This window comes from Adiantum capillus-veneris, chromosome 15 (genome assembly GCF_014529385.1).
Source record: "Adiantum capillus-veneris isolate H3 chromosome 15, ASM1452938v2, whole genome shotgun sequence".
Taxonomy (NCBI): domain Eukaryota; kingdom Viridiplantae; phylum Streptophyta; class Polypodiopsida; order Polypodiales; family Pteridaceae; genus Adiantum; species Adiantum capillus-veneris.
The window spans coordinates 972,246-1,116,424 of NC_140945.1; the positions used below are offsets into that span (position 1 = coordinate 972,246).

The window sequence follows — 144,179 nt, forward strand, 5'->3', positions numbered from 1 at the left end:
AGAGAGTAGCTAGAGTGCACGCTGATCGAGCACATAGTTTGAAAGTCAAACTAAGACACATTGAGGGTACATCTAGTTATCAATAAAAGTGGTTCCTTAGTATGTTGCCGTCTGTAACTATGCTACAAACTCTTTGACTAGTTTTACTCAATTAGATAATGTGAGACCTAGATTTTATATGTAAGATAGGGGTATGATAATTTTCTTCATTGATTGTTGTATACGTGTAGAAAGGGGGGTCATATTCTCTAATACGATTCATATATAGGGGTTTTATCAAAGTTGTCTGCTCGCAGGTGGCATCCCGTTTTGTATTTAGAGTGAATCCCTCACGACCTCTAGCATGCTCATTCTCAACCCTTTCCTCATCAAGTACATCATGTACATCTGCATTAGTAATAGGATGATTTGTAATATTTTCAAAAACCCCCATAGGCTCTACATTTGTCTCATTGGAGTTTACATTTGAACTTCCACCACTGAAAAGAGGCATCAAAGTGTCATAAATGTCCAGTGACCTTACATTATTGTCTCTAGTACACGACAGTAAGGTCTAAATAGAATCTTCTACAAACACAACATCCCGTGAAACCAGGATACGCTTTGTTTGTGGATGGTACAAACTATAACCTTTGCTTTCAGCACTATAATCAACCAAAATGCACTTCACAACCTTACCGTCCAATTTCCTACGGTGTGTTTCTGGCACCAAAGCATAATGCCAAACAACCAAAAATGCGCATGTGCTCAATAGAAGGCTTTCTATTATGCCATGCTTCATATGGAGTCATAGACTGCAAAGCTTTCGTAGGACACCTGTTAAGTACATAAGTGGCACACATGATGGCCTCAAGCCAAAACAAATGCGGCAAAGCTTAACTTTTTTACCATACATCGTGCCATTTCTATAAGTGACCTGTTTTTCCTCTCAGTAACACCATTTTTTTGGGGTGTATATGGCATTGTACATTGGTGTTTTATCCATAATTATCTAGAAATGCATTAAATTCATGAGACTATACTCCCCCCTCCCCACCTGAACGGAGGGTGCCCATAGTACATTTCAAGACATCTTCAATCATAGACAAAAATTGTTTGAAGCACATAAACACTTCAGACTTAGCTTTAAGCGGATATACCCATGCGTGCCTGGAGTAATCATCAATGAAATTCATGAAGTAAAGGTAATTTCCCAAGGACGGAGTTTGCATGGCCCCACAAACATCACTATGTACAAGTTGCAACCTGCATGTAGCCCTAACTGAACCATCCTTTGGAAACTTCAAACACTACATCTTACCTAAAATACAGCCTTCACAAACATGCTTTACAGGTTCTTCAAGAGGTGGAAAAACAATATCAAATTTCTGCAAACGTAGCAAATTGGCAAAATTCAGATGCCCAAAATGTGCATACCAAAGTTTTGCATGTGAAATAACCTTTGAATCCACAATTGCATTTACAAAATTTTGCCCATATTTTTCATACAAAGTGAGCTTATACAACCCATGACATAAAATGCCAGATGCAAAAATTTCCTCACCAAAACTGAGATCATGTATTGTACACTTGTCATCCACAAATTTGACAACAAGATCAAGTCTAGCAAGCGCAGATACAGACAAAATATTCTTCTTGATCCCAGGTACACAGTGCATCAACAAGTGTGAGCACAGTCTTTCCAAATCCTTGAACCAGATAAGAGGTATTGTTGGCACAAGTGACAGTATTCCCATGAGGGACACACACAAGAGAGGTAACTAAATCAGGATGTGAGGTAAAGTGCTTTGTAGAACCACTGTCAAAATACCACACATGTGAACATGTAGCAACTGATATGCATGCATCATGAACAACAAGATCATAAGTACACTCTACACTAAGATCTTACTCTGAATCTACAACAGCATCACGATCTCCTTTCAAAAAAGACTCTACAATAGTTTCACTTGTATTGGACCCTGTAGTTAAACCAACTTCTTTCTTCTTAGCCTCTTTTTTCTTCAATTTGGGCATTGCTTGATCAAGTAATTGTTACCTTTACGATAATGGCAATGCATCTTCTTTTTGCCCTTATCACCAGAATTCCTAGACGAATTGCTTCCAGCAGAAGCATTAGAAGTAGAATATTTCTACTCGCTGAAGAAGCATGAGAAGTGGTTACATTAGTGCTACCACCTTTTCTTTGAGCAAAAATACAAGCATGTTCAACTACATGCTCTTTAGCCCTGTTTTTTCTTGAAAGTGACTCTTGCAGCAACAAGTGCATATTGCCTCAAACTTGACAACATCAGGATTTCCTTGGGTCATAAGTCTCCAAGTACTATCAAAAGTCTGGTAAAAACAGCTCTAGCAGCAGTAATCCTGCCACCAAAACCTGCAACATCCTCAACATTGCCTACATCATCAGAACTAGGATGTACATCAATGCCATGCACAATATTCCAAATGCCCACTCTTTGATGTTCAAGAAGCAGGAAGATATATTTCTCTACCTACCTTGAAATTTGGGGTTTCACTTTTTGCTAGGGTAAGGCTCATATGCAAGTTTTTCTGAGCTCAATGATCAATAAGGCTTCTACTGATGGGATCCACCCTGCATGAGCAAAATTACACAAAGTGGTGCTATGACTTCTGATGCCGAGGATGGAGATTCCAAAAAATTGGTATGTTAAATTTCATTTTTCCAATTTTGAACTTATTCTCTTGCAAAATTTTCTACAATTCTAACTTGACAAGGAAATGTTGCTTCGGACTAGCAGAGTTTAGCACTTAAGATGAAATTTGATAGTTAAGCTTCCTGGGCTATCTATTTCAAGATCGGGCAATCTAAGGATTCTCAATAACATGTATGCTTTGGCAAGGTTGATTTTCTATGAAAGCTCAACAAGGTCGATTGTCTTTTGTGTTGACATCTAGATGTTGACAACAAAAGCATCTATTACATACAAGCGCGAGCTTCCTCTTGTCTTATCTTTTGATATAAGCAAGGTTTCAATTTCAAGCATATTGCAAAGAAGCTTCCAAAGTTTGGAATATGCTATCAGTATACGAATTGGTGAGGGACTTTGCAACACTTCTATTTTTTTTTTTTAGAGGTCGATATGAACAGGACCACCAGGGCATGCATGGTTCATACGACACCACTCTATTTTTGCAGTATATTTGGATATGAGCCAGATTCATGCAACAACAACTCGCCACAGAGTGACGACAAGGCTAAAAGATTTTAAGTTCTTCTTGTTTTTATGTCTCTAACCCTTTTTTTAAACCAAAAAAAAAAGATTTCCTTGTTGTGTTACAAAGCTCCCGTGAGTGACTACAAACTGGGGGTAGTTGGGCAAGATCACCGAGCAAGAGAATACACTTGTTGTTGAAGGGATCTGCGAATGTACTACTTGTTACATTATATTTTTTCTTATGATAAGGTCAAAGTCATTTGGGTTAACATGGATAGCTCATCTATAATTATAATATTTGCCTCTTTTATGTCCAAATATCGCTCATCGGTCTCATGAATAGAGAGGGGATACTGTTGATTTGTGCTTGGTATCTTGAACTGGTAATGGAATGTAGATGCAATGCTGCTAAGTCTTGTTGTTGTTGCTCCAATGACAAAGCATCCAACAATAATATAGAAGCGAGGGCAGTAGGAGTGTCTATTTTATTTGTCTATTGACCTCGTTTATCACTATATATGTGAGGTATGTTGCCACGTAGGAGGAACGTATAATTTCTAGATTGTGAGCAAAGATGTCACATTGCATGCTCCAATGTTTACAATGTAGTAATTTCAAACCATGAACTAGCATGAGGATGGTAAGCTAGTTTCAAGTTGGCTACAATTTGCTCCCTAGCTTATTGGCACTAGGACTGTAATCTTCTATGTCTTAAGGACATCATACCGACACCTAGTACGGGAGAAATAAGGACATATATAGTATGACATCAATTATTTAGACACCTAGTATGGTATTAATTATTTAGAGCTAAAGTAAAGATGCACAAGGTAAATTCACTATTGTGATACAGCACATGCATTCACTACTGTAATACATCACATGCATTGGCTAGCAACCGTATACAAAGAGGTGTGTGTGTAAATACCATGTACAGATGTTGATCGACATAGAGGGTATAGTTCTAAAAAAGAGATCTAAATAAACCAAAGTAAAGGAAGTAATGTGAAAATTTTTAAAACAAATAAATAGATAAAGCATGAATAATACTACAACAATCAATGAGGTGCTTTACTGACCTGCAATGTTGTACTGCTGCTTTTTGATTGTCCAATCTACAAGCCGATATTTGAGTCAAGCTACAAAAAAGCAATGTGAATAGTTAAACATATCGTCTTACAATGAAACATCACAAACTAAAAGTGCAAAGTATATAGTGCACGTCATTTTGAGGTGTCATACAAAAGTATGGTGGAGAGTTGTCATTGTGGTCTCTCCAAAAAATTAGAAGAAACGAAAGCCGTGCTATGCCCTGCCCCGTAGCGTTTATGTGTTGCGACAAGCAAACGCATGCGCATGGAAAATTGGATGTAGACAATGGACCTTGCAGTGTTGTCGAGCTGGAGTTGCACTTGTGCAATTGGAACATGCAGTGTTGTGAATATATGTCCTCCCTGCCATATACAAAACACGCAGATGTAACTTTATGTTTTATGTCCTCTGATTAGTATTACCTTCTCTCTCTCTCTCTCTCTCTCTCTCTCTCTCTCTCTCTCTCTCTCTCTCTCTCTCTCTCTCTCTCTCTCTCTCTCTCTCTCTCTCTCTCTCTCTGGTGTAAGGTGCTTAAGTAATCAATTATGTCTTCTTGCCTCCTTGTGTTGACTAACTCGCATTATGTATCGTGCTTCCTAAATGCACATGATAATGGGCACCTTGAGGTTGGCATCCCTATAGCGTAAGGCACCATATTTAGTCCGCTCATCAATAATCCAAACATGCATCTGGAAAAGTACTATTATGTGATGCTCATGGACATTAGTATGGGTGGCGTTCTGCTCAATATCATTCACACTATAAGAGGTTCTTCATATTAGCGATGCTAGTAGTGCGACGCTCAAATGTGAAAATCCATGGTGCTATGAGCGTCTCTATATTATCTGGTTCATAGTGACGCCGACATGGTAAAAAAATAAATCGAGAGTGCCAAAAATTCAGATCTCATATCTTAGTTTTGGTGCTCTAGTGAAACAGGTATACTCGGTTGCTCTCTCTCTCTCTCTCTCTCTCTCTCTCTCTCTCTCTCTCTCTCTCTCTCTCTCTCTCTCTCTCTCCCCCCCCCCCCCCCCGCGCGCACACACACACACACACACACACACAAAGGAGAGGAAGGAGAGCCAGGTAAGCTCCTTCCCTTCCCTCTCCCTCATGTTCCCTTCCCCTCTTTCTCTCTCCCACACGCACACACACACATTGTGTATGAGAGAGAGAGAGAGAGAGAGAGAGAGAGAGAGAGAGAGAGAGAGAGAGAGAAAGAAAGCAAAGAATGTACACACACATGCATAAACAAAGAATGAATACACATACATTGAGAGAGGAAAAGAGAGAGAGAGAGAGAGAGAGAGAGAGAGAGAGAGAGAGAGAGAGAAATAAGAGGAGAAAATAAAGAGAAAGGGAGAGAGAGAGAGAGAGAGAGAGAGAGGGGAGAAAGAAAAGAGAGAGATAAGGGGAGAAAACAAAGAGAGAGAGAGAGAGAGAGAGAGAGATAAAAATAGAGAAAATGAGAGAAAATATGAAATGAAATGTTATATTAAACGTCTTCAAAATTTTAAAATGATTTATGAGACCAATCCGATAAACTCTTTGTGGATCAATTATATTGTCTGTGTTGTCCAAGAAAATAGTACATTGGTCAGTGAAGAGCTTCGTCAATGTCTGTCTTTGTAAATAGAAGTACTATGATATATATAGATAAAGAGAGAGGGAAAGAAAGAAACATAGATAGATAGATAGAGAGAGAGAGAGAGAGAGAGAGAGAAAGAGTCGATATAGGTTTAAAATTTAGTTTTTATTATTAAGTTAGAGTTTAGGTTTAGATTTAATATTAGAGCTTTGGGGTTAGGTTTAGGATTTAACTCAAGATTTAAAGTTTAGAGTTGAAGAAGAGGCCCAACCATCTCTCTCTTTTTTTAGATCTTAAAGGTGTTTAAAGCTAGTTAGCTTTGGAATGTTCAAAGGGTAGGCAACAACACTAGCTGTTGAAAGCATTCTCCATCTATTGAGCTTGAGTGATGGAAGAGGAAAGAGGATAACTCAGGACTTTCACAACGTATCAAGTTGGTTTGTGTGTGTGTGTGTGTGTGTGTGTGTGTGTGTGTGTGTGTGTGTGTGTGAGAGAGAGAGAGAGAGAGAGAGAGAGAGAGAGAGAGAGAGAGAGCTCTCGTGGTGCTGAGTAGAAATTAGAGAAGCTGAAGCGAACGACGTAGCAAGAACAATTTACATTTTTTTTCTGTATATGTGCATGCATGTTTAAGAGAGAGAGAGATTAGGTTAGATTTAAGATTAGACTTTGGATTTAGTTTTTATTATATTCCAGAATATGGGCAATCTGCTATGGGACCATCTCATAGGCAAGAAAAATACTTTGGGGGCCCAAATCGACCTTAGAAATGTGGATTGTATGGAGCAATATTGGCCGCAGACAGCACTCGAATAGAACTCCCTAAAGCGCCATGTATTTTGACAGGAGACCAAGAACGCAAAATAAAAGAGATCTTTCGATCCGTGTGGACGCCCACTGACGTAATGCACTCGCTCCGAACATGTTTCACTAAAGAAGGGAAACTTATTGGTTTGAAGTCACACGACTCGCATAAAATGACATAGGTATGTTTGAAGTGGAATATATCATAGTGGGAATTGTGTAGCATATCCATGTGTGGACTTTAATATCATTGCTAGACGTGTTTTACATTTTATTTTATTGGTGGCCATTGAGGAATGTTTGTCTCCTGACGTCCATACCACAATCTACAAACTTGCGAAGTTGGTGCAATGGATCTCACAAAAGGAGATCCATGTAGATTCCATACCATCCGCCAAACTAAATGATGTGGAGGTTGTATGCATGTTTGAGAAACACTTTCCTACTACCATGCTAACCATTCAAGTGCATCTTCTTGTTCACATAGTTGATGAAGTGAAAATAGTTGGCACAGTGCATTCCACATGGATGTTCTTTTTAGAACGTTTCATGAAAACGCTCAAGGGATATGTTCATCAGAAGGCACGTCCAGAGGGTAGCATGGCAGAAGGTTGGATGATATCAAAGTCCCTAGTTTACATTGGAGAGTGGCTAGACGGATTTGATTGTGCCCGAGACACGCTATGGCAAACCATAGATGATGAGCATATATATGGGATTGTCATGTGCAATCTCAGTGTTGAGAAAAAAATGACGGAGGATCTAGAGGTTAAAATCAATCAATTTTGCATTCTTCACAATCCAGTGATGCAAAAAAGGATTTCACAATACGAGGATGCAAAGCAAGAGCGACAAAGGACACGAATTAAGTGGAGACAAGAAAGACGACCACCGATGCATTATCCGGCGCGTCTTGAGAGCCTACCAACATTCATGAGCCTAAGATGGTTGCACAACCAATTGAAAAGCGCACAACATTGCGGCGAACAAGTGACTGAGAAGGAGTGGGAGTACTCTCAGGGTTGCGTGACCAAGGTAAGTTTGCAATGTATGACTCGTGGCTTTCTAGATGTTTGGATGACCACTCATAATCTTTGTTGGTTGTAGTATAAGTCATACACGGTAGCATGGTGTAAAGGTCGACATTTTAGGATGAAAAGGATCGACAAAAATTGTTTTACGCAAGATTGTGGAATCATGGCAAAATTCAAACAATCTAGTCGATGACGGTCCTCTGATGCAGATACTGTGGTGGTGGAACTCACTTACTTTGGCACGCTACAAGAGATTTGGAGGATTGATTATAGAGGATTTTTTGTGGATTTGTTAGATGTGAAATGGTTCAAGATAAACATGGAGGGTCGCAATGCTACTGTGCGCAGAGGAGAGTCAAGTTTCCTTGAGGTGGACTCAACCAAAAGATAGACCGACCTTCGAGACACTTTCATACTACCCGAGCATTGTGGACAAGTAAGTCTGTAAATATTTAATATCCAATTTTAAAGGATTGGTGGTCTGGAAGCACTCATGTAAGTTATGTGGCTCTTGCAGGTGGTATTTCATCCCACAAAAAGTCTGCACCAAACTGGTGGTATGTCATAGAGGTAGCCCCACGTAGTGCACGGATGTATGAGGGCGACCATGTGCCAATCACAACGGCATCAGTGGAGGAGATCGGAGAGGATTTTGATTCAGAATCCGCTAAGGTGGTGTCAGACGAGCCTGGCGCTGCTACTCTCTATGGGATGCATGCGGAGGACCTACAAAATGAAATAGAGGACATCTGCCTAAACAGAGAACTCTATATAAACATAGGGAGTTATGCTGAGTTATGCGAGGATGAGATAGAGACCTCTTAAAGCCATAAACATTGTATTTGAGCAATTTTTCACTTTTTATAATATATATTGTATTCATGTGGAGTTTTGTCCATTCTTGTTTATACGCTATACTTGAGAAATTTAAATTGTGATTAATCAAATTCTAACTTGTTCATATTTTTTTCGCTATTCATCATTAAGATTTAATGTTCGTGTATTTAATGCAGGTATGGATGATGATTAGTTTCTTTCTTCCTTGGACCCCGAGCAGAGGAGGTGGTACAAGGAGCGTCATCGCTCTAGAGAACCATTGCGTCGTTCCACTCCTTCAGCATCTCCCTGTGTTTCAGAGCGATCAGCACGCTCCAAGAGTTCAGTATCAACTAGACGATCTACACACTCTTCTAGGCACCAACGCTCTAATGGTGGCGATGATGGTTGGTGTGGAGATGCCGCCGCTGATGCTTCTACACCGCCTTGTAGTCGACGAGCCTCCTTACCTTCCCCTTCTTTGCCTGTCTCCACACCAACCACGACATCGCCCTCTACTCCAGGTTTTGCGCGACTATCGCCCGTTCCTAGCTACACACCACTCGCTACTCCTTCGAGAGTCACCCCAGTCGACACTCCTCGCTTCGGGACCCAGACTCCAGTGGAGACACTTGTCATCCGTACCCCCATCGAGATGCCACTCGAGACGCCACTCAAGACGCCACTCGAGATCCCTGCCGAGACACCCAAGTTCACACGTCATAGGCGAGAGGGCTTGCCATACTCGGTCGACATCAACGGCAACATCATCTTGGATGACGACGGCAAGAAGGTGATCTTGCGCATGCGCGACCTTTTCTCTTAGGTGTTTCAACACTACATACTAAACACCTTGAGTGAAGTGACAAATGAATTTAAAGCCAGAGTCATCAACATGCTGCATGATGAGTTTCCTGTGTCAAGTCCGAATGAGCGCTTCAATGAAGACCTGATGAAGGTGCGGATGCACGAATACTGCAAGCACAAGCGTTCTGAAGTGCAAAAAGCAATAAAGCATGGGTGGAACATGCCAGATTCGCTAGCCAAAGAAGATTGGAATAATGCAAAGCGAGCAGCGCACGAGAATCCTAACAAGTGGAAGCAACAAAAGGAGGCAACCAAAGCGCGAGTAGAGGCAGGGATCTCGCACCACTTAGGGAGCGACGGGTGGGCATCGTTTCAGGCCGATTTTGTAAGTGTTTTTGCATTTCTCTTTAGGTTTGGTAGTTATGAATAATTGTACTTTTAAATTCTAAGATAACGTATTCTTTGTATGTTTTGAATAGTGGTCAATGATAGGACGTGACCCCACACCGTACAAGCGCGAGTATGCGGACAGAAAGGGCTTAAACGCTCTTATGGACATTCTCAGTTCTCGCTCCGGCATGGTTAGTATTCTACTTTATTCTCTTACATTTGTTGTATTTTAATGATAAGCTAAAAAATCGATTGTTTTGTAATTATATGTTTATACTTACAGAAAGTCTTATTGTTTTTTGTGCAGAATTCGAGAGATATGCCACTTGGACGCAATGAGATGTTTGATTAGACATCAATCTAGCCGTAGCCAGATAGCACTAGTTTTCTTTTGTCATAACATGTATAATGAGATGATGTGTGTACGTCATTTTTGTAACTATTGGTCAACGATGTATATTCTCCATAATGACAATTGTGTTGTAGCTATTACATTTTGGTCAAAGCTTAACAATCAAGTGATTTTGCCTATAATATGTATAATTTTTTCATTGTATTACTTTTGTCAATTCACTTTCGTCAAAATACTTTTGTCAGTTTTACATCTTTATTCTGGAAACAATGTTCAATATGGTTGATGGGTGGCAAGGCATCCATTCCCCTACCACCCAAAAATTTTTATTCTCGGACATCGCTATAGGCGTCTTTATATAAGGTTCTGCAGCGTCGCTAAATTAGAAACAGTACGTGTCGCTATTTAGAGACACATATAGTGACGCTAATAGCGACGTTTTTAGAGCGACGCTTTTAGCGATGCCAGGGGGTTAACAAAACCCATTGTACTTTCGTCGTTATAGCTGTCACAAGTGCACATAACCTCTTATAGTGTCACCTTCAAAACATAGCCAAAAAGTGGTGGGGACGTTGTCATATTTAGCAATTATGAAGCCCATAATTTCTTGCATTTAGCTGACTACTAGGCATTGTGGCAAGCTATGACCAACTAAAACTTATAAATGTCCCATGTTATACTTCTCAAGACATCAACATGCGGTTCAAGGCAACATGACACTGATTTTTTAGTCCGTTTGATATATGTTATTTCCAAGTGGTTTCAATCAGGGGAGTCAATCAAGTAGCAATTCTCTTCAACACCGCCCGAAGGTGAGGGTATGATGAGTGTGTTTTTGTGTCCATAGAGACGGTACACTCAAGCTCCTCAGCAACAGCTGTAAAAGATCTATTGATGCCTTTGACGATGATCTCAATTTCAAGAGCAATGGATTTGTTTTCTGCATTGAGCGTCCGCTTAGTTTCCAATTATTTGCACTAGTTACTAAGCCTCATTTCTGGTCACACTCAAATAACTTAGCCTGCTTAGTACAACTATGTATGCCATGGACAACTATGCCGATTTTGGCATAGTTGCAAAACGTGAATGGGAATCATTTTAATGTGCGACCATGAAGTAGAGTTACTCCAGTTTTGCCTCAAAAGAGCTAGAGCACAGATTCCATAACGCGCTTGCCACGTAGGGCATGGAACAACATGCAGCTTTATGCATGCGCTTAGGTGTCATCAAATTATATCGGGTCACTAGCGAGTCGCTCTCCTGCAACCTCCAGCTATCAGTGCTACGGGTATCGACAGCTCTCGTGTGACCACGCCCTTATATGCTAAGCCAATAAGAGATGCAAAGAAAGTTGACTCACCTCTACAAGAAAACCGAGATAAGGTGCAACATCATGAGGAATGTATTTGCATTAAAGGGTGCTTGGCACCCAACATATATGATATATTGAGTGTATAACTAAATAAAATAATTTTTGGATCTTGAGGTTGCAAAATGCATTTAACAGTAGACAAACATTGTACAATCCTCTTGACATTGAAATTGGTTCCACACTCAGACAATATATTAACAATATGCCTTGCGCTATGGGATGTTAAGTCGTTGTTGGCGTTCGGCCTGTTCGGCATACTATGGTTGCTATATGGAGTTTCTACCTCGATCGCCTGCTGCACAAAAGACCTTTGAGAATATGTGAATAGATTTTCATTGCCCGCCCTAGATCGATAGATTTCCTCCAAGGGAAAATGAGGGTTTGTGTTGGATACAATACCAAACTAATGTTTGCCATCTGCAACCATCTGAACTTGACCCGATAGCTGCTGCGTACATGGAACTTTGCTCATAGGATCCACCACTGAATCATGGTTATTGGCAAGAAGGGATCTCCGAAGTAGTAAATGTTGTGCGTTCGAACTAGCATTCCCTGCCTTGTATGCAACTGCTGAAGAGCAATGTTGCAATATATTGTTGTTGCTAATCTTAAGTGCGCCCGCATTGGCTGCTGCCTGGACGTGGTTTAGCAAGAGAAGCTCTTTACAAGCAGCAATATTGGCCATATTGCCCGTAAAGTTTCTGCTATCCCACCCAGTTGTTGAATGGCAAGCAGTGAACTGCTGCTGGAGGCTAATAGGTGTTGACATATTGGTATGTCTATCTCAAGAAATGCCATTACTCCGTAGTCCGTGTTCTTCGGCGTCTCCAACATCAAATCTCTTTGTGTGGAAAAAAGAATTAGCTTCCGCTTTTGTTCTTTCACTATTCTTTTTATCCTGGTCGGTAGTGTAGGCACCTGCATGATTGACTACTTGAGTTTCGGTCTGCAATGTTGCTGCATCTCCTTGGAGATACACATTAACCAACTCCCGCAGACACCATATTCTGTGTTGAATTTGCACGACAGATGTTTTTGTTTGTCTGCAGATCCTTCCGAAATGCTTGCATCAAATTTTCAGATAGGCTATCAAAAGAGCTGGAGGAGGAGTGCGACTGAAGCCAACGGCTCATCAGACCATGACTTGCACTTGTGGCAATATTTCCCAATGCCTTTCCCTTGACATTGAGTTGTTTGCCACTAATCCCCTCACTCTCTGCTAAAAGTGCAAGCAGCTAGCACTTAAGCCTCTCGCTTAATCACTTCAAGATAACATCCATCATAAGCTTCGGTGTGATCGATCCTGCTAAGCTTTTCTGCCCTTGTCCACTTTGACGTTTACTCTTTCCATTTTTTCGCCTCTTTGCATCGCCAACAGTCTGATAGCATCATCATCAAAAGAATGTGTTGAACGGGCAGGCGAAGGCAACGAGCTTTGGTGATTCGACTACAGATCAGGCTAACTTATCATCGATTGAAATTTGATATCTTTTGTTTCAGTAGCACTAGTAGAACAGGCCTCTACCATGGGTTGATCGCACGAAATATTTTATCTTTGAGAGTGCTCATCACTTCGGCAAGCATCCGAAGTACTCTTCTGCTTGATGATCTACAAAATATAACCAGGGTTTGAAAGGTCTCCGGTACCCGGTTCTGCCCGGCTTGCTGCTACACGGACATACTGCATGGAAAAGAATTGCGTGAATCTTGAGAATTAGGCATGGGATCTGCTGCAAATCATTTCCATGAACATTGAAGGATGGCCAAGGGCACATGGTTGTTGAATCTGCATGAGCTATACTTGGAGCAGCATAATGCTAGCCATAACTAGTTGCACCTGCAGAAACGAGCTGAGTAAGGTAGTTGAAGCTGGACCTCGGGTGGGTCAGTATGTATAAATTGAGTATATCGCGTGCGTTCAAGGACTATTTATAAAACTCCTTATCCGTGAATTTTTGACAAATAAAATACACATTTTTCCTATTTAATTTGTAACTTTTTTTCCCAACTTATTCTTACAGTACCCTTCTGTATGTGAAACTATGAGAAAAAATAAAATTTAGAAACCCCTTCCGCTGCACTCACATGATAGTCACAAAATCTATTAAGTGACCCCCCCGAGAGCTGGACATACTGTTCAGCTAGCCACTAGGTCTTGTTGCACACAAAGCTACTATGATCGCTACGTGGGGAAGGCGCACATGCTTCACTACAAAAGCAATATGCTGATGGGACAAACAGTGACATTGTCGACCTTCTACTATTGGAATGAATATGGAGGAGCTTGGCCTACAGACTCTATGCTACTGAAGAATGCTCTTGCCATGTCGACGAGGTAGGCTTTTCTTCATGGCTCTTCGCTTTCATGTGAACAGGTATAAGGTGCTAGTACAACAGCTAGCTGGGCGTTTCCACTTCCAACACCATAGATGGGTGTTGCCACTTCTAGCACCATAGATCAGAGGATGAGTCGAAGACAGTAGGGTCCACGTTTAATGGTTCCGTTAAAGCTCATGCATGAGCAAGTGAGATCTCTTATATGACTTCATATGTGAGTAGAAGCTGCTCGATCAGCATGGTTAGGGATATTAATCAACCGCTAATTAACCTCCTAATAAGTTGCTTAAGCGTAGGATAAATGCGAGCTATTCTGGAGCACAAAAGAAAAGCATGGAAAGAGAAGGGTGATCTGTGATCTGTAGACCCACGTCCAACAATGCTTGTCATCTTCCAGCAGTACTAGCAAGAAAGAAGATGACAAGCATCCTGCAGCAATTACTCCTGTGAGTATGTGTGTGCGAAAATTGTAACGTGTTGCGATGATGGCTTTGGTTGAAAGGAGGAGCGGCAAAAGATGGTACTAGCTTCATAGCCTTCTTTCTCTCTCTCTCTCTCTCTCTCAAACATTGGCCAGAGACAAACCTGAAGACAAAGCTCCGAGTTGCTTCTGGGAACCTGCGAACTGCTTGTGGAGAATATCGAACTGCTGAGAGCAATGCAGAATGCTTTTTTTATTTTATTCACTTGGTCGTTGGTGGCTTTTGACGGCGTAGTTTTTTTTTTGAGCTTTTCATCGCAGCGATGTTTTTTTAAATAATTTAAATCAAATGCCACCTGGTGGCTTCTGCGTTTAAAAAGAGCCTTTGGTTCCTCCTCGTAAGGTGAAGAAGTAATAGATCTCTCTTGAGCGCTAACTCTCTCTCCTCTCTCTCTTTGTTGGCTCCGCGCGCAGATTCTCTCTCCGCAGCAACATACAAACAAAGAGAGGTAAACCTATCTCTCTCCTCTTCCCCTACATGCATCAGCAAGCGAGAGAGAGAACTTATTATTTTAGTGTAATACAGAAATTAGAGTATATATTCATCTGAATATACAGTTTTATGACTACATTTTAAAGTCAATGACTCAACGCTGCAATTTCTGTAAATTACTGGTTTTAAATACCGAAATTAGAGAAAATCCATTTGAATAATTGCCAGATCGTCTTAGTTGCTCCTAACCAAATAAATTTTAGTAGATTGACTTGATTCATACTGTGCAGATGGTAAGAAAAAAAAAAGTGATAGGGATGTGGATTTTACCTCATGGCATAGCTTATGCTGATGGCTCCATAGCATCTTTCCTCAAAGCTTTTACCAAAAGCTCTACGACCAAGCATCACAAATGAGATTTCGCATTAAAAGATATATGGAGGTGAAAATTTGCACATTATAATTTTTAAAGATAGAGAGATGCAGGCGTGCATTGCAATGCTTGGCCCATCCAAAAAAAAGAAAAACCCATAGTATAATACATACGCATAGTGTGAAGTTGACACCATTCTCCAGTTTACCATAAAAGGTCTCTCCAACAATAGAGGAGAAGCATAAGTCCCCCTTCAGCATTAGAAGGTATAAAAGTGGTTGGAGAAGGACACATTCCCTACGATATTATTATAAATGTATTGCAATTGCACAAGAAAGAACTCATTATTGATGTTTTATGAAGACATATATCATTTCAAATTGCCATGTCATGGTGTACTGTCCATGTGTCCCTTCCTCACTCCTATACCCTATTTGCCTTTTTCTTGTGTGTGCTAAAGCCCCTTCGCTCTTTTAACTGCATTTACACTAGCTTTTGTGTCTTTCGGGGATTTTGTTGCAAACGGGGGCCTTCTTCAATTGCTTTCTATACCACCTACTCCATTGTGACAAAGCCGGCCATACTTCATCATCTTCTTTAAATATCTACATTTCCTCATTGGTATTTTCTTCTCTATACATCAACTTCTTCACTCAAAGTGGGTTGTATTTTTCCTGTTGTTTCATTGTTCTCTCTAGTTTCAATGTTCTCTCTCATCGGGATAGTGAGTGGTCTTGTGGCGAGCAACCTGTAGCAAGGCTAGAATGACATGGGCTACAATATCACTGCACGGGACTGACAATTGGTTACAGTTGGGTTGGAGTTCACACTAGACGGACTTTCACCTGGACAGTTACACATGCAAGTGATACAGATGGTGGTCTAGTGGACACCGTGGCCAGATCACCACCACCTCAATTTGGAGATAGGCTTAGCTGGATTGGAATATCTGCTAGCCGTTGGTGGTTCTTTAGGAGATCATATATGTGGCTGGTTCCAGTCGTTGGACACGCTATCATCATCGGGATCATCATCTACTTTGTGTGGTTGAGCGTCTTGAGTTCATGCACAACATGTCTATACCGTCCTTGCACATTGGAGCCTCGACACCCCCATTGTACCCTTGAGTATGGACTTGGAGCTGATTGTGCTGCCAAGCCAGAGTCTGTATGGTTCTTTGAGTTTATCAAGTTCCACTGAGTTCCAAGTCTATTGTGCTTTGAGTCGTCGTTCCATTTTAGTGTGCTCCACAATAAGCTAACTTTGCCACGCTTTTTTAGAATTAGGTCACGGCCTTTTGCCATCTTTTACCATCTCTATTTTTAATTATCTCCCTTGTAACAGTGCCAATGATCTTCCAAATAGCCTTCAAAAACAAACTCATGAATCGGGGATCTCTGTCAGAGACGATTGTCTCAGGCATGCCATGTAATCTGAATATCTGGCCAATGAACAATCTCGCTAAATGGTCTGGCTAGACTGTTTTCTTCACTTGGATGAAATGAGCTTGCTTGCTAAATCCGTCAATAATAGTCCAGATACCATCGTGCCCACTTTGTGTCTTTTGGAGATCAAAAATGAAATCCATAGCAATACTTTCCTAGGGGCGGATGGGAATGGGTAAAGGCTGTAACAATCCTTGTGCTTTATACCTGTCAAACTTGACCTTCTGGCATACCAAGCAACTGCGTACAAAATCGTTCTTGAGTCTCGGCCAAAAAAGTAACGCTCCACACCTTTCAAGGTGGTGTCAATGCCGCGGTGACCCGTAAATGGTGGGCAGTGGCATTCGGTTAGAACCTTTTCCCTCAATGGCTGTGTAACGCACAACATCATTTTCTTCATCAAATAGCCATCCCGTATGGAATATCCCGCTACTACCTCCCCGTTCTGTATTCGACTGAATCCATCTGAAAAATCTGGATCTGTGGCGCGTATTGATCGACCATGTCCTCGAAGCTTCTATGATGAATCGCGGAAATAGCCAAGACTAACGGCTTTCGGGACAAAGCATCTGCCACCAAGTTCTTCTGTCTCTGTACATGGACAATCTAGAAGTGAAACTGTGACAAGATGTTAGCCCACCGCATCTGCTTTTCCGAAAGCTGCTTCTGTGACAAGAAGTAGCGTAAACTCTGATGATCTGTGAAGGTCGTAAAATCGGCTCCGAGTAGGTAATGTCGCCACTTAGTAAGAGCATGGATAACCACCAAAAGCTCTTTCTCATAAATCTGTGCTGTCAATTCCGGCCTTGAAAACAATCGGCTCTCATAGGCAATGACATGGCCTTCTTGCATTAAGACCGCACCCAAACTATGACCACAAGCATCACAATATACTTCGAATTACTTTTGCAAGTCCGACAAAGTCAAAACTGGTCCCGTAGTCAATATCTCTTTCAAAGTCTGAAAGGCAGTCACCTCTGTGGGTCCCCACGAGAAAGGGACTCTTTTCTGTGTCAGAATGTGCAAAGGGGAAGCAACCTCTGCAAACTTTCTAAGAAACCGCCGATAGTAAGAATATAAGCCCAAGAAGCTTCTAACTTCATGGACATTCTTCAAATCGGGCCAATCACGTATAGTCTCAATCTTGGCTGGGTCCATCTGTACTCCTATTGCTGAGACGATGTGTCCCAAAAAGTGTATCTCTAGTAAGAAAAATTCACTCTTCTTGGCATTGATTACTAACTTGTAATCTCGCAATGCCTGAAAGACCTGTAGCAGATGTTGTCTATGTTCTGCCTCATCCTTGGAGAAGACTATAATGTCATCAAAGAAAGTGCCAACAAAAGATCTGTACTCTTTGAAAATTCTATCCATCATTCGGTTAAAAGTCGCTGGAGCATTGGTAAGGCCAAAAGGCATCACCAAAAATTCATATAAAACCGAAGCTCGTCGAAAAGCCGTCTTGTAGACATCTCTCGGCGTGATTCGGATCTGATGATATCCGCTTTTCAAATCGATCCTGTTGAAACAAGAGGATCCCTATAATCTGTCAAGAATATCATCGATCCTCGGATCGGATATCTGTTCTTGATGGTGATTTTATTGAGAGCTCTATAATCGATGCACATTCTCCAAGATCCTTCTTTCTTTAAAATCAACAACACCGGAGAGCAGTAGGGTGAAGTACTCGGTTGGATAAGACCTGGACGAAATTTAGGCTTCTTTCCCTTCTTCTTGCCCTTTCCGAAGCTTTGCTTTTTGCTTCGCTTTTTTCCTTTTCTGTCTTCTTCGCTTGAATCAGAAGAGCTAGAAGAACTGTCAGAAGAAGAAGAAGAAGAAGAAGAAGAAGAAGAAGAAGAAGAAGAAGAAGAACTGGGTAGTCCTTCAAATCGCACAGGCTTCTTTTGCTTTCTTGCCGATGCAAAAGTAGATTGACGATCCAAATAACCCGGGAAGTCAGTTTCTTTCTTATGCTTTTTATCGTGCTTTTTGGATTTGTTGGTTGTGTCCAAAAGCCGGCTGATCTGTGTCTGAACCACCTCTTGTAATTCTTGCTCTGTAAACATCCTCGGAGAAGGAGGTTTGTTGAGTGCCGGTTTGATGGGTGGCTCTGTGGCCTTCTGCCATTGGGTGTGCACTTCTGCGAGGGATTGCTGAGTCAAAAATTTTGCAAATTTTGGATCCTTCGCAATTTTAATCATCTGCTTTGTTGCCTCGTCAATCAATTGTCGACGTTCCATCTCTTCAATCTCAGATTGAGTAGGCCGAGGTGGGCCGTACTCTTCTGATTGCTCATGAGGATCTTCTTCGTGATCTCCTCCTGCATTCGCAAATGCAGAAGAAGGCGACTGATTTTAGTTGGAATCCATAAGTGCCATGAGAAAAGGATCGGATTTCCCGGTAGAAGAGAAATCGGCCGCGCCCTGATACCACTGTAACAAACTTGAACACCCCAAGTCAAGATTCTACCGCGACACAACAGAGATTCACTTCAAAAACAGTTCACAATTCACAATTAGGTCGACACGGCCCGGCGTAGATCCGTGCCAAGAGGTATTGGCCCCAAAGACTGGCGTCCCTTTCGGTATCTCTTTTTGTATTAATCTGTGTTCAAAGTACAAAGAGAGCGGGTAGGTGCTCACTCAGACTCTGCGTCCAGATGCTCTAAGAAGTGAAGCCCTGCTTGCTTATGTATAAGTTCAAGGGACGCCCAAAAGCATTAAACTCAAAAGCTTAATAATCTCAAAAGAAATTGTGCCAAAAGCTGCTAAAATCAGCCAACATTATTTCAGGAAATCCGTACAGTCCGCTTTTTGCACGCTGAATTCTCTGTTTTCAGCCCTGAAAATGCACCGGATCGCTTGTACAGCGGTCCCCTTGCGTCCCCGAACCTCTTGGGGGTATTAGGGTCCGTTTAGGGCCAAAACCCTAAACCTGCAGAAATACACAGCAGGCTGTAATTTACTGTTTCGGGCTCCGTTTCGCGTGCCGGTCGCATCCTTAGCAAGTCCTCGAGCTCCCGCACCTGTAGGGCTACTTGCCCTTTGAATCGGACGAGATTTTTGGGGTGAAACCTCTCCGAATTCACCTGTACCTGCGGGGGGATTAGCCGCTAGCTAATCCAGTACCTGTGCAAGAGGCTCTTGCCTCGGCAATCGCGCATGAACCCACACAACTATACATTGGTCAAATGAAGAGCCCACTAGAGGGGCATAACATACTGCCAAAGGGGAGAGAGAGGACAATGTGTAGTGTGCAGGGCATCACTCCTGGCACCGCACTGTGCATAAGAGGGAAAGCTAGCACTCCATAGCTCTTAACCTGTGACAAAAACTGAAAATGAGGCTCTCCCCCTCCTAAATTCAGCGCCAACTCTTGTTGCATGAGGCAAGTGCACCAGAAGGTGCCACTTGGCACATTTACAAGCATTTTCCCGTTTCGGGGTTGCCGCCTAAAAATCTCCCAACCGGCTGCCCAGTTGACTTCACGACAGAGTAAGAAAATGTTCCCTTTGTCATTCCGGAGGTAATGACGTCAACACATTTTCAGGTCCCAAAATAGCAGTTCCCTAAATTTTAGGAGATGCTGCCATTGTATCTTTCTAGGTCATCCGACCCTCTTTGTACACTGCGGCCACATCCAGAATTGAAATGTAGCCTCTGGAGCAAAGGATTCCACTTTGGCTAGTCAATGACCCCACTTGGCTAACCATAGTCCTTGTCCAACCTTAGTGCTTTCTTGCCCTCAGGCCTGGACTCCCTCTGGACAGTTCCACACTAGCTATGCAATGCAGGGCAGTTAGATTTCCCGAGGGGTGTTTCCAAAAAGTGAAAGTAAATAGATAATAAGAAAGAAATCAACAAAAAGGATAGATAGTAGTCACACGCTGGTGACAATAGTGGTATCAGAGATTCAATCGATTTTCTTCTACGGAGGATCTAATCTGGTTTTTGCAGCACGCGCTATGGATGCTGACAGAGATTCTGATCAAGAACAGGAATCTGTCCCGCCTTCAGTTTCGTGGGAGGAGGATTCCATGGGAATATAGATTCTAACAACAACAAATCATACTACGTCCGTCTGAACATTGGACGGTGTCATAGAATAAGTTTCTTCTCCTTTAATGGGGACATAACAGAGCCCACTTTGCTAGATATTGGTGTTTTTACAAGATGGAAGCTTTGGAAGAAGGGGACAGTTTTATGGGGGAAGAAAGAAAGAGTAACCCCTTAGTCTTCAGTTTTTAGTCCAAAACATTTTTTTTGCGTTCTATTTGTGTATTGCTAAGAGATTACGACTTGTCAGTGCCAAGCCGGCTATAGTGGTATCAGAGATTCAATCGATTTTCTTCTTTGGAGGATCTAATCTGGTTTTTGCAGCACGCGCTATGGATGCTGACAGAGATTCTGATCAAGAACGAGAATCTGTCCCGCCTTCAGTTTCGTGGGAGGAGGATTCCATGGGAATATAGATTCTAACAACAACAAATCAATTGAGGAGTTATCTGATAATTTGCTCCACAACTCTCTCGAGAAGTATCAAAAGTCTACAAATCTTTACCGGAAGTTACAAGCGAGCTGTCACAAAGTGATGACGTGGCCGACAGCAGAAACCCTAATTTCTGCCAAAAACCCTAAAATTCCTGCAAACCCTAATTTTTGCCAGAAACCCTAATTTCCGGAAATCGCGGAGGCCGATTATTAAATTTTTTTTTTTTGGAAAATGATGAGCGACACGAATTTTGCTTTTGCTTTTTTTTATATAAAAAAAAAGAAAAGACTCTCAAAGAGAGAGAGAGAACTGATGCTTTTGATTTTGAAAGCTTTTGGGGCTCTGCTTTTGGGCATCCCTTGTAACCTTTAAATTAGTGGTGAGGGCCTCACTTCTCAGAGCATCTGGACGCAGAGTCTGAGAGTGAAACCCTAACCGCTCTCTTGTACTTTGATGATTGATTAATACAAAAAGAAATACCGAAAGGGGCGCCAGTCTTTGGGGCCAATATCTCTAGGCACGGAACTCCGCCGGGCCAGTGCAAATCTATTGTGATCTGTGAATTGTTTTGAAGTGGTGATTTGGTGCTGTCGCGGTTGATTCTTGACTTGGAGTGTCCAAGTTTGTTACAGTGGTATCAGAGCACGGCCGATTTCTCTTCTACGGGAAATCCGATCCCCGAATTTCTTTTCCGCGGCACCTATGGCTTCAGGCAATGATCAGTCGACTCCCTCTGTATCTGGAGATGCGGGCTAGGATCACAACGAAGATTCAGGCAGAGAGTATGGCCCGCCTTGGCCTACTTAGGCGGAGCGGCGAGAGATAGAGCGTCGCTAGTTGATCGGCGATGCAGCAAAGATGATGCTCAATTTTGCCAAGGACCCGAAGATGGCAAAATATATGAACCAGACCTCTTTGGAAGAGCTACAGATGGAGTGGCAGAGAACCACAACACCACTCCCGAAACCCGCTCTCAAGAAACCTTGTGCCTCCAAGAAAATATACGGAGCAGGAACTGGAGAACGTGGTTGATGCACGGATTGCTCAGCTTTTTGACACGCAAAAGAAAGCCAAAAAGCACGGCAAAAAGCAGAAGAAAGGCACTGACTTCCCGGGGTATTTGGGTCGTCGGTCAACATTTGACAAGGCAAAGAAATTGAAGAAGCGCGTCAAGTTTGAAGACCTACCCAGTTCTTCTTCTTCTTGTTCTGACAGTTCTTCTAGCTCCTCGGATTCGAACGAAGAAGACAGAAAAGGTAAAAAGCGAAGCAAGAAGCAACGCTTTGGAAAGGGCAAGAAAAAGGCAAAGAAGGCTACATCTCGCCCAGAGACTGACAGTTCTACCGAGGACTCGTCTACAGACAGCTCAGATTCCGATGACGGAAAGTTTTATGCGAACAAGAAGAATTTTTACAAAGCCAACCAGTATGACTTTCTCGAAGATAAAAGCAAGAAAGTCCGAGAGTTTAAGGAAGGTGGCCACTCGATCAAGTTTGATACTTTTTCAGGATACTCAGATGCTTCGAAGGCTTTGTCTTTTATACAGCAATTTGACATCGCTTTCGCGGGAGGACGCTATTCAGAGCACTCCAAGATTCGGAGAGCTGCCTCTTACTTTAAGGGGAATGCTCGTACTTGGTGGTCCACGCTTCTATTAAGCAAGACTGTGCCAGTTACATGGCTGAAATTCAAGAGGCTTTTTATTTCTTCTTGGTTGACTCAAGAGTTTGAGCGAGATATACGAGCTGCTTGGAACCATCTTCGGATGACCAAGAAAGATACAATCAATGCTTATTGTGAAAGATTCTGGAGCTCTTTTCTACCCGCCTCTTCATTCAAGAAGATCTCGTTCAGAGAACAGATTGAGCGGTTTACCTTGGGTCTACCTACAGAGATCCGAGATCACTGCTTGGAACAGAAGTCAGTTTCTATTCAGGATTTGATGAGTCATGCGAAGCGGGGCTTTGCCATTCACTCTGGCAGTTTGACCTACCCCACAGATAAGGCCATGACGCAACGAGCCGAACAGACTTCTGGGAATGAAAGTAGAATGAAAAAGAGCAACCTAGAGAAAAAAAAGGATGCACGACCCAAGCTTACTCCTGAGGAGAGAGCTCGCTTCATCAGAGAGGGGAAGTGCTTTGGATGCGGGGAACATGGACATATCTCCGCAGAGTGCCCTGATAAGGCACAGAAAGAACAGCATGATAAAAACGACGACAGGTCTGAGAGTTCGAGAGCAGCTGAGGAATGTGGCAGAAAAGGCAGATAGAAAAGCAGAACTGGTACCACATGGCGTGGGACCTGCACCGAATCTAATGAATGAAAGTACAAACTTTGCCGCTTTCGGGGCAAAGCGAAGGATCAGGAAGCTCTTTTGAAGGAGCCAAGGCCAACTTCTTTTCACTTGGAATTGGCGGCTCGATTTGGAACTACGCCCGACAGACTGACGCCACAGGCGGAGGTAGTTCGACTGGCACCCGGATGGGATGTTGCCATTACACCGAGCATTGGCAAACTTCGTTTGCAATGACAAGGGTGTTCAGGGCACGTGAGTGACGTTCTACTCGGGATCCCTTGGTACCACAAGAACTACGTCGTGGTTGACTACCGGGCCGAGAAAGCGACCTTGATAAATGAAGGGCTTAGAGATTGTACTTGAAGAACTTCAGTTTTCTTACTCATTCTTTTGGGAGAACTGAACGATGGATAAAAGTTGAATATGTTTTGACTTGAAGAAAAGAACGCCAAGATTTTTTTTTCTCCACGCTCGTGCCGATTGCTTTTGAGAGGGCCTGAAGATCATACCATTGATCTGATATCTGGAAGCACGCCACCGAATCGGCCACCCTACCGTGTGAGCCGAGCACAAAATGAAGAGATTATGAACCAAGTGAAAGACCTCTTGGAAAAGGGTCTTGTCCAACCTAGTACTTCACCGTATTGCTCTCCAGTATTGTTGGTTTTGAAGAAAGACGGATCTTGGAGAATGTGCATCGATTATAGAGCTCTCAACAAAATCACCATCAAGAACAGATTTCCGATTCCTAGGATCGATGATATACTCGACAGGTTACAGGGATCTTCATCAGATCAGAATAGCACTGGGAGACGTCTACAAGACAGCTTTTCGGACGACTTTTGGGTTATTTGAGTTTTTGGTGATGCCTTTTGGCTTAACCAATGCTCCTGCGACATTTAACCGGATGATGGATAGGATTTTTCGAGAGTACAGGCTATTTGTTGGCACTTTCTTGGACGACATCATTGTTTTCTCCAAGAATGAGGCAGAACACAGAGATCATCTGCTTCAGGTCTTTCAGGCATTACGAGATCACAAGTTAGTGATTAATGCAAAGAAAAGTGAATTTTTCCTACCAGAGATACACTTTTTGGGACACATTGTGTCAGCTGCAGGAGTGCGAATGGACCCGGCCAAGATAGAGACTATTCGTGATTGGCCCGATTTGAGGAATGTCCATGAAGTTAGAAGCTTCTTGGGACTGTGTTCGTACTACAGGCGGTTCATACGAAAGTTTGCAGAGGTTGCTTCCCCTTTGCATATCTTGACACAGAAAGGAGTACCTTTTTCGTGGGGACCCACAGAGGTGACTGCCTTTCAAACATTGAAAGAGAAATTGACTACGAGACCTATTTTGACTTTGCCGGAATTGCAGAAGTCATTTGAAGTATATTGTGATGCTTGTGGTCGTAGTCTGGGTGCGGTCTTGCTGCAAGAAGGCCATGTCATAGCTTACGAGAGTCGTTTGTTCTCTAGGCCGGAGATGACAGCACAGATTTATGAGAAAGAGCTTTTGGCGGTTATCCATGCTCTTATCTACTCGAAGCGGATTTTACTGTCTTTACAGACCATCAGAGTTTGCGCTACTTCTTGTCACAGAAGCAGCTTTCGGAAAAGCAGATGCGGTGGGCAAACATCTTGTCAGAGTTCCACTTCAAGATTGTCTATGTGCAGGGACAAAAGAATGTGGTGGCAGATGCTTTGTCTCGGAAACCGTTGGTTCTGGCTATTTCCGCGATACATCATAGGAGCTTCGAGGATATGGTCGATCAGTGTGCCACAGATACAGATCTTGCAGATATTTTCACACGGATACGGGATGGGGAGATAGTAGCTGGATACTCCCTTCTGGAAGGCTACTTGATGAAAAAGACTATGTTGTGCGTTACACAGCCGTTGAGGGAAAAGGTTATGACTGATTGCCACTGTCCACCTTTTACGGGTCACCGCGGCATTGCTACCACCATGAAAGGGGTAGAGAGAGATTTCTTTTGGCGGAGACTGAAGAAGGATATGGAAGAGTTTGTGCGCAGTTGCTTGGTATGCCAGAAGGTCAAGTTTGACAGGCATAAGGCACAGGGATTGTTACAGCCTTTACCCATACCCACCCGCCCCTGGGAAAATATTGAAATGGATTTCATTTTTTTGATCTCCCGAGAATACAGAATGATCACGATGATTTTCCGATTACATGGCACGCCTGAGATGATTGTCTCCGACAGAGACCCCATATTTATGAGTTTGTTTTGGAAGGCACTTTGGGAGAACATTGGCACGCGGTTGCAGTTATCGTCATCGTTCCACTTGCAGACTGACGGGCAATCTGAGATTGCCAATTCAGTGATTTTAGATTTATTGAAGTCTTGTATCTCGCATCAGAAGACTCAATGAGAAAAGAATTTACCTTTGGTGGAATTTGCCTACAATAACACGATACACTCTTCGACGGGGAAGATGCCATGTGAGATTGTTGAAACTGCTGCGAAGGTTCCATCCTTCCTGAGCACGAAAGATTAGAAATTTGAAGCGGATGAATATTCGCGAGATTTGGATACGGCTTTTGCCAAGGTTCGCGAGACTTTGCAGGAGTCTCAAGAACGACAGAAAAAGGCAGCGGATCGCCATCGTCGCGACTGGAAACTGAAGGAGGATGATTGGGTGCTCTTACTTTTGAGAAGGCACGCCTAAGAAAGAAACAGGGAAAGGAGAGGCTTTTTCCAAAGCTTAGTATGTGATACTACGGACCTTTCCAGATTATTGACAAGATAAATGATGTCTCCTTCCGATTGAAACTGCCAGATACTTGGAGGATTCACAATGCATTGCATGTGAGTCTCTTGAAACCTGTTAAGGGTGATGTGCCTGATGATGGGGAGCCTGATGAGCAACCCAAAGTGGAAGAAAACGAGGAGATCCTTGTTCCTGAACAGATTTTGGCACATAATGATACGAAGAAAGGTAAAGTCCGAAGGCGGTTCTTGGTTTAGTTCAAGAACTTTCCTGCATTTGATGCGAAGTGGATGGAGGAGGAGGACCTAGCAGATACTCCTCGGATTGTGAAACTTTACCTCGATCTTTTGGTTTAGCATAGTCTACTCCAAACGGAACCCAGAAACTCAGCTTGGCCGAAGATCTGGTGCAGTGGGATGCACAAGAGGGGAGTTACTCCGCTCCTTTGTCAACAGATGCCTCGATTTTGATACTAAAGTCACTGATGTCTCTTTGAGCTTCAGGGATACTGAGAGCTGACAGTATTCTGCTGGATGACTTTATGAAATGGAATTCCTGATTATGATACTGATTTGTTCTTGACTTCTTGTGAGTGCAGGAACTGATAGCCGAAATGACTGCAGCATTTTGGTCTGATTGATCTCGAATAGACATGGTTGCAATAGGGGTTAGTCAATCGGACATCGATGAGGTCCCGATTGGACCTAGATGTGATTGCTAGCTACATTGCCGATAAATCATGGTCTAAGATCTGAATGAATGTTGAATGTCATGTGATGTCCTGTGATGTCTGGTGATGTCCTGTGATGTCGTGTGATGTGACTGTCGATTTTGTACATGTGCTAGATGTGCGTTCCTCGTACGTAGGTACTAACAATCAGTGTCTGCTAAGACGGTTTATGGCTTTTGTCGGTTTTGTAGACGTAATCGCGGTCGATTACAATGCTTTCAAGAGGGGGGTATGTCACAAAGTGATGACGTGGCCGACAGCAGAAACCCTAATTTTTGCCAGAAACCCTAAAATTCCTGCAAACCCTAATTTTTGCCAAAAACCCTAATTTCCGGAAATCGCGGAGGCCGATTATTAATTTTTTTTTTTTTTTGGAAAATGATGAGCGACGCGAATTTTGCTTTTGCTTTTTTTTAATAAAAAAAACAAGAAAAGACTCTCTAAGAGAGAGAGAGAACTGATGCTTTTGATTTTGAAAGCTTTTGGGGCTCTGCTTTTGGGCATCCCTTGTAACCTTTAAATTAGTGGTGAGGGCCTCACTTCTCAGAGCATCTGGACGCAGAGTCTGAGAGTGAAACCCTAACCGCTCTCTTGTACTTTGATGATTGATTAATACAAAAAGAAATACCGAAAGGGGCGCCAGTCTTTGGGGCCAATATCTCTAGGCACGGAACTCCGCCGGGCCAGTGCAAATCTATTGTGATCTGTGAATTGTTTTGAAGTGGTTATTTGGTGCTGTCGCGGTTGATTCTTGACTTGGAGTGTCCAAGTTTGTTACACGAGCACTTGTGCGAAGAGGTTGATGAAGTTCGCAAGGATCGATTTGGCTTGTGTGAAGTAGCTGAAGAATCAACCGATCTTGGAATTTTGTGTTATGTGCCAAAAAGCCACCAATCGATCTCTAAAACCGCAATTAAGTTGAAGTTTGACAAGAAGTGCTATCTTCCGACAGAAGAGGATATCGAACGTGATATGGAGTGGAAAATCAATGAGTTGATGAAGCATCGGAAACACTCGAGAGAGGGACCAGAGTCCGAGTCTTTCCCCGGCTATTTGGGCCGAGAGTCTACCTTTGAAGAACTTGCAGAGAAGGGATCTAAGAAGTGACACCACCGACGTGTTCACTTTGAAGATGACACTAGCACCTCTTCCGCCTCTTCTTTTTTTTGTTTTTGTTTTTGCAAGAACAAGATCCTTCCGTTAGTCAAGAAAACTAGCCAATGGGCTACAATTTGCCCGCGTTAGAGAGGGGTACATCAACATGTGGGGAGACTCTCTCAAAGAAAAAACAAGATAAGTACACTGATAGCTAAATCGAGAGATGGGACGGGGAAACAACCACACTGGTGGATGGTACTACCACCTAGCTCAAACTGGCCCCTAAGTGTGTGGATCACAAATTTCACGGACAATCTCCGCCGGTGGACTGGGTCAAGCCTCGAAGATGAGGAAGGAGTGAGCTCGCCATATGAACCACAGTGTCAGGCTGCAAATGAGCTCCCAAGACCACTCTCTATCTTTACTCCACTCCTGAGGGACTAACTCTGTGGCTGGCAGGAGTATAGGCTGGCCCTCCTGTATTACAATCATCATGCTGACTAAAGCCATCTCAAAATGAGGTGCTAGGCCCGTGATTGTGGACCAAGCTGCAACATCCCAAGTGTATTGGATGGTTGTAGAGAGTGTAGGCATCAACCGAAGAACTCGAAACCATACCTGTTGTGCCATGGGGCAGCCCCACAGGCAGTGACGTTGAGTCTCAAGTGGGCGGTCACAGGCGGCACATATTGCCGAGAGGCTGTTGTGCACCAACCAACTCCTGACTGCATTAGCTTGATGTGCAACCAGCCAATGGAACCTGGTAACTCGCCTCGGCTGTCTGCTGTCCCACAAGCGCTCCCAAAATCTTGCCAACAACTCGAACGTAAGCCCCTCTTCCTGCCAATGAGTCACTGCATCAGAAGGGGTCCCCGGGTGATCGGTTGGAGTAAAGTGATCCCGCCAAAACCACTCCCCCAGGTCCCACACTGCACTTGTACCAGAGGGTGGCTTTCTCTAGCCCAAAGTTGCCAGTGTCTTGATTCAAGATCTAACGGGTTGGGGTCTATGAAACAAGTCCTCCCACTGATGCCCACAACTCTGATCGGCTGAAAACAGCACTCAGCCACCTTTGGTGCCTCGATAGTGATCGTGTGGAGGCGACCCTCTCTATGAACCTCGAAGAACAGGTAGAAACCTGCGGTTGAGCAAGCCCTAATTGCAATGAGGACCTCTGGTCGCGTGAAAGCCTCCATCAAGCAAGGAGCTACCGGCTCCATAGGGTTGTGCCACTCCGCAGGGATAGCCTCTACAATATCTTGACACATGCTTTTTATCCCCCTCATGTCTTGCAACTGAATGCCCTGTATCTTCTCAGAAAGTACTGCAAATTGCAGCCAGTCCCCAAAAGAGCGGGCTGGACCCTCTGCCATGGGACCCCAAGAGACATGAGGTTTGCTACCAACCATGTGGCCTCGCTGTGTGCTGACTATAGGGCTCCAAACAAGTGGCTACCTCAGACGCTCGTCAATGCATGTGGATTGGTGCTGCTCAAGGCCACCTCGCAGCTGCTCCCAAGATCGAAGCAGGCTCGCAGCAAAGAGGTCCTCCCATCTCTTGCTTAGGCCAACTGTGCGCATATCAGTGAAAATCTAGCGGGTGAAAGGGCTCCATGGGTCGCCCGCCTGCGGGACCTTGGCTCAAATCGTGTGTAGCAACAGCTTCTTCCAGGGCTCCTCCCCTAGAAGTCGTCCTCTTACCACAAGCTTCTTAAGGAGGGATTTACTCTACCGCGCTGGGTCGATGATCCCCAACCCTCCTTGAGAGAAAGGTAAAGTGATGATTTCCCATAGACCTTGGCCTGAGCCAACTGTGTGTCTTTCCCTGACCACAAGAAGGTTCCGATCAGGCTCTCCAGCTGGCTGATGCAAGAGATCCAGAAAATCCAGCAAGACGTTATGTACCACACAGTAGCCAACATCACTTGGTTGGCCACCGCAACCCTGCCAGCAGGAGAAAGGCATCCTGAGCTCCAATATGTAGTTTCCTCCTAATGTCCAAGCCAACCTGACATCCCAAGTAGCGTATTGGTCTCCGTGGAGGAATTCACCTAAAGCCCTCTCCACGCGACCAATCAGGCATGGGAGCACTACCAATCCAGAAAGCCACTGTCTACCGCCAGTTGATCAGTGCTCTCGACGCACAACAGAACACCTTAAGAGCATGCTGCACTTGTGCAAGTTGGACTCTTGAACCTCCAAAAATACGCCCGAGTTATCAACAAACTCAGCGTTCAAAACCTCCTCCCCCGAATAGGCAGCTAGAGACCATGCAAACCAACCTCCTGTGAAGTCAAGAACCTGCTCATCACCTCAGCATAGAATAGAAAGAGGAAGGGGTCAAAAGGGGACTTGAGAGCATCAAACATGAGACTCAAACGGGCTTTGTCAAGGAGCGCAACTGAACTGAGAGAGAGAGAAGACACATGACAGGGAGTGGCGGAATTCCACCCCAGAGAGTATTGGCCCCAAACTTTGGCGCCCCTTTCGGTATTTCTTTATATTGCATCAACTCAGTACAAGCTGGTACTCCAAACTCTGCACCTTCTCTAGGAAGCATGCCAGAGAATGAGCCCTAACCTCATATTTAAAGGCCCTTGGCCTGAAAAGCAGTTACAATGAAAAGCCTTCAAAACTCAAAAGCTTCTGGTCCCAAAAGCAATGCCAAAAGCTGCCAGCGTAATTTACGAAAATCCGTACAGCTAGCACATCATCAGCCAACGCATAACGCGGAAATCCGTACAGTTTGCCACGTCATCAACTCAACGTGAAATCCGGAAATCCGTACAATCTGCCACGTCAGCAGGTCGGCGGAAATCTGATGCTTTCTTCTTCTGTTGCTTCTGCTTCTTCTAGCCCCCTCGGCCAGCATGTGCAAGTTGGCTCCATTCTTCAAGGCTTTGACACATCAGCAGTTTGTTACATTTTGTAGGTTGAGTTGAGAATTGCGATGGGTCGCCATTGTCAGATCTCATCAAAGGAGCCTCTCTCCTTGAAGATAAGATAGATCAATCCCTCACTCATGTTTGATGCTCTCAAGTAGCTGTTGAATTCTCAAACTCAGAGCCTTTGCAAGGATTTTGTAGGCTGAGTTGAGAATTGCGATGGGTCGCCATTGTCAGATCTCGTCAAAGGAGCCTCCCTCCTTGAAGATAAGATAGATCAATCCCTCACTCATGTTGTTTGGCATCTCCCCAGTGTGCAGAATGTGCTGGTAAGCACTCAAAGGTCTCGACGAGGGACCTTCCAATACTCCAAGAAGAAGCTGGGAGTCAGACCATCCTCCCTGGGAAGCTACCCTTGGGAAGTGCCCGAAGGGCTTCCTGTAGCTCCTGGGCTCTCAAGCCTTTGGCACATCTCCTCAGTGATTAAACAAGGCATCTGTGCCCACACTTGCTCCCTGCATGCAACTGGGCGCTCGGACTATGGCTCGGTTGAACAACAGCTCATGGTAGAAGTCAATAGCAACTGGATGCATATCCTCAGGTTCTGTAGAAACAGATAACGTGGCAGATTTTCAAAAATTACGTAGGCTGATGACATGGCAGGCTGTACGGATTTCCGTAAATTATGCTTGCAACTTTTTGGCTTTGCTTTTGGACAATATGCTTTTGAGTTTGAAAGCTTTTTACTGTAAACTGCTTTTGGGGCCTAGGGCCTTTAAATATGAGGTTAGGGCTCATTCTCTGGCATGCTTCCTGGAGAAGGTGTAGAGTCTGGAGTACCGGCTTGTACTGTGTTGAAGCAATATAAAGAAATACCGAAAGGGGCACTAGGGTGTGGGGCCAATACTCTCTGGGGTGGAATTCCGCCACTCCGTGCTGCATATCGTCTCTCTCTCTTTCAGTTAAGCTGTTATTGTAGTGCTAAAAGTCTGTTCAGTCTGTTCTTTTCTATTGGCATGTGGTGCCTGTCTTGTGACAGTGGTATCAGAGCATCAGGCGTATGCTTTTCTGAAAGCATACGGGTCCCACAATAGAGCAGACAGAGCTTTATTCGAGGTATCTTCGCCCTCCAACCCGGACCTATTAGCCACTCCCACCCTTACTTCATCGCGCATCAGGCGCACTCCCGTCTGCATCGTTGTGTCTTACAGGGCATAAGTCATAAAGAACCCAAGACTTGGAATTCATGGATTCAACAGAATATTTGCAGTTTTTGCTCAACGAACTCCACGACATTCTTTGGCGGCATCCTCAGCAGAATCTTCCGGTGCTGCAAAGTTTTCAACAATTTTTAAACTACATGTAACCCCCTCTAATGCCCCAAGGGGTACCTCCTCCTCTGGCAACAGAAAGTACAAGAGCTTCCAACTGGCAAACTTCTCAACCATCTTTTCCGATTGGGGGAGTCTTCAGGAATATGGTTCAGCCATCTGACTCTGATCCAGTGCAACCACCTTTGCCACCGCCATTGCCCCCACCTCCACCACCACCACCGCCACCAGGCTACAATGGTTGGAGCCCATATGGATACCCTTATTATCCATATGCGGGATATGTGCCTAACTAACCCAAAGATTTCAAAGATGGCAGCACGACAGTCAAATCTTTCACTTTTTCTGGGGTGAAAGATCGCAAGAAAGCATTGCAGTTCCTACAGCAATTCGACAACATCTATGCTTTAGGGAACTATACAGAAGAATCCAAGATTTCTCGAGCAGCGGGATTTCTTAAAGATAATGCTATGCAATGGTGGAGTTTAATCACGACACAAGCGCACGCTTCAAGGACCTGGCAAGCTTTCAAGACAGTTTTTGCAGGTAGTTACACGACTTCTATGTTTGAAGTCCGGATTTTGGCAAAGTGGGGCAACTTGAAAATGCTTGCCACCGAAACCATGGACGAATATAACCAAAGGTTTGTCGACGTGTACCTTCCGGTGTCCTTCTTTAGATCTATTCCCTTGGAGGCCCAATGCGAGCGATACACCATTGGACTACCATCACCATTGCAAGAATATTGTCTATCCAAGCAAGTCTCTACCATGGACCATGCCGTGGTCGGCTACAAAGTGATGAAGGCAAAGCTAGAGTTTACCACAGAAGAATCTCCGGCCACGAACCACAACTCTCGCCAACAAAGAACAAATTTTCGAGAGTCTCGTGAAAGTCAACCACAAAGGCCTTGTTTGACGCCTCAACAACGAGACACCTTACTACAAGAAGGCCGATGCTTTGATGCTTTCAAACAGGGTATAATAATTCTAATTGTCCCAAACGCACTGATAGACCATAGGAGCCGACGTCCGCACCAACGGTCGATAGAACCCAAGCGCCACCTCCTGCTAAGAGAGCTAGACCCGCTATTGGACTAGTTCCTGATATTTATGGGGATACTCCTTGAGAGTACAAATGAATTGTGTCGAGCATATGGCAAAGTCAATGGCTTCAAAGCCCTTATTTTCTTTGACCTCGGAGCTACAAAAAACTTCAGTCATCCAGAATTCTTAAAGCAGATGCACTTTGATTATGATGCAGAGGGTGGACAAATTGAAGCTGAGCTAGCCATGGGGCAAACTCAAAAAGTGATACCGCTCATTGGTGCTCTTCCAGTGACTATACAAGATTATCATGGAAAAGCCGATTTCCACATTATGAAGTTGGGCAATTGCGACGTTCTCTTGGGCCTGGCCTGGCACGACAAGAATGATGCAACTCTCCAGGTCCGGAACCAAACCATCACCGTGATGCAGAAGGGCAAGCCCGTTGTCCTCAAAGTTCGTTTGTCCAAACAAAACCTTGAATGACCTCTCTAGTTGTTTTCTAGCTAGATACTTTTGAACATTGTTTGAGAAAGTATTGTTTGAAATGGATGCTATTTGTTTTAAATCTGTCTTGGTGCCGATTTGAATTGTTTGACTCTGGTTTTAATACTGGTTTCAATGATTGGTGATTTTACTCTCGGGTGGAGAAGTGAGAAATACTGTTTTGGTATTGTTTGAATCTCGGAACGACGTAGGCCGATGCCCGGGGAGCGTTCTGTTGTATGCTAGAAAACCTCCGAACGACGCAAGTTGATGCCTGGGGAGCGTTCTGTTGTATGCTTGTAAAATAATCGTTGTTGTGACTCCCGGCCCGGACCTGGATGGTTATGCGGGAGGAGTCTTAAGAAGTCTGAGCAGTGGTTACTCTCAGCACCTCCAAATGATGTAGGCTGCGGTTTGGGGGGCGTTTGGTTGTAAAAGGCCTCTATATCTCCCGTCCCGGACCTTTTTAGGTTATGCGGGAGGAGTAATGAGGGAGTCGTTGAATATCTCCCGGCCCGGACCTTGTTAGGCTATGCGGGAGGATTGTTCATCGGCGACTTTATGTTTCTATGTCTTGTAACATGCATATGTGAGCATTTGTGTTGCATTGTGATGTGCCAACTACTGAATATTCCTAATTGGATGAGATTGCTTGGGTATGTAATTTTGGTGCATCAAGACACCCGTGGAAGATCAGTGCGGTCTGGGTGTGATGGCTAATTTTACTACGCTGGAATATCAAGAGTTCCGATCTGGACGAAAGGAGAAGCTAACTCCTTGATCAAAAGAGCCGAAAGGAGAAGCTAACTCCTTAACAAAAAGAGAAAACTGATTGTCCCTCGGAATGACCCTCAGAATTTTTTTTGAGCTAACTTGAGTTGTTTTGCAGATATGTTGTAATCGCGGATGATTACTCTCTCTCAAGAAGGAGAGATGTCACAAACTGCTGATGTGTCAAAGCCCTGAAGAATGGAGCCAACTTACAGATGCCGGCCGAGGGGCCTAACCCCTAAGAAGAACAAGTAACAGAAGAAGAAGTCCTACCAACTTATGGGGACCCCGTGCGATGGGGGCCCAGTGACATAAAGAGATTAAAACAAAGCAGGACCCACACACACACACATTGAAGAAATTGCGTAGCTGCTGATGACGTAGCAGATTTTCAAAATTTATGCTGGTTGATGACGTGGCAGGCTGTACGGATTTCCGCGTTTTGCGCTGGCTGATGACGTGGCAGGCTGTACGGATTTTTGTAAATTACGCTGGCAGCTTTTTGGCTTTGCTTTTGGACAATATGCTTTTGAGTTTGAAATCTTTTTACTGTAAACTGCTTTTGGGGCCTAGGGCCTTTAAATATGAGGTTAGGGCTCATTCTTTGGCATGCTTTTTGGAGAAGGTGCAGAGTCTGGAGTACCGGCTTGTACTGTGTTGATGCAATATAAAGTAAATACCGAAAGGGGCGCCAGGGTGTGGGGCCAATACTTTATGGTGTGGAATTCCACCACTCCGTGCCACGTGTCGTCTCTCTCTCTTTCAGTTCAGTTGTTATTGAAGTGCTAAAAGTCTATTCAGTCTGTTCTTTTCTATTGGCACGTGGTGCCCGTCTTGTGACAGCACTTTTGCATCCGCTATAAGGAGGCAATGCCCAGCTGCAGACTCCTGGAGGAAGAAACAACTAAGCTCCACAAGGCCAATGGCCGCTCTAGTAGCAGGGTCCCCTGCGTGTCCAAACACTTTTTCCACAATGCCAAAACTTGTTCTCTGAGCTGTGTATCCAACAAAATCCTCTCTTGGATGCATAGCATGTCACTACCCCTCCTCTGTCGATCTGATACAATAAGAATCATTGGCGAATGATCGGAAAAGCTAGTCCCTGCCAAAATGCAGACTGATCCTCCCATGTCACAGATGTGGTCACTAGATTAGAAACGATCTATCCTAGATAGATTAACGCCCCATGCTCTGTGGTTAGATTGAGAGAAAGAGAAGCTATCTGAGGTCATGCATAGGCGCTCCCAAGCAGCCAAATCAGCCCCGTGAACAGTATCATGGCTGCCCCCAATCCTATCCGAGGGGTCCTCTTAAGGTCCCCCCCAATGGACCACAACTTTGCGTGAGGCAATGACTCCACAATATGTGACCAAAACTCAGCTCGTGCGCTCGCATGGTTCGGTGCATAAATGTTCTAGAAGCCCACAAAGGCTACCTTGAACTTGCATGGTGACCCACTGGGCCCTACCTGGCACAGTAATACCTCTATCCACAATGGCCTGCTGCCATGAGTCCACAATAGTCATACATATACCTCCTTGAATACGTACACCTCCTTGAATGCTGTCAGGGCCTCAGGCCCAAAAGCAGCTGACCAAAATGTTTCATATCAGCCTCGTAGAACGTGTCCACAATGCTTAATGCGGCTCTTGCAAAGATGATGATCCCGTCGTATAAGAATATCAATAGGTCCACCCACAAGGCATCTCAGGAGCTCCTGTCTTAACTGACCCCAATGGCGCACAAACTGTGGGTCTCCAAGGTCTTGGATATTCCATGAGACAATCCTCATGAGGTCGATGACAGAAAACCGATGCTGTTGCAGCAATCAAACGAGCAATCTTCGAGGCCGGTTTGGATGAGGAGCAATCCACATTTGAACGACCCCGAGATAAACGAGTCTGCGTCACATGCCCCACAAAAGCCCAAGATGACTGTGCAATTCTCTTAGCCACATTCTCTGCCCAAAAGTCCTCATGATTGTATACATAGCAAGGAGAGAACTATGCATTTGCAAAAAAGTGAACAATAATGTGTCTGCATCCTGTGGCATCGGGCAATGTCAATGTGAACTTGGTCAGTGGTTACAAGGTCTGCGCAAAATTTGTGATCCCAAGGTCCCCCATGTTAGATGCAGCGGAATGAATGTTTGCGCTTTGCTCAAGATGAGTGCTCCAAATTGTGCTCAAGGTTCCTTTTGTTCTTATGGAAGGTAGAGCCTTCCGTTCTTAATGAGAGATGCTATGATCACAAACAAAGTGAATGGATACTGTGCGTGCACCTATATGAGACTGAGAGATAGAGAGAGAAGAGAGATACGACACCAGAGACCTTGTAAAACCCTCCTCCGAAGGCCCCACTCTCGTCGGCGAGAGTGGTCTACTTATGATTGCACAAACTGGTACAAACTGAACGCATGTAATTGATGCAAGTCTAGGCTATGTCGACGATGACAACGGTGATGACGAGGCCGACACTAGGGCTGAAATCTGTAATCTTTTATTTGCTGTCCAAAACGCTATGGCTGAATTCTGCCCTGCTTGAAAACGCTAGGAAAAACGCTGATCTTGCCGGTCTTTAGGGCTGAAAATCTGCATCTACTGTAGGCTGAAAACTGAGGTTTCTTGGGCTGAATCTGCTACTCTTTAGGGCTAAATCTGTAGGTTCTTTATGGCTGAAAAACGCTGCATGGCTGAGGGTTCATCTGCTGAAAACGCTAGGTCAGGATCTCCAAAAACGCTAAGTTAGGATCTGCTTGGTGATAAAGCTTTGTTGCAGAAAACGCTAAGGACTGGGAGTGTGTGGGCGATGACCTCCTTGATGAAAACGCTAGGGATGAAGCTAGGCGATGATGTCTTTGCTTGGAGGGGAGAACCGCCAAGGTCTTGCTTGAGAAGTTTCCTGTTGAGCTTGGCTTCTGTTGCCTCTTCTGCCATTTAGTGCTAGCTTAGGTTTGCTTAAATACAAACTTACTCAATCTGCCCTACCTACTTTCCAACAAAAGTCACTTAAAAATAATAAGTGAAAAATGTCAAAAATAGGTAAAATAGGCTAAATGCACTGGAAAATTCCCCTGAAGGATTTTGATGAGAATGCTTATGATCATGCTGTGTGCAACGAGAGGATATGCATCTATACTAAGTGACTGGGCATGCACGGTCTGCGAACAGACTCACAAAAGTGCTAGAACACTTCTAAATCTAGACTGATTGGACTGACTAAACCCTTGTCGTGCTGTAGCTTGTCCACATACACACAGGGTTGGATGTGTCATGTGACATCCCCTCCTTTTCAAAGTGAGGTACTGGTACCGAACTGTATGGCGTCGAGGGCGATCGCCAATAGCATCCGGAATCCTGGAAGGGACTCTTCGCCGGCCCACTTGGAAGTATGAGTCGTGCGGTACTTGAACTTCATAAAGGTGTGCAACGCTTGCTTCTTTGGGCCGCGCCGAAAGCGACACAAAGTCTTTTGTAGCTCCTTCAATGCTTCAACTTCGTCTAGAGTCATGCTTCTTCTTCCAAAATCTTCGAGGCTAAAAATTCCTGAAACCACTTCCAACACAAAAACATGAATATACCCATTACATGTAAAGTGAGTGGAAAAAATCTTGTCTTCGCTAAAGACTGTGTATGCAATGTAGATGAACATAGAGACGGAGTGACAAACCGTTCATCAAACATATGCAAACATTGAGATCGAATCTTGTCTTTCTGATCTAAATCAATCAACTGTGGCAATCTACAACGGAAATGTCCATGCTTGGTGCTCATACTTTCATGTGATCTTTCTACAACTGTGTCGTGCCAAGGAAGAGACATGGAATGTGACTTCCTTGAATGCATACTTTTCAGCTTTTCATGAAAAATCCACATACATTCGTGCTCATCATGAGTGAAACGTGCTCAACGTACAATATGTCATGCCTAGGAAAAGGGATCACATAAAGACATTGACTAAAATACAGGAAACGATCACGAATGAAACACTCGAACAATGCGTGCGTATGAATCATGCGAACACATAATACTTCCTATAAGGGTTCTTTGGACCTAGGCTCAAGAGCCAAGATCGGTTCTTCTTGAAGGGGTTCTTTGGACCTAGGCTCGAGAGCCAAGATCGATCCTGTGTAATTGATCGAATCTGTAGCGAGGTTAGCTTCGCTAGAAAAGCATCAACTAACTCATTATCCTTGTGAACAATCACGTCATCTTCATGCAAATCATCATGCTTGTGAGAAATCACATCTTGATTATGCAATCATCATGCTGGTCATTGTCATCCAAATCATCATGCTTATCATTGTCAATCAAATCATCATCATGCTTCTCATAATCATGCAAATCCTGTGTGTCATGCTTTGGAGAAGAAGAGACTGAGAGAGTCTCCTTCTCATCAATCCTTTCAATCTTGTCCTGCATATTAGCAATGAGAGAGGGAGAATGAACAATGTCCTCTCCACGAATGACAATGGGAGAATCACTTTTGGCATAGAGAGTGAAAGTGTTAGCCTCCCAATCAATGAGAGGGTTAAGATCACGAAACCATCGAATGCCCAAAATCATATCACATCCTGAGAGAGGAGAGGCAAAAAATCTTCTACTAAAGGCAGCTTGTTCAATTGTAAACAACACACCAAGACACTCCTGCATGATGAGAGAGTCCATGCCGGAAACAAAGCCAGAGACCTCGAGAGGAGATTTCTGACTAACTTCTTGGCGGGCCCTCTCAACAAGAGAGGGACTGATCACATCATGCATACTACCTGGGTCAAACAATATAGCAAAACGCTGCCCCGACACATGACCATAACATTTAATGAGAGAATCATCAATGGGAGGGTCAAGAGAAACTTGGGGCACACTCGTGCTATCATTAATTGCATTGACAGAGGAAGTGGGTTCTGTGGATTCTTTAGATTCATTCGATTCAAGCTTAGGACATGTTCTTTTTATGTGACCCTTAATGTGACAATGAAAACAATGACCTTTTTTAGAATAAGTGCTTTGCTCTTCCGACGTGATGTATCCTCCCAAAATTCCTTGTGCTACCTTTTCATATGGAGTAAGCTTAGGATTAGCAATTGTGTTAGCCTTACCCTTAAGTTCATTGGAAGAATTCTTTTCTGAGAGACTATTGGAAGATTGGTTAGAAGAGTTACCATTCTTACCGTTCTTACCGTTCTGAGGGTTTTGAGAAGTCTGCAAGGTACTTATGGAAGTCTTGTTCTCCTTAGGCTTTCCCTTGTTGTGCTTTATCTCCTATGTGAGAGCAATTGCTACCGCTTTGTTGAGATCGATTGGGTCGAAGACTTCTACATCAAACTTGATGTATTCGTCTAACCCAAAGAGGAAAGCCTCCTTGCGCTCATAATCCGGTTTGCGTAATTGAGTGCCGAGCTGCAAAACACGGTTAGAAAAAGACATGACTGGCATACCATGTTGCTTGAGATTGCGCCAATCTTCCTTCAATCGTGCTAGGTATTGAGGTGGCATAAACCGCGCCTTGAGCTTGTCTTGGAAATTAGCCCAATCGAAGGAAAGGGGCGTGAATTCGTCGGCTTCCTCTAGGTGCGCGGCTAACTGTGCCTCTTGCCATGTGTGGTACCAATTGATGGCATCACGGGCAAGGTACATGGCTGCCGTCAAAACTTTGCTATTTCCTGTCTTCTAAGTTGTCGCAAAATAAGCATTAAATTGATGCAACTAAGAATGAATAACCGTAGCATCCATCTTACCATCATATTTACTGAAAGTCAACTTCTCTGTGACTGGATTGTTGGAATCCGCATCGTGGCTTGCGCCACTTGAGGAACTCCCACAATCTTTGGCTTGTTCGGACTTCGAGGCAAGTACTTGTCGAACCAATTCTTGAGTGCATAGTTCTCTTTGAGCCTCACGCTCGACCTCCAAGGTGACTCTGTGAGCTTTACGCTCGGCCTCCAAGGCTGCTCTTTGAGCTTCCTGTTCCTCCTTTCTTTGTGCTTTTCTTTCGTTTCGTTCATCGCGCTCGCGTTCCAAGGCAATGCGAGACGCTTCTTGTTGTATGGCAATTCTTTCGTTTCTTTCTTCGTACTCGCGATGCTTGGCTTCCTGTCGTTCTGCTTTTCTTGATAGTTGTGCCAACGCAACTCGATTCGTTTCTTGTTGTTGTGCCATCATCTCCATCATCGACTTGACCATCTCCTCCATAGAATTTGATACAACTCGTGGTGTAGATGGGGAAGGGGGAGGGTCGGGAAAGCCTCCTGGTGGGAAAGCTCTTCTTTGCCACTCCCATGCTCATCACCTGTATGCGAAGTATCCATTCCGTTTCGGGTGAGGACCATGCACTTTGATCTTTGGTTCTTAAGTTCACGAGGAACTTGGGTTCTTGTGGGTCTTGGGTTCTTGGGTTGTTGAGGGTCTTGAGGTTTCCTTTCGCTTGCAAACCATGTGTGAGAAAGATCTTCTCTTCACCCAAGTTCTACTCTTTTCCGAGGGCGCACCCCTTGGCGGTCTTGCGCGCACACCAAGGTTTCTTTTTCCCACCTCACGTCGAGTGGCCAGCCACTAAGTGCACGGTCCGCTCTCAATGAGTGAAAAGAGACACAAGGGGAGGCTGGACAAGCCCTTCTTTCTTGGGATTCCTGTCACTCTTCAAAAACACGACTAGGAATCGACACGCCCAAGCGAACTTGGGTTCGTGCGACCGCAACAAGCAAAAAAAATTCTTGTGATTCTTGTGGTTCTTTCCTTGAGTGATACAGGAGACTGCCAAAGCTCTGATACCAATGTTAGATGCAGCGGAATGAATGTTTGCGCTTTGCTCAAGATGAGTGCTCCGAACTGTGCTCAAGGTTCCTTTTGTTCTTATGGAAGGTAGAGCCTTCCGTTCTTAATGAGAGATGCTATGATCACAAACAAAGTGAATGGACACTGTGCGTGCACGTGTATGAGACTGAGAGATAAAGAGAGAAGAGAGATACGACACCAGAGACGTTGTAAAACCCTCCTCCGAAGGCCCCACTCTCATCGGCGAGAGTGGTCTTCTTATGATTACACAAACTGGTACAAATTGAATGCATGTGACTGATGCAAGTCTAGGCTATGTCAACGATGACGACGAGGCCGACACTAGGGCTGAAATCTGCAATCTTTTATCTGCTGTCCAAAACGCTATGGCTGAATTCTGCCTTGCTTGAAAACGCTAGGAAAAACGCTGATCTTGCTGGTCTTTAGGGCTGAAAATCTGCATCTACTGTAGGCTGAAAACTGAGGTTTCTTGGGCTGAATCTGCTACTCTTTAGGGCTGAATCTGCAGGTTCTTTATGGCTGAAAACGCTGCATGGCTGAGGGTTCATCTGCTGAAAACGCTAGGTCAGGATCTGCTTGGCGATGAAGCTTTGTTGCAGAAAACGCTAAGGACTGGGAATGTGTGGGCGATGACCTCCTTGATGAAAACGCTAGGGATGAAGCTAGGCGATGATGTCTTTGCTTAGAGGGGAGAACCGCCAAGGTCTTGCTTGAGAAGTTGCCTACTGAGCTTGGCTCCTGTTGCATCTTCTGCCATTTAGTGCTAGCTTAGGTTTGCTTAAATACAAACTTACTCAATTTGCCCTACCTACTTTCCAACAAAAGTCACTTAAAAATAATGAGTGAAAAATGTCAAAAATAGGTAAAATAGGCTAAATGCACTAGAAAATTCCCCTGAAGGATTCTGATGGGAATGCTTATGATCATGCTGTGTGCAACCAGAGGATATGCATCTATACTAAGTGACTGGGCATGCACGGTTTGCGAATAGACTCACAAAAGTGCCAGAACACTTCTAAATCTAGACAGACTGGACTGATTGAACCCTTGTCGTGCTGCAGCTTGTCCACGGACACATAGGGTTGGATGTGTCACGTGACACCCCATGTGATGGGAAAACTCAAGGGCCTGATTCTGAAGCTAGCCAAGTGTCGAATCCAAGGTCCAATCCTACTGGTCGCGATTGCAAAGTGCAAAAGAGTATTCCACTACAGAGTCTAGAGCATCTGTAACATGTGCTGCGAAAAACAGGACATGGACTAAAAAGCAAGCCACCTCTAAGTCAGCATGGGGGTTGCCAAGAAACTGAGTGAACGCGTAACTGAAGAAGTCCCGGTCTAAAGGCAGAGGTCTCAACCAAGAGGGGAGGTCGAAGGAAAGACTGCCTCTCCGGAACCAGCCTATTCGCAACAAAAGAATTGCCCAAGGAGCGGCGTGCATGAGGAATGCTCACAAACTGATGACGTGGCATGACCAACTATCAAGTTGTTCCAACTTATGGACAACTGCCGAGGGGCCAAAGAGACACTAGGGTTTAAAATAAAGCGTAGAACCTGCTGACGTGGCTGTTGTACGGACGACCACAATTTGCGTTGACTCCTGTACGGACGATCGTAAAACGTGCTGATTACTGACGTGGCAGATCCGTATGGAAATTCCTGTTTTGGCACTGCTAGCTTTTACTGGAAGCTTTTGGATCAAGTTGCTTTTGAGTTTACTGCTTTTGGGGCTTTGCTTTTAGCATCTCTTGTAAGAATAAATAAGCCCAAGGGGATCTCACTTCCCAGAGCATCTGGACGCAGAGTCTGAGAGCGATCACTTGTGGGAGTTGTACTTTGCTCAAAGGTTAATATAACAAGAAATACCGAAAGGGACGCCAGTCTTTGGGGCCAATCTCTCTTGGCACGGAACTACGCCGGGCCATGTCGACTCTTTATTTGTGAATTATTTGAAGTGAATCTCTATTGTGTCGCGACAGAATCTAGACTTAAGGTGTCCAAGTTTGTTACAGTGGTATCAAAGCACGGCCGATTTCTCTTCTACCGGGAATTCCGATCCTTCTTCTCGCGGCACCTATGGATTCTGAAGAATCAGACGACCCCTTCTGCCATCACTGAGGCGAGAGGAAGCACGAAAAATTCAAGCGACTTAGCAGAGAATGAGTATGGGCCACCCCAGCCCACACAGTATGAACTCATGGAGATGCAACGTGGACAGCAGGTTGACGAGTGCGCGAAGCAGATGCTTCAGTTTGCCAAGGATCCCCAGTATGCAAAATTTTTGACCCAGCAGTCGATGGCTGAAGTGCATACCGAGTGGTAGAAAGCCATCGAGCCACCAATCAAGCCGGCAATCAAGAAACCTCCTACTCCGAGGATGTTCACTGAAGAAGAACTCCATGATGTGGTTCATATCTAAATCAATCAGCTTCTGGACACGAAGAAGCAGTTGAAGAAGCGCAATAAGGGGGCTGACTACCCCGGTTACTTGGGCCGTCAATCTTCTTTTGCATCTGCACGAAAACAAAAGAAGCATGTGCGTTCTGAAGGACTACCCAGTTTTTCTTCCTCTTCTTCCAACAGTACTTCTAGCTCTTCCTCTTCCGACTCGAGGGAGGAGGATAGAAAGGGCAAGAAGCGAAGCAAGAAACAAAGCTTTGGAAAGAACAATAAAAAGGCAAAGAAGATCATATTCCGACTAGTTTTTGATAGTTCTATGGAGGAGTCATCCTTTGACAGTTTGGACTCCGACGATCACATGTTTTATGCAAAGAAGAAACACTTTTATAGAGCCAACCAATATGATTTCCTCGAAGATAAGAACAAGAAGACTAAGGAATTTAAAGAGGGTGGACAATCAGTGAAATTTGAATCTTTTTCTGGATTCCGAGATGCTCAGAGGGCTTTGGCTTTCATTCAGCAGTTTGATATAGCCTTATTCGGAGGGCATTGCTCAGAGCACTCCAAGATCAGGAGGGCAACATCATTTTTAAAGGGAAATGCCCGAACATGGTGGTCCACTCTTTTTTTGAGGAAAAAATCTCCGACCAAATGGTTGAAGTTCAAACGGCTCTTTATCTCTTCTAGGAGTACGAACGAGATGTGAGAACCGCTTGGAACCATCTTTGGATGACTAAGGGTGACACTTTGGACATATTGTGAGAGGTTTTGGGATTCTTTTCTACCGACCTTTTCATTTAAGAAGGTCACTTTCAAAGAACAAATTGAGCAGTTTTGCTGCGGACTCCCTACAGAGATCCGAGATTACTGCCTTGAACAAAATTCTGAGTCTATACAACAACTAATGGGACATGCTAAACGGGGATTCTCGATACATTCGGGTAATTTGACCTACCCCACAGATGAAGTTTTGACTCAGAAGACCAGACAGACCTCGACCACCAATAATAGAAAGAAGAAGAATTCCTATAAAAAGAAAGATGCACGACCCCGTTTGACCGCGGAAGAGAGATCCGACTATCTCAAATAGGGAAGTGTTTTGGTTGCAGGGAACAAGGACACATCTTCGCAAAGTGCCCCAAAAAGGCACAACGAGGACAAACTGAAGACATGCCTGAGAGTTCTTGAGCAGCGGAAGAACGTGGCAGAAAAGGCAAAATGAAAGCAGGACTGGTACCGGATTGCATGGGAACCGACTCAAGCCAGATGGATGAAAGTACGGAACTTTGCCGCGCATGGGGCAAAGTAAAAGATCAGGAAGCCCTTATCTTCTTTGATGGAGGAGCCAAGGCCAACTTCATTTCACTTGAATTGGCAGCTCGACTCGAGATTACGCCCGACAAGATGGAACCACCGGCGGAGGCAATTCTAACAGCACCCGGACGAGATGTAGCCATACATCTGTCATTTGCAAACTTTGTTTGCATTGTCAAGGGTATTTAGGGCACGACAACTTTTACATCATGCCTTTGGAAGGGTGTGATGTCCTTCTAGGAATCCTTTGGTACCATAAGAACAATGCCGTGGTCGACTATCGAGCCAAGAAAGTGACCTTGACCAATGAGAAGGGCAGGAAAATCGTACTTGAGGTAAAATTGAAGGGCGAGTCCATCCCTATTGTATCGGCTTTGGCTATTTCAAAATTAATGAAATCCAATCTTTTTGTTTGAATGATGAAAAATGAACGAACATGTCTGAATTGGACAAAGAACGACAAAAATTTCTGCACACACATGCTGACCGTTTCTCAGAAGGCCTGCCGGGCGAGTTACCTCCATCTCGTCCTAAGGACCACACTATTGATCTGATCCCTGGAACCACATCACCGAACCGGCCACCTTACCGTGTTAGCCGAGCTCAGAATGAAGAAATCATGAACCAAGTGAAAGACCTTGAAAACGGTCTCATCCAGCTTAGTACTTCACCTTACTGTTCTCCGGTTTTATTGGTACTAAACAAAGATGGATCTTGGAGAATGTGCATCGACTATAGAGATCTCAATAAAATCACCATCAAGAATAGATTCTCGATTCCAAGGATCGATGATATTCTTGACAGATTTCAAGGATCCTCTTGTTTTAGCAAGATTGATTGAAAAGCGGATATCATCAAATCAGAATTGCTCCGGGAGATGTCTACAAGACAGCCTTTCGGACAAGCTTTGGTTTATACAAGTTTTTGGTGATGCGTTTTGGACTTACCAATGCTCCAACAACTTTCAACCGATTTATAGTTTTCTCCAAGGATGAAGCAAAGCATCGACACCATCTGTTACAGTCTCTCAGGCATTGCGCGATCACAGATTGGTTATTAAAGCCAAAAAGAGCGTGTTTTTCTTGCAGGAGATACATTTCTTGGGACACATCGTCTCTGCAGCAGGAGTACAGATGGACCCGGCCAAAATTGAGACTATCCGCGATTGGCTCGACTTGAAGAATGTTCATGAAGTTAGAAGCTTTTTGGGTTTGTATTCTTACTACCGGTGGTTCATCCGCAAGTTTGCAGAGATAGCTTTGCCTTTGCACTTATTGACTCAAAAAGGAGTTCCTTTCTCGTGGGGACCGACATAGGTGACTGTTTTTCAGACACTTAAGGAAAAATTGACTACTAGACTAGTGTTGGCTTTACCAGACTTGCAAAAGCCATTCGAAGTTTATTGTGACGCTTGTGGTCGTAGCTGATGCAAGAAGGCCATCAGAATGTTTTCAAGGCCAAAATTGGTAGCACAAATTTATGAGAAAGAGCTATTGTCAGTGATCCATACTCTTACACAGCGGCGACATTATCTTCTCGGAGCCGATTTTACTGTCTTTACTGATTATCAGAGTCTACACTACTTCTTGTCATAGAAGCAGCTTTCGGAAAAGCAGATGCGGTGGGGTAACATCTGGTCACAGTTTCACTTCGAGATTGTCCATGTTCAGGGACAGAAAAACTTAGTGCAGATGCAATGTCTTGGAAGCCCCTCGTTTTGGCTATTTCCGTGATACATCACAGAAGCTTCGAGGATATGGTTGACCAATCCACAGATCCAGATTTTACCAATGTTTTTACTCAAATACAGAATGGGGAGATAGTGCCAAGATATTCCATACGAGATGGATACTTGATGAAGTAAACAATGTTTTGTGTTACACAGCCTTTGAGGGAAAAGGTTTTGACAGAGTGCCACTGTCCACCATTAATGGGTCATTGCGGTATCGACGACCTTGAAGGGACTAGAGCGTTATTTCTTTTGGCCGAGACTCAAGAAGGATGTGGACGACTTTGTTCGTAGTTGTTTAGTATGCCAGAAGGTCAAGTTTGACAGGCATAAGGCACAAGGATTACTACAACCTTTACCCATTCTCACCTGCCCTTGGGAAAGTACTGCAATGGATTTTATCTTTGATCTCCCGAAGACACAGAGTGGGCATGATGGCATTTAGACTATCGTCGACAGATTTAGAAAGCAAGCTCACCTCATGCCAATGAAGAAAATAGTCAAGCTGGACCATTTAGCGAGATTGTTCATTGCACACATATTTTGATTACATAGCATGCCTGAGACAATAGCTCTGATAGAGATCCCCGATTCACGAGTTTGTTTTGGAGGGCTATTTGGGAGAACGTTGGCACGTGGTTGCAGTTCTCGTCATCTTTTGACCTGTAGACAAATGGGCAATCTGAGATCGCAAATTCAGTTGTTTTGGATTTGTTGAAGTCTTACATCTCTGATCAAAAGACTCAATGAGATTTTTTTTGCCTTTGGTGGAATTTGCCTACAATAACACGGTTCACTCCTCGATGGGGAAGGCGCCATTTGAGATAATTGAAGGTGCTTAGAAGGTTCCACCCTTTCTCAGCACTAAAGACAAGATTTTTGAAGCCGACTAGCACACGAGGGACTTGGACATTGCTTTTGCGAAGGTCCGTGAGGCTTTAGAGAAGTCTCAAGTACGACATACGAAGGCAACAGATCGACATTGACGAGACTTGAAACTAAAGGAAGACGATTGGGCACCCAAGTCTAGAATCTATTGCGACACGAGGGAGAATCACTCAAAATACTTCACAACTTTAAAATCACAGTTTAATTTGGTTGACACGGCCCGACGTAGTTCCATGCCCAGAGAGATTGGCCCCAAAGACTGGCGTTCCTTTCGGTATTTCTTTTATATTAATGCTTGATCAAAGTACAACTCCCGTGGGTCCTTGACTCTTAGACTCTGCGACCAGATGCTCTCAGAAGTGAGGCCCTTAGGGCTCTTTTATTCTTACAAGGGATGCCAAAAGCAGAGCCCAAAAGTAGTTTATCCCAAAAATTGCCTGAAAATCATCAACGTGAATTGTGAAATTCGGTTCAGCCAGTTAGCGCTTTTTGCGGAGCTACCACGTCATCAACTTGTCAGCGCTTTTTGCGGAGCTACCATACTGTCTACTGGGCATGCCACGTCATCACTTTGTGACATACCCCCCGTTGAAAGAATTGTAAATTACGCCTACAAAACAGAGAGAGGCCATAAACCAGTTCAGTAGACACTGACTCTAAGTACCGACGCACTAGACACGACACTCTTAGTACTTGTACAAAGACGACAGTCACATCAGTGCACATGACATCACAGGACATCACATGACAATCAATCACAGGAACATTCATTCCAAATCTGAGACCATGACTGCCAACAACGTATTCAGTAACCACATCTAGATCCATTCTAAACCTCATTGATGTCGGGTTAACTGATCCCATATTGCAATCATGTCTATAGAGATTTTCAACTCAAGCACTGTCGTGTGCGAGAATCGTTCGCCTCAAGCATTGTCGAGTGCGAGAATCATTCGCCTCAAGCACTATCGTATGCGAGAATCATTTTCGAGGATCCCAATTCATTACGAAGTTCATACTGAACATTGTGGTCCAGTCATTCATTCCATTGAATCAGTCGTGATTCGTGATTCGTTATCAGGTTCATTTGGGAGCAGTCACTGCTCCAAAATCATCGTCTCATTCTTAATGCTGCTCTTTGACATCTCCCAAATCATCGTCTCATTCTTAATTCTGCTCTTTTTCCAGAACTAACACATTAATTTTATTCAAAATCTAAAATCATCTTTCACAAAGCAAAAATAATGCTATCTCATCCATAATTTTCTATCTAAAATTTGTTATGAAACGAGTATCGCCTCGTCCTGTTGTCCTTTCAATCTGCCAGTCATCGTGATTCTTGTGCCTTTTTGGGACACCGTGAAGCGATATGTCCTTGTTCTCCACATTCAAAACACATTCCTGCTTTGAAATATTCATCTCTCTGGTCTAAAGTCAGTGAAGGTTGTCTATCTCTTTGTCGATTGTTTCTGCTATGACTTATTGACTGATGGGTAAGTCAAGTTACCCGAATGTATAGCAAATCCCCGCTTTCCATGTCCCATCAAGTGTTGTATCGACTCGGACTTCCTTTCAAGGCAGTAGTCTCGAATTTCTTTGGGAAGTCCACGACAAAACCGCTCAATCTGCTTCTTAAAACTGATCTTCTTAAAGGATGAAATAGGTAGAGAAGTTTCCCAAAATCTTTCACAGTAAGAATCCAAAGATTCTGTCTTGATCATCCGAACATGATTCCAGTCAGTAATCACGTCTCATTCGTATTCTTGTGCGAGCCATGAAGAAATAAAGAGTTTCTTAAATTTCAGCCACTTTGTCGGCGCTTGTTTCCTTAACAACAGAGTGGATCACCATGTCCGTGCGTTGCCTTTCAGAAAGGATGTGGCCCGTCTGATCTTGGAGTGCTCTGTATAGTGGCCTCCAGAAAATGCTATGTCAAACTGTTGGACAAAGGCTAAAACCTTGGGAGCATCTCGAAACCGTGAAAAGTGCTCAAAGTTTACTGCCTGTCCTCCCTCTTTGAATTCTTTGGGCTTTTTGTCCTTGTCGTCGAGGAAATCATATTGATTGGCTCTGTAAAAGTGCTTTCTTTTTGCATAAAACATATGATCTTTACGTCGTTTCTTCCCCTTTCTGTCCTCATCACTCGAGTCAGAAGAAGATGAGCCGTCCGAGCTGTCAGAAGAAGATGAGGACAAACTGGGAAATCCTTCGAAGGGTACACACTTCTTCTGCTTTATGGCGTTTTCAAAAGTGGATTTTTGACCCAAGTAACCGGGGAAATTAGTTCTCTTGTTATGTTTCTTCAGTTGCTTTTTTGACAGCTTCTTCATGTCCAGAAGCTGATTGATTTGGGCCTGGACCGCATTATGGAGTTCTTCTTCAGTAAACATTCTCGAAGTAGGAGGCTTGTTGATTGCTGGTTTGATTGGTGGCGCGAGTATGCACTTCAACCATCGATTGCTGGGTCAAAATTTTTGCAAAATGGGGATCCTTAGCAAACTAAAGCATCTGCTTTGTGCACTCGTGTAACAGACTTGGACACTCCAAGTCAAGAATCACCCGCGACAGCACCAAATAACCACTCCAAACAATTCACAGATCACAAAACATTTGCACTGGCCCGGCGGAGATCCGTGCCTAGAGATATTGGCCCAAAGACTGGCGTCCCTTTCGGTATTTCTTTATGTATTAAATGAATGTCAAAGTACAAGAGCGGTTAGGGTTTCACTCTCAAGACTCTGCGTCCAGATGCTCTGAGAAGTGAGGCCCTCACTACGTATAAAAAGATTACAAGGGATGCCCAAAAGCAGAGCCCCAAAAGCTTGAAATCAAAAGCAGTTTCTCTCTCTCTCTCTCTCTCTCTCTCTCTCTCTCTCTCTCTCTCTCTCTCTCTCAATGAGAGCAAGTAAAATAAAGCAAAACAACTCTTTCTCTCTCCGATTTCCTTGCGTAGCAAAAAAGCAATCAAAAATTGCGTCGCTAGTGCTTTTCCCCACCTCCGTGATTCACGCTGCAAATCCCTGAACTGTTGCCACGTGGCACTGGCGCCAGATTAGGGTTTCTGGCAAAAATTAGGGTTTTTGCTGTCGGTAGCCACATCATCACTTTGTGACATACACCCTCTTGAAAGCATTGTAATCAACCGCGATTACGCCTACAAAACCGACAAAAGCCATAAACCGTCCTAGCAGACACTGACTGTTAGTACCTAGTGTCACCAGCGTGTGACTACTATCTATCCTTTTTGTTGATTTCTTTCTTATTATCTATTTACTTTCACTTTTTGGAAACACCCCTCGGGAAATCTAACTGCCCTGCATTGCATAGCTAGTGTGGAACTGTTCAGAGGGAGTCCAGGCCTGAGGGCAAGAGAGCACTAAGGTTGGGCAAGGACTATAGTTAGCCAAGTGGGGTCATTGACTAGCCAAAGTGGAATCCTTTGCTACAGAGGCTACATTTCAGTTCTGGATGTGGCCGTAGTGTACAAAGAGGGTCCGATGACCTAGAAAGATACAATGGCAGCATCTCCTAAAATTTAGAGAACTGCTATTTTGGGACCTGAAAATGTGTTGACGTCATTACCTCCGGAATGACAAGGAGAACATTTTCTTACTCTGCCGTGAAGTCAACTGGGCAACCGGTTGGGAGATTTTTAGGCGGCAACCCCGAAACGGGAAAATGCTTGTAAATGTGCCAAGTGGCACATTCTGGTGCACTTGCCTCATGCAACAAGAAGTGGCGCTGAATTTAGGAGTGGGAGAGCCTCATTTTCAGATTTGTCACAGGTTAAGAGCTATGGAGTGCTTGCTTTCCCTCCTATGTACAGTGCGGTGCCAGGAGTGATGCCCTGCACGCTACGCACTGCCCTCTCTCTCCCCTTTGGCAGTATGTTATGCCCCTCTAGTGGGCTTTTCATTTGACCAATGTACAGTTGTGTGGGTTCATGCGCGATTGCCGAGGCAAGAGCCTCTTGCACAGGTACTGGATTAGCTAGCGGCTAATCCCCCCGCAGGTACAGGTGAATTCGGAGAGGTTTCACGCCAGAAATCTCGTTCGATTCAAAGGGCAAGTAGCCCTACAGGTGCGGGAGCTCGAGGACTTGCTACAGATGCGACCGGCATGCGAAACGGAGCCCGAAACAGTGAATTACAGCCTGCTGTGTATTTTTGCAGGTTTAGGGTTTTGGCCCTAAATGGACCCTAACACCCCCTGGAGGTTCGGGGACGCAAGGGGACCGCTGTATAGGTGATCTGGTGCATTTTCGGGGCTGAAAACAGAGAATTCAGCGTGCTGTTAGATTCTCGCCAGGTTTTGTAAAGTGCCCGTATGCGTCGGAAAGGTCAGTCAATGCGTGGGAATACTGACTGTGAAGGGTCCTAGTACAGTTATGCTGCCGAAATGAGGCCGGAACAGTTGAAATTCAGCCAAGTTTGTGCGGGGCAGCTTGAAGGGATCCACAGTGTTTATTCCCTCTTTTGAACAATAAAGAAATACCGAAAGGGGCGCCTAAGTTAGGGGCCAATCTGGTGTCGGTCTTCTCATACACGTGCATTCTAGCATCTGTATCCCATTCCCCTCTCTTGTGTCACTATAGTGCAGGTAAAATAGACGACTAATAATGGGTGAAAGCTAAATCAAGGTTTAAAGTAAAGTCTACCGCCCTTTTTGGATTGAGCAGGCCGGTTACATGGTTCCATCGACGGGATTAAATCACTTTTTCCCATAGAAGTGAGCCTTGGTCAGTTTTGGGCTTGAAGACACAGGGGATCATAGACCAGACACAGGGAATTGCAATTATGGCTGACAGACCAGATGATGTGACTGAAGAGGTTTCCTCTTCACAAGGTCAATAGACACATGAAGTGGGTGAGTCTTCAAGACCACCACAGACAGATGATGATATATTCAGGACCCAGTTGGCTACTGCTGTGGCTATGTTCACACAAGTAATGCAGAACCCGAGGTTTTTAGCCTTTCTGCAACCTCCTGTTCCGTCTCAGCAAGTTGGGTCACTGGATCATATTCAAAAGCCTGTTAAGGCTCGAGTACAGGTGATTCATACTGCACAGTCAATGGAAACACTTGTACACTTGACGGAGAACATGTAGTCTTCACAACCTATGCCTAAGGTGCAAGAACAGGTGGCTGAGATGCCAGTCTTTCAAGCTGTACCAGTTCAGCCGCCACCTTTCAGCAGCCTATAGCTGGTTCTAATGGGCAGGGAAGCAAGTTACAGGCTATGCAACAAGTCTTCCCACCACCTTCAGTACACCCCGGCTATTTTGGAGGTGGATCGGTATTCCAGAGCATGGCTGGTCATGCACCTGGAAATCAGTTTTATATGCCAGGAACAGTGTTTGGGGGTGCTCAAACGATGATGCCTAACCCCATGTACGGTGTCATGGGTATGCAACCAGGGTTTCAGAGCACTCAGGGCCAATTTGGGATGCCACAGGCAAATTTTGGTATGGCTGGAATTACAAATCAGCAGCCACATATGGCATTTCCAAGTCAAGTTGATAGCGGCCAAGGAACACAGATGAACCCTAATAGTATTCCCATGTTTCAGTCACTACCATATGACAATTTAACGCCGCAGGAGAGGCCAACTCCGTACAAAGAAGGTGGCAAAGGTGTGTCATTCACGACCTTTACAAGGTTTGATGACAAGAAGAAGGCTCTCTCATTCCTCCAGCAGTTTGACAAGGCCTATGCAGGGGGGAACTTTACAGAGGCTTCAAAGGTCCGCAAGGCAGCCACTTTCTTGACAGGGAATGCGGGACAATGGTGGACAACTTTATTGCTTCAAGGGCAAGCTCCGTCCACATGGATTGACTTCAAGCAGATTTTTGCAGCAGCATGGTTATCTGATGACTTTGAAGCAGATGTTATGACAGAATGGCACCAGCTAAATGCTGCCACTTACAGAAATCTGGATGATTACAATCGGAAGTTTTGGAAAGATCTACTTCCAGTAACTTCCTATAGGTTTGTGCCATTGACAGAAGAGATTGAAAAATACTGTTGTGGCCTACCTAAAGGATTGAGAAAGTACTGTACGAAGACAAAAGTCACTACTTTGACGCAGCTCATCGAGGTAGCAAACACTGGCAATGGTTTGCTCAAGGTAGAAGATTGTGAATTTAACACTGGCGTCAAGGCAAGAAAAATTCAACCAAGAAGCACGTTCCCAATGAGACTCCTAAAGGGACTCAGGAGTCAGCCAACGCAGGGAAAGACAAAGCTACGGCTGAATCAGAAAAAGGACCAGCAAAGAAATGGAAAAGACGTTTTCCTCGCAAGTCAGAAGAGCAAAAGAAGGTCCTGAGGACAGAGAACAAATGCTTTATATGTGAGCAGCCTGGCCACATTGCTTACAACTGTCCTACAAAGAAAAGGCCAGCTGATTCTGAAGACAAGGAGGACAGGAAAGGAAAGAAGCTCATGGCCGGTCTAGTGCCAGATATGGTGGGCGACAAGCCAAATTCAGATGCAAGTGAGCTTTGCAGAGCATGGGGAAAGGTCAGGGATCAAACAGTGCTTATCTTCTTTGATCCAGGTGCCAAAGCCAACTTCATTTCCCCAGAATTGGCTTCAAAGTTGGGAATCAGACTTGAAGAGATGGGGTATACAGCAGAGGGAGGTTTGGCATGTCCTGGCCATACAGAGGCTGTGACACCCATCATCGGAAAGTTGCGTCTACATATCCAGTCCTATGTAGATGCTGAAGAATTTTACATCATGCCACTGGACGGATATGATGTGTTGCTAGGTATTCCTTGGTTGTTTCGTGTACAGGGAATCATGGATGCCTACAACAAAAAGATCACTGTACAGAGCAGGGGAAAGACTCATATTCTGGATGTAAAGCTTAAAGGGGAGTCTATTCCCACTGTATCAGCTTTTGCTATTACTTCTGTAATGAAAAAGCATCTTTCTGCGTACTTGGTTTTTGCACGTGAAGTGTCAGATTGTGATGAATCAAATTTATCTATGCTAGATAAAGAAAGGTCAATGTTTTTACAACAGTATAGTGACTGTTTTTCCGATTCATTAACGTCTCAATTACCGCCAGAGAGACCCGAGGACCATGCGATAGATTTGGTGCCAGGCAGTAGCCCACCAAATAAGCCTCCGTACAGGGTTAGTGCGGCTCAGCAGAAAGAGATAATGGGCCAAGTATAGGAGCTGTTAGAAAAGGGGCTGATTCAGCCCAGTTCATCTCCATTCTGTTCTCCAGTGTTGTTGGTGCAGAAAAAGGATGGCTCATGGCGTATGTGCATCGACTACCGTGCACTGAACAAGAATACCATCAAGAATAGGTTCCCTATACGTAGAATTGATAATATTATGGACAAATTAGAAGGAGCAGCTATGTTTAGCAGGATAGAGCTAAAGAGTGGGTACCATCAGATTCGCATTAGATCAGAGGATGTGCACAAGACTGCTTTTAGAACGACGTTTGGCCTTTACGAATTTTTAGTGATGCCCTTTGGTCTCACAAATGCTCCTGCTACGTTCAATAGGATGATGGACATAATTTTCCGTCCACACCAGCAGTTTGTTGGTACATTCTTTGATGACATGATAGTCTACTCAAAGAATGAAGAGGAGCATAGGCATCACTTGGCCATTGTGTTCAAAGAGCTACACAGTCATAGGTTGCTCATCAATGCAAAGAAAAGTGAGTTTTTTCTGGCAGAGATTCACTTTCTGGGACACATTGTCTCAAAGGATGGTGTCAGAATGGATCCTGCAAAAGTGGAAGCGATCAAGTCATGGCCAAATTTGAAGACGGTGCTTGATGTCCGAAGCTTTTTGGGACTATGCTCCTATTACAGAAGGTTTATCCGAAATTTTGCTGAGATTGCTTCACCTTTACATGCTCTCCAAAAGAAGGCAGTCACCTTTAGATGGACACAAAAAGAGATTTCAGCTTTTAATCTCTTAAAGGAAAAGATGACTTCAGATCCAGTCATTGTGTTGCCTGATCTTAGGAAGTCATTTGTTGTCCAGTGTGATGCCTGCGGTAGTAGCATTGGTGCAGTGCTAATGCAAGATGGCAGGGTAGTAGCCTATGAGAGCAGAATTTTGCAAGGGCCAGAGATGACCATGCAGGTCTATGAGAAAGAGTTACTGGCTGTGATTCATGCCCTCTTAAGTTGGAAACACTACCTGCTAGGTGCAAATTTCGTTGTCCAAACGGATCATCAGACCTTGCTATACTTCTTGACACAAACAAAGTTATCTGAGAAGCATATGCGATGGGCAAATATCTTGTCCATGTTCCATTTTCAGATTGTGCATGTGGAAGGCAAGAAGAACGTTGTGGCTGATGCCTTGTCAAGGAAGCCACAAATTTCAGCTATGTCGATTCCTTATCATCATGAACTTGATGATATGAGAGAACAGTATGCAAATGATGAAGATTTTGCAAGGGTCTTCGAGCAGCTAATGGATGGAGAACGTCATGAACACTATCTTCTTAAAGACGGGTTCATGATGATGCATGGCAGATTGTGTGTCACAAAGCCATTGCGACGCAAAGTTATGGAAGAGAGTCATGTCCCACCGTATGCAGGGCATCGTTGTATCGATGCTACAGTTAAAGCGGTTGAGACATTCTTCTATTGGCCTACATTGAGAAGGGATGTGGATGCCTTTGTGCGAGAATGCCTAATATGCCAAAAGGTCAAGTTTGACAGGCAAAAGGCACCAGGGTTATGCAACCACTACCTATTGCAGATAAACCATGGGAAAGTATTGCTATGGATTTTATCTTTGATCTTCCGAGAACGCAGACAGGAAACGATGGTATTTGGACCATTATTTGCAGATTCAACAAACATGCTCATTTTATTCCTGTCAGGAAGAAGATAAAGCCAGATCAGATGGCACGCTTGTTTATGAGCAATATTTTCAAGTATCATGGCATGCCACAGTCGATTGTTAGCGACTGTGATCCACGCATGACAAGTTTGTTCTAGAGAGGCTTGTTTGAGAATATGGGCACCACGCTCAAATTCTCTTTGTCATTTCATCCTCAAACAGATGGGCAGTCAGAAGAGGAAAATTCTACTGTCCTAGATCTGCTAAAGTGCTATGTGTCAGATCATAAAGGAAAGTGGGAGCAGTATTTGCCATTGGTGGAGTATGCATACAATAATACAGCGCATTCATCAACTGGCAAGGCACCGTTTGAGATAGTTGAAGGTGGCAAGAAAGTTCCTCCCTTACTGCATACAAAGGACAAGATATTTGAAGCAGATAAGTATGTTCAGGACATGGATGAAATGTACAAGAAGGTCAAAGTGGCCTTAGAAAGGACTCAGGCAAAGCAAAAGAAAGCAGCTGATCGTCACCGTCGTGAAGTGGTATATTCACTTGGTGATTGGGTGCTTTTACGCTTTGAAAAGGCAAGGTTAAAGAAGATGAAGGGCAAGGAAAGACTGTTTCCAAAGCTCAGCATGCGTTACTATGGGCCTTTTCAATTGTGCGACATAATCAGTGATGTTGCATATAGGCTGAAATTGCCTGACAGTTGGAAGATTCACAATGCGTTTCATGTGAGTCTTCTCAGACCCTATGTGGGTGATGTGCCAGAAGATATGCGAGCTGAAGATCAGCCGGAAGTCGAGGAACTTGACGAGATCTTGGTCCCTGAACAGATTTTGGCACACAAAGAAAGGAAAGTGAAAGGCAAGGTTGCTAGGCGTTACTTGGTAAAGTTCAGAAACTATCCACCAATGGATGCTAAGTGGATGGAAGAAGGTGAACTTGCAGAGTCACTAACTGTGTTATCACTTTACCTGGAAGCCTTCGATTTGCAACCTACCTTGACCCCTTCAGTTTCAAAGCTAAATGGATTGTCAGTGTGACAATGGCTTCTGAAACAAATGATGTACATGGTATTTAAAGTGAGCTCAAATCAAATACCTGTTACATGAATGTTAGAGTTGTACAGATTGTCAGTTTGGCAATTGCTCTTATGGAATGTCGAAAAGTTTGGTTAGTGCTATAGAAGTGAGTATTTCTTGTCAGTTTGTCAAGGATACAGTGATTGCTTCTATTAAAGAGTACATGTGTAACTGCATTCTTAAACTGTCGGTTTGGGTATGCTCGAGAGTGTTACGAGATCCAACGTGTACTATAAGACAGTGGCAAAATGTGCAGCTACCATTTTGTCATTGGAAAGTTAGTGACTCAAAGCAATGGCAGAGTGCGAAGCTACCACTATGTCATTGGGACAGGGTTCACACGCAAGCAATACATGAGTCGACGAGGTGTTGAATACACCAGGGTTGACAATGAGCATGTATGTGTCGTACATGTGTCGACAGGTGTTGAATACAGCAGTGTTGACTAGGAGCATGTACGACATAGATGCAAACGAGGACGTTTGAGATTTCAAGAGGGGGGTATGTCACCAGCGTGTGACTACCATCTATCCTTTTTGTTGATTTCTTTCTTATTATCTATTTACTTTCACTTTTTGGAAACACCCCTCGGGAAATCTAACTGCCCTGCATTGCATAGCTAGTGTGGAACTGTTCAGAGGGAGTCCAGGCCTGAGGGCAAGAGAGCACTAAGGTTGGGCAAGGACTATAGTTAGCCAAGTGGGGTCATTGACTAGCCAAAGTGGAATCCTTTGCTACAGAGGCTACATTTCAGTTCTGGATGTGGCCGCAGTGTACAAAGAGGGTCGGATGACCTAGAAAGATACAATGGCAGCATCTCCTAAAATTTAGGGAACTGCTATTTTGGGACCTGAAAATGTGTTGACGTCATTACCTCCGGAATGAGAAGGAGAACATTTTCTTACTCTGCCATGAAGTCAATTGGGCAACCGGTTGGGAGATTTTTAGGCGGCAACCCCGAAACGGGAAAATGCTTGTAAATGTGCCAAGTGGCACATTCTGGTGCACTTGCCTCATGCAACAAGAAGTGGCGCTGAATTTAGGAGTGGGAGAGCCTCATTTCCAGATTTGTCACAGGTTAAGAGCTATGGAGTGCTTGCTTTCCGTCCTATGTACAGTGCGGTGCCAGGAGTGATGCCCTGCACGCTACGCACTGCTCTCTCTCTCCCCTTTGGCAGTATGTTATGCCCCTCTGGTGGGCTTTTCATTTGACCAATGTACAGTTGTGTGGGTTCATGCGCGATTGCCGAGGCAAGAGCCTCTTGCACAGGTACTGGATTAGCTAGCGGCTAATCCCCCCGCAGGTACAGGTGAATTCGGAGAGGTTTCACGCCAGAAATCTCGTTCGATTCAAAGGGCAAGTAGCCCTACTGGTGCGGGAGCTCGAGGACTTGCTACAGATTAGGGTTTAGGGTTTTGGCCCTAAACGGACCCTAATACCCCCAGGAGGGAGCTCGAGGACTTGCTCGTGGCAGGTTTAGTGTTTTGGCGCTAAACGGACCCTAATACCCCCAGGAGGTTCGGGGACGCAAGGGGACCGTTGTACATGTGATCTGGTGCATTTTGGGGGCTGAAAACAGAGAATTCAGCGTGCTGCAGATTCTCGCCAGGTTTTGTAAAGTGCCCGTATGCGTCGGGAAGGTCAGTCAATGCGTGGGAATACTGACTGTGAAGGGTCCTAGTACAGTTATGCTGCCGAAATCAGGCAGGAACAGTTGAAATTCAGCCAAGTTTGTGCGGGGCAGCTTGTAGGGATCCACAACGTTTATTCCCTCTTTTGAACAAAAAAGAAATACCGAAAGGGGCGCCTAAGTTAGGGGCTAATCTGGTGTCGGTCTTCTCATACAGGTGCATTCTAGCATCTGTATCCCATTCCCCTCTCTTGTGTCACTATAGTGCAGGTAAAATAGACGACTAATAATGGGTGAAAGCTAAATCAAGGTTTAAAGTAAAGTCTACCGCCCTTTTTGGATTGAACAGGCCGGTTACACCTAGGTACTAGGAACATACATCTAGCACAAGTACTAAATCGACAGTCACATCACATGACATCACTAGACATCACTAGACAACTTGGACATCACATGACATTCAACATTCATTCGAATCTTAGACCATGATTATCGGCAATGTAGCTAGCAATCGCATCTACGTCCAATCGGGACCTCATCGATGTCCGATTGACTAACCCCTATTGCAACCATGTCTATTCGAGATCAATCAGACCAAAATGCTGCAGTCACTTCGTCTATCAGTTCCTTCACTTAAAAGAAGTCAAGAACAAATCAGTATCATAATCAGGAATTCCATTTCATTAAAGTCATACAGCAGAATACTGTCAGCTTTCAGTATCCCTGAAGCTCAAAGAGACATTAGTGACTCTAGTATCTAAATCAAGGCATCTGTTGACAAAGGAGCGGAGCGACTCCTCTCTTGTGCATCCCACTGCACCAGAGCTCCGGCCAAGTTGAATTCTGGGTTCTGTTTGGAGTAGACTATGCTAAACCAAAAGCATCGAGATAAGGTTTCACAATCTGAGGAGTATCTGCTAGGTCCTCCTCCTCCATCCACTTCGCGTTCAATGCAGGATAGTTCTTGAATTTAACCAAGAACCGCCTTCGGACTTTACTTTTATTCTTCGTATCCTTATGTGCCAAAAATCTGTTCAGGAACAAGGATCTCCTCGTTTTCTTCCACTTCGGGTTGCTCATCAGGCTCCCCATCATCAGGCACATCAACCTTAAAAGGTTTCAAGAGACTCACATGAAATGCATTGTGAATCCTCCAAGTATTTGGCAGTTTCAATTGGAAGGAGACATCATTTATCTTTTTAGTGATCTTGAAAGGTCCGTAGTATCGCATACTAAGCTTTGGAAAAAGCCTCTCCTTTCCCTTTTTCTTTCTTAGGCGTGCCTTCTCAACACGTAAGAGCACCCAATCATCCTCCTTCAATTTCAAGTCGCGACGATGGCGATTCTCTGCCGTTTTCTGTCGTTCTTGAGACTTCTGCAAAGTCTCGCGAACCTTGGCAAAAGCCGTATCCAAATCTCGCGTATATTCATCCGCTTCAAAGATCTTATCTTTCGTGCTTAGGAAGGGTGGAACCTTCACAACACCTTCAACAATCTCAAATGGCGCCTTCCCCATCGAAGAATGTATCGTGTTATTGTAGGCAAATTCCACCAAAGGTAGGTACTTTTTCCATTGAGTCTTCTGATCTGAGATATAAGACTTCAATAAATCTAGAACCACTGAATTTGCAATCTCAAATTGCCCATCAGTTTGCGGGTGGAACGATGACGAGAACTGCAACCGCGTGCCAATGTTCTCTCAAACTCCCTTCCAAAACAAACTCGTAAATCTGGGGTCTCTGTCGGAGACAATCGTCTCAGGCATGCCATGCAATCTGAAGATCTGGGCCACAAACAGTCTCGCTAAGTGATACGGCTTGACTGTTTTCTTCACTGGAATGAAATGAGCCTGTTTGCTAAATCGGTCAATCACGGTCCAGATACCATCGTGACCACTCTGTGTTCTCGGGAGATCAAAAATGAAATCCATTGCAATACTTTCCCCGGGGCGGGTGGGTATGGATAAAGGCTGTAACAATCCCTGTGCCTTATGCCTGTCAAACTTGACCTTCTGGCATACTAAGTTATTGCGCACAAACTCTTCCACATTCTTTTTGAGTCTCGGCCAGAAGAAGTATCTCTCTACTCCCTTCATGGTGGTAGCATTGCCGCGATGACTCGTAAAAGGTGGATAGTGGCATTCAGTCATAACCTTTTCCCTCAATGGCTATGTAATGCACAACATTGTTTTTCTCATCAAGTAGCCTTCCCGAATGGAGTATCCTGTTACTGTCTCCCCATCCCGTATCCCTGTGAAAATATCCGCAAAATCTGTATCTGTGGCATACTGGTCAACCATATCCTCGAAGCTCCTATGATGTATCGCGGAAATAGCCAGAACCAACGGCTTCCGAGACAAAGCATCTGCCACCACGTTCTTCTGTCCCTGACATGGACAATCTGAAAGTGAAACTGTGACAAGATGTTTGCCCATCGCATCTGTTTTTCCGAAAGCTGCTTCTAGGACAAGAAGTAGCGCAAACTCTGATGGTCTGTAAAGACAGTAAAATCCGCTCCGAGTAGGTAATGCCGCCACTGAGTAAGAGCATGGATAACCGCCAAAAGCTCTTTCTCATATATCTGTGCTGTCATCTCCGGCCTAGAGAACAATCGGCTCTCTTAAGCAATGACATGGCCTTCTTGCATCAAGACCGCACCCAGACTACGACCACAAGCATCACAATATACTTCGAATGACTTCTGCAAGTCCGGCAAAGTCAAACTGGTCCCGTAGTCAATTTCTCTTTCAATGTCTGAAAGGCAGTCACCTCAGTGGATCCCCACGAGAAAGGGACTTCTTTTTGTGTCAAGATATGCAAAGGGGAAGCAACCTCTGCAAACTTTCGTATGAACCGCCTGTAGTACGAACGCGGTCCCAAGAAGCTTCCAACTTCATGGACATTCTTCAAATCGGGCCAATCACGTATAGTCTCTATCTTGGCCGGATCCATTTGCAGTCCTGCTGCTGAGACAATGTGTCCCAAAAAGTGTATCTCTGGTAGGAAAAATTCACTTTTCTTTGCATTAATTACTAACTTGTGATTTCGTAATGCCTGAAAGACCTGAAGCAGATGGTCTCTGTGTTCTGCCTCATTCTTGGAGAAAGCAAAGGTGTTGTCAAAGAAAGTGCCAACAAATAGCCTGTACTCTCGAAAAATCATGTCCATCATCCGGTTAAATGTCGCAGGAGCATTGGTTAAGCCAAAAGGCATCACCAAAAACTCAAATAACCCAAAAGTCGTCCGAAAGGCTGTCTTGTAGACGTCTCCCGACGCGATTCGGATCTGATGATATCCACTCTTCAAGTCAATCCTGCTAAAGCACGAGGATCCCTGTAACTTGTAGAGTATATCATCGATCCTAGAAATCGGAAATCTGTTCTTGATGGTGATTTTGTTGAGAGCTCTATAATCGATGCACATCCTCCAAGATCCGTCTTTCTTCAAAACCAACAACACTGGAGAGCAATACGGTGAAGTACTAGGCTGAACAAGACCCTTTTGCAAGAGGTCTTTCACTTGGTTCATAATCTCTTCATTCTATGCTCGGCTCACACGGTAAGGTGGCCGGTTCGGTGGTGTGCTTCCAGGTATCAGATGAATGGTATGATCTTCAGGGCGAGCAGGTGGTAACTCGCCTGGTAGGCCTTCTGAGAAGCAATCGGCGTGATAGTGGAGAAAATCTTGGCGTTCTTTATCAAGTTTAGACATATTTGTCCTACCATTAGCGCTCAATTCTCTCATAAAGATCGAGTAAACAAATAGATTGGATTTCATTAATTTTGAAATGGCCGAAGCCGATACAATAGGGACAGACTCGCCCTTGAGTTTAATATCAAGTACAATTGTTCTGCCCTTCTCTGTAGTCAAAGTCGCTTTCCTCGCCCGAGAATCGATCACGGCGTTGTTCTTGTGGTACCAGGGAATCCCTAAGAGAACATCACAACCCTCCAAAGGCATTATGAATAAGTCCTCGTGCCCCAAATACCCCTGACAATGCAACCGAAGTTTGCCAATGACAGGTGTAATGGCTACGTTCCTGCCGGGTGCCGCTAGAACTGCCTCCGCAAGTAGTCCCATCCGATCGGGAGTAATCTCGAGCCGTGCCGCCAATTCCGGTGAAATGAAGTTGGCCTTGGCTCCTCCATCAAAGAAAATCAAGGCCTCTTGATCTTTCACTTTGCCCCAAGCTCGGCAAAGTTCTGTACTCTCATCCATGGTGTCGGGATCAGTACCCACACAATCTCGAACCAGTCCTGTTTTCATCTTGCCTTTTCGTCCACGTTCCTCAGCTGCTCTTGAACTCTCAAGCCTGTTGTCGTCTTATCATTCTGTTCTTTCTGTGCCTTTTTAGGGCACTTTGCGGAGATGTGTCCATGTTCCCCGCATCCAAAGCACTTCCCCTTCTTGATGAATCGAGCTCTCTCCTGAGGAGTAAGCTTGGGTCGTGCATCCTTTTTCTCTGGGTTGCTCTTTTTCTTTCTACTTTCATGCCCAGAAGTCTGTTCGGCTTGTTGTGTCATGGCCTCATCTGTGGGGTAGGTCAGACTGCCAGAGTGAATGGCAAAGCCCCGCTTTGCATGACTCATCAACTCCTGAATAGAAGCTGACTTCTGCTCCAAGCAGTGATCTCGGATCTCTGTAGGTAGACCCAAGGTGAACCGCTCAATCTGTTCTCTGAACGAGATCTTCTTGAATGAAGAGGCGGGTAGAAAAGAGCTCCAGAATCTTTCAGAGTAAGCGTTGATTGTATCTTTCTTGGTCATCCGAAGATGGTTCCAAGCAGCTCGTATATCTCGTTCATACTCTTGCGTCAACCAAGAAGAAATAAAAAGCTTCTTAAATTTCAGCCATTTAACTGGCGCCGTCTTGTTTAGAAGAAGCGTGGACCACCAAGTGCGAGCATTCCCCTTAAAATAAGAGGTAGCTCTCCGAATCTTGGAGTGCTCTGAGTAGCGTCCTCCCACGAAAGCAATGTCAAACTGCTGTATAAAAGACAAAGCCTTCGAAGCATTTGAGTATCTTGAAAAAGTATCAAGTTTGATCGAGTGTCCACCTTCCTTAAACTCTCGGACTTTCTTGCTTTTATCTTCCAGAAAGTCATACTGGTTGGCTTTGTAAAAGTTCTTCTTGTTCGCATAAAAGTTTCTGTCATCGGAATCTGAGCTGTCTGTAGACGAGTCCTCAGTAGAACTGTCAGTCTCTGGGCGAGATTTAGCCTTCTTTGCCTTTTTCTTGCCCTTTCCAAAGCGTTGTTTCTTGCTTCGCTTTTTACCTTTTCTGTCTTCTTCGCTCGAATCTGAAGAGCTAGAAGAACTGTAAGAAGAAGAAGAAGAAGAAGAAGAAGAAGAACTGGGTACTCCTTCAAATCGAACACGCTTCTTCTGTTTCTTTGCCTTGTCAAAAGTCGACTGACGACCCAAATAACCTTGGAAGTGAGTGCTTTTCTTTAATTTTTTGCCGTGCTTTTTGGCTTTCCTTTGCGCGTCAAAAAGCTGAGCAATGTGTGCATCAACCACCTCTTGTAATTCCTTCTCTGAATATTTCTTGTGAGCAGAAGGTTTCTTGAGAGCGGGTTTCGGGGGTGGTGGAGTGGTTTTTTGCCACCGCTCATGCACTTCCTGAAAAGAAGTCTCGCTCATATACTTTGCAAATTTTGGGTCCTTCGCAAAATTGAGCATCATCTTTGTTGCATTGCTGATCAATTGACGACGCTCCATCTCTCGTCGCTCCGCCTGAGTAGGCCGAGGCGGGCCATACTCTCTGCCGGAGTCTTTGTTGTGATCCCTGCCCGCATCTCGAGACGCAGAGGGAGTTGACTGATCCTTGCGTGAAGCCATAGGTGCCGCGGAATTTTATTTTTGGGGATCGGATTTCCTGTAGAAGAGAAATCGGCCGTGCTCTGATACCACTGTAACAGACTTGGACACTCCAAGTCAAGAATCACCTGCGACAGCACCAAATAACCACTTCAAAACAATTCACAGATCACAATAGATTTGCATTGGCCCGGCGAAGTTCCGTGCCTAGACATATTGGCCCCAAAGATTGGTGCCCCTTTCGGTATTTCTTTATGTATTAAATCAATGTCAAAGTACAAGAGCGGTTAGGGTTTCACTCTCAGACTCTGCGTCCAGATGCTCTAAGAAGTGAGGCCCTCACCGCGTATAAAAAGATTACAAGGGATGCCCAAAAGCAGAGCCCCAAAAGCTTGAAATCAAAAGCAGTTTCTCTCTCTCTCTCTCAATGAGAGCAAGTAAAATAAAGCAAAACAACTCTTTCTCTCTCTCCAATTTCCTTGCGTAGCAAAAAAGCAATAAAAAATTGCGTCGCTAGTGCTTTTCCCCACCTCCGTGATTCACGCCGCAAATCCCGGAACTGTTGCCACGTGGCACTAGCGCCAGATTAGGGTTTCCAAAAATTAGGGTTTTTTGAAAATTATGGTTTCTAGTAGAAATTAGGGTTTTTGCTGTCGGTAGCCACGTCATCACTTTGTGACAACTCGTCAACCTGCTATCGACGTTGCATCTCCAACAGTTCATACTGTGTGGGCCGAGGTGGCCCGTACTCGTTCTCTGCTAAGTCGCTTAAATTTTTTGTATTGCCTCCTGCTGCCTCAGCGGTGGTAGAAGAGGTCGACTGATTCTTTTCAGAATCCATATGTAATGTGGGATTCTTTCTGGCTTTATGCCCTGTAAGACAGAGTGATAAAGATGGGAGTGCGCCCGATGTGCGATGTACAAAGGGTTGGAGTGGTTAATAAGTTCGGGGTCCCCGGGTCGGGCCTTGGAGATTCTTCAATAACAATTTCCAAAGTGCTCAAGTGCCCTATCTGCTCTTTGATAGGACCGGTATGCTTTGAGAAAAGCACACGCATGATGCTCTGATACCACGGTAACAAACTTGGGCACCCCAAGTCTAGAATTTGTCATGACACGAGGGAGAATCACTTAAAAAACTTCACAACTTTAAAATCACAGTTCAATCTGGTCGACACGGCCCGGTGTAGCTCCGTGCCTAGAGAGATTGGCCCCAAAGACTGGGGCCCCTTTCGGTATTTCTTTTATATTAATGCTTGATCAAAGTACAACTCCCGCGGGCCCTCGACTCTCAGACTCTGCGTACAGATGCTCTGAGAAGTGAGGCCCTTAGGGCTCTTTTATTCTTACAAGGAAAAGCAGTTAAACTCAAAAGCAAATTGTTCCAAAAGCAATTTATCCCAAAAACTGCCTGAAAAACATCAACGTGAATTGCAAAATTCTGTACAGCCAGTCATCGCTTTTTGAGGAGCTGCCACGTCATCAGCTTGTCAGTGCTTTTTGCGGGCTGCCGTACTGTCTGCCACGTCATCAGCTTGTCAACGCTTTTTGCAGGCTGCGGTAGTGTCTACTGGGCATGCCACATGATCACTTTGTGACAGGAACCCAATCTTGACAAGGAGCAGTAGGATGGCTGAAACTGGGGCCCGTAGGGCGGTAGACTTTGGCTTTCACCCAAAACTTTACTTTAGACTTTAGGACACAGAGAAACTTTGCAAATAAAAACCTATAACGGGAACTAACACTTAAAAGCACACATAGCTCGGAAGCTAGAATGCTCCGAGCAGACGCCGACAACCTGTAGGTCCCAAAAACTGGTGCCCCTTTCAGTATCTCTTTACAAAATTAGAGTCCTGGGGATCTTCACGTGTATCCAACTAGATCACATCTGTTCTGGCAAAATTTTGGCAACATAACGGCCCCAAAACTCGCCTGAACAAATCCCTCTATTGGAACTCGCTTCCAAAGACAAAAATTGTCACCAGCATGTGACTACTATCTATCCTTTTTGTTGATTTCTTTCTTATTATCTATTTACTTTCACTTTTTGGAAACACCCCTCGGGACATCTAACTGCCCTGCATTGCATAGCTAGTGTGGAAATGTCCAGAGGGAGTCCAGGCCTGAGGGCAAGAGAGCACTAAGGTTGGACAAAGACTATGGTTAGCCAAAGTGGGGTCATTGACTAGCCAAAGTGGAATCCTTTGCTACAGAGGCTACATTTCAGTTCTGGAAGTGGCCGCAGTGTACAAAGAGGGTCGGATGACCTAGAAAGATACAATGGCAGCATCTCCTAAAATTTAGGGAACTGCTAGTTTGGGACCTGAAAATGTGTTGGCGTCATTACCTCCGGAATGACAAGGGGAACATTTTCTTACTCTGCCGTGAAGTCAACTGGGCAACCGGTTGGGAGATTTTTAGGTGGCAATCCCGAAACGGGAAAATGCTTATAAATGTGCCAAGTGGCACCTTCTGGTGCACTTGCCTCATGCAACAAGAAGTGGCGCTGAATTTAGGAGGGGGAGAGCCTCATTTTCAGTTTTTTGTCACAGGTTAAGAGCTATGGAGTGCTTGCTTTCCCTCTTATACACAGTGCGGTGCCAGGAGTGATGCCATGCACGCTACACACTGCCCTCTCTCTCCCCTTTGGCAGTACGTTATGCCCCTCTAGTGGGCTCTTCATTTGACCAATGTACAGTTGTGTGGGTTCATACGCGATTGCCGAGGCAAGAGCCTCTTGCACAGGTACTGGATTAGCTAGCGGCTAATCCCTCCGCAGGTACAGGTGAATTCGGAGAGGTTTCACGCCAAAAATCTTGTCCGATTCAAAGGGCAAGTAGCCCTACAGGTGCGGGAGCTCGAGGACTTGCTACGGATGCGACCGGCATGCGAAACGGAGCCCGAAACAGTAAATTACAGCCTGCTGTGTATTTTTGCAGGTTTAGGGTTTTGGCCCTAAACGGACCCTAATACCCCCAGGAGGTTCGGGGACGCAAGAGGACCGCTGTACAGGTGATCTGGCGCATTTTCAGGGCTGAAAACAGAGAATTCAGCGTGCTGCAGATTCTCGCCAGGTTTTGCAAAGTGCCCGTATGCGTCGGGAAAATCATTTAATGCGTGGGAATACTGACTGTGAAGGGTTGTAGTACAGTTATGCTGCCGAAATCAGGCCAGAACACTCAAAATTCAGCCAAGGTTGTGCGGGGCAGCTTGGAAAGAACCACAGCGTTTATTCCCTCTTTTAAACAATAAAGAAATACCGAAAGGGGCGCCTAAGTTAAGGGCCAATCCTGGTGTCGGTCTTCTCATACAGGTGCATTCTAGCATTTGTATCCCATTCCCCTCTCTTGTGTCACTATAGCGCAGGTAAAATAGACGACTAATAATGGGTGAAAGCTAAATCAAGGTTTGAAGTAAAGTCTACCGCCCTTTTTGGATTGTACAGGCCGGTTTCATGGTTCCATTGACGGGATTAAATCACTTTTTCCCATAGAAGTGAGCCTTGGTCAGTTTAGGCTTGAAGACACAGGGGATCATAGACCAGACACAGGGAATTGCAATTATGGCTGACAGACCAGATGATGTGATGGAAGAGGTTTCCTCTTCACAGGGTCAACAGACACATGAAGTGGGTGAGTCCTCGAGACCACCACAGACAGATGACGATATATTCAGGACCCAGTTGGCTACTGCTGTGGCTATGGTCACACAAGTAATGCAGAACCCGAGGTTTTTAGCCTTTCTGCAACCTCCTGTTCCGTCTCAGCAAGTTGGGTCACTGGATCATATTCAAATGCCTGTTAAGGCTCGAGCACAGGTGATTCATAACGCACAGTCAATGGAAATACCTGTACACTTGACGGAGAACATGCAGTCTCCACAACCTGTGCCTAAGGTGCAAGAACAGGTGGCTGAGATGCCAGTCTTTCAAGCTGTACCAGTTCAGCCCGCCACCTTTCAGCAGCCTATAGCTGGTTCTAATGGGCAGGGAAGCAACTTACAGGCTATGCAACAGGTCTTCCCTCCACCTTCAGTACACCCTGGCTATTTTGGAGGTGGATCGGTATTCCAGAGCATGGTTGGTCATGCACCTGGAAATCAGTTTTACACGCCAGGAACAGTGTTTGGGGGTGCTGAAACGATGATGCCTAACCCCATGTACAGTGTCATGGGTATGCAACCAGGGTTTCAGAGCACTCAGGGCCAATTTGGGATGCCACAGGCAAATTTTGGTATGGCTAGAATTACAAATCAGCAGCCAAATATGGCGTTTCCAGGTCAACTTAATTGCGGTCAGGGAACACAAATGAACCCTAACAGTGTTCCCATGTTTCAGTCACTTCCATATGACAATTTAACGCCGCTGGAGAGGCCAACTCCGTACAAAGAAGGTGGCAAAGGTGTGTCTTTCACGACCTTTACAGGGTTTGATGACAGGAAGAAGGCTCTCTCATTCCTCCAGCAGTTTGACAAGGCCTATGCAGGGGGAAACTTTACAGAGGCTTCAAAGGTCCGCAAGGCAGCCACTTTCTTGACAGGGAATGCGGGACAATGGTGGACAACTTTATTGCTTCAAGGGCAAGCTCCGTCCACATGGATTTACTTCAAGCAGATTTTTGCAGCAGCATGGTTATCTGATGATTTCGAAGCAAATGTCATGACAGAATGGCACCAGCCTAATGCTGCCACTTGCAGAAATCTGGATGATTACAATCGGAAGTTTTGGAAAGCTCTACTTCCAGTAACTTCCTATAGGTTTGTGCCATTGACAGAAGAGATTGAAAAATACTGTTGTGGCCTACCTAAAGGATTGAGAAAATACTGCACGAAGACCAAAGTCACTACTTTGACGCAGCTCATCGAGGTAGCAAACACTGGCAATGGTTTGCTCAAGGGAGAAGATTGTGAATTTAACACTGGCGTCAAGGCAGGATCAGGCAAGAAAAATTCAGCCAAGAAGCACGTTCCCAATGAGGCTCCTAAAGGGACTCAGGAGTCAGCCAACGCAGGGAAAGACAAAGCTAAGGCTGAATCAGAAAAAGGACCAGCAAAGAAATAGAAAAGACGTTTTCCTCGCAAGTCAGAAGTGCAAAAGAAGGTCCTGAGGACAGAGAACAAATGCTTTATATGTGAGCAGCCTGGCCACATTGCTTACAATTGTCCTACAAAGAAAAGGCCAGCTGATTCTGATGACAAGGAAGACAAGAAAGGAAAGAAGCCCATGGCTGGTCTAGTGCCAGATATGGTGGGCGACAAGCCAAATTCAGATGCAAGTGAGCTTTGCAGAGCATGGGGAAAGGTCAGGGATCAAACAGTGCTTATCTTCTTTGATCCAGGTGCCAAAGCCAACTTCATTTCCCCAGAATTGGCTTCAAAGTTGGGAATCAGACTTGAAGAGATGGGGTATACAGCAGAGGCAGGTTTGGCATGTCCTGGCCATACAGAGGCTGTGACACCCATCATTGGAAAGTTGCGTCTACATATCCAGTCCTATGTAGATGCTGAAGAATTTTACATCATGCCACTGGACGGATATGATGTGTTGCTAGGTATTCCTTGGTTGTTTCGTGTACAGGGAATCATGGATGCCTACAACAAAAAGATCACTGTACAGAGCAGGGGAAAGACTCACATTCTGGATGTAAAGCTTAAAGGAGAGTCTATTCCTACTGTATCAGCTTCTGCTATTACTTCTGTAATGAAAAAGCATCTTTCTGCGTACTTAGCTTTTGCACGTGAAGTGTCAGATTGTGATGAATCAAATTTATCTATGCTAGATAAAGAAAGGTCAATGTTTTTACAACAGTATAGTGACTGTTTTTCTGATTCATTACCGTCTCAATTACCGCCAGAGAGACCCGAGGACCATGCGATAGATTTGGTGCCAGGCAGTAGCCCACCAAATAAGCCTCCGTACAGGGTTAGTGCGGCTCAGCAGAAAGAGATAATGGGCCAAGTATAGGAGCTGTTAGAAAAGGGGCTGATTCAGCCCAGTTCATCTCCATTCTGTTCTCCAGTGTTGTTGGTGGAGAAAAAGGATGGCTCATGGCGTATGTGCATCGACTACCGTGCACTGAACAAGAATACCATCAAAAATAGGTTCCCTATACCTAGAATTGATGATATTATGGACAAATTAGAAGGAGCAGCTATGTTTAGCAGGATAGATCTAAATAGTGGGTACCATCAGATCCGCATTAGATCAGAGGATGTGCACAAGACTGCTTTTAGAACAACGTTTGGCCTTTACAAATTTTTAGTGATGCCCTTTGGTCTCACAAATGCTCCTGCTACGTTCAATAGGATGATGGACATAATTTTCCGTCCACACCAGCAGTTTGTTGGTACATTCTTTGATGACATGATAGTCTACTCAAAGAATGAAGAGGAGCATAGGCATCACTTGGCCAGTGTGTTCAAAGAGCTACGCAGTCATAGGTTGCTCATCAATGCAAAGAAAAGTGAGTTTTTTCTGGAAGAGATTCACTTTCTGGGACACATTGTCTCAAAGGATGGTGTCAGAATGGATCCTGCAAAAGTTGAAGCGATCAAGTCATGGCGAAATTTGAAGGCGGTGCATGATGTCGGAAGCTTTTTGGGACTATGCTCCTCTTACAAACGGTTTATCCGAAATTTCGCTGAGATTGCTTCACCTTTACATGCTCTTCAAAAGAAGGCAATCACCTTTACATGGACACAAAAAGAGATTTCAGCTTTTAATCTCTTAAAGGAAAAGATGACTTCAGATCCAGTCATTGTGTTGCTAGATCTTAGGAAGTCATTTGTGGTCCAGTGCGACGCCTGCGGTAGTAGCATTGGTGCAGTGCTAATGCAAGATGGCAGAGTAGTAGCCTATGAGAGCAGAATTTTGCAAGGGCCAGAGATGACCATGCAGGTCTATGAGAAAGAGTTACTGGTTGTGATTCATGCGCTCTTAAGTTGGAAACACTACCTGCTAGGTGCAGATTTCGTTGTCCAAACGGATCATCAGACCTTGCGATACTTCTTGACACAAACAAAGTTATCTGAGAAGCATATGCGATGGCAAATATCTTGTCCATGTTCCATTTTCAGATTGTGCATGTGGAAGGCAAGAAGAACGTTGTGGCTGATGCCTTGTCAAGGAAGCCACAAATTTCAGCTGTGTCGATTCCTTATCATCATGAACTTGATGATATGAGAGAACAGTATGAAAATGATGAAGATTTTGCAAGGGTCTTCGAGCAGCTAATGGATGGACAACGTCATGAACACTATCTTCTTAAAGACGGGTTCATGATGATGCATGGCAGATTGTGTGTCACAAAGCCATTGCGACGCAAAGTTATGGAAGAGAGTCGTGTCCCACCGTATGCAGGGCATCGTGGTATCGATGCTACAGTTAAAGCGGTCGAGACATTCTTCTATTGGCCTACATTGAGAAGGGATGTGGATGCCTTTGTGCGAGAATGCCTAATATGCCAAAAGGTCAAGTTTGATAGGCAAAAGGCACCAGGGTTATTGCAACCACTACCTATTCTAGATAAACCATGAGAAAGTATTGCTATGGATTTTATCTTTGATCTTCCGAGAACGCAGACAGGAAACGATGGTATTTGGACCATTATTTGCAGATTCAACAAACAGGCTCATTTTATTCCTGTCAGGAAGAAGATAAAGCCAGATCAGATGGCACGCTTGTTTATGAGCAATATTTTCAAGTATCATGGCATGCCACAGTCGATTGTTAGCGACCGTGATCCACGCATGACAAGTTTGTTCTGGAGAGGCTTGTTTGAGAATATGGGCACCACGCTCAAATTCTCTTTGTCATTTCATCCTCAAACAGATGGGCAGTCAGAAGAGGCAAATTCTACTGTCCTAGATCTGCTGAAGTGCTATGTGTCAGATCATAAAGGAAAGTGGGAGCAGTATTTGCCATTGGTGGAGTATGCATACAATAATACAGTGCATTCATCAACTGGCAAGGCACCCTTTGAGATAGTTGAAGGTGGCAAGAAAGTTCCTCCCTTACTGCATACAAAGGACAAGATATTTGAAGCAGATAAGTATGTTCAGGACATGGATGAAATGTACAAGAAGGTCAAAGTGGCCTTAAAGGACTCAGGCAAAGCAAAAGAAAGCAGCTGATCGTCACCGTCGTGAAGTGGTATATTCACTTGGTGATTGGGTGCTTTTACGCTTTGAAAAGGCAAGGTTAAAGAAAATGAAGGGCAAGGAAAGACTGTTTCCAAAGCTCAGTATGCGTTATTATGGGCCTTTTCAAGTGTGCGACATAATCAGTGATGTTGCATATAGGCTGAAATTGCCTGACAGTTGGAAGATTCACAATGCGTTTCATGTGTGTCTTCTCAGACCCTATGTGGGTGATGTGCCAGAAGATATGCCAGCTGAAGATCAGCCGGAAGTCGAGGAACTTGACGAGATCTTGGTCCCTTGACAGATTTTGGCACACAAAGAAAGGAAAGTGAAAGGCAAGGTTGCTAGGCGTTACTTGGTAAAGTTCAGAAACTATCCACCAATGGATGCTAAGTGGATGGAAGAAGGTGAACTTGCAAAGTCACCAACTGTGTTATCACTTTACCTGGAAGCCTTCGATTTGCAACCTACCTTGACCCCTTCAGTTTCAAAGCTAAATGGATTGTCAGTGTGACAATGGCTTCTGAAACAAATGATGTACATGGTATTTAAAGTGAGCTCAAATCAAATACCTGTTACATGAATGTTAGAGCTGTACATATTGTCACTTTGGCAATTGCTCTTATGGAATGTCCAAAAATTTGGTTAGTGCTATAGAAGTGAGTATTTCTTGTCAGTTTGTCAAGGATACAGTGATTGCTTCTATTGAAGAGTACATGTGTAACTGCATTCTTAAATTGTCGGTTTGGGTATGCTCGAAAGTGTTACGGGATCCAACGTGTACTATAAGACAGTGGCAAAATGTGGAGCTACCATTTTGTCATTGGAAAGTTAGTGACTCAAAGCAATGGCAGAGTGCGAAACTACCACTGTGTCATTGGGACAGGGTTCACACGCAAGCAATACATGAGTCGACGAGGTGTTGAATACACTAGGGTTGACAATGAGCATGTATGTGTCGTACATGTGTCGACAAGTGTTGAATACATCAATGTTGACTAGGAGCATGAACGATATAGATGCTAACGAGGACGTTTGAGATTTCAAGAGGGGGGTATGTAACCAGCGTGTGACTACTATCTATTCTTTTTGTTGATTTCTTTCTTATTATCTATTTACTTTCACTTTTTGGAAACACCCCTCGGGAAATCTAACTGCCCTGCATTGCATAGCTAGTGTGGAACTGTCCAAAGGGAGTCCAGGCCTGAGGGCAAGAGAGCACTAAGGTTGGACAAAGACTATGGTTAGCCAATGTGGGGTCATTGACTAGCCAAAGTGGAATCCTTTGCTACAGAGGCTACATTTCAGTTCTGGATGTGGCCGCAGTGTACAAAGAGGGTCGGATGACCTAGAAAGATACAATGGCAGCATCTCCTAAAATTTAGGGAACTGCTATTTTGGGACCTGAAAATGTGTTGGCGTCATTACCTCCGGAATGACAAGGGGAACATTTTCTTACTCTGCCGTGAAGTCAATTGGGCAACCGGTTGGGAGATTTTTAGGCGGCAACCCGGAAACGGGAAAATGCTTATAAATGTGCCAAGTGGCACCTTCTGGTGCACTTGCCTCATGCAACAAGAAGTGGCGCTGAATTTAGGAGGGGGAGAGCCTCATTTTCAGTTTTTTGTCACAGGTTAAGAGCTATGGAGTGCTTGCTTTCCCTCTTATGCACAATGCGGTGCTTGGAGTGATGCCCTGCACGCTACGCACTGCCTTCTCTCTCCCCTTTGGCAGTATGTTATGCCCCTCTAGTGGGCTCTTCATTTGACCAATGTAGAATTGTGTGGGTTCATGCGCGATTGCCGAGGCAAGAGCCTCTTGCACATGTACTGGATTAGCTAGCGGCTAATCCCCCCGCAGGTACAGGTGAATTCGGAGAGGTTTCACGCCAGAAATCTCGTCCGATTCAAAGGGCAAGTAACCCTATAGGTGCGGGAGCTCGAGGACTTGCTACGGATGCGACCGGCATGCGAAACGGAGCCCGAAACAGTAAATTACAGCCTGCTGTGTATTTCTGCAGGTTTAGGGTTTTGGCCCTAAATGGACCCTAATACCCCCGGGAGGTTCGGGGACGCAAGGGGACCGCTGTATAGGTGATCTTGCGCATTTTCAGGGCTGAAAACAGAGAATTCAGCGTGCTGCAGATTCTCGCCAGGTTTTGCAATGTGTCCGTATGCGTCGGGAAAATCATTTAATGCGTGGGAATACTGACCGTGAAGGATTCTAGTACAGTTATGCTGCCGAAATCAGGCCAGAACACTCAAAATTCAGCCAAGGTTGTGCGGGGCAGCTTGGAAAGGACCGCAGCGTTTATTCCCTCTTTTAAACAATAAAGAAATACCGAAAGGGGCGCCTAAGTTAGGGGCCAATCTGGTGTCGATCTTCTCACACAGGTGCATTCTAGCATCTGTATCCCATTCCCCTCTCTTGTGTCAGTATAGCGCAGGTAAAATAAACGACTAATAATGGGTGAAAGCTAAATCAAGGTTTGAAGTAAAGTCTACCGTCGTTTTTGGATTGTACAGGCCGGTTTCAAAAACCCTCTGTTTTCAGCCCAAAAACAGCAATTACAGGTTGCTGTATTTACTGGTTTCTACCCTGTTTTCTGCCCTCAACAGTCTGGGAACTGTCCTCTAACAGTGGGGCATTTTTCCCAATGCTTCTGGCATCCATATGGCTGCAAAACAGTCCAAAAACAGCGCATAACCAGCGCTGAAAATGCACCTGTAAGATGAGGTTATCACCCTCACCTATGCCTGCTTTTGGAGTAGCAAGTAGCTACTCCTGTTCCTGCTCAAAGAGGCTCTTGCCTCGGCACGGAAGCATAAGACTACACAACTGTACATAGGTCAAATGAAGAGCCCTCTTGTGGGGCATCACGTGACTGCACGTAGGGGAGAGAGAACAATGTAGGGTGTGCAGGACATCACTTCTTGCACTACCATGTACATGAGAGGGAAAGCTTGCACACAATAGCTTTGGTACCTGTAACAATCCACCATACGGTTGAAAATGTAGCCCACGTTTTATTTTAACGCTTCTCTCTCTCTCTTAAGTTGGAAAATGCCCAACAATGTGCCAAGTGACACTCATGCATTAATTCTCCGCTTTGACCTTCTGCCCTAAAAATATCTCAACCGGTTGCTCAGTTGACTTAGCGGCAAAGTAATGAAATGTTCCTCTTGTCATTCCGGAGGTAATGATGCGAATAGATATTTTATGGCCCAAAATAACAGTTTCCTAAATTTTAGGAGATGCTTCCATTGGACTCTCACTGGTCATCTAACCATCTTTCACCACTTGGACCACGTCCAAAAATGCAATGTAGCCCAGTTCTCGGGTGATTTTCTCTGGGTAACCCCACCTTGTCACTGTGTCTCTATGGAGTTAATTTCTTAGTATCCACCAACTTATTAAGTGCGGCGAGGGGACCTAGATGACTTTGAACTGAGCCTAGACACCCTTTTACCACTGGATTCCAGTGCCGATCAACTTCCCGTCTGCGGGCGAAACTACTGTTTCACACTGGCCTTGCAATGTCTGGCCATTAGCAACTTCAAAAAGAGGGTCTCAAAAATTAAACAAATATCATTGGAAAGAAACCAACAACTAAGGTTAGCAGTTGCCACGTCCTCGTGACAATGGCCACCAGGACTAGGTGCCTGGCCCTGTCTACGGTGTCCATGGACCTGGTATCATCCTTCCTTAATCTGGCCATCTATTGCTACTACATCTGGCTCTCTAGGAGTCTCCGAAGCCCTGGATGGGGAGGCCTTGGAACTTGATGGAGGGCCAGCCCTAGGGACCTGTGGCTGTGAAGCTAGCCAAGCTCTACTGCGTGGACAGGTCCTTGAAGATGGCCCATCTGTCTGCAAATGAAGCACTCGTTCGGGAGGCCGGAGTACTCCATACTCTATGTGATCCAACCACCGCCCACCCGAGGTAGTAGAACCACCTTCGGGAGTGTATGTCTGTCCCGAACATGATTGTGCACAATGGGTAACCTTGTGGCCTTGGGGTCTCCAAGACCGTCCCAATCATGGAACCAATCCTAGAAAGGAAAGGAAGATACTCCCGCCTCAGGCCTGGGAAGCAAACTGAGATAGAAAGATCTGCCTCCTTCTCAAGCACATCTAAAGTTGGGTCGAAACCGTGGTGCCACTGTCTGAAGTAAGCTCGAGCCGCCTGAATGGGCTTATCATATCACTTTGGCTACCATCTCTAGAGACTCAAACTCTATCTGGTAATAACCTTTCCCAAGAATCTACACAACCAGATCTTGCCCACGTTGTTGAGGAATCAGGACTGGAGCAAATCCCGAACCTCGTCTCTGCTAGGACGTGTGCCAACAATGTTGCAACCGAGGTGGCTTGAAGCGGTTCTACCTCAATCATCAAGCTTGCTTGCTCTTATGGTGAAAGAGCAAGTCGCCTGCAGTGTCGGACGAGGGGGCTTCAGTAGAGTCCCTCTGAGGTGGAGCAAGGGCCGCCATTTTGTGTCTGCTGCTAAAGAGAGGAGGGTGACGACGGCGATGTAGGCCACTGGTAGGCTGAAAGCAGCCCACAGATAGCCAGGGGCGTAAGCTGCAGGGGGGGAGGGGTTAGCGTGAAACCAAGTTTTTTTTTTTTTGAGGGGGGGGGGGGGATGGCGAGGAGGAGAGTAGCAGCGAGCTCAGTTTTCAGTTGTTCAAAGAATGTGTTGTTATGGGGAGAAAGTTTTGCAGTCTTCTTCCTCTTTTTTCTCTTCAAGCGAGGATGATCAATGAGTCAAGGAAGCGGAAATATTAGAAGAGCAGATCGAGACAGGGCAGAAAGAGTTACTAGCGCTTAGACATTGACACTACTTCCTCTGATGACTAATCAAAACTGTATATTTTCTGGATAAAGACTGATGATATTTGATAGTCATCCAAATTGGGTCAAAAAATGAAGTTTATGAAAAATTGCTATTTTTAGAAAAGTACATTTCTTTTTTTTTGGGCTTTTTGAGTCGATTTTTTTTTTCTCAAAGCCTTGTTTGCATCTAAAATTGATATTGAAGAAGTTTTGGTTTCATACGCAAAAGTTATGCTCAAATACTAAAATCTAGCATGAGCCACTTTAGTGGCCCAAGCCACTTTGTGGCCTAGATACAAGACTAGTGCTAAACTAGTGTAATCAAGTTGCTTTTGTACATCTAGTTGTTTATGAGGGTGCTTTGGGGATCTTAGGAGCTATAAGGAAGTGTCTAAGACGCCAGTTGTAAAAAGATCATGTGAGTGGTCTCGCATAGCGATTGTACACAATTGTTCCTCTGGAATAATGAGAATTTTTGCCAGGGGCTCGCGCTCGACTTGGAGGCCGGGGCTTTTGAGAGGGGACTGCCCCTCTTGTGTCTTGAGTAACCTGTTGTTTGAAATTTTGTTTTGCTGTTTTGAGACGCATGTTGGTGTTTCCATCGTGGTAATTGAAAGCTGGATATTATAAAACACTGGTTTTCATGATCTGATGTTGATTTTTCCTGGGTTTATGGGTAGCTAACTAATTGTCATCAGGGGGGTGTAAATGTGTTAAGAAGCACTACTATCAGCTTCGTAGTTATATATATGTCTTTTGTTGATGGTTGAGGCTGTTATGCTGGATGTTATTTTAGGACTCCATAAAATTCTTAGCTAACCTACTGTTCTAGTTTGTTGAACCTTTGGGAACTCTCTGCAATCAGGTAAATGGTTAAAACTATGGAAGGGATGATACATGATTTTACTCTTATTGTACATCTGAGTATTATTCCTCAGGCTTAGGATTCCATTATGCTTCATTTTGTTTGGTATTTGCTACATCCATGTTTTTACTTGGTAGCTCATCAGGCTTAGGATGCCATTATGCTTCATTTTGTTTGGTATTTTCTACAGCCCTGTTTTTACTTGGTAGCTCATCAAACTGAATTGGTTAACAGCAGGCTAGCTAGTAGTTGTTTGTTTTAGCTCTTTTATGGTACCATTGTAGTTGGCTGGATTGTTTTGTGGGACCTTGAAGTTGCCTATCTCTTCTGATGTGTTTTATATGGTTGTATCTATTGTGGACTTTTTCGCTATGTATACGTGGGATCACATCTAACCTAATATGGCTAGATGTGATTTAGGTCTATGAATATGGTTTAGCTATTCGTGTCCTCCTAGACCACTAGAACTTCTAAGTTTATTCTTTAGCCATGATTAATTAGTTCTTGTTCAAGTTTTATGATTTGAGAAATGTTATAGTCGATTCTTGCGTAAAGTTTCGTTTATTGTAATCTAGCTATGCATTACATAGTATGACATTGTTAAGTGTGAGAGCACTGACACTTGCCTTCCAACCTACTCAAACTATTTTCGAACGAATGTTTTTAATTGGTTGATGGTGGCAGGTGATAACTCTCTCACTTCCTTTAGAAGGCTGATGTGGTGCTGGTTGTCTATGAAATGCTAATCAACTACTTTGGAGTCTTGTTGTGTTTCTAACCATCATTACTCTCTATTTTTGAGACTAAGGTTTTGTATATGTAAATTCATAATGTTTGGTAACCAGGGAATCTAAAATGGTTCTCTCTGACTCTCTAATGATTAATCTAATATCTCTTACTTATATCTGTCACGGGTTCTTATGGTCTGACCTGGTTCTTACAATTAATACACATGTTCAATTTACATATTCTTCTTCGCTTTGTCTCTTTCAATCCTTTGAAGATCTTGCTCAATGTCGTGGATACTCAAAGAATTACTGGTTTTGTCAATATCATGTCAGGAAGATGCTAGAGGAGTGGGTGTCAAATCATGCCAGTGTACCACAGCTTCCATCTTACTCATCAACACAAATTTCTGCTGCAGACTATGAAGAAGAGGTTGATATTAGGGTATTGTTTCATATATATTGACTATCAAATGTGCAACAATTCATCACAAAAATTGGAGATTTTCCACCTCTTGGAGTTAATCAAAATGAATATAATGGAGAATCTGAGAGATTGAGAGCCAAGATATAGTCTTGCAATTTATTGTAAATTTATGGATTTGGGATCACCCCTTTTGGTGATTGGCATTTTTTGTATATTTATCTTGGGGATTATGTCCTCAAGATGTTCGTTTTAATTGAAGCATCATTTCTTTTGGGGGGAGAGAGAGAGAGAGAGAGAGAGAGAGAGAGAGAGAGAGAGAGAGAGAGAGAGAGAGAATGTTATATTAAACGTCTCAAAAGGGATGGGCCAACTTTTTGTCCATGTTTTACTTCCAGGTCCTTTATATAGCTAGGAGTAAGAACGTGGCTACGGATGCATTGTCTAGACGGCCAAGGGTGAATGCAATTACTTTTGTAGATCAGTAGGAGCTGGAATCACTTCCGAATTTGTATCGAGACGACCCAGACTACTCCTCTATTTGGAGCAAGTTATAGAATGGAGAGAATGAATATCCCTATTCCATCGGGGTAATTACCTCTACCACCACCAAGTAATTTACGTGGCGATGCCATTGAGGAAGAAAGTCATGGATGAAGCACATGCTTCACCTAACGCGGGTCACCGGGGTATTTTTCCTACGACCTTAACATTGGAAAGGCCAAGCCTTAAAGCCGACATGAATCAGTATGTGAGGGAATGTTTGGTTTGCCAAAAAGTCAAGTACCATCAGTATAAGATGCCTGGGTTATGCCAATCGTTGCCTATGCCAGATCAACCTTAGGAGAGTATTGCCATGGATTTTATTAGGGATCTCCCAAAGACTCAGACTGGAAATGATGTGACGTGGACCATTGTGGACAGATTCAACAAGCAAGCTCACTTTATTCGAGTCAGGAAAACGATCAAACCAGATCATAGTGCTAGGGTTTTTCTAGCACAAATTTTCAAGCATCCTGGGATGCCCGATGACCTATGAGACCAAATTGATACAATCCTTGTGGATCTAATCCAATGTCTGGTTACAAAGATAAGATAAAATAAAATGAATACAATGAAAGACTAAACTGAAAGACTAAAATTGTCAGACTGAAATCATCATTATCATCATCCATGCCCGAGGATGCCTGGCATCGTGCTTGTCCGAGAAAGTATTGCATCGGTCGCTGAAGAGCTTCGTTAATGTCCGCCTCTGTAAATAGTTGTACTGGGCGTCTCCCATGTTGTGCTAGAATAGTCCTCACTCTCTAATGGAGCCTCCTTCGATGCCGTGGTCGCCCTTGTAGACGTGGGTGTCTAGCTCTCCCGAGCTCAGTGGCTCTGTCCACTAATATGCCTCTGGTAGAAGTGGGCTCTGAAGTCTGTTGTGAAGCATGCCCATCTTGCTGTTGAGTCCCTGTTCTAAAGAAGTCAGTGATCTCCCTCTGTGATTGCCTCAAGAGACTCTCTCTGTGTCTGTGCAACTCTAGCCAAAACAACCCGAGGCATCTCTGATCCTGCTATCTCATCACTCTAGCTAACGGTCCAAAGCTCTCTCTGAATAGACAGTGAAAGCGGCCTCATATCTCATAGCATACCGGACGATGACAAATCTGGTGTAACTCTGTCTCTGGCTCTATATGACACAACTAGCATATCCTAGCTTTTACTGGTATTCTCCTAAATCTGCTAGTCTCAGTCTCTAACTGATGCGATGATGTGCGCATGTGACCAATAGCACATCGTATCCCATGGGATAAATGAGTGTCCATATAGGCAGGTTTGATCACAAATCCATCCTCTGAGCCGGAGAAGACGCGCTCTATAGAAACTTGAAAGCCATCTTCGTGCCCATCCATGTCCTCCTGGTGTCTAGTTTAATCAAATGCTGTCTGATGAGGTGGGTAATCTCGGTCTATGTGAGAGACAAGGAGGGTGCATCCAGCGAGTACTGGAAAGGGGGTAGTCTGTCCATACTAAAACCGTGTAGCTGAAACCATGATTTCATTTGCCCATACCAACAAGATGTGTCTCCTTGTGAGGCTAGTTGTCGAGAAGACTCCAACGCTAGGTGAGCATATCTATCTTTTGGGAGATCCCAAATACTATGAATAAAAGAGACGGATTTGGTAAGTGCCTCTATGGCCAGCGGGGGAGAAGCAAGCTCTGCCCGAATAATCTCATGCGGTACAGAGGCCTTGGCCTAAATCGTTGGGAGCATCCCCTCATCATGGGCCTCCTGGATCTCTGCAGCTTGGCTGGTGATCACTTAGAATACCTCTCCTAGTGATATGGTGCCACCAGGAGGTGTATTTTTCATGTTGCCTTCTTTAAATATGTACTACATATTTTTATGTATTTTATTTTTACTTGTTTTCCCGGGAACCCTTGAAAAGGTGCAAGTGGACATTGCATGGTCAGTGTGAAATGGATACGGCTGAACAGGTTTCTCACATCGGGAGTCTAGGTCAGTGAGTCTGGGACTCGTCGGGCCATTTAGCACTGAATTCTGATGAGTATGGAAGTCTGTGTGTGCTAGAAGAAATTTGGGCCACTTGTCAAGTCACTTAGGGAATTTAACCAAAGGGACAAACCGGACACTTGGCAGTAGGAGAGCAACCTGCAGGTCAACACTGAGTCAATCCCAGCTGGGGGCGCCCAAAATTGTGAGAGGAGGCTGATTTTGGTGGATTGTGACCTACTGTGTGTGTGTGTGTGTGAGAGTAGTCGGTCTCATGTGTTTAGTGACATTCTAGTCGCTGAACGCACCTGTGTTCTCTTTTCTTCCCTGTGCTCTGTGTGAAGTTAACAGGTAATTGAAATAGTATCACCCTCTACTGTGTACAGACCGGATATATATATGGTATCTATCCGTCCTCTCTGGCTGTTCCCTCTCTGCTCACTCTCTAGATGAAAGAACACTGAGATCTCTCTGTGGGTGTGTCTCCTGGTCTGTAGGCCTCTCTCTCATAGTAACCTTGCTTGATGTCATTGAATCTCTAGTAGATAAAGTCCCAGACACAGGAACATGATACAGGCTCCGACACAGGGTTTTCAGGCTCCGACATAGGGCATGATTGAGCCGTTGCAAGAAAAGGAGATTTCCAATGCACAGAGGACACGTGATGTTCGAGGGAAAGCCCATGTGGTTGAGCAGCCAACGGTGTCTTTTTTTTTTTTGAGAAAAAGATCCTTCTATTAGTTAATGAAACTGCCCATAGGGCTACAACCACCTCTACAAGAGAGGGCTACAACAATCATGATGGGGAGACTCTCCCAATGGAAAAACAGCATATGTACAATGAGGCTAAATCAAGAGATGGGAGGAGGGAAAAGCCATACAGGTGGTCGGTAGTGCCATTTGAGCACACCCTAGAACATGGTGAAGAAACTCCCAGGGCGCGAGAGTCGAAGGAAAGCCTCTCTGCGCTCCCGCATGTGGTCGGAGCTACCCTGGAGTCTCTCGAACTGTCCTCTGAGAGTATGGATCAGCTCTAGTCAAAGATCCCGAACAGTCTTTGCTGGTGGTACAGAGCGAGCCTCGAAGATAGCAGCGGGCCCGCCAGATGAACCAGAGTGTCAGGCCGCAGATGAGCTCCCAACACTCCTCTCTCTCACTGCACCACTCCTGTGGCGTAAGCTCTGTAGTAGGCTGGAGTGTAGGTCGACCCCCCTGCACCACTATCATCCTGCTGGTGGAGGATAGCTCAAACTGAAGTACGGGGCCCGTGAGAGTGGACCAAGCAGATACCCCCAAAGTGTATTGCCGAGGAGTGGAAAGAGCTGGCATCAGCCGAAGAACACGAAGCCAAACCTGCTGTAGCCCATGCCAAGGACAGTCCCAAAGACAGTGATGCTAACTCTCCACAAGATGGTCACAAGCTGCACATGCTGTCGAGAGACCACTATGTACAAGCCAGCTCCCAACTACTGTAGCTCGGTGTGCAACCAGCCACTAGAACAAAGTGACTCGCCTCGGCTGTCCGGAGTCCCACAACCTCTCCCAAAAAGCTGCCAAGAACTCAGATGTGAGACCCTCCTCCTGCCAATGAGGTGCTGTAGCAGGACGAGCCTCTCTCTGCGTTGCCAGTATGTGTCGTCCTAGTCGAACAGTGTACTAAAAGAAAGGGACACCTGGATGGTCTGCTGAGGAGAAAGGGTCCATCCAAAACCACTCTCCAGAATCCCACTGTACTCATGCTAGTGGACAGCTCTCCCAAGCCCACAGTCTCCAGTGGCCAGTCGCAAGAGCTTCTAGGTCAGGATCTATGACGCAAGTCCTCCCGCAGATGCCCACCACTCAGATCCTCTGAAAGCAGCACTCTGCCACCTGTGGGGCCTCTACTACAACTCGGTGTAAGCGTCCCCCACCCTGTAGCTCGAAAAACAGGGAGGGTACAGTCTCTGAGCAAGCCCGAACTAAGATGAGAACCTCTAGTCGCGTGAAGGCCCCCATCCATCTAGGCACTGTTGACTGGAGAGGTGTGAGCCACTCAGTTGGTACTACCTCAGAGATGTCCAGACACATGCTCTGCACCCCTCTCATGCCCTGTAGCTGGATGTCCTGAAGCTCCTTTGACAAGCCTGAAAGCTGTAGCCAGTCACCTGCTAGACCCTCTGCCATGGAACCCCAGGAAACATGAGGCGTGCTACCAACCAAGTGGCCTCTCTGAGTGCTAACCATGGGGTTCCAAACAAGGGGCTGTCTCAAGCGCTCCTCCGTGCAAGTAGGCTGAAGCTGCTCCGCAGCTGCTCCTAGGATCGGAGCAGACTCATAGCGAAGCGGTCCTCCAGTCTCCTGCTCAAGCCAACTCTATGCATCTTTGTGAAAATCCATCTGGTCGAAGGTCGCTAGGGGCCGCCAGCCTGAGGCACTCTAGCACTAAGCCGCTGAAGCAAGAACTCCTTCTAGGGCTCCTCTCTGGGAAGAACTCCTCTGACGATGAACATCCCTAGAAGGGCTCTCCTCTGTTGTGCTGGGTCTATGATCCCCAACCCTCCCTGAGAACAAGGAAGAATGATGACCTGCCATGCTACTTTGGCCCGGGCTATCTGAGTGTCACGCCCTAACCAAAGGAAGTTCCTGATCAGCCTCTCTACTTGGCTGATGCAAGAACTCGAAAAGATCCAACAAGAAAGTGATGTACCACATAGTAGCCAACAACACCTGGTTGGCCACTACAACCCTGCCTGCCAGAGAAAGTCTTGTGGAGCTCCAATATAACAACTTCCTCCTGATGGACAAGAGGAGGGGAGCAATTTGCTGCTCGGGAGACGAGTCCAAGCCAACCTGACAACCCAAGTATTGAACTGCAGTCCTTGGGGGAATCCATCTGAAACCCTCATCTGGAATCCAATTAGGCGTAGGAGCACTACCAACCGAGAAAGCCACTGTCGTTCTCCAGTTGATCAGTGTGCCTGATGCACAACAAAAGGTCTCAAGAGCTTGCTCACACTTGTGAAGGTTGGCCTCCTGGCCATCTAAGTACAAGGCTGAGTCGTCTGCAAACTTAGCATCCGCTCATCTCCCCGAATAGGGAGCGCTAAGCCACGTAAGCCAACCTACTGTGAAACCAAAAACCTGCTCATCGCCTCAGCATAGAATAGGAAGAGGAAGGGGGCAAGAGGGCAGCCCTGTCTGACCGAACATGTAAGCATGAAACGATTTCAGTTCCAGGAACCTAGGACAAAGTTATGGCTCTTTGATACTTTGGTTGCCTCTACTATGTTATATGGGGTGCAGGTTTGGGGACCTTCTATAGGCCAGGATGGGTGGAGGCATATGGAGAAGCCCCTAGTATCTATGATCTCTCGGCTGATTAGAGCCAAGGTTTCTGTACCGCATGATATCATTCGAGCGGAATTAGCTGCCCCCCCTATGGAGATTGAGGCGCTGACAAGATGAGTCTCCTTTGTACACAGTCTGTGGGATACTACCAGAGACAGATATGCCAGGGTGGCTCTAGAGTCCTCTAGACAATTAGCTCTTAACGGGGATACATCATGCTGGTATGCTCAGATGACATCATCCTCTCCATTCCTCCCAGAGCCGCACCAGCTCTAGTTAGTCCAGTCTCTGCTGCTCTTCTCAAGGAAAATCTCGGCCCAGTAAAGACTACCCCCAGGTAAGTGTATGCATCTGTATACTCCACAATCTCCTGACCATACTTGAAAGTGGGTACTGATCTCCTGACCCATTGCGGTGTGGTGTTAAACACCATAACCTTGGTTTTACCTAGGTTAACACACAATCCACTATCCTCTGCAAAATTGCGTAGTGCATCCAACTGTCGTTGCATACCTTCTGGTGAGTCAGATATCAGCACAATATCATCAGCATATAGCAACAATGGGATCCACGTCCCTGCCAGCTGTGCACCTCTGTCACCCTCTCTATCGATGTAATCAGACACCTCATCAACATACATACCAAATAGAGTAGGAGACAATGGGCAGCCCTGTTTCACTCCAATGGTAGAGTGAACTAAATCAGATACCCCTTCCGGAGTGCGTACCCGTCCCATCACTGATCTGTACAAAGCCATAATCCCCCAAATCACCTCTATGGGCACCCCCATCTCCTGTAGTCTGCGCATCAATCGAGCTCTTGGTACCATGTCAAATGCTTTACGAAAGTCCACAAAGCTACAATATATTCGTCTCCCATGTGATCTGCCCTCTTCAATGATGCCCCTGAGTGTCAGAATATGATCAAGAGTGGAGAAACCCCTCTTGAAGCCGGCTTGACCCTTTGCTCGTACCCCCTCGCCCTCTGCCCAATTACTCAAGTGTTGCTCCAGGATGGATGCATACAACCGCGCCAATGTGTGTCCATCCATGATAGTGCGGTAGTTCCCAGGCTCTGTAGGGTCACCAGCCTTGAAGATGGGCACAATATTAGACAATCTCCAAGTCTCAAGTAATCCCTCACACATGGCACGATTGAACAACACTGCAAGAACCTCCATCAGCATATCCCTGGCATGTATAAAGTGCTCCGATACTAGACCGTCATGATCATATGCCTTCTCGGTCTTCATTCTGTCAATGGCCCTTTGTACCATCTCAGGTGTAAAGAAAGTGCTCGTAGCTGGGCAAGGCTTGATAGGGTCTGGAAGGGGTTCCTGTCCAGGAACCGTATATAATGATGTCGCATATTGGCCCCACACCTCAGGTGAAGTAATCACTGGGGGAGTGGAGTGCTCATGGAAGAGACGCCATGCCTCTCCAGAGTCCCTACTCAAGAACATTTGATACAAGTCTCGCTCCATTTGGGCTAGGTAAGCTCGCTTCTTCCGTCGCACAAGGCGTCGGAAAGCAATCCGAGACTGTCTGTAAGTGATGACTCCTAAAAGAAGATCCCTCTGAAGTTGGTCTCTCATCTCTCTGCATTCTTCATCATACCAACTATTCTGGGGCATGCTCCCAGAATGTCGTCTCTTGCCCGGCTGAGTGTGTGGGTATGCCACTAATGCAGCCCTCTGCAATGTCTCAGTCAGTAGCGTGGTGCACTCCTCCACTGAGAGGCCTGTACCATTTGTGCCAGCTGTGCCTTCCAATAGACGGTGCCAGATCTCCTCTGAATAAACGAAATCAGTCTGTGGAGTAAATGTATAGCGGGTGTGTGACCTGCCTCCTGATGTCTAGGTTGTACTATACTGAAATTTAACGGATAGTGTCAAGAGAGCATGGTCTACTGCTATGCCCACTAGCCTGGCTCCCATTGTGAAATCCTGAATGCAGGGGATAGAGCTCGGTTGTGTCATAACATAATCCACTGTACTGGCCCCATGTCTATGTGGAAAGCATGTGAAACCGGCTGCTCCAGGAAATCGTTGTAAGCCATTAAGTATGGCTAATCCATGTGTAGTCGTCATTTCCATGAGGTATCTCCCATACTCCGTTTGCTCTCTGTCATCTGGAGCATCTGTCAAGCCCCAATTCACCCACATTCAGCTCTCTAAGCATCTCATCTGAAGTGTCGTAGAAGACTGTCTGCGAGTTCCCCGTTCGGGCATTGAAGTCCCCTAGGAGAATGATATCACCATCCCTAGAAAACTTCCAAATGTCATCATCTAGGATAGAGAAAGACACCTGCCCTCTAGATGCGGCATACATTGATGTACTGGGAGGAAAGTAACATATGGCAATATATAGGAATCGACCTGTGTCATGTCTCAGTCTCACCCACATATATCTAGCATGATCATCTCTTCGTACAATATGCAATAATGGTTGTAGTTCCTCTCTGAATAGCACTGCTACTCCTCTTGAACCTCTACTCCCGTGCTCAGATCTCGCATTTGTCCTGTGAGCTGTTTCCCATCTGTATCCCACCACATGTGGCATTACCTGTCCAGGGGCCTGATGAGTCTCTAAGAAGAACACAATATCCTTGTCTTTGAAACTCTCCTCAAATGCGCCCACGTCCAACCTCAAGACCCATTACAGTTCCAGGTAGCCATCTTCAGTGTGGTCCCATAGGTCTTGCACCGTCATGCATTACGCCGCTCTAAAGTCACCACCCGTCCATCTCTGTAGAAGGCTATCTTTCCCTTCTCCCTTGCCGCTGTAATCTCTGGCATTACCTCTCTCATATGTGCGAGTTGTGAGAGAGAAAAGTCATCACCGAGGAAAATTCCTGTCTTTTTGAGAGTAGGCCTCTTCCTCAAGAATTCCTTCCTTCTCTTCCAACGAGGGAAAGCGTAGTATGAGAGCTCTCCCCTTTGAAGACTCACCCGTGCCATCACTTTTCTTACCTACCCTCCATGCCTTTGTGTACAGAGGCTTTTCCATCCCCATCATGGATGTAAGGCTTGTGACCTCTTTCTCCACATTGTTTGTCTTTGAGACCTGTCACTCTCACATGCAGTGCTCGCATCCGCCTTCTTTGTTCCTCTTCGAGAGTCATGTTGATAAGCGTCGGTGTACAAGGAGTTTCTTGACCTTTCCCTTTCTTGGCGACCTCAATCCATTTTTCAGCCTCGTCCGCCTTTTTCTGTCCTTGTTATCATCTACGCCCATGAAGATGTCTTTGCCACACTTAGTTTCTCTTCCTCTGTGATCATCCTTACTTGTTCCTTAATTTCCTTGATTTCATCTATTACCGAGGGTTGAAATTCGCCTTCCTCTAGTCCATTGCTTACTCTATCAGCAAGCTCCTGTTTAAGGGCTGAGACTTCTTTTTTGAGTACCCGTATCTCGGCATTTGGGTTCTCCTGTTTGAGGGTTGAGACTTCTTCTTTGAGTGTCTGTATTTCTGCGTTAAGGCTCTCTTTCTCCTTCTTCCACTGTGCGGCCTCATTGAAGACCATCTGAAGTAGGTTGGCCTTCTCCTTCCACCATCCTTCCATCTCTGTTTTCCACTCCTTCATTTCCCTCTCCATCTGCGCCATCCGCTTATTCGTGAGCACGAAGGTTGCCTTTGCTCGTGGCTTGCAAACAGGTGAGACATTGGCGGCTTCCGTGTCCTGTGCAGGGTCTTCTTCAAGTGGATCCCTTACGGTGAGGCCCAAAGAATCAGGGTCTTCTTCAAGTGGATCCATTACGGTGAGGCCCAGAGAATCAGAGAGAGAGAGAGAGAGAGAGAGAGAGAGAGAGAGAGAGAGAGAGAGAGAGAGAGAGAGAGAGAGAGAGAGAGGTGCGATAGATAGGTTGAGGAGAGGGGTGGAGGAGGCGGGGGGGGGGGGGGATAGACAGATGGGGGGGAAAGGGGGGCGATAGATAGGGGGAGGGGGAATAGTTGAAAAACTTAATGTTTAAGTTAAATTAAATGGGGGGCGGGGGGGGTTAAAACTAACATTAAATTAAAAATTAAAAAAGGGGGGGGGGGGGGGGGGGGGGGGGGGGGGGGGGGCGCGCGATAGATTGAGGGGGGGGGGGGGGCAGCGGGGGGGGGGGGGCAGCGCGAGAGGGAGGGGAGCAGGGAGTGCGGGGGGGCAGCAGGGCGAGGGTGCATCGAGGGGGGGCGGGCAGCGCGAGAGAGAGGGAGCAGCACACAGAGAGAGAGAGAGAGAGAGAGAGAGAGAGAGAGAGAGAGAGAGAGAGAGAGAGAGAGAGAGAGAGAGAGAGAGAGAGAGAGAGAGAGAGAGAGAGAGAGAGAAAATGAAATGAAATGTTATATTCACGTCTTCAAAAGGCTAGAGTGACCTATGAGCCCAAACTGATACAAAAGTGGTGAATCTGTTACAATGTCTGGGTACCTTAGTACTAGAGTACTAAGTGTGAAAAGTGTGAAAATAAATGCAAAAAACTAAATACGAAGTATTAGATAAACTTCTTAGGAGCATTCTGGGTGTCTTGCTAGAATGCTTCTAATCCTTTGTTGTAGTCTCCTCCGGTGAAGTGTGCTTCTGCATCTCGGTTGTGGTCGTCTCGATTTCCTAAGCTCAATCGCCTTGTCAATGAGGGTGCCTTTGGTATGAATGTGGGTACTCCTTTGTGCTCGCTGCTGGCCTCTTGCTTCTCCTTCCATTCCTACTTCTCTCGATCCGAAGAAACCTGTGATCTTCCTCTAAGGCTGTAGTGCTCTTTGTCTTCTCATTAGATTATCCCTGTGTCGATGTAGTTCCAGTAGGTACAGGCCTAAGCATCTTTGATCCTGGTATTGCATGACTCTATCTAGAGGTCCAAAGCCTTCTTTAAATAGGCAATGGAAACGCCCACGTATCTCGTAGTATACGGTGCAATGGCATATGTAGTGTAATTCTGTCTCCGGCCCCATTCCGCATAACTTGCAAATTCTGCTCTCAGGTGGGATTCCCCTAAATCTGCCAAATTCAATTTCCAGCTGGTGTGAGGATGTACGAATCTGACCAATAGCACATCTCAAACCATGAGACAGGTGGGTATCCATGTAGCTCGGGCGAATCACAAAACCATCTTCAGATAGCTGTAGGAAGTTTTCTTTGTAGTCGACCATCTTCGTGCCCAATTCTTGTGTAGGGTCTACCCATGTCCTCTTAGTGTCCAACTGTATAAGATCCTGGCGGATGATTTTATTAATCTCCGTTCGTGTGATTGCCGGTGATGGAGCCTCAAGAGAGTATTGGAAGGGGGTAATCTTTCCATACTGAACCCGTGTCTCTGAAACCACGAGGATAGTTGCGCATACCAGCATGATGTATCCCCTTTCATTGCTAACTATGGAGAGGATTCGAGGGCCAATCTAGTATATCGGCAATTATTTGTATCCCACAAACCATGTATAAAGGACACTGATCTGGTAAGAGCTTCAATTTCTATCGGAGGGCAACTAGTTCCGCTCGGGTAATCGCGTGTGGTACGGAGGCCTTGGCTCCAATCATTCGGGAAATCATATATACCAAAGGTCTCTCCATTGACTTCCAATTATCCTGATCCACGGATGGTCCCCAAATCTGGACCCCATAAAGCATAGCCGAAGCCACCACAGTATCAAAGAGCCAAAGTTTTGTTCATGGTTCCTGAAACTGCACTTGTGAACACCCTCTCCAACCCTCCCAAGGCCGCAGAGGCTCTGGACAATCTAGCATCCGCTGCTTTCTTAAGAGTAAACTTCGGTTCTATAAATACCACACCAAGGTATGTGTATGCATCTGTGTACTCTACTGTATCCTGGTCATATGCAAATATAGGTGCCGATCTCCTAACCCACTGCGGTGTGGTTAACTTTGGTTTTACCCAAATTTACCGACAGTCCGCTGTCCTCCGCGAATTTATGTAATGCATCTAACTGCCTCTGCATTCTATCTGGTGATTCTGCTATCAATACAATATCATCTTCATACAACAACAAAGGGATCCATGACCCTGCAAGTTGAGCACCTCTGTCACCCTCTCTATCAATGTAATCTGAAACCTCATCTATATACATACCAAATAAAGTAGGGGACAGTGGGCATCCCTGCTTTACTCCAACGGTGGAATGAACAATGTCGGAATCCCCTTCTGGAGTACGTACATAACCAGTTACTGACCCGTATAAGGCCATGATCCCCCAGATAATTTCTTTGGGGACCCCTAACTCTTGCATTCTGCGCATCAATCTGGCCCTTGGTACTGTATCAAAAGCTTTCCGAAAATCCACAAAGCAACAATACATCCTTTTCCCGCTTGCTCTTCATTCCTCAATAATGGCTCTGAGCGTAAGAATATGATCTAAAGTGGAATAACCCCTCCTGAATCCAGCTTGTCCTGTTGCCCTTATGCCCTCATTCTCTGCCCATCTACTCAATTTTTGTTCCAGAATGGATGCGTACAGTCGGGTCAATGTGTGACCCACCATAATGGTACGGTAGTTCCTGGGTATCATAGGATCCCCTGACTTGAAAATAGGTACGATAGTAAATAATTTCCAAGATTCAGGTAATCCTTCACACATGACCCGATTAAACAGAGGAGCAAGGACTTCTGAAAGTAGATCCCTTGCATGGATCAGATGTTCTGCTACTAAACCCTCATGATCATATGCTCTTCTTGTCTTCATCTTGTCAATGGCTTTTTTCACCATTTCCGTTAGTAAAGAAAGTACTAGTAGCAGGGCATGGCTCTAGCGGATCTGGTAATGGAGGCTATCCAGATACCATATATAATGAGGTTACATATTGACCCCAAATGTCAGGAGAAGTAATTGTCGGAGGCGATGAGTGCTCGTGAAATAAACGCCAGGCCTCATGTGAGTCCTGACTCAAGAAGAGCTGATATAAATCCTTCTCCAGTTTGGCTAAAAATGCCCTTTTCTTGCGACGTACTATACGCCGAAGAGCAATCCGAGACTGCTTATATGTGATGATCCCAAGTGTAAGCTCTTTCTGGACCTGCGTTCTCGTCTCTCTGCATTCCTCGTCGTACTAACTGTTTTGAGGCATGTTCCCAGATCCTCTCTTCTGATGAGGCTGAGTATGTGGGTATGCCTCTTGTGCTGCTCCATGTAGTATCTCTGTTAGCTGAGAAGTAATCTCCTCTACAGTATATACTGGCTGCCCGCATCCTATTATAGATCTTTTCCACATAGACTGAATCAGTCTCTGGCGTGAAAGTATATCTTGTGTGTGTCTTCTTCCTTTGTACTTGAGAGGCATTGTATTGGAAGGAGATTGATAAGGTCAAGAGAGCATGATCCACTGCAATCCCAACCGGTCTGGGTCCCACCTTAAAGTCCTCGATACTAAAAATAAAGCTTGGTGAAGTTATGACATAATCCACTGTACTGGCCCCATGCCTGTGCCGGAAGCATGTGAATCCCCCAGATAAAGGGAAATTCTCTAGACCATTAAGTATGGCCAAACCATGCGTAGTTGCCATCTCCATGAGATGCCTCCCATATTCAGTGTGTTCTTTATCCTGTGAGTTTCTAGTAAGCCCCTCCTGCTTCTCTGAGCATTTCCTCAGAAGTATCATAGAACACTGCTTGAGAGTTGGCCGTTCTGGCATTAAAGTCTCCTAAGATAACGATGTCTCCATCTCTAGAGAACTCCCATATGTCATTATTCAATATGGAGAAAGGGGACTGTCCTTTAGGTGAGGAGTAGACTGATGTACTTGGAGGGAAGTGGCATATAGCGATATATAGAAATCTACCTGTCTCGGCTCTCATTCTCACCCACATATACCTTGCTTGTTCATCTTTCCTGATAATCTGTAGTAGTGGTTTCAGCTCCTCTCTAAATAAGACTGCTACTCCTCCTGAACCCCGGCTACCTCGTAGAGATCTCTTGTCTGGTCGACCAGCTGTTTCCCATAAATACCCCTTCACATGTGGCATAAGTTGTCCCGGTATCTGGTGTGTCTCTGAGTAGAAAACTATGTCTCTGTCCCTAAAGCTGTCTTCAAAGGCACCTACATCTAGCCTATATGATCCATTACAATTCCACGCCGCTATCCGGAGCGTCGCCCCATAGGTCTCGCACCGTCATGATGAGCGCTTTTCCAGAACCACTACTTTCCCTCCTCTGTAAAAGAGAGAGAGAGAGAGAGAGAGAGAGAGAGAGAGAGAGAGAGAGAGAGAGAGAGAGAGAGAGAGAGAGAGAGAGAGAGAGAGAGAAAATGAAATGAAATGTTATATTAACGTCTTCAAAAAGGCCAGGGTGACCTATGAGACCAAACTGATACGCGAGAGAGAGAGAGAGAGAGAGAGAGAGAGAGAGAGAGAGAGAGAGAGAGAGAGAGAGAGAGAGAGAGAGAGAGAGAGAGAGAGAGAGAGAGATGAAATGATATAATAACGTCTTCAAAAGGCCAAAATGACCAAGCCGTTACAACATAGTGAATCTGATACCATGTCCGGGAATCAAAAAGAACTGAAACAAGAAGAAAGAAGAGAAAGGAGAGAGAGAGAGAGAGAGAGAGAGAGAGAGAGAGAGAGAGAGAGAGAGAGAGAGAGAGAGAGTTTGGAATCATGCAGGGAACAGAAGTGAAAAGTTATAAACACACAGCAAGAGATCCAGGAAGTGAAATATTTAGGGTGAAAGTATTGGAGAGAAATCCCACAAGGGGCCATGGGCTTATAACGTGTGTGGCTGCTGGAAATAACATCTTAGTTGTGGGAACAAATCGAGGTTGGCTTATTCGACATGACTTTTCAGGAGGAGAGTGTTTAGGTAAGGTTCTCACTTGTTTGACTATTGCCAAGTCCTCTCTTGAAGTTCATTCTTACAATACCTTTCCTTCTCTTGTTTTGCAATAGAGCTTGATTTAAATGCAAGCAAATCTTTGGAACAAAATGTTCTTCGGGTCTTTGTTGATCCTCTGGGAAGACATACTTTGGCGGTGGTGGAAACAAGCAATGGAACAGAAACTCACTATTTATACCATAAATCAAAAAGGTCTCGCATATTGAGCAGGGTCAAAGGTTTAACCATTTGCGCTGTGGCTTGGAATAAACATCAGCTTAGCGAAGGTGATTTAACTTTTGTGCTATAAATTTCATGTTTGGGAAGTGACAACGTTATAGGCTTTCCATAAAGTCGATGTTGACACAACTGCAGCATCATCCCGTGACATAGCCATTGGAACATCGGGAGGTCAATTATTTGAAACGTCTTTGGATGAAAAGGAGAAAAAGGAGAAACCATTGAAGTTGCTTTATGAGCTTACAGAACTCACTGAACCAATTATTGGAATTCAAGTGAGTTTTTTCCCTATCTATATGATAGTAAACCTGCAAGTGGATTCAGAAGTTTGTACATTTTGATGCCTAGTTCACGTCAGCATCTGATAGCATGAGAAATTCTCAATCCCACTAATGCAACTAGTATACATAGGCTGCTGGCCTTGAGAATTTTTGTTTTTCTTTTTTATGATGTTTATAGATGGAAACAAGTAGTGTGGGACAACAAGTGCGCTACTTTCTGATGGCTATCACTCCTACTCGATTATATTCCTTTACTGGGTTGGGATCATTAGAGGTTTGCATTTCAAAGCCAGAGTTACGTTTGTTCATATCGGATTTGTGCAAGAACGTGACTGTAAAGTTTTCAAAGTGCTCTTAGGCAACATTTGCAGCATATGCAGATAGACCAGTCCGACTTACAGAATTACCAGGTGAACATACCGATAGGTAAGAAAACTCGATTTCTAAGGTTTTATCGAAGGATTTTTTTGAGACATTCTTTTGCTGTTCTTTATACAGCGAGTTACACTTTTCCGCCAAGCAACGTCGGACTGAAATTTTCGCATGGCTGGCTGGGCCCGGCATTTACTACGGGGAGTTGAACCTTGCATTACAGCAGATGTAAGTATATATGGAAGATGTAATTTTTAGGAGGTTGTTGCATCGTATTTATATGACCATGGTTACAACTTTCAATGGTTTTGTTGTATGTAACAGTGTAGAAGAGCACTTTGTGGAGAACAAGAGTCTTCTTGAGTACAACAAGTTGAATGGAGACGCTGCAAAACCTTGTTCAATTGCCCTGTCGGAATTTCACTTTCTACTTCTGTATGAAAGTAAGCTGAAGGTATTCATATTTCCTGGAAATAATGAACCTTATGTGTGTTGCTGTGGGCAATTGACACTTAAGTTTTCATTGCAGGTTGCAAACAGGGTAAGCCAGAGCATAGTGGAGGAAAAGCACTTCAACTCTTTGTTTGATTACAGTGCAGCAGCTATGCTCGGGTTATGCACTGATGCCATTGGTGGGGCAGTGTTTGCTTATGATGAAAATGCCTTGTATGAGGTCAGTCTTTGTACTTGGTTCTGTTTGTTGCAGCAGCTTCTGAATCGGTGCTGCAGAGAAATACTACTTTTAAACGGTCACACAACTAGCTGAGTTTATGTGGCATGATTACTGATGCACTTTTCTTTCAACTCAAATCTAGAACAGATCGGGTTAACTTCATAGAGAATAAATGGATGTGCAGATTATATCACACCTTTTGCGGTCTACGTTATACTCTGGATCCGTATGGTGATTCCTCTCATTTCTGGCAGGGCAGAACATCCCATCTTTTACTTGATCAATGCACTATTAGCACTATTAGGACATACACAATGACACGGGAATAGGGAGAACCGCTAGAGCCCGTGGGTTGAAAAAACTTTGTCTAGTGCAATTTTGTACACATCTCCTTAGATCCCTAGATAAATACACTCTACTCACACAGCATTTTAATGCGATTGTTTTATTGCATTAGTTCAGGATTGAGATTGTTAGAGACCAAGGAATAAATGTAGAGGATTGAGAACTCCTATCATAAAAACGAGGGACATTGTGGAGCATCCTATGTGTTGGTGTAGTGTATGTTATGAGATTCAGGGGTGATACCATTGCCCCTTCCTAGAGAGATTTGGACCATATATAGGTGATTTTCTTGGCCCTTCTTGCTGGAGCTGAGACACCACCAAGGTACTCTAATGAGGGGTATAGGATTAGTTCATCTTGAGCGATTTTGCAAGAGAGTGATGACAAAATTTTATGCAGCTCGTATCATATCTACTCCTACAGCCTGTACAGCTTCTTGACTTCTTCCTTGGACCTTTGCTTCATAAGAAACCCTTGAGAGGAGTTAAAGGTGGGGAGAGCATTGGCAATATACAGCATGTTATGTCAAGTGAAGTGACAAGACAGGTGAAACAACAGGGAGCAATGACCATTTGTGTGTATCTGAGCATACACGCATCAGGATCAAGGGACGATGGACATTTAAATAAGGACCTGGGTCAACTCAGAGTATCCTCACACACCTTGCAGATTGAGGCTGGGTGAACAACAGGTTGCTGAGGGAAGATCACATTTGCAGACTATGCTGTTGGAGGTGGAGATTGAAGAGCGATCGCTTCTTGTGGCCCTACCTACTGTGAGATTTGACGGGAAAACCGCTGTTTAGTCTTGTGGCCCTACCTACTGTGAGATTTGAGGGGAAAACTGCTGTTTAGTCAAGTAGAGATTTCATCCCGTAGGGTGGGTCTCGCAGTAAGAGGCCTATGCAGAGACATAGATAGTTAATGGCATTCCTTGAGAGTGATACTTCCTCTGGTTGTAGGAGTATGCAAAAACCTTGAGAGAGGCTATCTTGCCACCGTGTATAAATTTCATTCCTAGTCTCCACCATTCGTAGGTTGGGTATAACGTGTACAAAGCATGCTTGTTTTATATATTTAGTGTACAGGGAGAGGATGCATGCACAGGCTTCAATAGAGATGACACTACTTGCCATCTTTTGGACGAGAGAGAGAGAGAGAGAGAGAGAGAGAGAGAGAGAGAGAGAGAGAGAGAGAGAGAGAGAGAGAGAGAGAGAGAGAGAGAGAGAGAGAAAGAAAGAAAGAAAGATTTTTAACGTCTATGTCAGGCCGAAATCGGCCTATGAGACAAAACAGATGTACATGGTGTGTATGTCATCCGTCTATCGGAAAGACAAATGAAACAAAACTGATACAAAACTGAACTGAGAGAGAGAGAGAGAGAGAGAGAGAGAGAGAGAGAGAGAGAGAGAGAGAGAGAGAGAGAGAGAGAGAGAGAGAGAAATGAGATGAGATGTAATATTAACGTCTTCAAAAGGCCAAAATGACCTATGAGACCAAAAGGTTACATGTGGTGAATCTAATACCTGGTCTGGGTACAAAGTACAAAGAACTGAAAAGAAAATAGTGGTAGGGGTGGGGTGAAAGCCGATACAAGGGGAATACAAAGGGTGAGCTGATACAATGGATCTCTCTGACAGTCGAGGCATCATATACATTAACATCAGTATCCAAAAGGCTATATAGATTCAATGTCCTCCAAGGTAGGCACTCTGTCAGGACGGCTCCTATGTCGCTCCCCTATGGTATGGATCCTTTGTCGCAGTCTGCATCGATGTCGAGAGAGTCCCCTCATCCGTGGGCGACGGGACCGCCCCAACTCTATCGCCCGATCAAGCAGTATGCCTTTGGTGCCTCTGGTGTTGTTATGTTGTTGGGGCTGCTCGGACTCCTCTGTCTGTGACTGAAACAAATTTGTAATCTTCCGTTGTTGCTAAATCTCTCATTGTGCCCCTCTTCAAGAGGTCCTCTCTGTGTTTGCGAATCTCCAGTAAGTATAATCCGAGGCATCTCTGATCCTGGTACCTCATGACTCTAGAAAGTGGCCCAAAACCCTCTGTGAATAGACAGTGAAAGCGGCCTCGTATCTCATAGTATACTGGGCAGTGACATATGTAATGTAGCTCTGTCTGTGGCTCTATCTGGCACACCTGACAAATTCTGGACTCAGCGGGTACTCCTCTAAATCTGCCTGTCTCGATCTCTAGCTGATGTGAGGACGTGCATATCTGACCAATAGCACATCGTATCCCATGGGATAGATGAGTGTCCATGTATCCTGGTCTAATCACAAAACCATCCTCCGTGAGTTGGAGAAGATGCTCTCTATAGAAAGTCATCTTCGTACCTAGCTTTTGTGTAGGTTGTATCCATGTCCTCTTTCTATCCAGTTGAATCAAGTCATGTCTGATGAGCCTGGTAATCTCTGCCCTGGTGAGGGAGATGGAGGGTGCATCAAGAGAGTACTGAAATGGGGGTAGCCGATCCATACTAAAGCCATGTAACTGAAACCAAGATGCCATCTCTGCATACCAACATGATCTATCTCCCTACAATGCCAGCTGTCGCGAAGACTCTAGTGCTAATCGAACATATCTGTCTGTAGGGAGAGCGCAGGTGCTATGCATAAATGAAATTGATCGAGTGAGTGCCTGCACTACCAATGGAGGAGCAGAGAGCTCCGCCCTTATAATTTCATGTGGTACTGAGGCCTTGGCCCTAATCATCCAAGAAACCATAGACACCAAGGGCTTCTCCATACATCTCCATCCATCAGTACTGCCAGCTCTGCTATAATGATCAACTGAGGGGCCCCATATCTCCACTCCGTACAGCATGGTCGAAGTGACCAAAGTGTCAAAGAGCCAAAGCTTTGTCCGAGGTTCCTCGAACAAAACCTGCGAACATATCCTCACAAGTCTCCCCAATGCTGCATAGGCTCTGGTCAATCGCGTATCTGCTGCACGCTTTAGGGAAAATATTGGACCACTAAAAACCACCCCAAGATAAGTGTATGTATCTGCATACTCCACAGTCTCTCGACCATATGTAAAAGTGGGGACGGACCTCCTTACCCACTGCGCCGTGATGTTAAACACCATTACCTTGGTCTTACCAAGGTTCACAGACAATCCACTGTCCCGTGCAAATACATGCAATGCATCCAAATGACGTTTCATCCCCTCTGGAGAATCTGAGATCACCACAATATCATCAGCATATAATAGCAACGGAATCCATGTCCTTGCAAGCCGAGCACCTCTATCACCCGCTGCCTGTACATAATCTGAAAACTCATCTACATATATCCCAAAGGGAGTCGGAGATAGGGGACAACCTTGCTTCACCCAAATGGTGGAGTGAACCATGTCGGACATGCCCTGAGTAGTGCATACCTGTCCTACCACTGTCTTGTATAAAGCTAAGATCCCCTAGATCAGCTCTGTGGGCACCCCCATGTCTTGCAATCTGCGTATGAGTCTGGCTCGTGGCACTGTATCAAAGGCTTTGACCGGAAATCCACAAAGCTACAATATATCCTCCTGCCATGGTGTCTACCCTCCTCAATAATGGCTCTGAGTGTCAAAATCTGGTCAAGAGTGGAGAAGCCTCTCCTGAACCTTGCCTGTCCTGCTGCCCGTATGCCCTCTCTCTCTGCCCATCCACTCAACTCATGCTCAAGAATTGATGCATATAGCCTAGCCAGAGTATGACCAACCATGATGGTTCAGTAATTCCCGGGAAGCATAGGATCTCTCGACTTGAAATAGGCACAATAGTGGACGTACTCCAAGTCTCAGGGAAACCCTCGTACATGGCTCTATTAAACATCATAGCAAGAGGCTCTGCAAGCATATCTCAGGCATGGATAAAGTGCTCTGCTACCAGACCATCATGATCCTATGCTCTTCCTGTCTTCATCTTGTCAATGGATTTCCTTACCCTCTCAGAAGTAAAGAAAGTACATGTTTCTGGGCATGCCTCTGGAGGGTCAGGCACATGTGGCTGCCCCGATGTATAGAGAGATGCAACATATTCCCCCCATGTATCTGTGGAAGTGATGGTTAGCGGTGGAGAGTGCTCATTGAAAAGCCTCCATGCCTCACTAGTGTCCTGCCTCATAAACAGCTGATACATATCACGCTCTAGTTGAGATAGGTAAGCCCTCTTCTTTCATCGCACTAGGCGGCGAAAGATAATCCGTGATTGTCTATGTGTAGTAGTATCTATGAGCACCTCTCTCTGTAATCTGATCCTCATCTCTCTACATTCCTCATCATACCAACTGTTCTGAGGCATGCTTCCAGATCGTCTGCGTGTAGGCTGGCTGTGGGGTATGCCTCTGATGCTACATCGTGGAGCGTCTCTGTCAGAATCTGGGTGAGCTCATCTAGTGGTCGTCCTAGCTCCTGAGTACATAGCTTCCTATATATCTCATCAGTGTACACGGGATCCGTCTCCCTCGTGAAGGTATATCGAGTACATGTGGAGGCCTCTCCCAATGGAGCTGTGTTGAACTGGAACGATAGAGTGAAAGACAAGATAGCATGATCGATGCTACCCCAACTAGCCTAGTTCCCACCATGAAATCCTGAAAGGAAGGAATGAGTCCTAGCGGAGCCATAACATAATCCACTGTACTAGCGCCATGCCGATGTGAAAAGCATGTAAAACCACCTGCTGCAAGGAATCTGTGTAGGCCATTCAAAATGGCCAATCCATGTGCAGTCCCCATATCGATCAAGTATCTGCCATACTCAGTGTGCTCCTCATTCTATGATAATCTAGATAGGCCCATTTCTGTAATATTAAGCTCTCACATCAACTCCTCTGAGGTATCATAAAATATTGTATGGTGATGGGCAGTCCTAGCATTGAAATCCCCCAAGATAATAATGTCGCCATCTTTGGAAAACTCCCATATATCATCATCCAAAATAGAGAAGGGGGACTGTCCTCTAGGTGATGCATATACTGACGTACTAGGAGGGAAATAGCAAATAGCAATGTAGGCCTGTCTGTGCCTTCAGTCTCACCCACATGTACCTAGCATGCTCATCCCTCCGAGCTATATGTATCAGAGACTGTGCTCCTCCCTGAATACACTCCTTCCGAACCTCGTCCTCTGTGCTCGGATCGAGTCACCTGTCTGCAAGTTGTCTCCCATCTATATCGGCTCACATGGGGCATGGACTGCCCCGAGGCCTGATGCGTCTCAGAGTAGAAAATGATGTCTCTCCCGGTGAAACTATCCTCAAAGGCCCCTACATCAAGGCGCAAAGATCCATTACAATTTCATGTAGCCACTCTCAATGCGGTCCCACAGGTCTCGCACCGTCATGCGGGACGCTTCTCCAGAATAACCACTCGTCCATCCCTGTAGAAGGCCACTTTCCCCTTCTCTCGAGTTGTCATTATCTCGGGCATAACTTCTTTCATATGAGCAAGCTGTGTGAGTGTGAGGTCATCTCCAAGAAATATGCCCGTTTTCTTTAGTGTAGGACTCTTCTTTAAGAAGTCCTTCTTTGCCTCCATGGATGGGAAGCACATGATTAGAGCTCTTTCCTTTGAAGTCTCCCCATTTCCTTGTGTCTTCTTCCCTACCCTCCATGCCTTTGTATGAGTAGCCTCACTAACCATCATGCGGAGAAGTTCTTTGACTTCCCCTTCCACATCATCTCGGTCTTTTAGACCGGTTATTCGTATGTGTAGAGCTCTAGTCTTCCTTCGCTGCTCTTCTTCTAAAGTCATGTTGATGATTGTAGGAGTGGGGATAGATGTGGTTTCTTTCCCTTTCCCTTTCTTAGCGACTTCTATCCATTTCTCGGCCGCATCCGCCTTCTTGTGTGTCTTCGTGATTACAGCCACCCACGAAGACGTCTTTGCCCCATTCTGTTTCTCTTCCTCTTTGATCATCCGTACCTGTTCCTTGATGACCTTGATTCCTCGATCACCGAGGGTTGGAATTCACCTTCCTCTAGTCCGTTGCTTGCTCTATCAGCAAGCTCTTCTTTGAGGTCTAGCTCTCCCGAGTTTAGTGGCTATGTCCACTAATATACCTCTGGTATAAGTGGGCTCTAAAGTCCGTTGTGAAGCATGCTCACCTAGCTGTTGAGTCCCTGCTCTACAGAAGTCAGTGATCTCCCTCTATGAATGTCTCCCATTGCCTGGTCCCCTCAAGAGACTCCCTGTGTCTCCGCAGCTCTAGCAAAAACAACTCGTGGCATCTCTGATCCTGATATCTCATGACTCGAGCCAACGATCCAAGCCCTCTCTGAATAGATAGTGAAAGCGGTCTCGTATCTCGTAGTATACCAGACAATGACAAATGTGATGTAACTCTATCTCTGGCAATCCGAACCTCTTAGGCACAATAAAGACACTCGAAGAACGCGTGTCGGTCCAAGAAAGCGCGATAAACACACTTGAGGATCATGTGACGGCCGAGGATGAGGAGATTCCGTTACTCAAGGAGGAGCTTGCAGAGGTGCGATCACAAGACACACTCGAAGAGGGAGAGCTTCAACCCTCAATAGTTGACGAACTCAACACGATTAAAGAACAAGTGCGGGCCATCAATGAAAGAGAGGAGCAGCACAAAGAAATGACGACTTTGCGGGTGGATGTTCTTACAAAGACCCACCAAAAAACGGACGAGACCGAGAAATGGATCGCGATCGCCAAGAAAGGAAAAGGCAAGGAAACAACCCCCACACCCACCATCATTAACTTGACACTAGAAGAAGAGCAAAGGAGGCATGTGTGCCTTACACGTGAGGATTTGTGGCCTCAAAGACCAAGATAATGTTGATGAAGAGGTACAAGAATTCATGACTATGATGGGGGTTAATGAGCCAATGCATACGAGGGCTTGGTGTCACAAACTGTTGACTTGTCAAGCCACTAAAGAATGGAACCACTGTGCAGATCCCGGCTGAGGGGCCTAAACCCTAAGAATAAGCAGACGAAGAAGAAGTTCCTACCAACTTATGGGACCCCGTCCGATGGGGCCCAAGTGACACAAAAGAATAAAATAAAGCAAGACCAACAAACACACACACACACACACACGCGTGGAGCTGATGACGTGGCAGAATTGTACGAATTTCTCGATTTTGCATTACTGTGATGTGGCAGACTGTACGGATTTTTGCACATTGTGTTGGTTGTGCTGATGTGGCAGTTGTACGGAATTCCGTAAATCAAGCTGACTGCTTTTTGGGCCATATGTTTTTGTACCAAATGCTTTTGAGTTTAAGGCTTTTCATGTAAACTGCTTTTGGGCCTGGGAGAAGGTGCAGAGAGTGGAGTTTTGGCTTGTACTGTGTTGATGCAATATAAAGAAATACCGAAAGGGGCGCCAAGGTTTGGGGCCAATACTCTCTGGGGTGAAATTTCGCCACTCCGTGTCGCGTGCGCTCTCTCTCTTTCAGTTTCAATTGTTGTTGAAGTGCTAAAAGTCTGTTTAGTCTGTTCTTTTCTATTGGCACGTGGTGCCCGTCTTGTGACAGTGGTATCAGAGCATCAGGCGTGTGCTTTTCTGAAAGCATATTGGTCCTACAAAAGAGCAGACAGAGCAAACCGGTGCTTCCAAAAGTCTACTGGAATTTTATTTGAAATCTCTTTGGGTCTTGACCCCGGACTTTTTAGCCACTCCCACCCTTACTTCATCACACATCAGGCGGGCTCCCATCTTCACTGCTCATGTCTTACAAGGCATAAGCCATAAAGATCACTTGCAAGAGAAGGATCCAAGATTTGTTTCGAGCTACTGTTTCTCTCAGATGCAGTGCCATGTAGTGGTGGATGTCTATAGCTACCAAGCCGCACATCCCAAGGACTCGGCAAGCTTTCAAGAAAAAATTTGCCCGAAGTCATATGGTTTCTGGCAGCTTCTGGCAGAGTGGGATTCTGAAATGCTTGCCACGGAAACCCTAGCAGATTATAACTTGGAATATCTCGACATTTCTCAATAGGTGTCTCTTCTCGAGCTGATAACCTTGGAGGTCCGGTGTGATTGCTAGGTCTTGGGACTACCATCTCCGCCAGAGGAACACTGTCTGTCCAAGAGTTGATGAACCATGTTGTGGTCGGCTTACGACCTTATGGAAGGAACCTAACCCTAATTTTTGGTGTAGGTTTCAGGATGGAAAGTCGGTTGACTTTTCGAGCTCGGCTGATTTCAAGATTGCTTTTTGAGTTTGAGTTCTGTTTGCAACTTGTTTGGTGATCCTGCTTGAAATTTGTTTGAAACGGATGGTATCTATTTTGGACCTGGCTTGGTGTCGATTTGAATTGTTTGACTCTGGTACTCGTTTCAATGCTTGGTAAATTTTACTCCCGTGTGTAGTGAGAAATGATGTTTGAGAATGCTTGTTCATACTCATGGCCCGGACCTTTGTGGTTATTTGCGGGGGGAGTATTGAATGCTTAAAAAAGTATTATTGTTGTTATTGGCCCGGGCCTGGATGGTTATGCGGGAGGAGTATTAAGAAATCTGAGCAGTGGTTACTCTCAGCACCTCCAAACGACGCAGGTTGCGCCCTGGGGGCGTTTGGTTGTAAAAGGCCTCTATATCTCCCGACCCGGACCTTTTTAGGTTATGCGGGAGGAGTGATGAGGAAGTCGTTGAATATCTCTCGGCCCGGACCTTGTTAGGTTATGCGGGAGGAGTGTTTATCGGCGGCTTTATGTTTCTATGTCTTGTAACGTGCATATGTGAGAATTTGTGTTGCATTGTGATGTGCCAACCAATGAATATTCCTAATTGGATGAGATTGCCTGGATATGTAATTTTAGTGCATCCAGACAAAGTCACTGATGTCCCTTTGGGTTTTAGGGATACTGCTCGGCTGACAATATTCTGTTGTATGACTTTATGAACTCGAATTCCGGAAAATGATAATGATACTGATTGAATTGTACTTGACTTGTTTGAGTGTAGGAACTGAAAGACGAAATGACTGCAGCATTTCGGTCTCATAAATCTCTATAGACATGATTGCAATAAGGATTAGTTAATCGGGCATCTGTGAGGTCCCGATTGGATCTAGATGAACTTCACATAAAGCAAGTGCAAGCTACGTTAAACATGTGGCATAGCCAAACTTGGTAAAGAAGAACTAGAGTCAACTTACCAAATATGGTGGGGCTGATCTAACCTTAAGCTTTTAAATTTTTCTTGCATTAATAAAAAATTATAGTCTCACCTTTAATTTAACTCATGTGCAAGACCTTTGCACTACGCTTTGGAGGCTTTATGAAGCTGATTCGAGCTAGAGCCTACCTGCTAGTTTAGAACTTGCTAAATTAGGAGGGACTCTGGTAAAGATTAAACTCAACCTTGGACTTTAGAGTTGCACCTCCTGTGCAAAACTTTAGCAAAGTGCTTTGAAGATATCATGAAGCTGGTCCCGAAACCTTCTAAATTTAGACTATCTTTGGCAAGTTAAATTTTACCCTAAGGCTTCCTTGACTTCATACTTCGAGTCTAATGAGAAAATTTAACTACTTAAAATTTACACGGCTAGTTTCTTTTTTTGTCTTGTACCTTTGATCAAGGTTGCTTGGGATAGACTTATCCTACCTTGATTTATACCATTGACTTGGGATAATTAAATAGCAATTATCCTTGCTCTTTTATATACTTCTTTTCTTTGGTCCCTGTTTAAGTTGATAAGCACTTTAATCAATTCATCTTATTGTCTTTTATTTTCCCCGGACTTAAGTGGCAAATTTAAGATGGAAAATATTTATAGAAGGTTAGAAATTAATTTTCATGACAGCCCGTTGCAAGCTACCATGAAGGAAAGGAGAGATCATCGAATTCAATACCGATGCTACCACAGAGTAGTTGACCAAGGCAATTACCAAGAGCCTTAAGAAAAGATAGATGCTCGCCACCTTAATGTTTGAGGCATTGGTGTCCACGAATAGCCCAATTCCACTCGTGAAAGTGATGAGAAAGCCCTTTGCATGAAGCTTGGCTACAAGAAGGCAAGACTTATGACTTTGAGGAGTCCAAGATGCTATATCCCTTGGATGAGGCAAGAGTAGAGATGCCCTTAGAGGAGATTGTGACCCTCATGGCCAATGGGCTGCCACCTACTTCGGACAGGGTCACAACACTATCTCATTATCCATGACATGACTAGCCTGAGACGCAACAATCCTTCACACCTCGAAGACCATTCCTCCTTTACCCGTTGATGCTAATCACACATATCTTCTATTCTTTTTTTATAGTAAATTCTCGACCTACATGCGCACTTTATACCATTACATACTTTACACTTGATCTCTCTGATGTCCACGCTCACCATGTATATGAGGGCATCTACGAGCTGGACCACAAGGCACTCACTAGTCAGCTGTCCTCCATCTTATATACATGTCAAGCTTCTTTCAAGCATGAGAGTATTTTTTGTTTACACACTTTTTACAAACATAGTATAAAACAAGACTGATGATTTTGAATTGAGAAATTTCCAGCTGACTAAAATCTTTCCTCTTCTCTGAAAACGATACCCGATACCCTCCTGAAACAACAAATCCAAGAGGCAAGTTACAATTTGGGCTGATCGGTCAAAAAGTACTGCTCACTGTGGAGTTGGCAGTTGACTTTCAATTGGAATCTTTCGTTGACATTCTCCTCTGGACTCCTGAAACAGCGTCTTTAATGTGTGTGCATATCAAGTATGAACACTGAGAGGGCAAGATGATAAGAATTTTTTCTTAGTATGTTGGCTAATGGCATGAGGTTTTCTGCAAAGATTGGTATCAACGATGAAGGACGAGACATGTGGCAAGTGTACCTAGGTGTCAAAGACTACACTGCTGCTCTTGAACATTGTAGAGATGTATCACAAAAAGACCATGTTTATGTTGCCCAGGTAGGACTTGATCATTCACTTTCAATGCTGGCTGCTACATAGTGGCTTTGCTTATTGTCATTTTGATTTGCAGGCAGAAATCGCTTTTGCAGCAGGAGACTATGTTACAGCTGCTGTCTTCTATGCAAAGGTACTCTTTTACTCTTGTTTGGGTGGCAAGTCATGTGGTTGACTCATATGTGTAACACTCTCATAGCTTGGTTTCAAAGGAATTTAACTCTTGGTTGCATTTCACATCAATTCTAGACTACTGTTGTCATGACATTCGAGGAGATAGCTCTGAAATTTGTTGCGGTTGGTGATCTGGTGGGTTTTTGTGATCTTAGCTTTGAATAAGGTTTTTTGTTTTTGTGACTTTGATGTTTTTTCTGTTTTATGAAGGATGCTCTAAGGACGTATCTTCTCAGAAAGTTGGACAATCTTGGTAAAGAAGATCGATCTCAAATCACAATGGTGTCAACTTGGGCCGTGGAACTATATCTTGACAAGGTAAGCCATGGAGCTATATCTGGGCAATGGTAGTTTGACTCAGGGGGTGAGTTTCCGGCAGGCTGAGGTTTGTAGTAGTCATGAAGTAGGTTTAGAGATTTGGCAAAGTTAACATAGCTATTGGCTATAACAATTAAGATGACTGCTAAGTTTTCACACCTGTTCACCGTATTGAGTAACACAATTGGCAGATCAATAGCTTGGAATCCAGCAGGACCAGTGATATGAAGCCTAACACAGAACATCAGGGCATTCTCAAAGAGTTTCGAGCATTCCTCAGTGATTGTAAAGATGTCCTTGACGAGTCTACCACCTTAAAGCTATTAGGAAGGTAAAAATGCTTCCAAGAATGGAGTAAAATACCTCTGCTTTTTCAGTTCCATCCATCTCTGTCAATCAGACAAGTGGCTTTAACAGTCTGTACATGTGAAAAGAGCAAGTTTAGAGTAGTCAGATAGAGACAATATGTTTTATCTGCTGCATCTTTCTCTTAGCTGTACTGGTATCATTTGGATCTTCTATGGCCTCTACCATGTGCAGATGTGCGTGCATGTACACAGAAACTCAAAAGAGAGATTCGTGTTATGGTGATATAAGCACTGTCAACGAGGCTTATCTGTTTCAAAATTCTCTACCAGGACTTTGTATTTATGTTTATGACAGCTTGTATATTGTATCTATGTAGCTATGGGAGAGTTGAGGAGCTAATTTACTTCGCTGGCTTGAAGGAGCAGCATGAAACAGTGATACATCACTATATCCAGGTAATATATGAGACACAATTCTAATTGCTGTAATCATTTATGTGAATGCCCCTTGTCTATATTCCATGATAAGATGTAACATGAAGTTTTTGAAAAGAGCCTAAGTGTTTTGGCCACCCTTTCTTGCGTCGTATTTGCTGCTAGATACATCTGTTGAAGTAGCTAACGTCATGGAGAAGAATAATTAATTCTCTGTAATCAGTCAATAACAGCAGGTTTAGAGTCTTTTTTTTTAATTCTTATTCTCCGTTTTATTTAAATTGAAGCGAGGAGACGCTAGAAAGGCAATAGCAGTTCTTCGGAAGTCAAGTATTTCGCCTGAACTGCAGGTAAGCATGGCACAGCAATAAGTCAGAAGAAAGTCTTTTGAGTGATGATGATAACCTTTTGTATATGCAGTACAAGTTTTCTCCGGATCTCATAATGCTGGATCCATATGAAACCGTAGAATTCTGGATGACAATGGAGAATATGAATCCACGGCGGTTGATTCCTGCCCTAATGCGTTATTCAAGCAAGCCTCACGCCAAGTACGCTCCAGTGATGTGGTTTCAGTCTTATGCTTGTAGTTAATATACAGATGTGTAGATTCTAACCGCAGAAAGGAAAGCGGTATTTGATATTGCAGAGGTGAACCTCATGAAGCCATAAAGTATCTCGAGTTTTGTGTACAACGTCAGCAAAACAGGGATAGTGCTGTGCATAATTTGCTGCTTTCCTTATATGCTAAAGAGGTAGTAAGTGTAGGTGTTTTATATTAGTTCAGCTTTCCAAACTGACATAGCCAACTTAACCCGTTTGGGCTTTTGTCAGGATGATGAAAACACACTTTTAAGGTTTCTAGAAAGCAAGTATGGCAAGGGAATACCTGGGCAGCCAGATATTTTTTATGATCCTAAGTACGCACTTCGGCTATGCCTGAAAGAGAAGAGAATGCGCGCTTGTGTGTACATCTATAGCACAATGGATATGCATGAGGAGGCTATTGCTCTTGCACTTCAGGTGAGATCTATTAAGCATTACTTGTCAAGGAAAAAGGAGAGTGAAGATGACTGGTTTCCAGTAAAAATAGATGGAAGGACTTGTGTTGCTGATTTGTAGGTGGATCCTGAGCTAGCTAAAGCAGAGGCGGACAAGGTGGAGGATGATCCTGAGCTGCAAAAGAAACTTTGGCTTATGGTGGCAAAGCATGTTATACAACAAGAAAAGGGTGTGGAGCGAGAGAACATTCGCAGGGCAATTGCCTTCTTGAAAGAGGCAGATGGCTTGTTGAAAATTGAGGATATCTTACCTTTTTTTCCAGATTTTGCTCTAATTGATGATTTCAAGGTGAGACTCGTAGGTGGTCATGATTAAAGCTCCAGTTTGCAAGTGAATATATAACATAGTTTGTAGGCAGTCCCCAGACAGGGACCTAGCGAGAGAACATTCATTCATAGGGCACTTGCCTTCTTGAAAGAGGCAGATGGCTTGTTGAAAATTGAGGATATCTTACCTTTTTTTCCAGATTTTTTTCTGAGTGATGATTTCAAGGTGAGACTTGTAGGTGGTCATGATGAATATATAACATAGTTTGTAGGCAGTCCCTAGTAGACAGGGACCTGACAGATCCATCAAGGTTTTTGTAATGGTTTACATGACATTGTAAGTGTTGGTTTTTGCTGTGTTGGTTTCAGGAAGCTATTTGTGCATCCTTAGAGGACTATAACAAAGAAATCAATCGGTTGAAACAAGAAATGAATGATGCAACTCGGGGAGCTGATGATATACGACGGGATATCAGCTCCCTTACCCAATGATATGCAATTGTTGACCGTGATGAGAAATGTAGAGTAATTTTTTGACCATTGATTGCTTTTCGCTCTTAATTTGTTGCTACTTGACATGTGGTATTTGTAAACATGTAGTCATGGCCCATCTAGGTTCATGCTCCAGGCACAATGTTTTCATTCAAACTAGTATGTTTTGATGGACTTTTATTCACATGAAAATATGGCATTACAAAACTGGTCCACGTGATTGTAAAACTCTTGCAGATTTGCGGACTCGGTATCCTGCGGTCGGGAAGCATTCAAACAAAGGGTGTTTCTTCTGTCATGGCTCCCTTTTATATATTTCCTTGTGAACATTCCTTTCATGCTCAATGCCTTCTTGCTCATGTTACCAAATACAAGGACAAAAATGAGGTAAACCAAAATCTGTTACCAGTTGTTTATGACATAGGGCCTGGATGAAAGATATCAATAATGCTGAAAAGTCTTTTGGTGTAGATGGATAGAATAATGGATTTGCAGCGTAAAATTATGGTGTTAGTCAATTCAGAAAGCGTAACTAATGCATCCACTGCAGAAAATGAGGTTTCCTCCCTTGATGCAAGCAATATGCCCCCAGTAGACCAGGTAAAGATCCTACACATTTTGCAGGTGTCACTTAGTTGTCACATGGATCTCTCTGAAATGTGTGTCTGGTTCAGCTTCGTGAGCAGCTTGATGACGCAATTGCTGGAGAATGCCCTTTTTGTGGAGAGCATATGATCACAGAAATATCAAGGCCTTTCATCATACCAGATGAGACAGATGAGATTCTTAGTTGGGCAATAAAGCGGGTGCAGATCTTGTCAATTTGCTGATGCAGATTAGCCAGTTTGTGGCATTGTCACATATGCCACCTTTTCCTCAAGGTGGGCATCAATTCTAGTCCCAGTAGTCTGGGTTTCCATGCATGGAAATGCCGTCAGTATTTTACAAAAGAGGGTTGTGGCCTACCATGACGGAGTAATCAAGTGACAGCATCTCTGCAGAAGTTGGTTTGCATGAATGCAATAAAGGAGTGGTGCAATCAATGATTTTCCTTGAAGACATACTTCCAGGAGTGGTGCAATCAATGATTATCCTTAAAGACATACCTCCAGTCCAGTCCCATCATGAGTTGCTAATAGAGTAAACAGTGTGCCTTCCCCCATGGCATACTTGTAAACAATCATTGGGAGAATGGAAAGGCTGAATTCTGATGTTTTCCTTAATGCATCCTGTATATCTGGCAATTTTGCATTATTTACGAATGGGGAATATGAAGACTGAATTCTGATGTGTTGACAATGCATCCTGTATACTTGGCAATTTTGCAGGAATTTCAAACTTTTGTGTTGTAATTAGACATTAGCATAAGCAGAAAAGTATGAAGTGAGCTTTAAGTTGAGAAACAATTTGGTGAGGTGCCTGCTTCTACAAACTTCATTTGTGTGTGTATGTGTGTGATGTTTCCCTTGTCTATGATCTGTTTGGTTGGTTTTCCTCGCTTCGAGGTTTCCCACAACTAAATTAATCAAATCAATTTTAAAAAAATAATGTCTGTGGTGTGTGTGTGTGAGAGAGAGGTGTGTGGAGGGAGCAAAATTGAGCGTGATGAATTTCTGCCCTTTGTCGCGTGAGCCTCTGCGCCTTGCTACTACTCTCTGCGCCTGCGCCAGCAGGTGGGTGTGAGTGTGCGTGTGTGTGTGTGGGTAAGAGAATCAGCGACAGCGCGAGTAACAAAGCTGCACTCTTGTAACCCTAGCAGCGAACTATTTCTGTGCGTGAATCTGCATCCTGCGTGCAGACAGTAAGTGGAGACAGCCTGGTGTCTAACTGTGTTCTGCAGATTTGGTCTCTCTTGCCCACCTGTATCTGCTCGCTGCTGTCAGAATTTAGTTCGAACTGTTGCATTATCAGTGTTAGACAGTTTACAATTAGGCACGATTTACAATGTTACAGGCAAAGTTTTTAGCAGATGTATGAGTTCTCGGGAGATGTACATAGCTCTGAGGTCTTTGTAAATAGATAAAGTGTCAAATTACCAAAAAAAAGAAAAAAAGAGTCTTTGCTTTAGTTCTCGGTCATGGTCGGTTGACGCATGTCAGAGTTCCCGTGCGTCTTCAAGCGTCGTAAAGCCATGGAGAGTGTTTCGGAGAGTACTTCTGAAATCAAAAGTTGTCTGTATGAAGACTTCGAAGAGGCCCGGAAAGCCTGGAATGGTCAAGCACCTGCCCTTGAGGTACGAATTCCAGTACAGGACCTGATGGATCCGGTAGCACAATATGCCATGAATGTGGTCATTTTGTTTTTCCCTAGCAAAATGTCTGTTGCGCAGGATGCGGACAGTGGGTTGATTTCTTGCTCAAACGCCAGGCTATCCAAGGCGTTTATTTTGGTGCTCAGGGTTTCTATGAGGTACTATTGGCAGATACTGAGGCTAGAAACCTCTTGCTGGAGATGTCTCCTCTCTTTTTTGGCACGCAGATGACTCATTTTTTGCCTTGGGCACTTACAAAGGACTATCAAAGTTTTATTCGTCACAAATGTCCTGTGTGGGTGAAAATTGTTGATTTTCCATGCACGTGGAGGCATTTTCTTCCTTTGTTGGCTGCTCAACTTTGCAAGGTCATTTGCCCGTCGGAATTGGACGCGAACACTAACAGGTTTTGCATTCTGTGGGATACGGATAAGCATACCCCAGATGGAATTATGGTGGATTCAGGGGATCCTTGGGTGGGCAAGCGTCCTTTTAAACTTAAATGGGGCAAATTTGCTAACTCTTGTTTTCGATGCGGTAAATTCGGTCACATGCAATCTGAATGTCCTGAACCTGATTTGCAATCCCCTCTTTCGGCTATTCCTTCCTCTATCCTTGTCCCTATAGGCAAATCTGTTGGTGAAGCTAAATCGAATAGAATCCCTGCTATGAAAGTGGCTTCTAATGCAGATAAAGGGAAAAACAAAAATCTGTTGTCTGCGGATGTTGGGAATGTAATGCAGGGAAAGGCAAAAATGTTGCGTGGCTTGTGGGCGATACCTAAAAAGATAGTGAAAATTCGTACTCCACCTTCCCCCGTAATTATGTTCCTCTGGTTAACGCCAATAAGAATGTATCATTTAAGCAGCTTCCCTGCAATGACAATTGCACGTTGATTGTCGCTTGGGAAAAAGCGATGCACTCTTATAAGGATGTACTTTTGGGCGAGGCTTCCACTTCTCAGGCAGTTTCTATGGACAAGTTTCCTGCTTTGACTGAGCAGATGGGTTTTGGCATGGATGTGGTAGATGGATATGTCCATATGGACATCTTGACTTGATCCTTGTGTTTCTTGCCGTTGTAAATATGGTTTTAATGCACAGTCGCATTAAATGCATTTCATATAATGTGCGTGGGTTATGTAACTTGGATAAATGGCGACTGACCTAGCACTATGTACATACATGTAAGGCAGATATCGTGGTTTTGCAAGAACACAACCAGCATGAATTTGTTGGTCAGTGTTCTTATTTTGCAGGTTATTGGATTGCATATGCTGATTTGCATGATTACTCAGGTTTATTGATGTTGGTTCGGCATGAGCTTCAGCCAGTTCTCTTATATAATGATCCGCATGGCCGTTGATGGTGATTCAATGCTTGTTGAACGGTCGGGTGTATGAATTTGGAGGTATTTATGCGTATACATCATCTGGACAAAGGGCTGCTCTATGGCGAGACATCTCTTCTTGCTCATGGACCTCGAGTGCATTCCTTTTGCGGTGATTTTAATAATACCCCTGAGATGGATGATAGTACCACTGGCAATTCACATATGTTGTTTGCGAAAAAGCAAGAATGGGATAATCTCTTTGCTGCTTCTTCGATGATTGATATATGGCGGCATTTGCATCTAAATGCATCTGGTTTTACTTTTCAGCATGTTGCCCATTCTTCTTATCGAGCGCGGTTGGACAGATGGTATTTGCTTAATTTGTAACAATATGAGGAATTTGCATGTGAGGTCAACATCGATTATACCTTGCAGTTATTGGATCATTATCCTGTTTTGTTGGATGTGAGTTTTGGGGAGACTCATTGTGATCAGGCTCTTCCCAGGAAACGTCTGCTACTTGTTAATAATGCTTATCTCACACATGAGGTTTTTCGGGGAATGATTTCTGAGGTTATTCCCCCTCTGTTGGTTCATATGCATCTTGATCTTGATGCTGCCTGGTATCGCTTTGTTATGAGGGTGCAAAGTGTTATTTGTGACTATGGCAAGCATTACATGCAGTGCACTCGAGGGGAAGTCAAAGATACGAAGCATGATTTTCAACGACTACAAGAGTTGGTTGATTTGCGACCTCTGTCTAATTCTGAGATGTCGGAGCTGTGTGAAGCGTCTATGTGTATTCAACGTAATGACAAGCGAAAGCTTGCTAAATGGCAGACGTGTGCTTGTCAACAGGCTTTCATGGACAAACGTTGTGCTTCGAAGCAATTTTTTAAGCGTTTACATCATTCAAGACTCTCACATGCAATCAAGCGGGTTATGCTTTCCTCGAGTGTTTGGACTTCTTCAAAGCAGGAACTTGCGGATGCCATGGTTTTGCATTATCGATAGGTGTTTGCTGCTCCTTCTCAGGTATCTTTGGCTGCTTGCCATGCGCATCAATTGATACTTTCCTTTGTTACTCCGATCATATCCCCGCAAGATGCGTGTGGCCTTGAGGACCCCTTCACTGCTTCAGAATTGCATAGTGTGTTTCTTGCTTTGGGCCGCTGGCGGTCTCCCGGCTGAGATGGGCTTACTGTGGAATTTTTCCTCTCCTTTTGGGAGGCTCTTGAGCATGCACTGCTTTTCATGATTAATACGGCATGGGAGAAACAACTATCTTGGAAAGAAGGTTTACTTAAATTGCTGCCTAAGCAAGCGCTTTGTGAGCGATTCTCTCATTAGCACTTGATTACTTTGATGCCGGTGGTTTATAAGATATTGGCTAAGATGCTGGTGCATCGCATTAAGGACCATCTTTTTGCAGGACTCCATCAGGCTCAATATGGTTTCATTCCACGTCGCCAGATTATGGATAATTTGGCTAATGTTTTGATTGGCATGGAGTACACTAAGTACACTCAACAAGATGTATTGATTATGCAAGTTGACATTGAAAAGGCCTTTGACACTGTACAGTGGGACTTCATTGCCGCCACCATGAAGTGCTTAGGGTTTGGTCCTAAATGCGCGAATGTGGTTTATTTTTTTATGTATGTAGCACGTCTTCAAGGATATTGGAAGGTGAATTAACTGAATCTTGGCCTCTTGGTTGTTCGGTCAGGTAGGGCTGCCTCCTTAGTGCTCTATTGTATGCTATTGCTACTCACCCGTTGTTGAATTATCTTGATCACTTGACCTCTATTCAGAGTCTGCATGGTCTGCAGTTACCTTCGGGTTGTACATTCATTGGCCAGGCTTACGTTGATGATTTGTTGTTTATGCCTCGTTATCGCCAGGCGGATGTCAAGGTGATTATGGAAGCCTTGGAACTTTTTGGCATTGCGGCTGGGCTTAGAGTCAACTTTTGTAAATCGAAGATTCTACCTCTCCGTTCTTGTGATTGGCATAGTCTGTTGTTGCCAAGTGAGATTGTGTCTTCAAATGTGATCACTAGGCATTTGGGTTATCCAATTGAATGGAATGTTACTCACTCTCAGAAAGTCAATTGGGTCATGCAACACTTGAATGTCAAATTGCATTACTGGAAGCTTTCTACTTGGCCCTTGCATGTTCGTTTGCAAATTGTTCAAAGTATCGTGTTGGCATATGTTCAGTTCTTTTTGCCATTGATACATTGGCCTCGCCGATGTCTTGATTCTCTTATGTTGGACATTATGTCCCATTTGTGACGACTCATGCTATGAAAAAAGGTTTACGCTTGATGTCGATGGAGAAGCTTTGCACTCTTAAACGTCTTGGTGGACTTAATATCTTGGACTTGCGCAGGCATGTGTTTGCGAGGAAAGCTACGTTGATGCCCACTCTTGTGCAACAAATTCAGCCTTGGACTCTGATGTTTGCATTCCTCGGTCAGCACGTTGTTACTTATGCTTTTGGCCATTGGCAACCCTCTTTCTGGGAGGTGGTTTTTGGCAAGATGGAAGGGCACATTCCTGGATGGCCACTTGCTTCCACTTTAGTATCTGCTTGGAAAGAGGTTACGATGTATTTATCGTGGAATCCTCGGCTTCGATCCGTTTGGAAAGTCTCCATTGGAGACGGGCATTCTCTCTTACTTTGGTCGACCGCTCACCTCGTCAGGCTTACTTTCTCTCTGGTCGTGGCATTCATGTGGTTGAGGATGTGGTCGATGAGGCTGGATATATTTTTGAGTTTCCCTTTGCAGCTCGTTGTTTTGGGTTGGGCATGCATTACCGTCAGTTTTGGAGAGAGCTTCAAAGCATGCTGCTCGACTTTTTGCCTGATGGTAATCACATGTTTGATTGGGCCCTTCGGGAAACACCTTTTCGAGATATTTCTGTTGGTCGAATTTATGCTCTTCTTCTACCACAAGCATGGCTTGATGGTCATTGTAATGCCCTTTGACACATGCACAAATCTGGCCTCTGGTGGAGGAGGCTCCTCTCTGCCTTGTGGAAAATCCATTTGCCTTTAAAGGAGCGCCTGTTTCTTTGGCGCTGTTTGCTTGGAGTGCTTCACGTTGGCACTTTTCTTCGGGCGCGTCATATTCGTCCTTCTTCTTGTGTTTGTTGCTCGACTGTAGAAGAGGATTTGTGGGATTGTTGTGTTACTAGAGATTTCCTTCACCATGTATTGGCGTGTATGCGGCTCCGTTTTCCTGGGGTTGTCTTTCACAAAAGGTTCTGGACATTTGGCATTTTCTCACCGACGTTACAACGTTTTGCGATCTTCTTCATGTGGGTCAGATACTGGGCTTTGTGGACCGTGTGGAGTCAGTGTAATGCTTACATGTTCCATCGTACTCATGCGGATCCATTCCCCCTCTTCAGGATTTCTCTTAGGCAATCGTTACGGTTTGCTTTGGAAGTTGGTGATATCACCTTAGAGATGCATCAGCTTTCATATGAATGTTTTTAGCTACACTCTGAGTACTTTTGTGCTCTTTCCCTTGTATATGATCTTTTCAGTGGGTTTTCCTCGCTTTGAGGTTTCCCACTAGTAAATTAATCAATCGATTTACAAAAAAAAAAAAAAGGGAGAGAGTCCCTGCTGTGCTCTGTTCTGTAGCCTCCACCTCATCACGAACGCCCTCAGCACCTGCAATCGTTCCTCTATGCACTACTGGTTTTCAGTAGTGGCTTGTAGTTTTGCGCTCGCGAGTGGGTGTGCTATGTGCGGGTGCAACAGTGGTGTGCATGTGTGGTGAACCCTTTTGTTGCGCGACTCTGCCCTGCACCGAGGCTCTACACAGCGTGCCAGTGGCTGTTGATTGCTCTCGCCTGCACGCGGCCCATCAGAAAATTTGTGTGGGTGCGCATGTGTGTGATCTGACGCAGCTGTTACTCCTCTGCACAACCAGCCCTCACTGGCTACTGTACAGATTTCACCAATGTGTGTGTTTTAGGGTGTGTGTGTGTGAAGTAGGTGATTTACAAAAAAGTGTGCGTGAAGCAGGTGCCATGTTTTAGCTCTTTGCAGCCCCTATTTTCTTCTACAGCTATGTTGTCTGTGGGTAGTTGTGTGTGAGTGTGACTAGGAGAGTGCTTTTGTCATTTGATGGATCTACTAGAACAGTACATATACAAACACCGGAAAGCTTTGGAGAACTCAGCTATGGAGCCCTTGACTCTCATCAAGAATTTTTTACATGAGGATTTCGAGGATGCCGTCGCGCCTGGGAAGGACCTGCTCCTACCATGGAAGTGCGCATTCCAGTGCAGGAGCTCATGGACCCCGTTGCTCAATATGCCTTAAATGCGATGATTATCTTCTTCCCGGGCAAAATGCCTATTGCTTAAGATGTAGGCCAATTGGTTGATTCCCTACTCAAGAAACAAGCAGTCCGGGGGTTTACTTCGGTGCAAAGGACTTTATGAAGTCTTGTTAGCACACATGGATGCTAGGAATGCTTTGCTTGAAATGTCTCCTCTCTTCTTCAATACACAAATGCGATGATTATCTTCTTCCCGGGCAAAATGCCTATTGCTTAAGATGTAGGCCAATTGGTTGATTCCCTACTCAAGAAACAAGCAGTCCGGGGGTTTACTTCGGTGCAAAGGACTTTATGAAGTCTTGTTAGCACACATGGATGCTAGGAATGCTTTGCTTGAAATGTCTCCTCTCTTCTTCAATACACAAATGACTCATGTATTGCCTTGGGCCCTTTTAAAGGACTATCAGAGCCTTATTCGTCACAAGTGCCCTGTTTGGGTTGAGGTGGTCGACTTTCCTCGCACTTGGCATCACTTTCTTCCCTTGTTGGCTGCCCAGTTGGGGCAAAGTTATTTGCCCTCCTAAGCTGAATGCAAACACAAATCGTTTTGGTATTCTATGGGACATGGACATCCCCACTCCAGCAGGCATTTCGATCAATTCTAAGGATGTAGTGGTTGGGAAGCGTCCTTTCAAACTCAAATGGGGTAAATTCACAAATACTTGCTTCCGTTGTGGCAAATTTGGTCATATGCAGTTCGAATGTCTGAAACCAAATCTGCAACCTCCTCCTTTCGCTGTCCCTACCCCTCAACCTCCCTCACCTCCGAAATCTTATGTCGATGTACAAAACAAAGGTGCTTTATCTTCCTCCCCGATAGCATGCTTCTCCATATGTTAAAGACAAAGAGAAAGAACAAGTTTTAACATTAAGCTTGGATAGTGCCCAAGAAAACTGTTAAAGCCTCTATTCCGGCATCTTCTCGCAACTATGTGCCCCTTTTGAAGAATGTTTCTCAGAAAAACTCCCTTGTAAAGACAACACTTCTTTGGTTGAGGCTTGGGACAAGGTTGTTCGCTCCTACAAGGAAGTGCTTACAGGCAAAGCCTCTTCATCGCAAGGTGCCCTTATTTTCTGTAACTTTCAATGGTCTAGTAACTTGTGTGTAGCGGAAAATAGCATGAACATAGTGAGCATTTCATTAGAATAGATTCCTAATGAGAATAACAAGAGTGCTTAGGTGGAGAGAGCAACAAAAAGCATAACACCTAGTTAGATAGCATGAACAATACTTCAAAAGAGAGAGAAATTAAGCAATTCACAACAGTTGAGGACCGGATTTGCATGGAGCCGGTCCCCCCTTCAAAAGGCTTTCTATTATGGTTTCTCCCATCAAGAGAGACATTTTACAATACAATTCTTTGTGAAATTCCTTCAATACGAGCTAGTGCAATGAAGATGGAAACTTCATACACTAAGCAAAACACTTAAACACAACATCAATTCCCTCACGGTCTCAAACCCAAGACCTCACACACCTTCGAAGATGGTGAGAGCTAGCGGGGCATGAGAGTAGATTGAGAGGAAGAAGGAGTATTCTTACGAGAAAGATGTACATCTCCTCACATAATCACTCATATTAGCATAGCTTAGCTTAGTAATTAGCATGGTAGAGGAGATGAGCATGCATTGAATCTTGGCTCTTGGTTGGATTTGCATCACAAATCCAAGAGTTGTTGGTGTAGGCCTCCCTTCTCACAAGCTTGGAGTAGGTGGTAAGCTTTCCATTAAAGCTTGAGAAGGAGAGACAATCTTCTTTTCTTCACACATGAGATTGTGTGAGTGTGTGTGTGTGTGATAATGCCTTGCAAAAATCAGCCCCCTCTCTCTCTTGGTCGACCCCCCTTGCTAATTGCTCATGCTACAACCCCATTGGACCTCCCCAGGCCTAGCCAATGAAAATTAAGCAACATAAGTGATAGCCTTCTGACATGTGTCCCCTTTCCCCTTTTGTGAGAGCTTTAGGTAATTAATAAATGCAACTAAACTCTCATTGGACCCCTTTGCCTCTTTGCCAATAGGAATATGGCAATCCATTGGGCTGTTGAATGCTCATTGGTCCCCTTGGGGGACTGTCCAATAGTCTTCTAGAAAGCTTAATTTTTATTGGTTCTTTTATTAAGTGTTTTTGAATTAATTAAACTAGATTTACTAGCCTAATTGTCATTGGTCCACCTCCAAGGCCATCCAATAGGATTTGAGTACACCTTGTGGGCATCTGGGCTAGGGAGCCGACATCTGTCCCTCTTTCTCCTTCTGTACAAATAAAGCTTGTGAGTGTGTGTGTGAGTTTTTCTCTCATCCCCTACTTGCAAGGCTTGCCCCCTTCTATGTGAAGACTTTTTGTGACACACACAAAGCATCCAATTCCCCTAATGTTTGACCTTTGGACACAACCTTTGAATTTTGGAACCTTAGCATTTTGGAAGTCTTAATGGGTTGAACCTTAGGGTCTTTTAATCCCATTGTTTCACATTGCTCTTTTGCAGATGGCCCCCCCTTTGGATCCCTATTTTCCCTCCTTTCGATCCCTACTGTGGCCGTTCTGCTAGCTTAACCAATATTGTAGCTTTTTCTCCCCTATCACTTCCCCATAATAAATGATCAATTTAACATGAGAAAATCATTTATGAGAATTAGACATTGTTCCATAATGGATGACTAGTCCATTTGGTGCTTGAGAGCCTAAGCTGCCACAAGCATGTCTGCACATTAGTCCTATCAATCTTCCATAGTAGAGTGACAAGGTCTACTTGGTGTTCAGGAGACGTCGTCTCCACAAACTTGATCTAATTATGCATACTACATTTTTGTGCACAATAAAGAAAAAGAGAGTCTTATAAGATAAAAACTTTGTTCATTTTTAACATTTGTACATTTGCTTACTCTAGGGAAGCATTGTAAGCATTGACAAGGTTTAGGTTATCCTTTAATTGTATGCCTTGCATCCATCTAGCATCTTCAAAAGGATAATTCTTAAACTTAATAAGATATCGTCGGATAGTCTTACCGCCTTTTAGTACCTTATCTTCATGTCAGAGAATGGACTCGGGCTGCAGCACCTCTTCTTGGTCCTCAATCTCCGGTAGGTCTTCAATAGTTGGTTCTTGAGGTGGCTCTCCTTTGTAAGGCTATAGTAGGCTCACATGGAAAGCATTGTGTATGAGACAATGGTTGGGCAACTTGAGTTGATAGGCCATCTCATTGATTGGCCTAAGAATTTGAAAGGGACCATAGTACCTTTTTGCTAACTTAGCATAGTACTTTTGGTGTCCCGTAGGATTCTTGCCCATCGTGTGCCTTAATCGAGCCTTGGAAAATATGAGTAAGACCCAATCATTTTTTTTAAAGGCTTGAGCTCTTATGTGCTTGTCAGCAACAACCTTTTGCCTTTGTTGTGAGATAGAGATAGCATCCTCAATCTTTTGGAAAGATTCTTGTAGGTCTCAACTGTACTCATCTGCAGAGCGAATATTTTCCCGTGTACCTTAAGTAACAAGGGACTTTTTTATCTTCCCTCTATTACCTCAAAAGGTGCTTTTCCAGTGGAAGTATGTACAGTATTATCGTAGGCATATTCCACTAAGGGTAAGTACTTCTCCCATTGGGACCTTTGATCTTCTGTTACATAGGCTTCTAGTAGATCAAGAATTGTTAGGTTAGCTATTTCACTTTGGCCATCCGTTTGGGGTGATAGGCCGAAGAGAAATTTAGCCTTGTCCCTAAATCCTCAAAGAGACCCTTCTAGAAGTTACTGGTCATTCTAGGATCTCTATCCGACACTATGGACATTGGCAAGCCATGGTACTTGAAGATTTGTGAAATGAAGAGGGTTGCCATTTGATGGGCTTTGATAGTCTTTTTGACAGGTATAAAATGAGCTTGTTTACTGAACCTGTCTACTATCGTCTATATTCCCGTATTCCCATGGATAGACTTGGGCAAATCAAAGATAAAATCCATGGATATGCTCTCCCATGGTGAATTAGGGATTGGCAAAGGTTGAAGCAATCCAGGTTGCTTCCCTCTATCAAACTTCGTCTTTTGGCGTACCACACATTTAGAAACATACTCTTGTGTGTTTGCTTTCATGGTAGGCCAATAGAAATATGTTTCAATCCCCTTTAGAGTAGAATGAATCCCTCTATGCCCTCCATAAGGAGGAGCATGAGATTCATAAATTACTTTCTCACGTAGTGAGCTAGTAACGCATACTCTATTGCCGTAGAGAAGATAACCATCTTGTAAAGTAAATGGTTCCTCTTTCTTCCCTAGTGCAAGGGCTGAAATCACATCTTTAAAATCGGGATGAATAGCATACTCATCTATCATAGAAGATAGATCATAGTGAGTTGCTATGGAAACCGCATTCACTCTCGGCCGTCTTGAGAGTGCATCGGCTACTTGATTATGCTTGCCAGCAATGTGAGAAATATGAAAATGAAATTGCGAAAGAAAGTTTTCCCACCTCATTTGTTTGTCGGAGAGCTTGGTCTGCGTCATGAAGTACTTAAGACTTTGGTGATCCGTTCGATGAATGAAAGGAGTCCCCAATAAATAGTGCTTCCATGAGTCTAAGTCATATAGAACTGCAAGGAGTTCCTTTTCATATATGCCTAAAGCTTGCTCAACAGGGTCGAGCCTTCAACTTTCATAGCCTATGGTGTATCCTTCTTGAAGCAAAACACCTCCAAGGCAATCACCACAAGCATCACATTGGACCTCAAATGGATTTGAGAGATCCGGTAGTGTAAGCACAGGTTGAGAGATAAGCTTTTCTTTAAGCTTTTCAAAAGCATTGTTCTCCTTGGCAAACCATGTGTACCTAATGTTTTTCTTTGTTAGGTCATGTAATGGTCCTGCTATTAGTGACAACTTTTCTATGAAGCATCTGTAGTATGTGCATATACCTATAAAGCTTCTTAACTCATGAAGATTCCTTGGTTTAGGCCATCCTTTTATTACCTCTAACTTTGATGGATCCATTTGGATGCCATCTTGAGAGATAATGTGACCTAAATACTAAATCTCTTGTAAGAAAAATTCAATTTTCTTTCGATTAACATAAAGTTTATTCTCTCTTAGAACTTGAAATATTACGTGGAGGTGTTGCTTGTGTTCGTCTAATGAATTAGAGTAGATGATGATATCATCAAAGAACACTCCAGTAAAGGTTCGGTGAGGCCTGAATAGCTTCTCCATCAAGCGGTTGAATATGGCTGGCGCATTGGTCAAGCCAAAAGGCATGACAATGTATTCGTAAAGACCAAACGTAGTGCGAATGCAGTCTTTACAATGTCTTGATCAACTATCCTTATTTGATGATAGCCACTTTTTAGGTCAATTCTACTGAAGTAGGTGGACCCTTGTAGCTTATCAAATAGGTCTTCTACCCGTGGAACAAGAAACCTATCTTTGATAGTGATCCTATTTAGTGCTCTATAGTCGACATACATACGATATGCCGTCTTCCTTTTGCACTAGTAGCACAGGAGAACAAAATGGAGATGAGCTAGGCCTAACCATGCCCTTCTCAACTAACTCATGCACTTGCCGCATAATCTCCTCTTGTTGAGCTTGAGAAACTCTATAAGGAGGTTTGTTAGGTGGTGAACTTCCTGGAAGAATTTCAATTGCATGGTCATCATTACCTCGTTTAGGAGGTAGCTCACAAGGGATGTCGTCAATAAAGACATCCTGAAACCCCTTGAGAAAATTGGATAACTCTAATTCCTTTTGATTGTATATATTTTCTTTCGCTAAAACATTAGGTTCATTTTGAGAATCTTTAATAAAAATCATGTACACGGAAATAGAGCTCTTTATTGACTTGTTAAAAGCTTGTGTATGTACAATGGGTATAGTGTTACCCATTTCCTTAGCATCTATATACGTATCTTTTTCCCTAAACTTAAAGGAGATTCTTCTTTCAGGGAGTTTAACATTGTCAGCCATGCGATCAAACCATGGTGCCCCTAGGATTACATACTCATGCTTGAGAGGAGGGATAAAGAAGTCCTCTTTGTCCACATAGCTTTGGACATGGAGCCTCAATTTCCCGATTAAGGGAGTGACTGAAGCTTCTTGCCCCATGAAAGCACCGTCTGCGGGCGGGTAGGACATCTCCCATCTCGTTGTCTTGTATGCCTAGCTTGGTGGCCAACTCTATAGATATAAAATTGTGAGTAGAACCAGGGTCAAAGAGAATAAAAGCATCATGTTCTCTTACCTTCCCCAAGCATGGCATAGAGGATATCCTTTGTGGTGAATTTCCTCCTATTGGATTTCGACCAAGGTAGCTCTAGGAGGTTCATGGCGGGTGTTCTTTTGGGGACAAGCGCGGTACGCATGCCCTTGCTCACTGCACTTGAAACAGAGGTTATCCTCGCGATAACGCTCAAGCTCTTCAGGAGAGAGTTAATTTTTGCCTTTATAGACTCCCTTGTCTTTAGCTTTGTTGGAGTTTCCCTTAGGAGACTTTTGGACATTGTCCTTTCCCTTAGGCTCATTGGAACCCTTGTTTTCCGTGGGCCTAGAATTTCTTTTCACCCCCGTTTGGAAATTTATTCGAGAGGCCACCATAGTATGGTGTATAACCGCCGATATGGTGCATGGCCTTTGGGAGTTGACATACTCCGCCATTTCTTCAGTTAAGCCCGCACAAAATTATTGCTTTTGCTCTCCAAAATCCAACTTCTTGAAGACAGTGGCTTTGAGTTGTAAATCCCAAAACTTGTCTACATATTTTTGAATGGATTTGTAGGGAGAGAGCTTCAAGGTTCTCCATTCGGTGAGTACTTTGTCTTTGGCATTGGTGGCCAAAAACTGCTTCATAATGGAAACTCTTAAAGCTTTCCATGTTTGTGGAGCTTCACTGTTGTCTCGTAGGCTAGAACACCATTGTCTGGAAGACTTTTGAAAGTGCATAGCTACATGGCGTAGCTTAAAGGACTCCATGAAGCCCTCATCTCCAAACGCCACATCGAATTGTTGGATAAAGGCCAAGACTTTGTCTGTAGCACCAAAAGTGTCATCATAGGTAAGGAAAGAGATGCTCTTCCCTCCCTCTTTGAATTTCTTGAGCTTGGACGACCTCTTCCACGTGGCATAGGATTTCCTATGGACTCTTCTTTTTTATGGTTCAAAGTGCACCATCACTTTCTTGAGAAGATGAAGAATTTGAGGAAGATGGAGAAGAGGGTGACCTCTTTCTCGCCTTTTTCTTTCCTTGATCTTCTTTGTCTTCACCATCACTTTCATAAGAGGAAGAGGATGAAGAAGATGGAGAAGAGGGTGTCCTCTTTCTCGCCTTTTTCTTCTCTTGCTTTTTGTCATCCCTCTTTGAAGTATGGTGTGGAGAAGTATGCGATGGTCTTCTCTGTTTGGAGGTGATGGAGAGCGTTTAGCCCGCCGTCTTCGTGGAGCCATCTCCGTCAAGGTGGCAGGAGACTCACTTCTTTCTCGTTCCTTCAGTGGAGGCTCTTGATTTCTCCTTTGAGAAGGAGATGCGTCATCAAGGAGCAAATTTTGGAGGCCTTCATATGGATCCTCTTCTTCTTCTCGAATCGGAGAGAGACCTCTTTTGGAAGTCTCGCAAGGAGGCTTCCTAGGTGTTCTCTTGTCACTGGGGAGCTTGGAGAATCCCATGAGCACGAAGCTGCCGTTGCACTTCACTTTGGAGGGATGGATTGCCCATAGCTTGTTGAAGCCTAGAAACAAGATAGTTAACAAGCATCGGGGCATCATTAGTAGCTTGCTCATTAGCAAAATCAAAGTTATCAACATTAATTTCACTCTCTTTACTATTGTCAGCCATTCTAACAACTTTTAGGTGTACTTTGGCCCTTCAAGCCTTAGTTGCTACTCCTATTTACCCCTTTAGAAAAAGCACTCAAGCTATTGTACCCGTGGCTCGAATACCATTAATTGCCAGGAATAGAAGAGAAGGTCGTTCAACACCAAAACGGCACCGGCTCTTGTCAAGCTTCTAATAGCTCAACAGTGGTTAAGCCATAGTCAAACCCCATAGGACTCCACTATTAAGACCATAGATCTCGACGGTGATGCCCCGATAACTGCACAAAGGCAGGCGCACTGCAAGGGTGAAAAATCCCTATTCTACTTACTCACATGCAAATAATAGTACCAACCATTTATAGCTAGCTTTAGGACCTCCCTTCTTGATCAAGAAAAGAGAAACCTTGTGCTCTGATACCAATGTAACATGTAATGGTCTAGTAACTTGTGTGTAGCGGAAAATAGCATGAAAATAGTGAGCATTTCATTAGAATATATTCCTAATGAGAATAACAAGAGTGCTTGGGTGGAGAGAGCAACAAAAAGCATAACACCTAGTTAGATAGCATGAACAATACTTCAAAAGAGAGAGAAATTAAGCAATTCACAACAGTTGAGGACCTGATTTGCATGGAGCCGGTCCCCCCTTCAAAAGGCTTTGTATTATGGTTTCTCCCATCAAGAGAGACACTTTACAATACAATTCTTTGTGTTCCTTCAATACGAGCTAGTGCAATGAAGATGGAAACTTCATGCACCAAGCAAAACACTTATCAAACACAACATCAATTCCCTCACGGTCTCAAACCCAAGACCTCACACACCTTCGAAGATGGTGAGAGATAGTGGGGTATGAGAGTAGATTGAGAGGAAGAAGGAGTATTCTTACGAGAAAGATGTACATCTCCTCACATAATCACTCATATTAGCATAGCTTAGCTTAGTAATTAGCATGATAGAGGAGATGAGTATGCATTGAAGCTTGGCTCTTGGTTGGATTTGCATCACAAATCCAAGAGTTGTTGGTGTAGGCCTCCCTTCTCACAAGCTTGGAGTAGGTGGTAAGCTTTCCATTAAAGCTTGAGAAGGAGAAAGAGTCTTCTTTTCTTCACACATGAGATTGTGTGAGTGTGTGTGTGTGTGTGATAATGCCTTGCAAAAATCAGCCCCCTCTCTCTCTTGGTCGACCCCCCTTGCTAATTGCTCATGCTACAGCCCTATTGGACCTCCCCAGGCCTAGCCAATGAAAATTAAGCAGCATAAGTGATAGCCTTCTGACATATGTCCCCTTTTCCCCTTTTGTGAGAGCTTTAAGTAATTAATAAATGCAACTAAACTCTCATTGGACCCCTTTGCCTCCTGGTCAATAGGAATCAGGTAAGCCATTGGGCTGCTGAATGCTCATCGGTCCCCTTGGGAAACTGCCCAATAGTCTTCTAGAGAGCTTAATTCCTATTGGTTCTTTTATTAAGTGTTTTTAAATTAGTTAAAATAGATTTAATCTAGCCTAATTCTCATTGTTCCATCTCCAGGGCCATCCAATAGGATTTGAGTACACATTGTGGGCATCTAGGCTAGGGAGCTTACATGTGTCCCTCTTTCCCCTTGTGTACAATGAAGCTTGTGATTGTATGTGTGAGTTTCTCTCTCATCCCCTACTTGCAAGGCTCGCCCCATCCTATGTAGGGATTATGAAGACTTTTTGTGACACACACAAAGCATCCAATTCCTCTAATGTTTGACCTTTGGACACAACCTTTGAATTTTGGAACCTTAACATTTTTGAAGTCTTAATGGGCTGAACCTTAGGGTCTTTTAAGCCCATTGTTGCACATTTCTCTTTTGCAGATGGACCCCCCTTTGGATCTCTATTTTCCCTCCTTTGGATCCCTACTATGGCCGGTCTGCTAGCTTAACCAATATTCTAGCTTTTTCTCCCCTGTCACTTCCCCATATTAAATGATCAGTTTAACATGAGAAAATCATTTAGGAGAATTAGATATTGATTCTTATGAGTCCTCCTGGTCTAGGTTTTGACGCATCTCCTCATGTACTTGCAACTGGGAAAGATGTGTCGATGGGCACTGGTACTTGAGTCCCCCCTTTTTCCCGTTTCCTCGCCCACTATATATACCATATAGAATGCATAGTTCTTTGAATTGCATCTCCTATAATGTGCGTGGGTTGTGCAATCACCGTTGGAAATAGGTAAGAACCACACAGAGCTTGGAGAAAATGAAGGAAGCTCAAAGCACACAACAGAGAGTAGTATTACTTAGTGTGTAATGGAAAGATTAGATATCCCTAGAGTGATAGGCATATAGCATGGGGAAAAAATCTCCTAGTGAGGCAAAAAATGCCCCGACGGTCCTAAGTGTGTTCATACACATCACTACCATATGTATATGGTAACAAATCCCCCTTGGCAATGATGCGGTGAACAAGAGCTGGCACACAGAGTATAGGGAAGTGCCATGCCCTGAGGACAGGATTAGACTACAAAGGGAAGTAAGCCCGAAGCTTTGTGAAAAGCTTCAAACTTGTGCTGAGACAATGCTTTTGTGAAAAGATCTGCAATGTTGTCTTGCGGTGTTGGCACTTAATCCAAGCTCATAGTCATAATGCACCTCAAGGTGTTTTGTGCGAGCATGAAAAATTGGGTTCCTTGAAACTACCAATGCGCTTTGACTGTGAGTGTAGATGATTTTGACAGTGTCTTTCCAATGCCCAAATCAGCCATAGAACATAAGGCGTCTGAGCCATACACACTCAACTGTAGCTATGAAGACAGCCCTGTACTTGGCCTCACAACAGGAAGTATCCACAGTAGATTGTTTCTTGCTCAACCATGATATGCATGAACTGCCGAGCATGAAACATAAACCACTTGTGGACACTCACGTGTCAAAGCAACCAGCCTAATTTGAGTCCAAAAAAGCATGCAAATCTAGCGGCAATGATCTCCCCTCGGGATAAAACAACCCAAGATGTAAAGTGACACTCAAGCAGGGAAAGACCCGCTTGACAGCCTGCCAATGCTTAGACCTTGGGCTATGCATAAATCTATTGACTTGTGAGACTACAAACTGAATATCTAGCCTTGTGTTGCATACATGAATAAGGTATGCAAGAGCATTTTGGTAAAGAGTGACATTAGCAGGATCACCAGCATCATGAAGACTCAATTTCAAACTTGTTTCCATGGGAGTGGCAATAGGTTTGCAGTCCTCAAGTCCAAACTTACATAGCAATGTCTCTATGTAACTTGTCTAACACGAAGCAATACCACCATCACACTGCTTAAACTGTATGCCCAAGCAATGATGCAACAACACCAAATCTTTCATCTTGAAAGTAGCATTCAAATTAGCCTTAAATTCAGCAATATGTGCCTCATTCGGACCAGTGATCAACAAATCATCCACATATAGAACAATGATGAGAAGTCCATCGCTCTCACGCTTTACATTCGAAGTGCTTTCTGTTGAACTATTACAAAAGCCTCGTTTGACCAAATGAGTGTCATCTTTCTCATACCAAGCATGACGAGATTGCTTCAACCCATACAAAGATTTCTTACATTTGTACACTTTATCCTCTTGTCCTTTCTTAACAAAATCGCGAGGCTACGTTACATAAACTTCCTCAAATATGTCATCATTCAATAAAGCAGTAACAATGTCTGATTGATGTACATCCCAACCAAAATGAGCTGCCAATGTACACATAGAAAACACATAGTAGTCATATGACAAGTGGGAGCAAAAGTCTCTTCATAATCTATGTCTTTCTACTATGCATAGCCTTTTGCAACAAGTGGAGCCTTATAGTGATCAATCTCACCATCTGGCTTGCGTTTCAACTTGTAAACCTACTTCGTATAAATGGCCTTTTTGCCAAGAGGCAAATCACATTAAGTTCATGTGTCATTTTCTATAAGTGTCATTTTGAATTATGTGCTTCATCAAAAGACAGAGGTTCCTCAACATCACATAAACTGAAAACAACCAAAGCATAGCAATCTGATGCATAAGATAAATGGCAAGAACATGAACGAGTACGACTAGACAAATGTGCATCCAATTTACTATCTCGTAAAGTATGCACCAATCATTTTGGCATACCTCTAGCCTGCTCATTCTCAGGCCTTTCCTTATCAAGTACATCATGTGCATCTGGAGAATAAATTGGGTGATCTGTAACATTTTCGAGAAACCCCCAAAGGCTCTACATTTTCCTCATTTGAATTTACATTCGAACTTCCACTACTGAAAAGAGGCAACAAACTGTCATAAATGTCATGTGAGCTTACATTGCTGTCTCGAGTAAATGACAGCAAAGGTTGAACAAAATCTTCTACAAACACATTATCCCATGAAACAAGGATACGCTTTGTTTACGGATGGTACAACCTGTAACCTTTTCTTTCAACACTATAACCAACAAAAATGCACTTGACAGCCTTATCATCCAATTTTTTGTGTTGCATTTGTGGAAACAAAGCATAAGCCAAACACCCAAAAATGTGCATGTGATCAATGGATTGCTTTCTATCATGTCATGCTTTATATGGAGTCATAAACTGCAAAGCTTTTGTAGGACACATATGAAGTACATAAGTGGCATACATAATAACATCAATCCAAAACAAATGCAGCAAAGTTTGACTTTTAATCACACATCGTGTCATTTCTTTAAGCGACCTATTTTTCCTCTCAGCAACACCATTTTGCTGAGGTATATACGGCATTTTACATTGGTGTTTTATCCACGATTAGCAAGAAATGTATTAAATTCATGAGACATATACTCCCCCCCCCCCCCGATCGGAATGGAGGGTGCCCATAGTACATTTAGAGACATTTTCAGTCATAGCTAAAAATTTCTTGAAGCACATAAACACTTCAGACTTAGCTTTAAGCAGATATACCCATGCATTCCTGGAATAATCATCAATGAAAGTCATGAAGTAAAGGTAATTTCCCCAAGGACAGGGTTTGCATGGGTTCACAAACATCACTATGCACCAGATGCAATCTGCATGTAGCCCTAACTAAACCATTCTTTGGAAACTTCGAACGTTGCATCTTGCCCAAAATACGGCCTTCACAAACATGCTTTAGAGGTGCTTCAAGAGGCGGCAAAAAAGCAACCATATCATATTTCTGCAAACGCCGCAAATTAGCAAAATTTAGATGCCCAAAATGTGCATGCCAAAGTTTTGCACGTGAAATAGCCTTAGAATCCACAACCGTATTTGCAAAATTCTACTCACATTTTTCATACAAAGTGAGCTTATACATCCCACGGCATGAAATGCTTGATACAACAATCTCATCACCAAAATTGAGATCATGAACTATACATCTAATCATCCTCAAATTTTACAAGAAGAACAAGTCTAGCAAGTGCAGATACAGACAAAAGATTCTTCTAATCCCATGTCATACAGTGCACAACAAGTGTGAAAGAACTACTATTCGCAGCAGTCAATAGATAAAAGGCATTGTTGGCACAAAGTCACTGAATTCCCATGAGGGACATCCTCGAGAGAGGTAAACAAGTCACAATGAGAGGTAATGTGCTTTGTAGCACCACTACCAAAGTATCACACATGAGCATCTACAGCAACTGACCACTGCCAAAGTATCACACATGAGCATCTATAGCAACTGACATACATGCATCAGGACAGAAGGATCATAAGTGCACTCTGCACCAAAAGCCCATTATGCATCAACATCAACAAGACAATGTCCTTTCACAGAAGACTCAAAAATAGCTACACTTGTAGTGGAACCAACCTCTTTCTTATTAGCCTCTTTTGCCTTCAACTTAGTACACTGCTTGATCAGATGATCATTAGCTTTACAATAATGGCAATACATCTTATTTTTTCCCTTTTCACCAGAATTCCTAGACGAGGTGGTGTCAGCAGAAGCATTGGAAACAAGTGATTTACCACTCGCAGAAGAACCATGAGAAGTGGTTACATTGTTGTTATCACCTTTTCTTTGAGCAGAAATAAACGTCTGTTCAATTGCACGTTTCTTAGTCCTGTTTTTTCTGAGTAGTGACTCTTGGAAAAGAAATGTGCATAATTGTATCAAACTTGACAACTTCAGGTTTTCCTTGGATCATAAGTCTTCAACTACTAGCAAAAGTCTCGTAAGAATCTGGCAACACATCAATAACTCTTTGCACAAGGGAACTATCATAAATAACTTCGCCTACAGAAATAACTTTCTTATTTATATTTTTATACCAACAAGGAAAGTGTCCATCTCATCTTCCTCATGCATAATCTTCAATTCCAGCTCTTTACGTAGCATGTAATTTTAACCTCATTGCGACTTACATAAAGACCACCCAAAATATCCCAAGCCTGTTTTGCAGATTTTGTTGAACAAATATGGGGAGTAATAGTGTGCTTTACAGACATCTCTTATATCCCAACAAGCTTGCTCGATTGTAGACAAAACAGCTCTAGTAGAACCAACCTTGTCACCACCAAAACCTGTAACATCCTCAACATCACCTACATCCTCAGAACCAGGACGTACATCAATGCCCTGCACAACATTCTAGACACCCTTTGACACAAGGAAATGTTGCATCATGTAGCCCACATAGGGTAATTATCCTCATCTAATTTATCCTCAGCAAGAAACATCTTGAACACATTTGTGTTGTTCTCAGTCATGGCAAATGCCTGCATGTCATGTGGAAACTACCCGTAAAGACGAGAAATGAAGCGGGACTAGCACGTGCTATATATCACAACCTGTAGAAGACTATAAGCAACCTATTATGCAACAATCTGTCTGACAAAAAAATTTGCACAAAATGACAAAAATTGCCTACACAGTACTGCCTATAGTGAAAACGGAGGCCCAAATGAGTCCGAATAAAAAATCTAAGCAGACTAGGCTCTACAAGGACTCCCAAAGTATTTGTCGACCTTTTAACGCTCATCAAAGCTCACAAAAATTGTAGAAAAAGAGCTGGCATGTGCTGGAGCTATTGGCGACTAAGGCCAACCCTACGCAACCTTCTCTTATACCAATTGTTGGAAATAGGGTTGCAAGGAAACACACACAGCTTGGAGAAGATGAAGGAATATCAAGGCACACAACAGAGAGTAGTATCATTTAGTGTGCAATAAAAAGATTAGATAGCCCTAGAGTGATGGGCGTATATACAATGCACGGGGGGAAAAACTTCCTAGTGAGGGGAAAAATGTCCCGACGGTCCTAAGTGTGTTCACACGCATCACTACCATATGTATATGGTAACAATCACGACAAGTGGTGACTTTCTTGGCACTATGTACATACATGTAAATCGTACATAGCGGTTCTTCAAGAACATAACCAACATTAATTTGCAGGGCAGACTTCTTTGCTTTGCAAGCTATTGGATAGCCTATGCAGGATCAGTTGGCTATTTTGGAGTGCTCATACTAGTTTGACATGAGCTTTTCATGAACTTGGTCTTTAATGACCCAGCTGGAAGATGGATGGTCATCCAATGTATTGCTAATGGCGAAGTCTTTGAGTTTGGTGGATTATATATATATAGCCTTTGTTGATAGGGCACGGTTGTGGAGTGTGTTTCCTCATATTGTGGATAATGCATTTCTCTGTGGGGATTTTAATATTGAACCTTGCGGATAATAATATTGGGCACTCTCACATGCTTCATATGGAATGACAATCATAATACCACTTTATCCTGACATGTAATGGGTTGGATTTGTGGCCCCTTTTGCATGCGAATGATCCAGGATTCACTTTCAACATAGTGCTCGATCTATGTATCGCACTCAATTGGATCTTTCTCACATGCAGTAGTATGATGACTTTGTATGTGAGACGAGGATTGAGTATGATATGTGTTTCTCATATCATTTTCCTGCATTCTTGAAACTTCATTTTGGTTCCTTTTCTATCAATGAATCCCTACCCAGGAAGAGACTTTTGCATGTCAATAATGCTTATCTCAAACATGAGATTTTTCTGACAATGATTGTGGATATCATCCCGCCTTTGACCTCTCAGATGCATGTTGATATGGGCACAACCTGGTTTCACTTTGTTATGCATGTTCAATGTGTTATTCAAGATTATAGTAGGTATTATTTGTCACAATTGAAGAAACAGGTTAAACAGGCAAAGGATGGTTGTGGCAGATTAATGCACTTGGCTAACAATTCTTCTCTTATTGAGACCCAAATGACTGAGTTGCACTCTGCTCGTACTATGTAACGTGACATAACGAGGATGAGAGAAATTTGGCCAAATGGTAGACGCGAGCTTGTCAACAAAATTTTGCAGATAAAGGATGTGCTTCTAAACAATTCTTCCAGCATCTGCATCATTCTAGGAAGTCTCTGTCCATACAAAGAGTTGAATCATCGTCAAGGGAGTGGACCTCCTCCTTATGGGAGCTAGTGCAAGCCCTGGACTCTCATTACGGCAAGATCCTTGAGGCTCCTTCTTCTCCCATGCAAGAAGCTCGCTAAGCCATTCACTTGTTTATATCACATGTTACTCCCATTCTTTTGATGAAGCAGGCTCAAGATTTGGAAGTGATTTTCACTGAGTCATAATTGTATGCCAACTTGCTTGATTTGGGACGGTGGAAAGCTCCATGTTAGGATGGTCTTTCTATGGAATTTTTCTTGTCTTTTTGGGATTATTTAAAGTTGTCGGTGTTGAGCATGATGAATACAATGTGGTAGCAACAGGAATTTCCCTCCTCTTGGAAACAAGGTTTGCTCAAGTTGATTCCCAAGCATGCATTATGTGAAGAATTCTCTCATTGGCAATCTATACGCTGATGTCTGTGGTATATAAATTGATGGTCAAATGCTTCTTAATCAGAAGGCTTGCATCAATCTCAATACAATTTCATTCCTTGACGTCAATTTACTGATAACCTCACTTTACCGTAATTAGGCTAATAACATTGATTATAGCAGGATTAAAGTGATAGTAGTGAGCATTTTATAAGATAATTCCTAATGAAGATAGAGAGAGAAAGATTGATTAAAGATAGAAACACAAACATTACACCTAGCTAGCTTGGTATGAACAATACTTGTAAAAAAGAGAGAAATTGAGAAATTGACAACAGTTGAGGACCGGAACTATTTGGAGCCGGTCCTCCCTCCAAAAGGCTTTTGTACTTTATGTTCTCCCGTAAAAGAGACTTGGTACAATACAATATTTGTATTCCTTAAGACCTTCTTGATTCCATGAAGATGGAAAGCTTCATAAACCAATATTATGCTCAAAACAACAATTAGCTTACTTGCAATAAACAAGAACTCGTCCCGGTCTCAATCCCAAGACCTCAAACACCTTCAAAGGTGGAGAGAGCTGGCAGGGAATGAGGGAAGTGAAGAGAATGTAACATACAAGAAAGAAGTATTCTCCTCACATATTATCACTCTTAGAGCATAGCTTAGCATAGTAATGGAGATTGAAAACATGATGAGCATGCTTTGAATATTGACTCTTGTTTGGATTTGCATTCCATAGCCAAGAGATGTTTGTGTAGGCTCTCTACTTCTCAAGCTTGGAGAAGGAGATGAATTTTTGCTTTAACACACAATGAGAATGTGTGTGTGTGAGGGCTTGTGGGCAGAGAGAGAGAGAGAGAGAGAGAGAGAGAGAGAGAGAGAGAGAGAGAGAGAGAGAGAGGTTGACCTAGCTTGAATACACAAGCTTGAAGTTCATTGACTCAAGCCCGGGGTTAGCCAATGGGAGACCCGGATCATTCAAGCAAGGGGTGTAGCATTGTGACAATTGTCCTTCTTTCTCCCTTTGAGAGAGTGTTTAATTCATTAATTAAATGAAGTTGAATTCTTATTGGCTCTCATGGTCAACTAGAAAATAGGAATTAAGCTTGCACATGGTCTGCTCAATTCTCATTGGGCCCTTGGTACACTGTCCAATTGGAATAAAGGAGGTCCTAATTCTTATTGCTTCATTTAGTGGCCCATCCAACAAGGTTTAAGCTTGGTTTTATAAAGCTTAATTCTCATTGATCCTTCACATGGAATTAAGCTTCATTGGGGGCAACATTGCTAGGAGCTTAGCATGTGTCTTATATGCTTTATGTGAAAAGATGACTCTTGTTGTGTGTGTGTGTGTGTGTGTGTGTGTTTTCTCTCTCATCCCCCTACAAGAAGGGCTCGCCCCTTGCAAGTGGGAGATCCACTTGGCCACTTGCACCCACTAGGATGTTAGGTAAAGGCAGTGTGCCTCACTGTGCTTTGCTCGTGTCTGCCGGCCAATATCGGTCGCCCACATTTATCTCCTTATTCTTTATACATACAAAGAATAAGGAGCTCTCACTCATTCTCACATTGTGCTCATACAGTGAGTTTTGGGAGCTCCACCCACATTCTGTGTACTCTCTCTCTCTCTCCTCTTCTCACTCTCTGCACACGCACCACATTTGCGCACTCACAATTTGTATCAGAGCTCAGGGATTGAGAGCACCAATGGAGCTCAGAAGGGAAGAAGGCGGAGAAGCAACAAAAATTGCAGCACATTTTTGCAGATCTATTTTGGCCTATCAAAACGTCTTCACTCAAGCCGATTCTCATGGTGCTTAGCCGGTTTTTTGTCCTCTTCAACTTTGTAGAAGAAAGTTTTCTCAAAATCTTTACCAATTTTGAGATACATCACTCAGACTGCCTGCACGTCTCGGGTACACATTTGCAGATTTTTAGAGATATGTTGTGACCTGTAAAAACAGCACATTTCAAGTCCATTCCCACTATACTCAACCATTATCGCGTGGTCTACAACTTTGCAAAAGGAAGTTTCTGCAAATTTTGAACGGTTTGGAAGATATGAGCTAGTCGGCTGCAGGGTGTTCGGAAAGTTGAGGATACGATGTATGCCTTGTGTGGTTCGATGCTCATGGAGACTCATGTGATTGCAGTTTGAGCTTGGAAATGTATGCCTCGAGAATGTTTTTTGGCAGTCACAGGTAGAGCAGGTATTTGTGTACTAGATTTGCAGGTGTTTGCAATGATGTATGCAAAGTGTGGAGATTGGTGCATGCATTTGGAGTGCGGTTTGATGCACTTTGGATGCTCATGGTTTCAAGCATGCAATCACTTTGGTTACTAGTTTTGTAGCCGTTTTGCTGACGAAACTCCAGTGAAATTTTCCCATTAGTTTCATGCACATCGTTGGTGCGATCGAGATTGCGATTACTTGTAGCACTCAGGATTTGTGTGCAGTGTTTTTTTCTTTTGGGTGGTGCATCACAAGCGTGTTTTGCTCTGCATTTTTTGTCTTGAGTTGTGAGTGCTTGGCCATTTGGAGCTTCCAATTTTGACTCCCATCTATAGGTTGAGTCTAGTACTCCCCTAGGTGTTACCATTTGCAGTTGAGGACATCTTCTACAGTGTTTTGGCTTGCATACCGATTTCAACACAGCAGGTGTCTTGAGCTTTTGCTTTGTCTATGCTTTTGTGGGATAGTGGCTGGAGTTTACTCGCCACAGTTTGTGATCAATCTTGGCTCTCACATTGATAGGTTTTCTTAGTTTAGACACAATTTAATGTTCTTGTACCCACTCTCATAGGAGTGAGGATTACGTATGCTTGTGTGGCTATAGACTTTGCTAGTCACACGTTTCACAGGTTTTCTCGCCATACTTTGGTTCTTAGACCATTCACTTATGGTTACAGATATGTGTGATAGTGAGTCCACTATGGTGACTTTTGAGAGACGGTGATCTCGTTCTTGCCGATACTTGCGTTGTTGGCATTGTGGTCACACATGGCACATTAGAGGTTGTTGCTTCAGGTGTATGAGGCAACAAAAGACGCAAATGCATGGAGCTACTATGAGGACAGATGCTAGAGAGTATGCATGTGACAGACATGTCACATTTGAGTCTAGGTTGCCTTCAAACTATTTTATGTCTTGGGATAGCATATTGTCTACGCGTTTTCCACTAGACGAGCATGTAGTTTTTCTCTAGTTGGAGACTTGGTTGTGTGCAGTTTGCTTATGGTTCATCATATGACATAGAGGGTGCTAGAGATGTATGCATGTCTGTACCTAGCAGTACATTGCTTACGCTACAAGATGTACGTTATGTACCAAGACTTAGTCAAAGTCTCATTTTAGTGCATCAGTTGCAGAGTAGTGGACATTGTGTACTGCTCGGAGAGCGATCATTTCACATGCATAGGCGATCAGTGGTGATAGCTAGAGGTGCTAGGAATGCTCTGGTATACCCTTTGCATATTTCTAACACACGAGGCGGTGTAATCTCTGTGTATTTTCAGTCATGTTTGGAGCGAGAGGCGAGGCGTGTCTCTTTTGGGGATGTGTTGCACGGAGAGCAGGTTGGGCATTTGTCTTGTAGTGGCGTTCACGTAGACAGTGGTATCTCTCTGGGGATGCACAGCTTTGTCAGTCATCAGTTGAGGTGACATTAGTTGAGCCAGAGACCGATGCATTGTTCTATGATGTGTCTAATATGTTTGAGGGCGACAGTGTCCTTCAGATAGTTGTGTGTGATTGCAATGGTGCTGATTTTTTGGTTTTGCATTCCTTCTCAGCAGATATGCCTTTGCCAAACGATGCTGACATGGTGATGCATAGTCAGTGGTTCCTGATGAGGATGAATATGGAATTGAGGTTGCTGACAGGGATAGGTTGGCACACATAGTGCATGTTTCGTCAGCTTTCGGGTCTCTCATGTCTGACCTTTTGGTCTCGAGACCTGATCTTGCTTATGCGGCTGGTGCATATGCAGTGGGAGTTGTCAGTCGTGCGATGACTGACACTGGCATTGTGCATTGTGGATCCATGTAGGTCGTCACTCGATACCTGCATCAGGAGTGTCATTGTAGCTCTAGCCCTAGTGGTATGCATGTTGCATCTACACTAGAGCGGTTACAGAATGAGCCAGTGGACATAGGTTGAGAGCCGTCTTCTCTCACCTCTTGTATATACTAGTTGTAGGCTTGTCTTCTTGCCACTTATTGGAACACTGTCTTTAGTGGGAGAATGTCAGGTAAAGGTGGTGTGCCTCAGCGTGATTTCCCCGTGTCTGCTCGTCAATGTCCCGGCCGCCCACATTTATCTCCTTATTCTTTATACATACAAAGAATAAGGATCTCTCACTCATTCTCACATTGTGCTCATGCAGTGAGATTTGGGAGCTCCCCCCACATCCTGTGTACTCTCTCTCTCCCCTTCTCACTCTCCGTACATGCACCGCATTTGTGCACTCACATAGGAGACCTTAGACCACAAATTCAAAGGTTAAAATGACCTAGCATTGGCAATAGACTAGCCCATTGGTCTTGCCCCTAAGGACTTTTAACAGTAACCTTTGGAGGCTTTAATGAAGCTTAACCTAAGGTATTTTAAAGATCCATTAAGTGTAGATTTCTCTTTGGTAGACCTCTCTCCATTTGGACCCTTATTGAGATAAGATTATCTCTCCTCTTGGTCCCCTGTTGAGAATAAATCTAGCATCACATATCCATATCCTTACTCTTGTTCCCTTTTATCTTCCCATATTAAATGATTAGTTTAGTATGAGAAAATCATTTGGGATAGGTAGATATTAGATTTTAAGACACTCACATGTCATCATTGGAATGAAATATGCAAAATACACTCGACGGGATGTCTTGGTTATGCAAGTTGACATTGAAAAGGCATTTGATATTGTTCTTTAGAATTACATTGCAAATACCATGCAACACTTGGGATTTGGTCCTAGGCTATTTCATGTCGTATTTTTCTTGTATGGGCACAGCCCTTTTGCAGGTTTGTTGGATGGATCTCTCAAAGAAGCTTGGCCTTTGGGACGCTCTGTAAGGCAGGGAAGCCCTCTTAGTGCTTTTCTTTATGCAATTTCTACACACCCCTTGCTTACGTATTTGGATTCTTTAACCTCCACTGGTAGATTGCATGGCCTAACTTTACCTTCTGGACAACACTTTATCGGTCAGGCCTATGCGGATTATTCTTTATTTATGCCTTGCAATCACTATGATGATGTACAGCAAATTATGCATACTCTTAACTTGTTTGGATTGGAGGCAGGCCTGAAAGTTAATTTTTGTAGATCCAAGTTGTTACCTTTGAAAGAGTGCGATTGTCATAAGATATTGTGAACTAGGGAGATTGTTCCTCCGCATGTTATAGTTCACCATTTGGGTTATCCATTGGCTTGGGATGTATCAGTTGCACAAAATTGGATTGGGTACTCCAACGTCTGCATTCCAAGTTGAATTATTGGAAATTGTGTACGTGACCATTACATGTGTGTCTCCAGAGTGTCCAGTGCATTCTTGTGGCTTATGTGAAATTTTACTTTCCTTTGTTATCATGATCTTAGTTGCACTTGCAGTCCCTTATGTCTAGTATTTCCGAGCATTTTTGGTGGACCTCGTCTGCCCACGAAGAGCCTTCAACTTTTATCTATGGACAACTTGTGTTCTCCCAAGAGGCTTAAAGGGTTGAATATTTTGGACTTAGGACCTCATGTTCTGGCTTGGAAAGCTATGCTATTGCCAGTCTTGGTAGAGAAGTGGCAACCCTGGGCTCCCATGGTCTCGCATTTGTGTACACATATTGTCACGCCATCCTTTGATCATTGGCAGACAACATATTGGGACATTATTTTTGGGAAGCGTGAAGGACACATTCCTGGATGTTCTTTTACTTCTTCTCTCATTGCTGACTGGAAGGCTATCACTTCACATTTGGCATGGCATGGTAGAATATCCTCTATGGATAAATCCCTTCATTTGGAGAGTTTGCATTAGAGCAGGGCCTTCTCTTTCATTTTGGTTCAGTGGTCTCCTCGTCAAGCGTATTTTCTTTCCCAAAAAAGAATTTTCTAGGTGCATCAGGTGGTGGATGACACGGGTCATGTTCTTTCGTTCGCTGATGCGATGTCCCATTTTTTGTTAGGTCTTCAATGTTCTCCTTCGTGGTAGGAAATTCAAAGGATACTTGCTGATCACTTGTAGATTCCTCCTTTGAATATGGACTCCCACTTCTCTGATTGGAACCTTGCTTCTACCAGATTGGATTGCATTTCTGCTGGCAATGTCTATGCCCTCCTACAATCTGATGTGTAGATTGTGCATCATGGTAATCAGCTGTGGTCACTCTTCGAGTCATCCTTGTGGTGGAAAAAAACATTGTCCCACATTGGGCAGATTTATCTACCTTGGAAGAAACGTATTTTCTTGTGGTGCTGCTTGGTGGAAGCATTACCTATTGGTGCATGGGGTATTGCACCTTCTCGTTGCCTCAGATGCCTTGAATATGAGGAGATTGTGCCACACCTATTGTGGGGTTGTTGTTGCTGCTTCAGAGCTTTCATTCGATAAGTGTTGACTGCTCTTTGGCTGTGTTTTCCTTCTAGAAGTTTTCACATAAGATTTTGGCTTTTTGGGGTGCTCCAGTCTCCGCAATCTTGGTTTACAGTGTTCTTTACTTGGGTCAGATTTTGGGTTATGTCGTCCATCTGGCACCATAGAAAGTCTCTGATGTTTCAAGGCACTGATAATGATCCCTTTCCCTATTTTAAATTTTCGCTTGGTCAAGCGCTTTATTTTACTCATGATGCTGAGGACATCACTCTTGATGCATATAGGATTTACTTTGACTATTTCTAGTCTTTGGAGCCTCAAAGTGCTCTGTTTTTTGTCTCTTCTTTTTCATGGGTTCTCCATGCCCTGAGCTTTCCCACTCATAAATTATATCAAAAAAATTTAAACATAATGTGTATGTGTATGTGTGTGTGTGTGTGTGTGTGTGTGTGTGTGTGTGTGTGTGTGTGTGTGTGTGTGTGTGTAGCTGTTCAATCTTAGATTAATAAGACATAATTGAATTTTTACATTCAAAAGATAGTTGGCAATGGAACAAGGAATAGATAAGTACAAAAACAACTCAGTATTAGAATCATTTAAGTACAATGTTGGTAGGAAAGAGATCCCCTTTCAGTATGCAGATAGTAAAGGAACTTCCCAAGTCATAAGCGACTGTTCCATCCAGAGTAAGATAGCTTCCAAAAATAAAAAAAACCTCCAAGATAAGATAGTCCTTACCTGCATCCATCCAAACAAGACAACTTGGATGTGTTTTACAGGTATTAATGGACTATACCAGTTGTTATCCATGCCCATTCTTTAAAAAATTCACCTTTTACAAGCTAAGTCCAAAGTAAATCAGTTATATATATTATCACAGTGTTTCTAGTCAAAGAGAACCTAAATCTCTTCTAATCCAAGTATCAGATCACCCTCTTTTACACCACGAGTGGTATATCCCTTCAAGAAACAAAATACTTAAGTCATACTCTGTTGGATTAATGAGGTTTTAACAACAACTAAGCCTAAATATTTTATAACGAATAGGTTCTAAGATAAGAATTAATAATATTTTTTTGTTTTTCAAAAAATGGAGTTCACTACTCCCCAAAAAAACCATCACTATTTCATAGCTAGCCAAAAAGGTACCGGCATAGCCCGTCTAAAAGAAGCAACTAAAAAGTGAATGTTAATATCATATTACTTTGTCTCGAAAAAGACCAAAATAGTACAGATCAGGTCTTATGAATGCCACAAAACCAAATTCCCACCAAGGTTTAGAGAGAGTAACCAACTTACCTTGTTCAATGGTCAAAAAGAGTACATGGTTTTCTTTTTCCAAAAAAATCCATAAGCCGCACTTAGAGAGGGTTTTAAATAGATTGCAGAAGTGACAACCAGTAAGAAACCCAGTCATACCAACTTTAGTACCATTTGTAGGATATAATACACATTCAAGTTGTATCCCTTTCCAAGCCAAGATCGGATGTTTACAATACAAATGTCCAGCCAAACGGCCGTGTACTTACCTTCCAATTTAGTGCACCAGAGCGGTGGGATTTTCCGATCACATGGCAATAGTAGCAATGATAAAAAACCATAGTTCCAACTCAGATGCTCAGTATCCCATATTCCCCGATGCTTCTGGTGTCAAAAACAGCCAAGATCACCCCCATTTTAACTTTTTTTTTAAAAACTAGTAAGACGGTATGAACCAAAACAGTCTGCAAACAGAAAAGGCCTGCAGAAGCTAAGAATTTCCAAGGTACCATAGTAATACCAAGACAACCTATCCAACATAGGAGTAGTATTAACATCGCACAGTGTGACAACATGAACCAACACAGTCTGCTAACGGAAAAAGCCTACAAAAATTCCAAGGTACCACAATAATACCAATACCACCCATCATTCATAAGAGTAATATATACTCCTGTTGTGCATAGTGTGACAAACAAGACAATTAACGACAGCCGTAAAAACCCATCCTACCACAATATGATCAAGCAGTATACACTTGAGGCAAGGCATTTTGAGCAAGGCATACACCGCCACCATGCTAATGTCCGACAACCATTAACCACTTACCTTAATGTGCCAACTAATAATAATTGAATTCTCTATGTAGAACAACACTAGAAAATTCCAACACAACAGCAGCGAGGCAAGCAAGGGTAGAAACAAACCTGAGATACCTGAGTAGTGAGCTCCATAACTCCCTTTGTGAAGCAAGCAGTCAGTCTTCTCAGAAAAAACACGGCAGAAAAACACTGGCTAAGTGAGGGGCAGAGATGCACCCTTATCTGTTTAATAGTGGAAGGAAGAGGGACTGCCAGTCCTCTGAGTGCGAGCCATGAGTGAGCCAGGCCGCCTTCTTGAAGAGAGAGAGAGAGAGAGAGAGAGAGAGAGAGAGAGAGAGAGAGAGAGAGAGAGAGAGAGAGTGGTGGCACTAATAGGCATGCAGATATCCATGAGTTGGGAGATCCACGGCAAAGCAGGAGAGGCCGCCTTCATGGTGTAATGAAGAAGGGGAACGTAATCACGCTTGGCACGCCAGAGAGATATTTTCTTTAGATCATTAGTTAAATAATCAAGGGCTATGCCCCACGGTCTCTAAAAAGTAATGAATTTCTGAAGTAGTAACCCTAAAGTGACCCAGTTGTTTCTGGGTTAGAACAAAGTGGTGGTAGGAGAGGGGGGGGTTATATTTGAAACCAAAAAAGAATATC

The 144,179-nt window shown here is 44.0% G+C and overlaps 1 protein-coding gene across 3 annotated transcripts; it reads left to right on the top strand.

The window, feature by feature from the left end:
• Positions 1 to 14,569: 14,569 nt before the first annotated feature.
• LOC147440151 (vacuolar sorting protein 18-like) lies at positions 14,570 to 110,703 on the top strand. Of its 3 annotated transcripts, XR_015190360.1 has the most exons (24): positions 14,570 to 14,698; positions 79,760 to 79,868; positions 94,267 to 94,462; positions 94,549 to 94,761; positions 94,850 to 94,989; positions 95,174 to 95,269; positions 95,354 to 95,421; positions 95,494 to 95,595; positions 95,692 to 95,821; positions 95,897 to 96,040; positions 107,157 to 107,276; positions 107,350 to 107,406; positions 107,523 to 107,582; positions 107,658 to 107,765; positions 107,957 to 108,096; positions 108,451 to 108,529; positions 108,796 to 108,858; positions 108,929 to 109,059; positions 109,158 to 109,263; positions 109,343 to 109,531; positions 109,631 to 109,858; positions 110,206 to 110,356; positions 110,437 to 110,487; positions 110,566 to 110,638. XR_015190360.1 is itself a non-coding variant. In XM_086529928.1 (23 exons), the coding sequence occupies exons 2-22, from the start codon at positions 79,764 to 79,766 to the stop codon at positions 110,326 to 110,328; spliced, it is 2,598 nt and encodes an 865-aa protein (XP_086386054.1). In that variant the 5' UTR covers positions 14,570 to 14,698; positions 79,760 to 79,763; the 3' UTR covers positions 110,329 to 110,361; positions 110,566 to 110,703. The 3 variants fall into 3 exon arrangements, 2 of the variants coding, with proteins under 2 accessions (XP_086386054.1, XP_086386053.1); XM_086529928.1 differs by lacking the exon at positions 110,437 to 110,487 and having other exon boundaries at positions 110,206 to 110,361; positions 110,566 to 110,703; XM_086529927.1 differs by lacking the exon at positions 110,437 to 110,487 and having other exon boundaries at positions 110,566 to 110,703.
• Positions 110,704 to 144,179: the final 33,476 nt, after the last annotated feature.

What these genes read in the sequence shown, in the direction of transcription:
- LOC147440151 (XM_086529928.1), top strand. Translation starts at nt 79,764, where the DNA reads ATGCTAGAGGAGTGGGTGTCAAATCATGCCAGTGTACCACAGCTTCCA. An exon ending in ATGAAAATGCCTTGTATGAG is followed by an intron (nt 96,041 to 107,156) that starts GTCAGTCTTTGT and finishes TTTTCTGCAAAG; the next exon opens with ATTGGTATCAACGATGAAGG. An exon ending in CTATTGCTCTTGCACTTCAG is followed by an intron (nt 109,532 to 109,630) that starts GTGAGATCTATT and finishes GCTGATTTGTAG; the next exon opens with GTGGATCCTGAGCTAGCTAA.